We start from the raw sequence: 144,179 nt of genomic DNA on the forward strand, positions 1-144,179 counted from the left end.
AAAACCTTTTTTTTTTTTTCTAAACAGTACTGTGTGCTGCTGGGAGACCACATGACAGCATAGCAGACGGAGCCGGAGGCTGCTGCGCGGGCAGGTAAGTGCTGAACGGGGGGGAGGTGAGCGGGGGGAGGGGGGGCAGGTGAGCGGAGGGGGGGACACAAAATTACCGCATCTGTAGGCAGTTCTTTGCATGCGCTGGTTTTACAGATGTAACAGCACATGTGCAGCACTGCTTCCAGCTGCGGTAAGTTAGAGCAGGCAGGGATAACTGTCTATTTCCCGAAAAGCTGTCATCGCAAAAATGACAGCTTTTCGGAATAGATAGTTATAGGGAGGAGGAATGATGAATTCCTCCGGTTATTAGGTAGAACTCCATGCGAGTTCTAAACCTAATTACCTCCTGGGAAACTTTAGTTATGATGAATAGGCCCCACAGAGTTAAAAGCCGACAACATCTTGGGTAAAAGAGTGGTCTTAAAAATGTTATAATACGAAACCGTATAGCCATCAGGGCCTGGGCTTTTACCAGTAGTGGTGTTTTTTAGAGCTTCTTCCAATTCCTCCAATGTAAATGGGCTGTCTAACCAGTCTCTATCCCCGTCGGAGACAGAGGGGAAACTAACCTTCCGGAGATAATTAGATACAGTCTCCTGAAAAGCTCCAACCTCTGCGGAAGAGCCCAAGGACGAAAGGTTATACAGCTGCGAATAGTAAGATTGAAATGCTGAGGCAATAGCGGGGGTCAATCTACAATCTCTACCAGTCCCATCCTTGACCACCTCTATAAAAGATACCGCTCTCTGAGCCCGCAAGGCCCGTGCCAATAATTTACCTGGTTTATTGCCCCATTGAAAATAATGATTTTTACATAAACAAAAATCTCTTTTCACTCCTTCATTCAATAGTTTATTGAGTTCAGATTATTACCAGTTATTTATATATTTATATATATTTATTCAGATCGGGCCAAGGATAAAGCTTTCTGATCTGCAGCTGACAAAGAGGCTTTTAGGGGTATTCAATATGGAGCGAAAACTCAGTTTTTGCAATGTTTTCGCACCAATGACGTCATTTTCGCTGGTTTTGGTTTTACACCGTATTCAATTTCAAAGACTTTTCGCAGGTTCGAAAAGTCTTTGAAAAAAAACAGGGATAACTTTTCACCACTGAATATGTGGCGAAAAAAAGTGCAGAATTGGGGTTTAGGGGTGCAGGCTTAAAAAAAATAGCCTGCACCCCTGGGAATGATATTTTAAAAATAACTGTGTCAAAAAAAGTTTTAAAAAAAAATAGGGACACCCCAGAAAATTAATTTAAAATTGGGGTAAGGAAAAAAGTGTTTAACAATAGGGAAATAGGTTCAGGGCTATTCTGTATGTATGCAGCAGGTGTTTTCTAGAATAGGCTATTAGCGGCAGGTGCATAATTGCATAATTTTTTAAAACTTACTTTAGGGACATAAAAATATGCTAGTAACCATTTTCATGTACCTCAAATTTGATGGGACCACTTAAAAAAATGAAAAAAATAACCTAAGTGCTCTTCTGCAACACTTCTTCAATGTTGGGAAAAAAACACCTGCTGCGGCTATTTAAATCCCCGACTTTCATTTGCAGGCTAAAACGGGGGTACCCATAGTGATCCCCCATGTTTTTACATCTTTAGGGGGGTCCTACAATTTATTACAGGAAAATGTTGTATTTTTTTGCAGATCCCACTTCGCAGGTTCCTGTTTCCGTAGGCTTTATATTGAATACGGGGATAAAGCGGGCACGCGCCCGATACTTTATCACAGGAAAATCTGCGATGTGGAGCGAAAAGTCCAGCACGGACTTTTTGCTCCCATATTGAATACCCCTTTTTGTGTTTCAATTCAAACAATCTAATTTGCTGGAGCAATTGTGGCTTACGACCAATCAATTTACCCTTCAATTACCTTTGAGAGGGTATACGTTCGCAATGCCGACAGCCGGCTTCCCAACTACTTAATCCCGGCGAGGATTAAATGACAGGTGTCTAAATCTAGACCCCTTTCATTTTACCGACGCTGGGAGACCGGCGCCCGGGATCTCGATCAAAGTGATGCCGGGCGCTGGGCGTGGACAGCCGCTAAGGGGGGGGATTAGGTTAGGGGCTCCCAGGGGGGACTTAGGGTTAGGCAACCCCTCTGGGAGGTTAGGTTAGGGGGAGGGAGGGTTAAGGTGCATACACACTAGACGATATGCTCCCTGAGCAATATCGTCTAGTGTGTCCCCGGCAGGCTGTGCTCAATGTCGTTTATGACATTGAGCACAGCCGCTGAACGATATCATTAACGATATCGTTCAGCGCCGGGCTCTCTCCCCCATTCCCTGACATGCAGCAACCTGATGAGATCGTCAGGTTGGCCTGCATGTCAGCCCGATGAACGATGATGACGAACGACCCGCGGGAACGCGCGTTGTCGTCATCGTTCATCTTTTTGGGCTTAAAAATGGACGATAAAGTGGACGACTGAACGATAACGATATCGTTATCGTTCAGTCGTCCACTTTAATCGCCCAGTGTGTACGCACCATTAGGGTTAGGCACCCCCGGGGGGTGGTTAGGGTTAGGCACCCCACCGAGGGACTTAGGTTTAGGTGGCGGGGAAGGGGGGGTTAGGTTTAGGCACTTAGAGGGGGGATTAGGGATAGGCACGCGGGGGGGGGGTTAGGGTTAGGCACCATAAAGGAGGGTTAGGGGGTAGAATTAGATTAGTTTATACTTACCTTTAGGACGATCGGGATTTCCTCCTCTGTCGGGCTGCCGTTGCGGCCAGCGGTATATCATACTGAATGCATTTATGAGCCTCCCAAACAGTGGGAGGGGCCTGGCAATCCCGGGAGGAGGGCGTGGGCCAGCCAGTGTCTGTGTGGCTGGATGGAGCTACCTGCTGGCTGAGGAGACAACGCGGTGGGGACTGGTTGACATGGCACCGGTGATTGGCTGTTGCGGTGCTCTGCATGTAGCACAGCCATACACTACATAACCCGCTCAAATTTTGCGATCACTGGGTTTGTCAGGGGCTGGAAACCTCAGGAGTGTGATTTAGTTCAAAATAGTCAGTGAGAGTCTGGTCCAACTGAAGTTTACAATAAGCATCCGAAAGAAGACTTTCATTTAAGCGCCAAGTGCAAGGTGTAGGGGAAAGAAGACTGGTAGATATTGTAAGAGTGATCGGGGCATGGTCTGACCAAGTCAATGGTTCAATAGAGGTAAGAGATGTAAGAACCTATGGGGCAAAAAAAAATTGTCCAATCAAGAATAAGAGTTGTGGGGAGAAGAGAAAAATGTATAGTCTCGGTCAGTAGGGTTATTGTGCGCTTTTTTAAAATGATGTGAGACACTATGTTAATCGAATCCTTTCAGTATATTTCTTTGATGCTCATGTATCCTTTGTTTTAAAGATCTTGTTGTTTTCCCTACAAATTGTTTCATACAAGGGCATGTTAGCAGATACATTACTCCGCTGGTATCACAGGTGATTTGATCTTCAATTTTATACTTGTCCTTTGTTGTATTGGATTCGAATGAAGTCACAGGTTTGCTAGTTCTGTATTTGGAGGTTGTGCAAGTTTTTGCATCTTCCATAATAGAAAAATCCTTTGTAAAAGACAAAGATATCATAATAAAAACTGATGATACTCTAGGCAGGCCTGTGGCTCTCCAGCTATTGTGAAAATATAAGTCCCAGCATACCCTCCCACTGATCAGCTGATAAAGCATGCTAGGACTTGTAGTTTTACAACAGCTGAAGAGCCACAGGTTGGCCAGAACTGCTTTAGGGCACCATGATTCAAAAAAGTTTGGGAACCACTGACATACTGTATATCGTTTGGGCTTGGATCTGCACCTGGGTCTACTGTGGGGTGTAGGTGGTGGATATGGACCGGACACCAAACAGCTAAGATTTCAACTGCCAGGAAGCAATGGTCCCTCCCCCGTAAACCCCGTCCCTGAGCCTGAGGCAAATCAGTTTGTTAACAAGCCGAAGGCAGGAGGAGGAGAGGAGAGAAGGAAGACTGGTACACAGAAGAATCACACTCTCACATCAAAGAGACTGAAAACCTGGTGACCAGGAAACCCAACCCAGAGAAGCCAGGGGCATCGGGGCAGGTGCCTTGTGGACCCTATGGACTTCAAAGAAAGAGAGTTAACAAAGGTAAGTTTTACCATAACTCTCATTTTCTTCTTCAGGGTCCATAAGGATCCACAGTGGATATCCCATAGCAGTATTCAAGGGTGGGGATGCTCCTGAACTGAGAGGAGTATCCTGCGTCCAAATGAAGCATCCTGAGAGGCAAAGGTATCGAAGGCATAAAACATAAGAAAGGTGTGGACAGAAGACCACGTGGCCACCTTACAAAGCTATTCAGCTGAGGCGCCACAGCGAGCTGCCCACGAGAGTCCCACGGAGCGAGTAGAAGGAGCAGAGATGGTAGCCGGCACAGGAAGGCTCATATGTGTGTAAACCTGTGAGATAGTCATGCGAAGCCATCTGGCCAGAGTCTGTTTGTTAGCTGGCCAGCCCTTCTCGTGGAATCCATAGAGGACAAATAGGGAATCTGTTTTCCGAAGAGAACTTGTACGGTCCACGTAGATCCTGAGAGCACGGACCACATTCAAGTAGGCCTCACCTGCCGAGAGGTCTGGTGATTGGAAGCCCAGTACTACGATTTCCTCATTCATATGGAAATGAGAAACAACCTTGGAAAGGAAGTCAGGACAAGTTCGAAGAACAGCCTTGTCCTGATGAAAGATCAGAAATGGGGAGTGACAGGAAAGTGCGACTAAATCTGACACCCTATGGGAGGACGCAAGAGCCAGGAGAAAGAAAGTCTTCGCTGTGAGCCACTTGAGTTTCACAGATTCCAGGGGTTCAAATGGAGGGCTCTGAAGGGCCTGGAGAACCACTTACAAATCCCACATTGACACCGGAGGAACGAAGGGAGGTTGAATTCGGAGGACATCCTGAAGGAAGGTGTGAACATCCAGCAGTGGAGCAATTATGCGCTGGAACCAAATGGACAAAGCAGAAACATGCACTTTCAGCGAGGCCAGGCGGAGACCAAGGTCCAGTCCCATTTGAAGGAGGGCCAGGACTCTAGAGACTCTAAAAACTTGAGGGTCAAAACTTCTGGTAGCACACCACTGGAAGTATGTTTGTCTACTGTGACCGTCTACAACCTTTCACACTTTAATTGCATTTATTTCCAGGTCATAAAATTTTCTGCACCTTTTAGCTTGATAAACCCATTTATGGCTGTATGCATGTTCTTACAGACATGATACAGCTTGTGTGCTCTATGCTTCGCTGCTACTATGCTGCACTGGAAACACTCTGGGCCTGATTCTGACCCGGTCGCAAGTGCTGTGCGCTCGCAACTGGGTCGATGGTGGGCCAGTGTGCATGTGCACGATGGAGCCGGCTCCGTCGTGCGCATGCGCGAGACCCAGATAGCGACGGGCAATCTGTTGCTCCGGGTCTTGTACCAAAGGGGGCGTGCTGTCGATGTTGAGTGACAGCACGCCCCCTTTGGTGGGCAGGCTGGGGGAGTGGCTGCCCAAACGGAGGCATTCCCTTGTGAACGCCTCCATTTGGGGCCGGCCCCACTGACATCAAGAGTGATGTCAGTGGGAGAGATTTCGGCTCTGTTACACAAGGGTCTCGTTGCAAGCCCGATGGTCGCGATGGTCATGACCATTGCGACCACTTCCTGGCCGCTTGCTATAGCTGTGGGTGGTCACCCACAGCTATGCGAGCGGCCAGGCCATTCTAAAAAAAAAATAGCCCTGCCCTGATTCAGAGCGAGCTCTCTGTCAGAGCGTCCGGCTCTGAATCAGGGACCCTGGGTCAAATTCAGGCCCACTCGCGAGCGCTGAGCGCTCGCAAGCAGGTTGATGTTGGGCCAGTGCGCATGCGCACAACGGACCCGGCTCCGTCGTGTGCATGCGCGAGACCCGGATAGCGACGGGCAAGCCGTCGCTATGGGTCTCGCTACAAAGGGGGCATGCTGTCGATGGTGAGTGACAGCATGCCCCCTTTGGTGGGCATGCAGGGGCGTGGCTGGCCAGATGGAGGCGTTCCCATGGGAATGCCTACCATCTGGGGCCGGCCCCACTGACATCACAAGTGATGTCAGTGGGAGTGCTTTTGGCTCTGATAGAGCCAAAAGCACTCCAGGGCTTGCGGCAGATGAGACCCTACCACAAGGGTCTCGTCACAAGCCCGATGGTCTTGACCATCGCGACCATCTTTTTGGCCGCTTGCTATAGCTGTGGGTGGTCACCCACAGCTATGCGAGCAGCCAGGAGGCCACTCTAAAATCAGGAAGGGCGGCCCTGATTCAGAGCGAGCGCTCTGTCAGAGCGTCCGGCTCTGAATCAGGGCCTCTGTGCTGTCTTCATTATATGTTCTGTGGCAGTGTGCACTGTACATTTGTTGTGGCCAGTATAGTGGTTTATTGAAGAAGTGATGGGTACAGCAGTACTCAGATACACACTAGTTGGATGCAGTGGAGCTTGAGCGGGAGTCACACAGCTCACCAGCCAGTGAGTATATGCAGGATGTGGGTAGTGATGCAGGATCACTCTGAAAATGCTTCTGGAGTAGGTAAATCACAGATCTCACTGGAGCCGTGTACCACTGCATCGCTCTTACATAGTGACAAGATGGCACAGTGCATGCACAGTGCTAGGTTCAGCAGCCATCTTGGTTAGGGAATGAAGCCTCCCCATAGGAACTATCATGGAGTCTGAGCAGTAGCGTGTACTCCATTTTCAACAGTGCTGACCAGCAGGGCCCATTAAATAAGTGATGTGCAGTAAGGAAATAATACATTCTGGCCCTACATTTTATCCCTGCTGTTCTGCCCGGTTCTGAAGAAGCCAGAGGAGTTCCTGAAAGCAGTTGTGCACAGGAATAGAACGCTTAAGAATAATGCAGAAATCCAATCCAACACTGGCACTATTTGTGGTGTCTAGGTAATGTGGATCAGGACTGCGCTCTCCCTATGAAGTCAGTAATTGGTCAGGAAAGTGCAGAACTTGGCATCTGCAGAATGTTTTTTGGTGGCCAGGGCAAAATGTGCAGCAAAGGGACTGAGCTAACAGTTTGTATCTTGACATAGGCGTTACTTGGTAAGAACTGGATTCCAGTAACATGATATCTTGCTTCTTTGTAAAGACCCTACTGTGGGTCTGATTCAGCTTGGATCGCAGTTGCTAATATGCACGCAATCGGCCAATTGTTGCATTCTGTGCATACGAATACATCACAGTGTGCGTGCGCGAACCAGCCACTGCAATCCGGACTGCCATCGCAGTGACTACGCAGACCCATTGCATAGTGATTGACAGAAAGTACCGTTCGTGGGTGGTTACTGGGGGGGGAGAAACCCAGGCGCGCCAGGGCGTTTGAACGCCATTGCAGGGGCATGCTTTAAGTATCCACTGAGACGCCCAACGCAGCCTGAGGCCTCATAGTGTGCGATAAAGTTAGCAATTTCTGAGTAAGGTCAGACCATGCAGCGGAATACAGAAGCCGGCAGTGGGAATCTTATAACTGAAAGCACCTTCCTGTGGCTTTTGCATACTTTAGCAGAGCCTCAGAGAAAGAAAGAGACAAAGGCGGAGATATTTACATCTATCTCTGTATTAGGCCCATTGCTGTCAGCTCTCATATCCCAAAGCAGGTTTAGGCTGTTTTTCTTTTTGCAGATAATAGGAAACTGTTTTTGTTCAGGGCAGCAATATTCAGCTTTAATATCTTTAACCTTCAGTGTGCACGAAAATGTTCTCCAATTTATTCTAGGGCAGCCCACTTGTAGAACCTTACTGAGACATGGTGCCCTCAACAATAAGAAACAAACACAAAAAGGTGTAATAACATGAAAACACAGGAAATGTGTCTTACTTTCCGAGGTGAAAGTTGTGTGTCCCTATGCCAGAAAGTAATGAATATCTGAGCCATGTAACTAAGTAGTAGCTCCCCAAGGTGCAATCAGGGTGCAAACACTCCAATTGGGAAAACAACAGAGACATAATAGCAATCATATGGCCTGATTCATTCGCTACTGCAAATACACACGCAATCGGCCCATTGTTCCATTCTGCATATGCGTATGCATCACAGTGTGTGAACCAGCCACTGCTATGGGGACTGCGCAGACCAATCGAGGGATTGACAGGAAGCGCCATTTGTGGGGAGGTGACGGGGGGGTCAGAGAAACATAGATGTGCTAGTGCGTTTGAACGCTGTTGCATGGGCGTGCATAACTTATTCACAGCAAAGCCTTAGGCAGTTTGAGAACTCATAGCGTGTGATGAGGTTATCAATTCCTGAGTAAGGTCAGAGCTTGTGCAAGTGTGCGTGAGGCTGCGATGATACTCTGTGTTACCGATGGTTTTACTATCTTGCTATGGATTACGGATGTGTGTAAGGTAAAGTGGGCGTCCTTATGTAGTGCTGCAACGGCATAGTGATCGCAATGGATTAGCATACTATCGCAGTGAGACTGCGTGCGTAATCACTATTGCAATAACAATTGCGTTCCGTAATGAATCAGGACCATAAGTGTAGTATCTTTATACACCAAATCATTATAACCAAAGGGGGTAATTAACACACATACAGTTAAGAGAGTTTAAAGCCATGTATTTGAATCATAAATGTTTCAAGCATGTATCTCAGTCCACTCCAGCTAGGGAAAGAAAATTCCAAATACCAATTTCTGAGTACGATGTTTAAGTGGACCTCAGGGTTCATGGCTCTTTGGTTGATAGTGGGAGCCCAATGATGGTGGTGGGGCATGCCACCCTGGGGGTGTGGGGGTTGTGCATCTTTGTTGGTGGTGGGGGCACATGCCATTCAGGGTGGTGGTGGGGGCACATGTCTCTCTTCATGGCTCCTGAATGTCAGGGCTGTGGTCTTGTTTGGGGTTCTTGTTATTGTAATGATAGTGTGACACAATTGCAACACAAAATATCAGCGCCTGTACAAGAATAAGTATGCACAAGGTCACCACCCAAAACTGCAGATAACTTGAAGGAGGTTGGTATTGTTCAGGGGGCATTGAGGCACTGGCCTCTCTGTTGGTCATGTGGGACCTGGCCACTCCAATGTCCCTGGCTTTTCCAGTTATTTTAGCGGCAATGGTGATCATTTTGAGGGTGCTAGCTTGTCTAATGTTTAAGGGGGCACCGGCCTCACCCATGGCTGCCTCAGGGACACTGGCCTCCACTGTGGCAATCTCAGGGGCATTGGCCTCTCCCATAGTGGCCTCAGGGGTGCTGGCCTCTCCTGAGGTGATCTCAGAGGCACTGGCCTCTCTGGTGGCAGTCTTGGGGGCACTTGCCTCATCCATGGTGATGTTGGGGTCACTGGACTTGACAGATGTGATCTCAGGGGCACTGGGCTCTTCAATGGCTGACTCAGGTGCACTGGCCTCTCCTTTGGTCTTGCGGGTTCTGGCCACTCCAATGACCCTGGCTTTTTCAATTATTTTAGCAGCAATTGTGATCATTTTGAGGGTGCTAGCTTCTCTAATGTTTATGGGGGCACTGGCCTCACCCATGGCAGCCTCAGGGATACTGGCCTCTACTGTGGCAATTTCAGGGGCACTGGCCTCATCCATAGTAGCTTCAGAGGTGCTGGCCTCTCCTGAGGTGGTCTCAGAGGCACTGTCCTCTCCGGTGGTCTTGGGGGCACTGGCCTTACCCATGGTGATGTCAGGGTCTTTGGACTCTACAAAGGCAATCTCAGGGGCACTGGCCTCATTGGTGGTAGTCTCAGGGGCACTGGCCTCTTCTGTGGTGGTCTTGGAATTGCTGGCCTCTCCCATGGTGTCCTTGGGGGCACTAACCTCTCCTTCAGGGTGTGTAAGGGGAGACTATATAGATAAAAGATAAAAATATAAAACAGTGATACAACTATAAAGATAAATGTTTTGTCAAGTTAAAAACTGCTGCTGTATATATAACGTACAATGGGACATTTATGAAAATTGGTCCACAGGTAACTGCTAAGAGTATGTGGCAATGTCATCAGTAGCCAGACTGTGTATATTTTAGCCTCACACCTACCCCACTCCAACCTATACTACTTACACTGGTATACCCTCACACCTACCCTACTCCCACCTATACTACTCACATTGGCATGCCCTCACACCTACCCTACTCCCAGCTATACTACTCTCACTAGTACACCATCACATCTACTCCAACCTATACTACTCACATTGGTATGCCCTCACACCTACCCTACTCCCACTGGTACAGCCTCACACCTGCCCTACTCCCACATATACTACTCTTACTGGTACACCATCACATCTACTACAACCTATACTACTCACATTGGTATGCCCTCACACCTACCCTACTCTCACTGGTACAGCCTCACACCTACCCTACTCCCAACTATATAACTCACACAGGTACACCATCACATCTATTCCCACCTATACTACTCACACTGGTACAGCCTCACACCTACCCTACTCCCACATATATTACTCACACTGGTACACCCTCACACCTACCCTACTCGTCCTATACTACTCACCATGGTATACCTTCACACCTACCCTACTCCCACTTATACTATTCACACTGGTATATGATCACACTGAGCCTACTTCACCTATACTACTCACGTTGGTATACCCTCACACCTACCCTACTCCCACATATACTACTCACACTGGTACCCCCTCACTCCTATCCTACTCCTCCTATACTACTCACACTGGTACACCCTCACACCTATCCTACTCCTCCTATACTACTCACACTGGTATGCCCTCACACCTACCCTACTCCCACATATACTATATTTCTACCTATAATAAATCCACCAGTAATCCCATTTTGGAACTGTCTTAATCCTCTTTCTGAGTTAGTCTCACTCTTCCCATCTAAAATGTGACATTTTCTCCTTAGACTGTAATCTAACCCATGAGCAGGGCCCTCCCAAACCATTTTATTTTTTTTGTCTACCATTTATGTCCCTGTTTTAGTTATCATGTGTTTTCCATTCTGTCTATTGCTGCCCAGGGTAATGCTTTACAAATCAGATACAATAATAATAATAATAATAATAATAATAATAATAATATTATTATTAATAATAACATTTATTCATAGTATTTGAGCCCTAATGACTAAAGTAGTTTCTACGCAAAATCTACTTGTTAATGAAATCACACTGATACTTTTCAGGGCTTGCTCTTGTATTGTGTTTTACAAGGGGTTCCATATAAGAGGCCGAAAGAAACCTTATATGAAAATTAGCGATGTTTGCTGACCCCCGTGTTTTGGTTTTGGAGCTGGATTCATCATTGTATTTTTTGGGGTTTTGGATTTGCAAAACCACCCTTAAGTGTGTTGGTTTTGGTTTTGGATGTGAATTTAAAAAACAAAATAGATTAAAAAATAAATAAAAACAGCTAAAATCATGTAATTTATGCAATCCAAAACCCAAAGTTCGGATTTAAAATCTGAATTCTGAACCACGAAAACATTAGAACCGCGACTCAGGAGATCAGAACCGTGACTTGGATTTACCCGGATTCATGAAATTCGGATGGATTCGAATTTCTGGAAGACCGAGCCACACATCTCAATGCAGGGAAATGACACTGATGAGCCCATTTGAATGTATATGTCTCTGAATTTTATTTTCCCAAGTATATAACAGCTTCCTAATGGGGTAAGGTGCAATCAGGGAGATTGCTGGACTCTTCAGGGAGTCAGGGAGATATCTGCTATTACTTCAGGGAGTCTCCCTGACAATCAGGGAGAGTTGGCAAGTATGATTCATAACTCAATGACATTTTGATGCACGTGTCACAAAACATTTAAATATTATTAAATATGAATAAACAAAATGATACTCACAATATCTCCATCATATTCATAATCTTCCAATTGGCACTGTATGCCAGGGAGAAATGCAAGGACTGTAAGTACAAAGACAACATGTTACAGCCTTTACTTGTGTATATATGACTATGCAATAGTGTGTTATGTTCATGTACTGCTATGTACGTTTTCTAATAAATACACATGAATAAACATTGGAAACCACACACCCCCCTTTTAGTGTGAGCCCCACACGCACAGCTTGCTCCACTTTCTGGCTGGGCAATCTTGGCAAATATTAGGGTTGGACTGCCCATCTGGAAGTTCTGGCAAATGCTAGAAGGACCAATGCCCAGATGGGCTGGACCGGCCCGGCCAATGTTGGTCTTTGGATTTGTTGACGCACGCCCTGCCGCCTGCAGCAGCCCTTGAGAATGACAGCCCTGTTTTTGGGTGCATGCTCACAAGTGTCCCTCTTCCCCATCTTCAAAAGTTGGGAGTTATGCCAATGTAGTGCCAGCGTTACCTAACAGAACCAACCAAATACCAAATGTTTAACTATAGCACATGTATGAATCCCCTGCAGGATGAGCTCTGTAGTGTGTGTATTTTAATCTGTGCACCTTGGTAAAACCATGTTACACTGCAGGTGGGGCAGATGTAAAATGTGCAGAGATATATAGATATGCATACCTCCCAACATTTCAATGTTGGAAGGAGTGACCGAAAAGGGGGCGTGGCCTACATGAAAATGGGTGGAGCCTATTGAAAATGAGGCGGAGCCTCGCGGCTTCCCCCGTTTTCATCACTTTGGGGGCGTGCCCAGCACTCTCTGAGATGCTGGGCAGCCCCCAGGCAGTCAGTTCACACAAGAACAGATGCCGTGTGCATGGCATCTGTTCTCCTCCTGCACACCCGATGCTCTGCATATATGTGCTCTCCCCAACTTCCCCCCCACCGCGGGACACTGCGGCCCACAGGCAGGACAGCGGGACAGTCCCAGAAAAACAGGATTGTCCCGCTGAATGCGGGACAGTTGGGAGTTATGGATATGGGAGGGGTGTGTCCAAACTAGGGGTGAGCTGGTTCGGATTTCTGAAATCCGAACCCACCCGAGCCCCCCCGATCCGAGTCCGATCCGAGTCAGGCTCGACTTTTCCCGCCTGACTCGGATCTGAAATAGAGGCAAAACGTCATCATCCCGCCTTCCGAGTCTCGCGGGTTTTGGATCCTATATAAGGTACCCGCGTCGGCGCCATTTTCTCACTCGGCTGTGGACAGTGAAGAGGGAGGGTGGGAGTTAGGGCTGTGTAGTGTAGTGTAGTGCTGCTGTTGTCCACTACTTCAAAGTCCATAGGGGCTGGCTGTGTTGTGCTGTGCTGCTGTTGTTAATAGGGGCTGTGTCCACTACTTCAAAGTCCATAGGGGCTGGCTGGACTGTGTTGTGCAGTCAGTTCTCCATAGGGGCTGTGTCCACTCCAAAGTCCTGTGCAGTGTCCCAGTCCTAAAGGGGTGCTGTATTGTTGTCCAGGGGGTGCTCTGTCCATCAGGGGTGCTCCCCCCAAGTGCTAAAAAAATAATATATTTTCTGTGTTTGTGAATTGTGTGCGCAGTAGCCGCACGTGCATCAACAAAGTAGTGCCAAGCGTGCGCCTGTGTCATAAGTAAAGGGCCGGCTGGCTTGACCGTTAAGGGTGCTGTAACCCCCGAAAGTACACTCCAGTCCAAACCAAAAAAAAAATTATTTTCTGTGTTTGTGAATTGCGTGCGCAGTAGCCGCACGTGCATCAACAAAGTAGTGCCAAGCGTGCGCCTGTGTCATAAGTAAAGGGCCGGCTGGCTTGACCGTTAAGGGTGCTGTAACCCCCGAAAGTACACTCCAGTCCAAACCAAAAAAAAAATTATTTTCTGTGTTTGTGAATTGTGTGCGCAGTAGCCGCACGTGCATCAACAAAGTAGTGCCAAGCGTGCGCCTGTGTCATAAGTAAAGGGCCGGCTGGCTTGACCGTTAAGGGTGCTGTAACCCCCGAAAGTACACTCCAGTCCAAACCAAAAAAAAAATTATTTTCTGTGTTTGTGAATTGTGTGCGCAGTAGCCGCACGTGCATCAACAAAGTAGTGCCAAGCGTGCGCCTGTGTCATAAGTAAAGGGCCGGCTGGCTTGACCGTTAAGGGTGCTGTAATCCCCGAAAGTACACTCCAGTCCAAACCAAAAAAAAAAATTATTTTCTGTGTTTGTGAATTGTGTGCGCAGTAGCCGCACGTGCATCAACAAAGTAGTGCCAAGCGTGCGCCTGTGTCATAAGTAAAGGGCCGGCTGGCTTGACCGTTAAAGGGTGCTGTAACCCCCGAAAGTACACTCCAGTCCAAACCAAAAAAAAAATTATTTTCTGTGTTTGTGAATTGTGTGCGCAGTAGCCGCACGTGCATCAACAAAGTAGTGCCAAGCGTGCACCTGTGTCATAAGTAAAGGGCCGGCTGGCTTGACCGTTAAAGGGTGCTGTAACCCCCGAAAGTACACTCCAAATCAAAAAAATATATATTTTCTGTGTTTGTGACTTGTGTGCACTGTGGCTGCACGTGCATCAACAAAGGAGCAGCGCCAAGCGTGCGCCTGTGTCCCATAAGTAAAGAGCCGGCTGGCTCATTTCTTAAAGGGTGGTGTAACCCACAAAGTGCACTACTCTCCAGCAAAAATAAAAAAATATTTGTGTGCGCTTTAGCCTCACGTATATATCAATATAACATAAATGGAGGACCAAACTTTCTCCGATAAAAATAAAATAGGGAAAGATCAAGAACCACTTCCTCCTAGTGCTGTTGCTGCTGCTGGGAGTTGTTCATCATCCCAGAGAGGAAGTAGGAACATCACTACTTTTACTAAACAATTGACCCTCCAACAGTCCCTAGCGATGAGGATGAAGTACGACAGCAGTCATCCTGAAGCAAAACGTATAACTGAGGCCTTGACTGCTATGTTGGTGTTAGACGTGCGTCCGGTATCCGCCATTAGTGCAGTGGGATTTAGACAATTGATGGAGGTAGTGTGTCCTCGGTTCCAAATCCCGTCTAGATTCCACCAGCATCCTCAAAGCAGCAGCGACAAGCGTGCGTCTGTCTGTTAAAGGGTGGTGACACCCTCAAAGTGTGCTACACAAACAATTAAAATATTGTTCTTTTTTTTCGGTCTTTGTGAAATGTGTGGGCTGTAGCCGCACCTGCATCCTTAAAGCAGCAGCGACAAGTGTGCGTCTGTCTGTTAAAGGGTGGTGTAACTCTCAAAGTGCTCCAAAAAATAAAAAACTATTTTTTTAATGTGTTTGTGACTTGTGTGCGATGTAGCCGCACTTGCATCCTCAAAGCAGCAGCGACAAGCATGCATCTGTCTGTTAAAGGGTGGTGACACCCTCAAAGTGTGCTACACAAACAATAAAAATATTCTTCTTTTTTCTGTCTTTGTGAATTGTGTGGGCTGTAGCCGCACCTGCATCCTTAAAGCAGCAGCGACAAGCGTGCGTCTGTCTGTTAAAGGGTGGTGACACCCTCAAAGTGTGCTACACAAACAATTAAAATATTGTTCTTTTTTTTTCGGTCTTTGTGAAATGTGTGGGCTGTAGCCGCACCTGCATCCTTAAATCAGCAGCGACAAGCATGCGTCTGTCTGTTAAAGGGTGGTGTAACTCTCAAAGTGCTCCAAAAAATAAAAAACTATTTTTTTAATGTGTTTGTGACTTGTGTGCGATGTAGCCGCTCTTGCATCCTCAAAGCAGCAGCGACAAGTGTGCGTCTGTCTGTTAAAGGGTGGTGACACCCTCAAAGTGTGCTACACAAACAATAAAAATATTCTTCTTTTTTCTGTCTTTGTGAATTGTGTGGGCTGTAACCGCACCTGCATCCTTAAAGCAGCAGCGACAAGCGTGCGTCTGTCTGTTAAAGGATTACATCGGTGACAGCATCCAAGTAGGCATGTCAGACAGTCCGTACCTGTACTGGCAGGAAAAAGAAGCAATTTGGAGGTCCCTGTACAAACTGGCTCTATTTTACCTGAGTTGCCCCCCCTCCAGTGTGTACTCCGAAAGAGTGTTTAGTGCAGCCGGGAACCTTGTCAGCGAAAGGCGTAGGAGGTTGCTTCCACAAAATATGGAGAAGATGATGTTCATAAAATTAATTATCAACTCTTCCAGGGAGACCAGCCTCCAGAACGTACAGAGGGACCTGTGGTTCCAGCAGGGACGAATTAATACTCTGTGAGGATGAGGATGTACATACTGAAGAGGGTGAGGAATCGGTGGATGAGGAGGATGAGGATGACATTTTGCCTCCGTAGAGCCAGTTTGTGCAGGGACACATTAATTGCCAGCTTGTTTTGTGGGGGCCCAAACGAACCAATCATTTCAGCCACAGTTGTGTGGCAGACCCTGGCGCTGAAATGATTGGTTTGTTAAAGTGTGCATGTCCTGTTTATACAACATAAGGGTGGGTGGGAGGGCCCAAGGACAATTCCATCTTGCACCTCTTTTTTTTCTTTGCATTATGTACAGTTTGGGGCCTAGTTTTTCAAACTGCCATCCTGTCTGCCACTGCAGTATCACGCCTAGATGGGTCACGTGTTTGTGCCGCCCACTCGTGTTGCTTAGCATAGTCATCCAGCTACCTCGGTGCAACCTTTTGGACATAAAAACACTATTGTGAGGTGTGAGGTGTTCAGAATAGACTGGAAATGAGTGGAAATTAAGGTTATTGAGGTTAATAATAGCATAGGAGCAGAAAAACCTACAAATTCTGTGATTTTAGCTGTTTTTATGCTTTTTTTGAAAAAAATACAGATCCAAAACACAAAACCCAGAACCCAAAACACGGAAGGGTGGTTTTGGCAAAACCAATCCAGATCCAAAACACGAAGAAAGATCCAGATCCAAAACCAAAACACGAAAAGTGGCCGGTGCACACCCCTAATTTTAATACAGAGAATAATGTACACTTCTATGTCCTAATGTTATATATAGTTGTAAGAGCATAGACTAAGAAGTGGGAGGAGTCAGGAATAGTAAGGGGAGGAGTCTATGCCAGGAATCAGATGCTGATGCGAGGTGGGCCTGTGTGCTTTAAATGCCAGGGCCTATTTTTGGTCCCAGTCCGGCCCTGGCAAAAATCATATATAAAAGCCTAACTGTGGCATGTATGTCCCAGGGATAAGTGGCGTCTATGTAAAGGAACCCGAGAAATGTGCCTGCCTCTCTTTGGTTACATTTATAAAATAAATATAAAATAATGTTACATGCATGCAAGCTAAATGTTGGAATACTCACAGCATAGGATCCAAAGCATCTTGCTCTGTGTACACCTCATTGCAAATCAGGGGCCTGTGTTTGGGGGGGGCAGGCTATATGGCAGTAATGACATCACACACTGTGATGTCATAGTAGTCTGCTTTACAGGGAAACTGCACCTCAATAATAAGTGACCTGTATAAGTATCAGTAGTGATGCAGGTAGAATGACCGGTAATGCTGCCTCTCAGTACACTAGGAACTACTGACGTACACTTTGTGCCTCTGATGTCACTAGTTCTCAGTGAGGTGGTAGGAGGAATATTGGTTCAGCCCTTAGAGCACCTGCTTGCCCTGTGTCTAGGTGACAGATAAAGGGACGATATTGTTGTTATGTGTGCGCTATTTGGCGGTGATAATAGTGACACTAGCGGGATTGCTGATACACCAACTGCTCTTTATACAGATAAAAAATATGCATTTATTGTGCTCAAAATGCAGAAGCAATTGCGCCCAATTTTGCATCCACCTCTGCACTGGCCACAATATGTGTATTTTATTATCGATATATCTGAGTACTAAGTGATGCAATATATAGGAGGTTACATCCAGTGCCAGAATAATGTCCACATGGGCCTGGAGCTGAAATTTATGAAGGACCTATTGTGTGCCGCTGCAGGGGGTGTGACCAGCGCTGCAGCAGTGTGACTGGTGATGTGGGGTCATGACCAGTGTGGTGTAGGTGTGATTTACATAGGGGTGTGCAGGTGGCGGAACTACCAGCGGTGCAGCTGGTGCATTCCACTGGGGCCCACTGCAATAAAGGGTCCTGCAGCTGGCTGCATTATAATGAGTCAGATTGACTGATTATACACCACCACGTGACGCCAACCCGTCCCAGTGGTAACATTATGGAATGATGCGCTGCCTGTGGTCGTGGATGTGATCCGGCTGGAGTTGGCTGGGCCCCCCTCTCCTCCCCTTATATCCTCTCTCCTACCTGCTCCTCCCGGTCCCGCCCTGCTTTTCCCCGACTGGCCTGGCTCTTCCTCTCTGAGGTAGTCCTTGCCACTGGTGCCTGGGATCTGATGTCACAATTTCATGACTGTCCCCATTGTTAAAATCCAAGGAGGAGAGGAGGATCCACGAGCTGCAGTTCTGGGATCACGTAAGTAAATAGTAATATAAGCATACCTCCCAACATGACCCTCTCCAGGAGGGACACAATGCTCTGGTCCTGGACTTCCCTGGTAATTTATGATTGGTGGAGGCTCCAGAGGTGGGGCTGCAGCACAGTCCAAAATTCAAATAAGGGAGTCACCCCAACTGCCAGTGAGTCCCAGCCAGTGATATATGGCAGTGTGTGAAATGACAGTTGGTGTGGCTCCCCTATTTGAACTGCGCTGTAGCCCCGCCTATTACCAGGGAAGTCCAGGACCAGAGCATTGTGTCCCTCCTGGAGAGGGTCATGTTGGGAGGTATAATATAAGTAATATATTTGTCACCCTCTCCCTGTCACCTCTCCCTGTCACCCTCTCCCTGTCACCCACTGCCTCTCACCCTCTTCATCATCCTCTCCGTCACCCTCTCCCTGTCATCCAGTTCCAGTCACACACTGCCTGTCACCCTTTCCCTATCACCCTCTTCCTGTCACCCAGTCCCTGTCATCCTCTCCCTGTCACCCAGCCCATGTCACCCTCTCCCTGTCACCGTCTCCTTATCAGCCACTGCCTGTCATCATCTCCCCATCACCCTCTTCCTGTCACCCAGTCCCTGTCACCCTCTCCATGTCACCCTCTCCTTATCAGCCACTGCCTGTCACCATCTCCCTGTCACCCTCTACCTTTCTCTGTCACCCACGGCACTATGAACTTGGGGTGGGGCAGAGGAGGGGGGCCCAAAACATATTTCTGCACATAGGCCCACCAGTCACGAGTTCCGCCACTAGGGGTGTGGCCTGTGTTGTGGGCCTGGTTTGACTGTATACAGTGCCATAAGTACAGGTATGCGACCGGTGATGCTGCACAGAGCGAAGGACTCTGTTTGCAGCACTGTCGCTACCCCATGGTCCTTGTTACTGGCTAGTAGGGTGCTTGCACCATGCAGCCAGTATCACTCCTGCAGTGCTGCCCAGTCAGACACTCTGCAGTCTTTGCAGCGTCCTCAGGATGCTCCGGGCAGGGTTACAATTCCAGGCCCCTCTACGGGACAGCATAACGTCATGCACTTGGGGGGCAGTGCCGGCACAGGGCGGTCTGGAGTAAGCTGATTGTGTGTGTGTGTTGCGCTCTGGAGCCAGCTGATTGTGTGTGTGTGTGTGTGTGTGTGTGTATGGGTGTGACACTCTGGACGGCCTGTATAAAACACACTGATCCGTTTACGTAATCAATGTTTCAGAACTTGTATTTGTCCTTTTGGTAATCCTGACAAAGAATGAATACAAGTTCTGAGACGATGATTGCTTAAATGGATTTTAGTGTATTTTATACAAACCGACAGTCATAAATGTTAACATTCATCATGTTGTCATGCAAATTAATGAAAAAATGACTATTTGTGTATGGGGGGGGGGTTAGGCCCTGGGGCAGGTGTGGGGAACTTTATGATATATATAACATTATTCACGGGCCCGATGCAGGCTACGCTCCCTTGATGTGACGTCGCCGGTGATTACAGTAATTCCAGGAGCATCCTGAGGATTCTCTAGGGAGCTGTAAGGGCAGCGGTGTGACTGTCTGAGGTGTCCTAAGCTCCAGGCGGCACTGCTACATAGATTCTGGCTGCAGGGTGCCATTCTAGGCCCCCTGCTAGCCAGATGAGGCTAGCAGAGAAAAGCTCAGAGGGCCAGACCAAATGACTCTGCGGGCCTTATATGGCCCGAGGCCTGAGGTTCTCCACCCCTGCACTAGTGGAAGCTAGGCTGTGGGGGAGGAGGATAGGTTTTAGACACTGCACGGAGGATTAGGCACTAGGGGAGTATACAGTTAGATTGCGGAGGCTGGCTGCTAGGCACTACAGGGAGGGTTAGAGGTAGGGATTAGGGTTAGGCTGTGCAGGGAGGTTAGGCACAGGGCCAGCTCCAGGGTTAGCACCCCCTGTGCCGCCCAGGTGGTAATCGCCCCCTAATTACTATAGGCCATGCCCCCTAAATGACATTATTTGGGGCATGCCCGCATGGCACTCCTCCCGTGTAACGTCAGGTGTAACGCCCAGCACTTTGTCACTAGCTGGGTATCCCCCAGGCCTCTCCCAGCACTGAATGGATCCGCACTTGCACACAGCATCCATTCAGACTCCGGGGTCCAGCACAGCCGCACAGGTGCGTCGGTGGGGGTACCCGACCTCCCAACCAGACCACCCATGGGCCACTTCGGCCCATGGGTGGAACAGCGGGACAGTGCTGTCCCACTGAAATCGGGATGTTGGGGAGAGCACCACTTTTCGACTGCACTGGTCGAACATCCCAAGAGCTGGCCCTGGTTAGGCACTAGGGGAAGGTTAGGGTTAGGCTGCAGGGGAAGAAGTGGGAATACTCACCGGAAGGCAGGAGCAGCAGAGGTCAGGTCATAAATGCTGGTACCCGGAAGCCGCGCTGGAGCTGCCACAGCTGTCAGGAGCATGTAAGTGAGCCAACTGGGATGATATGTCGCTATTCCATCACAGTCTACATGATGAATGTCGACATATCATACCACACCCACTTCAGTCGCCATAAGTGTGCCTCAAGCTCCTGTACCCTCCCTATTTACCACTGTGTGTGTGATATCTCTCTCTCTCTATACACACATATTATATGTGTGTGTGTGTGTGTGTATATATATATATATATATATATATATATATACACACACATATTATAAATATATATATGTATAATATATCCTCCTGTATCCACCTAATTTAACACACACACACAGATATATATATATGTGTAAATAAATATATAGATTAGATACATACATCCACACAAAACATACATAAATAATACACAGAGGCCAAACTTTACACTGACCTGTTAACCTGAAGTGACATGCTGGGCTGCAGTGCCTTCCATCCTGAACTAGGCAATTGGTCTGGTGAGTCACAGGACACAGCTTTGCAGTAGGACAGCCCAGGAGGCGGAGCTTAAGGCACATAGGGGCGGAGCTTCAACAGGCAGTGGTGGGCAGGGCTTAGGTCAACCAGCCGAGAGGGGGGGTGTGGGGGTTACGATGGGCTAAGCTTTGTGCGGCCCGGGAGATGAGTGAGCTGGGCAGTAAGGCTGTCGGTGGTGACAGGGAAAAAAACTTTCTTCCTGTTTGCACTGCAGTCAGTGTATCCTGTGTGACTATTTTCAATGGGAGGCCTGGAATAGCCTAATGCAGGATCAGTGGAGATCGCAGTCCCCTTTATAATCAATGAGGATTACAGTCTGACCCCTATGTACCAAGTTTGAACTCACTGATTTACACAATCTTCAGATGGTATATAATGCTTTGTGTCTATGGAGGCATTCTTGCAGGAAAGATATCTTATAATTACTTTATACATAAGCCCTAAAGCTTGTGTTAATATTTAGAAAACTCATATTATGATTAGAAAACTGTCAGACTATGAACCAATGGGGCCCTACAGTAAGTTGCTCAGACAGAATATACAATGTTATAAAATCATCTCTGTCCCTCAAATACATAGTTAGGCTCTACATTGAAGGTATATCATTGTGCGATATCAGTGTGACTTGTGTGTTAATTGTGCATAGTAGTGATCAGTGTATATCAGTTGTATGAAATCAGCATAAACAGTGTATAGTGATCAGTGTATATTGGCTGTATGATATCAGTCTTACAATTGTATGATATCAGTCTTACCTGTGTATAATGACTGTATGATATCAGTCTTACCTCTATATAGTGACTGTATGATATCAGTGTTACCTGTGTATAATGACTGTATGATAGCAGTCTTACCTGTGTGTTGATTGTATTATATCAGTCTTACCTGTGTATAGTTACTGTATGATATCAGTGTTACCTGTGTATAATGACTATGATATTAGTCTTACCTGTGTATAATGACTGTATGATGTCAGTTACCTGTGTATAGTGACTGTATGATATCAGTGTTACCTGTGCATAATGACTTTATGATATCAGTTACCTGTGCATAATGACTGTATGATATCAGTTACCTGTGTATAAGGACTGTATATCAGTTACCTTTGTATAATGACTGTATGATATCAGTGTTACCTGTGTATAGTGCTGTATGATATCGGTTATCTGTGTAAAATAACTGTATGATGTCAGTTACCTGTGTATAGTGACTGTATGATATCAGTGTCACCTGTGTATAATGACTGTATGATATCATTGTTACCGGTGTATAGTAACTGTATGATATCGGTGTTACCTGTGTATAGAAACTGTATGATATCAATATTACCTGTGTATAGTGACTGTATGATATCAGTGTTATCTGTGTATAATGACTGTATGGTATCAGTGTTACCTGTGTATAGTGACTGTATGATATCAATCTTACCTGTGTATAGTGACTGTATGATATCAGTGTTACCAGTGAATAGTGACTGTATGATATCGGTGTTACCTGTGTAGTGTGACTGTATGATATCAGTATTACCTGTGTATAGTGACTGATATCAGTGTTACCTGTGTATAATGACTGTATGATATCAGTGTTACCTGTGTATAGTGACTGTATGATATCGGTGTTACCTGTGTATAGTGCTGGATGATATCGGTTACCTGTGTATAATGACTGTATGGTATCAGTGTTACCTGTGTATAGTGACTGTATGATATCAATCTTACCTGTGTATAGTGACTGTATGATATCAGTGTCACCTGTGTATAATGACTGTATGATATCGGTGTTACCGGTGTATAGTGACTGTATGATATCGGTGTTACCTTTGTATAGTGACTGTATGATATCAATATTACCTGTGTATAGTGACTGTATGATATCAGTGTTATCTGTGTATAATGACTGTATGGTATCAGTGTTACCTGTGTATAGTGACTGATATCAGTCTTACCTGTGTATAGTGACTGTATGATATCAGTGTTACCAGTGTATAGTGACTGTATGATATCGGTGTTACCTGTGTATAGTGACTGTATGATATCAGTGTTACCTGTGTATAATGACTGTATGATATCAGTGTTACCTGTGTATAGTGACTGTATGATATCGGTGTTACCTGTGTATAGTGCTGTATGATATCGGTTACCTGTGTATAATAACTGTATGATGTCAGTTACCTGTGTATAGTGACTGTATGATATCAGTGTCACCTGTGTATAATGACTGTAAGATATCAGTGTTACCGGTGTATAGTGACTGTATATCAGTGTTACCTGTGTATAGTGACAGTATGATATCAGTGTTACCGGTGTATAGTGACTGTATGATATCGGTGTTACCTGTGTAGAGTGACTGTATGATATCAGTATTACCTGTGTAGAGTGACTGTATGATATCAGTGTTACCTGTGTATAATGACTGTATGATATCATTTTTACCTGTGTATAATGACTGTATGATATCAGTCTTACCTGTGTATAGTGACTGCATGATATCAGTCTTACCTGTGTATAGTGACTGTATGATATCAGTCTTACCTGTGTATAGTGACTGTATGATATCAGTCTTACCTGTGTATAGTGACTGTATGATATCAGTGTCACCTGTGTATAATGACTGTATGATATCGGTGTTACCGGTGTATAGTGACTGTATGATATCGGTGTTACCTTTGTATAGTGACTGTATGATATCAATATTACCTGTGTATAGTGACTGTATGATATCAGTGTTATCTGTGTATAATGACTGTATGGTATCAGTGTTACCTGTGTATAGTGACTGATATCAGTCTTACCTGTGTATAGTGACTGTATAATATCAGTGTTACCAGTGTATAGTGACTGTATGATATCGGTGTTACCTGTGTATAGTGACTGTATGATATCAGTGTTACCTGTGTATAACGACTGTATGATATCAGTGTTACCTGTGTATAGTGACTGTATGATATCGGTGTTACCTGTGTATAGTGCTGTATGATATCGGTTACCTGTGTATAATAACTGTATGATGTCAGTTACCTGTGTATAGTGACTGTATGATATCAGTGTCACCTGTGTATAATGACTGTAAGATATCAGTGTTACCGGTGTATAGTGACTGTATATCAGTGTTACCTGTGTATAGTGACAGTATGATATCAGTGTTACCGGTGTATAGTGACTGTATGATATCGGTGTTACCTGTGTAGAGTGACTGTATGATATCAGTATTACCTGTGTATAGTGACTGTATGATATCAGTGTTACCTGTGTATAATGACTGTATGATATCAGTTTTACCTGTGTATAATGACTGTATGATATCAGTCTTACCTGTGTATAGTGACTGTATGATATCAGTCTTACCTGTGTATAATGACTGTATGATATCAGTTTTACCTGTGTATAATGACTGTATGATATCAGTCTTACCTGTGTATAGTGACTGCATGATATCAGTCTTACCTGTGTATAGTGACTGTATGATATCAGTGTTACCTGTGTATAATGACTGTATGATATCAGTTTTACCTGTGTATAATGACTGTATGATATCAGTCTTACCTGTGTATAGTTACTGTATGATATCAGTGTTACCTGTGTATAATGACTATGATATTAGTCTTACCTGTGTATAATGACTGTATGATGTCAGTTACCTGTGTATAGTGACTGTATGATATCAGTGTTACCTGTGCATAATGACTTTATGATATCAGTTACCTGTGCATAATGACTGTATGATATCAGTTACCTGTGTATAAGGACTGTATATCAGTTACCTTTGTATAATGACTGTATGATATCAGTGTTACCTGTGTATAGTGCTGTATGATATCGGTTATCTGTGTAAAATAACTGTATGATGTCAGTTACCTGTGTATAGTGACTGTATGATATCAGTGTCACCTGTGTATAATGACTGTATGATATCATTGTTACCGGTGTATAGTAACTGTATGATATCGGTGTTACCTGTGTATAGAAACTGTATGATATCAATATTACCTGTGTATAGTGACTGTATGATATCAGTGTTATCTGTGTATAATGACTGTATGGTATCAGTGTTACCTGTGTATAGTGACTGTATGATATCAATCTTACCTGTGTATAGTGACTGTATGATATCAGTGTTACCAGTGAATAGTGACTGTATGATATCGGTGTTACCTGTGTAGTGTGACTGTATGATATCAGTATTACCTGTGTATAGTGACTGATATCAGTGTTACCTGTGTATAATGACTGTATGATATCAGTGTTACCTGTGTATAGTGACTGTATGATATCGGTGTTACCTGTGTATAGTGCTGGATGATATCGGTTACCTGTGTATAATGACTGTATGGTATCAGTGTTACCTGTGTATAGTGACTGTATGATATCAATCTTACCTGTGTATAGTGACTGTATGATATCAGTGTCACCTGTGTATAATGACTGTATGATATCGGTGTTACCGGTGTATAGTGACTGTATGATATCGGTGTTACCTGTGTATAGTGACTGTATGATATCAGTGTTACCTGTGTATAACGACTGTATGATATCAGTGTTACCTGTGTATAGTGACTGTATGATATCGGTGTTACCTGTGTATAGTGCTGTATGATATCGGTTACCTGTGTATAATAACTGTATGATGTCAGTTACCTGTGTATAGTGACTGTATGATATCAGTGTCACCTGTGTATAATGACTGTAAGATATCAGTGTTACCGGTGTATAGTGACTGTATATCAGTGTTACCTGTGTATAGTGACAGTATGATATCAGTGTTACCGGTGTATAGTGACTGTATGATATCGGTGTTACCTGTGTAGAGTGACTGTATGATATCAGTATTACCTGTGTATAGTGACTGTATGATATCAGTGTTACCTGTGTATAATGACTGTATGATATCAGTTTTACCTGTGTATAATGACTGTATGATATCAGTCTTACCTGGGTATAGTGACTGCATGATATCAGTCTTACCTGTGTATAGTGACTGTATGATATCAGTCTTACCTGTGTATAGTGACTGTATGATATCAGTCTTACCTGTGTATAGTGACTGTATGATATCAGTGTCACCTGTGTATAATGACTGTATGATATCGGTGTTACCGGTGTATAGTGACTGTATGATATCGGTGTTACCTTTGTATAGTGACTGTATGATATCAATATTACCTGTGTATAGTGACTGTATGATATCAGTGTTATCTGTGTATAATGACTGTATGGTATCAGTGTTACCTGTGTATAGTGACTGATATCAGTCTTACCTGTGTATAGTGACTGTATAATATCAGTGTTACCAGTGTATAGTGACTGTATGATATCGGTGTTACCTGTGTATAGTGACTGTATGATATCAGTGTTACCTGTGTATAACGACTGTATGATATCAGTGTTACCTGTGTATAGTGACTGTATGATATCGGTGTTACCTGTGTATAGTGCTGTATGATATCGGTTACCTGTGTATAATAACTGTATGATGTCAGTTACCTGTGTATAGTGACTGTATGATATCAGTGTCACCTGTGTATAATGACTGTAAGATATCAGTGTTACCGGTGTATAGTGACTGTATATCAGTGTTACCTGTGTATAGGGACAGTATGATATCAGTGTTACCGGTGTATAGTGACTGTATGATATCGGTGTTACCTGTGTAGAGTGACTGTATGATATCAGTATTACCTGTGTATAGTGACTGTATGATATCAGTGTTACCTGTGTATAATGACTGTATGATATCAGTTTTACCTGTGTATAATGACTGTATGATATCAGTCTTACCTGTGTATAGTGACTGCATGATATCAGTCTTACCTGTGTATAGTGACTGTATGATATCAGTCTTACCTGTGTATAGTGACTGTATGATATCAGTCTTACCTGTGTATAGTGACTGTATGATAACAGTGTTACCGGTGTATAGTGACTGTATGATATCGGTGTTACCTGTGTAGAGTGACTGTATGATATCAGTATTACCTGTGTATAGTGACTGTATGATATCAGTGTTACCTGCGTATAATGACTGTATGATATCAGTTACCTGTATATAGTGACTGTATGATATCAGCCTTACCTGTGTATAGTAGAGAAATGTCTATAAAGATATTATAGTATAGAGGGCGCTGTCATGTGTCAGTTTTCCTAGCAGCTGCTGGAGGGAGGTAGTCAGCCTCCTATAGAGTAAAAGAAACAAGTGGAAAGCAGTGCTGATAATGAAAATGTACACAATTTAATATACATACAAAATACACTGAATGCAATAAAATACAATATAAAACCATAGATAAATTGAAACATATGGAGCATCAAAAGGTCACATGTGACATGGAGAAATAAAACACATGATATTGAATCTCATGCAAATAAATGAACCCTGTGGGCACTAAATACTGCTGCAATTAAATTGGAATGGACACCGATGAAACGTCATTCAAGGAGAGGGTAGGATGAAGTTTGTAAAAGCAATCCAATGATATAGCGATAGTTTTACCAGCTTAGACCAAGATGATTGAGGATCCTGAAATTAGCGATGGCATCACAGTCAGCGAAAATCCAACGCAAGGGATGCTGCCTCTTAACAGTCAGTGCTGGAAACAATGGATAAGGTCCCAAATCCAATTTGGTATTCCAATGCAGGGTAGGTGTCAATGTCCAAAATATTAGGTGCCGTTAGTGTATTTTGTATGTATATTAAATTGTGTACATTTTCATTATCAATGCTGCTTTCCACTTGTTTCTATTACCTGTGTATAGTGACTGTATGATATCAGTCTTACCTGTGTATAGTGACTGTATGATATCAGTCTTACCTGTGTATAGTGACTGTATGATATCAGTCTTACCTGTGTATAGTGACTGTATGATATCAGTCTTACCTGTGTGACTAATATCAGCCCCTGTCCCTTTTACTGTGCCGGAAGGATCACTCAGGTGAGGTGACCAAGCAGTTATTGTTCTTTCCTTCTGCCCCTCTGGTGGCTGGTCACAGCCCTTAAGCAATGAACCCAAATCAGCTGTCAATCTTCACTTATATTAAATATGTGATTCCCAAAATTTCTGTCTGATTTCAAAACTTGTCACATGGTATCCACATGGTGTATTTCTGTAAGCTTCCGTTATTATTTATTATTATTATTATTATTAGTATTATTATTATTATTATTATTATTATTATTATTATTATTATTATTATTATTAGTATTATTATTATGTTAGTATATTCTACAGAGAGTAAACAAGAATCGGATTGTTTCCAGCATCCAGGATCCAAATACAGACTCTGTGCTGGAATATTTCCACACAAAGAATGTTGCAATGTCAGAAAGATTTCAAATACAATGGAGTGAATATGTGTTTAACAAACGTAAATATGTTTATTATAGCTGAACATTCATAGTTATATTACACACGATACAGATGAAAATAACTGCTTTGCTATAAGAATCCTCATTGCTCAGTCTACCTATGGCTGTCACTTGCTGCTGTCCCTGAAGAGGATCAGTCAACGACTAGTAACCCTCTACAGATAACAGAGTAATAAAGAGTAGCGATATAGGTTTCTCTAATGAAATAACAACTAATAATATATGTTTATAGTAGGGATGTGCAGGCTCGGATAGGTTCGAGTTTGGACAAAAGTCCAGGAATGATGATGTTCGTCCATGTAAGATGATGTTTTGCCTCTTTCTGAGTTCCGTTTTTTTGGAGGGAAAAATCCGAACTCCACGTGCAAACTCGAACCTATCCGAGCCTGCACATCCCTAGTTTATAGTCATCTCTAATGAGTTGCCCAAGAGCCAGGCAGGGGCTTATCGCCTCTTTTGGTGATGGCCGCTAAGGGTCTCGACTTCTTTCATGAGACACAGGCAGAGCTCATCCTGGTGGGTAAGCGCCACACACCGAACAGACAGCGGGAGACCCACCCCTCCTTCCACAGCCTGCAGAGATAGTGATAGAGAAGCAGTTACACAGAGTAAACAGTAGGGGGAGGAAGAGAGACATGGCACATAACCACTGAGCCCCAGCAATGTTTAGACACCTGTCCAGGCTTTGGGCCTGATTCAGAGCCGGACGCAATTAGCGCTCGCTCATTCAGAAAAAGGGGGTGGCTATTCAAATGAACCGTTCGCTCCTTGCGGTCTGTTGACGCCTCCATGTCTGAACGAGCGAACAAAACATGCGTACGTTTATTTGAAAAATACGCCCCCTGGCCGCTCGCATCATACGTCATGTCCGCTATTTATTAGATTAATCGAGTACATCGAACAGCGTATAAACTGCTCGCTATTCTTGTGGTTGGTTTTTCCTACCACAATTTTGCGAGCAGTTCTGGCTATAAAATAACCCAGTGACGTGGTCAATGACGCTGCAGTTTAAATTATGCACACCCATAAAACGCCCGCTTTGACCTTTAAGCACGCCTGCGTTCTGATCTCCACTCCCCGTTTTCAAGCACCTTCCCCTGTTACCACCCACATACGCCTCATTCTGTCAATCAAAATAGCAGGCCTTCGCTATATAGCGAACAAACGATTTTCGGCCGCACTGACTGGTTCGCGCATGCGTATTAAAAACCGTACGCATGCGCAGATGGGCGAACATCGCTCGGAACGAGCGTACTGCCGCTTACGAGCTGCTCTGAATCAGGCCCTTTGTACTCATATATATAAATAAACACAATCCTGGAGATTAGACACTTTATAACAATAGTATTATGGGCTCTATTTAATACAATCCGCATTTTGAATGCAGATTGTAGTGTGATATTACCGACTGAATTCGTATTGCGAATTCAGGAAATATCACAGGGAATTTTACTAATTCTACTCCAATTGCCCTTTAGTAACTTTGGGTGAAACTAAAATAATGTGAAAAGGGTGTGAAAATAATGATAATAAATAGAGCCCTATGAGAGATAGCACAAATAAACCTCACCTATATCTTAAAAACCACTATAATAATTACCTTCTTATACAGTTTGTCCCAGGGATCATTACAGTAACCTTTGTAATTTTTTAGCTCTTCCTCGTCCTCCGCAGTGACGGAACCAACAGGAACGACTCCAGCCGGATAATTTAATATATTGTACAGCATTGTGCAGGCAATGGAAGCTGAGAGACATAAGAGAGATTGGTGACTTATGTAAGCTTCTAAGTGGCGCCCTCTTATCGCTTTGTCTAATACCCAAACCCAAACTTATAGCTGTATTGCTTCATAATTGAACAGCGCTGTGGACTATGCTGGTGCTATTTACATACATGTTAATAATAATAATAAATCATTTAGGAAGGCTTTTGTGACATCATGTGCCTAACCCTAATCCTCCCCCAAGTGCCTAACCTTAACCCCTAACCCTCCCCCTAACCCCGCTACTCACCTTCAGAATGCCGGTGGTCGGGATTCCAGCGCCAGGACCTTGACCGGTGTCGGCATGCCGGCACTGGTATTTTAAGCACCGGCATCCCCTTTGCTAGGATATTAACTATATCCCCTGTGAGCTTCACATCATACGTCTTATTTTGTCACTGTTGCACACTAATTGCCATTGTGTACAAAATGAGGTTACAGTATTACTGAGCACTTCTCCTTTGTATAAGACCAATGCTCTGTATATGTACTGTCCCCAAACACCTGCTCATTACAGACCAATCACTCAGTGCCAGAGCCGTAACTAGACTTTTTGGTGCCCTGTGCCAGAAAGAGCATTGGCGCCCCCTCATTTTTCAAATAGGGACATAATGAACCCAAAAAAGGGCCATGGCTTCATGGGGAAGGGCCAGGGAAGTGATAGAAGAGGCCAGGAGATGCTGGGGATGAAATAAGAGGAAGCTACAAGCAAGAATGATAATAAACAGAAATTTGACAGGCCCAAACAGTGCCCTCTGACCTGTGGTGCCCTGTGCCATGGCACAAGCCACACTACCTTAGTTACAGCCCTGCTCAGTATATTTTGATGTGTGCTTCTATACGTAACGTTTTGTAGTATAAATCATAAATGAGGATGGATCTTTGATCAGTGTCTGTGGCTTGTGGTATACTGTATTTGTGTCTTGGATTTGATCCCCATAATTATGGTGCTTAAAACTATTCCATATACCAAAGTTTCACAAACTCCTCCATTTACAGTCCAGGTTTTATGGATAGCCATACCGAAATCCAGATGGTTAAATCGAATTGACTGAGGTACTAATTAAGTCATCTGTGCTCAAGTATGGATATTCTTTAAAACCTGGACTGTAATGGCAGAGTTTGGGAACCACTGCCATATACTTCTGGTATATGAAGCTCTGTGAGTATGACTATATGGGGCATATTTGGCTGGTTGCCTATGGGTATACTGACCATACGGGGCACATTAGATTGATGGAATACAATGCTCTATGGGTATACTGGCCATTAGAGGCACATTAGGTTGGTGGCATACAAAGCTCTATGGGTATACTGGCCATACGGGACACATTAGGTTGGTGGCATACAAAGATATATATCGGTATAGTGGCCATACAGGGCACATTAGGTTGCTGGAATACAAAGCTCTATGGGTATACTGGCCATTAGAGGCACATTAGGTTGGTAACATACAAAGATCTATATCGGTATAGTGGCTATACAGGGCACATTAGGTTGATGGAATACAAAGCTCTATGGGTATACTGGCCATAAGGGGCACATTAGGTTGTTGGCATACAAAGCTCTATGGGTATACTGGCCATATGGGGCACATTAGGTTGGTGACATACAAAGCTCTATGAGTATACTGGCCACAAGGGGCACATTAGGTTGGTGGCATACAAAGCTCTATGGGTATACTGGCCATAAGAGGCACATTAGGTTGGTGACATACAAAGCTCTATGGGTATACTGGCCATATGGGGCACATTAGATTGGTGGCATACAAAGCTCTATGGGTATACTGGCCATATGGGGCACATTAGATTGGTGGCATACAAAGCTCTATGGGTATACTGGCCATATGGAAGTAAGTTAGACAATTGAGTCTGATAATTCTTTTGTCATGAACATTGAATATATATTTTTTCTCTGTACTGAAATAAATATATCCTTATGTACCATAGCGCACATGCTGAGATCTCCCTTTTATTCTGCAATAAGAACTTCTTATATCTTACATGAAGTACACCAGTTATATCATTATCATTACATTATGCACATTCTATATCTCATGTTGTTGTATTGGCTGCTAATAATTAGTGAGTGTTGCATGTGCCACTGTCATTATACACTGCAGGACCCCATCGGGGGACCTAAGGTGGTCCTACTGTAGTGAGAGGGGGTGCAGCTACAAGGACCCGACAGCTGAGAATGGTTTTCTATTAAACCTAAGCCACACCATTTCCAGCGGACAAAATGTACAAAAGGGCTCGTAATAAATGTTGCTGTGGGGCCCATAAATCTCCAGTTACACCCTGTATAATAATATATATAAATTAGTGATGAAACACTGTGACTTATAGAAATACCGTAAAGTCTCCCCGGATAACCGATGTTGAAGGCCGGGCCCAACATGGGACATAGGACCACATCTAGATTCAGCTTTCTCCACTCAGTGAGGAATTCTGTCTGGTATTCCTAAAAGAAAAGACTTATCATAAGAGCTGACAATCACAGACAGACCTCCGAGAACAGACTGGGGTACATGAATTATAGGTATTTAATATGTGAATAAAATTTAACAGTGTCATTAAAGAGACATTACTGAGAAATTATTTGAAATTAGAATTACATATATTAATTAAATATGAACACACTTGCCACATATACCATGTTTACCAGATATATATCCAATCCTCTCCTATTTACATCTCTGACCTTATCTCCGTGCACACTCCTGCCCGGGTTGGGTACGGGATGCCGGTGGTCAGAGTCCCGACACTTTCCTCCCGACAGGGTTAGGATACCGACACCTGTCAGTCGGTATCCTAACGCTTCCCCTAACCCTCCCTCCCCTATGCCTAAACTTAACCTCCCTCCTAGTGCCTAAACCTAACCTCCCTCTCCCTGCACCCTAAACCTCCCCCTAGTGTCTATCCCTAACCCCTAACTCTCCTCCTAACAGGATTCTGACAGGTGTCTGGATTACGGCGCCGGTATTCTAATTGCCGGGATATTGACTGTATCCCCTCCCGCCCATCCACTTCGCTCCACAAATTAATGCTCACCAACTAATTACTTCATCCCACTCCCTCCTGCAAGATTTTGCCCGTGCTGCTCCCTACCACTGGAACTCTCTTGCTCTCCCTTTCCCTATCAGACTCCACATCTCTACAAAGTTTAAAACAGGCTCTCAAGACCCACTCCTTTATCAAAGCTTTCCAGCTCTTATCCTAACCTACCTTCCATGCTCCTTACTCACTGTCTCTCCCCTCTGTGTCACCCCCATCTGTCTCCCACTCCCCTTTAGATTGTAAGCTCTAACGAGCAGGACCCTCTTCCCTCATGTGCTTCTCCTTTTCTCACTTATACAATCATCTCTTCCCCATGCCCAACAATGGCACCAAATGTTCTGTACTGTAATTATTTTTTTCTTGTTTTGTTCATACTGTTTCTGTTTGCGTACTCTGTAAGGCCCTAATGAACCCTTGTGGGTGTCCTGTGGATCCTAAGGACTTTGAAGAAATAGGTATACTTCTGAAGAAGCTGGATATCGATTTACCAACGAAACGCGTTAAGCCTCTCCACCATCTATATCCATTCATCTTGGACACTTTGACACATTTTCCTGCTTTTGGGACATTTGCATCAACTCCACAGGATAACAGCTACAAGTGGATCCCATCCAGTCTATACTCTGTGATAATACCAACAGGATTTGGACACATGATAATTTCTTTGGACTGAGATTAAGGATACGCCACCTGGTAAATATTTGCTGTACCTAATTACACGGAACCAACAATTGTCCCACAGCTAGTGTCTTTATCGAATATGGATTAACCAGCCTCCCCTAATAGCGATTACATATGACTACAACTATTTTTAATACAGCACTTATTTTGTGCATTTTATTATTTTCCATATAACAAATTTTATTATATTGTAATGTATTAAATGTGATATTAATTGACTACACATCCGTATCTGAGTTTTTATATACAACAACTATATATAGCGCTGGTATCAACTATTTGTATATTTGAAGAAATAGAGTTAACAAAGATAAGTCTACCATAACTAAATTTCTTCTTCAGGGTCCATAGGTGATCCACAGGGATACCATGGGGATGTCCCATAGCAGTTTCCCCTAAGGCCAGGGACGCTCTTGAGCAGAAAGGAGAAGGTGTAGAACCTGAGAAAGGTGTGGACGGAAGACCACGTGGCTGCCTTGCACAATTGTTCAGCAGAAGCGCCACATCGAACCGCCCACGAGGGTCCCACATACCGAGTAGAATGTGCTGTAACCCTGTTTGGAACAGGAAGATTAGCTTGCGTGTAGGCCTTAGAGAGTGTCATTCGGAGCCATCGAGCCAGAGTCTGTTTGTTAGCTGGCCAGCCTCGCTTATGAAGGCCATACAAATTTGCCATACAATACAGAATCTGATTTCCTAAAGGAAATAGTACGATCCACATAGATCCGAAAAGCACGAACCACATCCAAGGAGGCTTCACCTGCAGAAATATCCGAGGACTGGAAGGCCTGAACCACAATCTATTAATTCAAATGGAATCGGGATACCACTTTAGGGAGGTTACCAGCCCTGGTACAGAAGACAGCTCTGTCTGGATGAAAGATCAAGAATGGGGAGTGACAGGAGAGCGTTGTCAAATTATATACCCTGCTCACAGAGGAGATAGCGAAGAGAAAGAGCGTCTTCACTGTCAGCCATTTGAGGTCTACTGAGTCCAGAGGTTCAAACGGAGGAGCCTGTACAGCCCGGAGAACCAAGGACAAATCCCACGGAGCCACCGGATGGACAAAAAGGAGGTTGAAGGCGGAGAGCACCTTGAAAGAATGTTCTAACATTAGACAGGGGAGTGATCCTTCACTGGAACCAGATTGACAGAGCAGAAACTTGAACTCTAAGGAAGGCCAGATGGAGGTCGAGGTCTAACCCAGCCTGGAGAAAGGCAAGCCCCCGGGAGACCCTAAAAAGTATATGGTCCCCCTGGGCTCTTAAAGGGGTCTCTCAAGAGTCATGCCGTGAAAGACAGATGAGGTAGGTATGGGTACAGGCAAGGACTCTGCTAGTAGATCCTGCCATAGAGGCAGTGGGAATGGAGTGTCTATGGAGAGACTTCGTAGGTCGATGAACCAATGTCGCCTGGGCAAGGCTGGGGCTATTAGTATCACCATCCCGACTTCTTGCTTGAACTTTCGGAGAAACCTCAGGAGGAGAGAGATTGGAGGAAAGAGGTATGCAAGATTTAAGTCCCACCTCACTGCCAGAGCGTCCACGAAGGCAGCTGAGGGATCTCTGGTCCTGGACCCATACCTGAGGACCTTGTGGTTGTGACGTGAAGCCATCAGGTCTATGTCTGGCAGGCCCCATTGTCCACCAGGAGTTGAAAGCCATCCAGATTTAGAGCCCACTCTCTGGCGTGTATGTCCTGATGGCAGTCCGCTTCCCAGTTGAGCACTCTGGGGATGAACACTGTTGAGATTGCCGGGAGATGACATTCGGCCCAGACCAGAATGTGTGCTTCTTCCCGCATGGCTGCCCGACTTCGCGTGCTTTCCTGATGGTTGAGGTAGGCTACCACAGTCAAGTTTTATACTGAATTTAGACCGGCCTGTCCCGAAGCAGATCTTGTGCCAGAGAGAGCGCTCTGTACACTGTTTGCCCCTCCAGAATGTTTATGGGCAGGCGACTTTCCTCGGTTGTCCACCATCCCTGAAAGGTATGATGACCGATTACCACATCCCATCCGCGAAGGCTGGCATCTGTAGTGAGAAGTCCCCAATTTGGAATCTAGAAGGGGCGACTCTTGTCCGGATTGGACGTCTGTAGCCACCATGAGAGGGAAAACCGAACCTCCGGAGAGATGAGGATCATCTGGGAGCAGATCAGATGATACTGTCCGTTCCACCGGGAGAGAATCAATTGTTGAAGGGGCCTGGAACTGGGCGTATTCTACCATATCAAAGGAGATACCATGGACCCCAGGACCTGCATTGCTAAGTAAATGGATACCCCCTGATTGTAGAGCAAGTTGCGCAAGTGTAGTATAAAAAGTTTGTCCGCTGGCAGAACAATCCTCTGTATTCGAGAATCCAGGAGTGCCCAAAGATGTACAATCCGCTATGTCGGAGATAGGTAGGACTTTATCCAATTGATGAGCCAGCCGTGTGTTTGCAGGCAGTCAACGGTCAGGTGGAGATGTCGTTGTAACACAACTGGTGAATGTGCCAAGATTAAGTGGTCATCTAGGTATGGCAGGATTCTGATTCCATGGCACCTGAGGTGGGCCACCATAACTTCCATTATTATGGTAAATAACTGAGGGGCTGTTGACAGACCAAAGGGCAGCACCCGAAACTGGTAATGTTGCTGCAGAACATCAAACTATAGGAACTGCTGGTGGGTTGGAGTAATAGGTACATGCAGATATGCATCCTGAATGTCCAGAGAAACCATGAAATCCCCAGGCTCCAATGCCAGGACAATTTATCACACATTTTCCATGTGGAACTTGGGTACTCGGATAAATCTGTTGAGGGGATGGAGATTCAGAATAGGCTGGTGAGACGCATTCGGCTTCTGAATCAAAAAGAGAGTGGAATAAAAACCTAGTTCCTCGTTGAGCCGAAGGAACCGGTATTTTCACACATGAACGCAGCAGGGAGTTAATAGCTTCCTGGAGGGCCAGGGCCTTGATAGGGTTGATAGGGTCTGATGGGGGACATGTGCAAAAAAAATAGCTGGGGAGGACACCTGAGGAAGGTGAGGGCGTACTCCTGAGAGATCACTTCTCGGACCCAAGCATCTGTTGTTGCTTAATGCCAAGATCAGACGGAGAGTTTGTCGTCAAACTTAGAACCTGGACGTCTGGCCAACCAAGACTGCTTGGATCGCGGCTTAGTAGTCTTGTGAGAACTAGACTGCCTGGGAAAGGACTGCTCACTTGCCTTACCATGAGGGCTAAAGAACAGAGAAGAGGACAGCCTAGGCTTAGGGACAGCTTCTTCCTAAATATGGGAGATGTAGGTCAGTTTTACCCTGGTAGGGTCTTATGGCAGGCTCTCTTCCAGTGCCTCTGCCCATCCTTCGATAGCCTTAGCCACACAGGCCACGGCCATACTGTAGCTGGCCTGCTGATAGCGCCAGAAAGCAAGCAGACTGACTTGAGACAAGTAAAAGCAGAGTAGAACTTCTGACAAAGCGTGCCACATGCGAATCAACAGTAGGAGGGATTTCTGACTTAGCACACTCACTATTAGGGAGAGGGTAAAAAGACACTAGTCTTTTTGGGACCTGGAACCGTTGCCAGGAGTACCCCAAGCTTCCCCCATGAGCTCAGTTTGCTGTTCTGATAGAGGGAATTCAGCCTTAACCACCTTTTGACGTTTAAACATCTGGGTTTTTGGCTTAGGGGCCGGCTCATCATCCTCTACATTCAGGATCGATATAACCGCCCTCACTAAAGGAGGGACATCCACTGTTGAATGACGGTTCTCCTTGCCCGAGGGAGACCCGGAGAGAGAACCCTGTGCATCATTTGCCTCCACAGATGATGCATTAGAATCCGAAAGCGGGGTGGACTGAGAGGATGATACAGTCCGCCTAAGTGTTTTAGTGGCTGTCTGTCCGCCTTTTGCTGATAGGCGGCAGACGATTGAGCCATATTCTGCACTGAGTGGACATAAACATCCATCCAAGGAGGATGCATAGGGGTTACTGACATAGTAGGCTGTAATAGCTGTGGGTACCCCATGGTGGAAGGCAGCATGAGGGCTGATAAGAGGTACACTAGCTGCGTCATAACCTATGATAAGGAGGACACCAAAGGTGGCTCCTGGACAGGGGCTGGTACGGTGGACTGAGGAGGTGGTACATAACAAATAACACACAGACCATTCTGCATGAAATCCTAAGGGGACAAGCCCGCTGAATAGGATCTGCAAGTAACCAGCACAGGGGCCTCAGGCTCCTGTTTACCCTTAGAAGACATAGTAATAACCAGCTAGCAGCACACAATCAGTGTATGACTAGTAATGCAGAGTGACACCTTTCACAAATACAAGTAAATGTGAAGTAATAATGAACCCCTACACGCCTGGTAGTTGAGGGTTTAAATAAGAGCAGCAGGGATAGATATAACTGACGGAACGTTTTAAGACAGTATAATGCACATAAATAAATCTACTTATAATGGGCACTAAATCAACTACTCAAGCCTCAAAGGGCTGGCAGAGTTATACAGGAAGACTGGACCCAAATCTCCTGAGACCTGTAGCTTCAGAATTAATGGCTGCTGAGTGTCTCCTATAGGCAGGGACGGATTAAAGGGGGGGCGACAGGGACGATCGTCCCTGGGCCCCCACACCTGAAGGGCCCCCACACCCAGCCATCGGGGTTAAAGTGAACCAGAGGAGACAGAACCAGTTCCGCCTCCTCCGGACACCTAACCCCGGTGCCGCACGGAGACACCAAACGCCCGCTGAGATTGTAACCAGCAGGCGCCCGGCTCCTTCCCCGCAGCGGCAGCCAGAGCCGGTGACTAGAGCTCACACGTGAGTTCCGGCTCAGGCAGTGAACTATGGGAGAGACGTCATGCGTCTCTCTCATAGTGCAGAGGAGCAGTGCCAGCCGAGCGGATCAGAAGGCAGCGGGAGCGGGGCTTAAGGTAAGTATGATTTTATTTTTTTCTCTTTTTAGCGCAAGCGGCTTTTCCACTGCTGTGGGGGACATTACTCGGGGGGGGGGGACTACTGGGGGCATTACTACAGGGGACATTACTCGGGGGGGGACATTACTACTGTGGGCATTACTCGGGGGGGGATTGCTACTGGGGGCAATACTCTGGGGGCATTACTACTGGGGGCAATACTCGAGGGGGACATTACTACAGGGGACATTACTCGGGGGGGGACATTACTACAGGGGACATTACTACTGGTGCCACTACCACAGGGGGCATTACTACTGGTGCTACTACCACAGGGGGCACAACTACAGGGGTATTACTACTGAGGGCATTACTATTGGTCACACACAGGAGGCATGACTACTGGGGGCACAAATACAGGGGTATTACTACTGGGGGTATAACTACAGGGGGCATTACTATTGGGAACACTACTACTGTGGGTATAACTACAGGGGGCATTGCATAGGGGGCACTGCATAAGGGGCAACACTCCTGGGGGCACTACTACTGGGTGCACTGCATAAAGGGCACGTAATGGGGGCCCCCACATGTTTGTTGCCCAGGGGCCCCCACAGACCTTAATCCGGCCCTGCCTATAGGGAAGAGGGTGAGGAGGAGGAACAGCTCAGAAGCGGGAAATCTCAAAGTGAGGGATCGTGCTCTGGGCTGGGGGAGAGGATGCCGGGGGAGAGCCTACCTCCCCGCTGCTACACCAACCGCCGGGTGCCGCTGGCCTCTTCATGGTCCCCGATGCCAGCTTTTAACTGCACCTTTGGTCTAGAGGGGGAGCGGATGAAGCAGTCACCCCACTGCAGCGTCCTCTGGCAGATCTCCACCGCCGGAGGTAAGGGCGTGATATCACTATCACTCTTTTTTCTTCAGAAACACAAAAGGACTATTTCATTTTGTTGTGGTTTTACGTTTTGATATTACTTCACATATGGTCTTTTATGTTTGTGTTTAAATTTCATATTGTATTCCACAGAGTGGATCATCTCTAGAAAAGGAAAAACCTCCATATCAACGACCTCCACGATTTAAGTATAATTTTATCTGTATCGCCTTAGATCTTTTTTCCCATTGCTTTTTAATTCTTCCCCTGTAAGTGCCTAAACCTACCCCCCCTCCCCGCTCCCTAAACCTAACCCTCCCGGGGGGGGTGACTAGCCCTAACCTACCCCTGGGGTTGCCTAACCCTAAACCAACCTTCCCCTAGCCTGACCCTAACCCTCCCAGGGGGGTGTCTAATCCTAAATCCCCCCCAGGAGTCCCTAACATAACCCCCTCCCTGCGGCTGTCCGCACCCTGCGCCCGGCTTACCTTCGTTCGGTGTGCCAGGCGTCAGGATCCCAACGTAGGGATAATGATAGGCGGCAGGATTTTGACGCCTATCATTAGTCCCTTGGCGGGATATGACAGTCGGGAAGCCGGCGGTCGGCATTTCGCCCGCCGGCTTCCTGACTACATGCATTTTAGACTGGTCTTAAAAATATCCGCATGTTTACACCATGTATTCTCCAATTCTTTTACTGTGTAAGCCCCAACCACAATGGTCAGTAGACAATTCCTCATACCACCCAACATTTGCAAGGGTCGCACGTAAATTTGGGGGCCTTGTCATACGTCACGCCCCCAATCTTAATCATACTGGGGGCCTCCTTCCACCGCTGCTCTGCTATTTCTTCCATAGCTGTATCCATAGATTTATCACTCCCTCTGTATCATACATGCCTACTCTCCCGGAAGTCGTGGGAGGCTCACGATTTTTTTGGTAACTCCCCGCACACCCCGTAGAGTAGGCACTTCTCCTGCATTCCTGCCCACTTCCTAGTGAAGTAGGCAGAATGGGGGAGAATTTCTAGAGCAAACGTGGATTCCCGTGTAGGGGGCGAGGCTTAATGACGCTGTTCTGCAATAATCAAGTCATTTGGTCCCGCCCCTATTTAAATTTGCACCAAGGACACAGAGTGTGAGCGGGTGGGAATTTATGTGGAATAATCCACCAGGGTAATATATCTATGTAGAGAAAAGTGATTGGACACTGACAGGACATAGATAAACAATATTTTATTGACGTCAGTACTTTGTAGGTCCACCACGTGCAGTGATTACTGCAGACACCCTTCTTGGCAAACTGTCTGTCCACAAGTTACTGGATAACAGCAGGGGGTATGTTTTGCCATTCCGCCTTACGTACACTGACCAACTGTGACACTGAAGAAGGTCGAGTCAGCCTAGAACGCACCCATCGTTCTAATTCGTCCCAGAGGTTCTCACTGGGGTTAAGATCTGGAGTCAGAGGTGGCCAGTACATCCAGGTTACCACATTTTCTGTATACTAGTCCAGCGTCACCCTGGAAACATGGCAGGTGACATTGTCATCCTGATAAAAACATTAATTGCTTCTGTAGAACTGCCACAATGAACATCTTTATACTTCTCAGAGTTAATGTGACCATGCACGGACCCATGCTAAACCAGCTGCAATGCAGAGGTGTCCAATCACTTTTGTCTACATAGTGTACATTGTATATGAGAGATAATCTGGAAGAGCACACAGGGTCTTACCTTGCACCAACACTGGAATTTAGAAACCTGGAAATCCTCGGATACTGGAAATATTTAAAATAAGATTTACGTACAGGGAAAAAATATCAGCATCACTATAAATTTTAAAATATTTTATCTTCAAGTTAATATTAGATGCCACATTGCAACACTGAGTTCTATGTACTATACAGATGGTTCAGGATCTGCTCTGAATGCTGAAGTTTTATAATCAGTGGCTATGTAGCTAACCAACAGCGTCCAAATATCTGGAGACGGAACCAGTTACGCCTCCTCCGGCCCACCTCAGCCCAGCGCCGCAGGTAGGCTCCATTTGCTGGGCGCCCACTGATATTCTGTTACCAGCGGGCGCCCAGATCTTTCCCCACAACAACACTGGCAGGTGGAGGCTGGAGCTCACTCCAGAGCTCCGGCTTCCAGCTCCTGAAGTGTGCACTATGGGCGAGATGTCATGAGGTCTCTCCCATAGTTCCGAGGAGCAGCCTGTTGAACGGCCGGGGATTCAGGTGCGGTTCTTATGGTAAGTATTGTGTTGGGGGTTTTTTGTGTGTAAGCAGCATTACTACTGGGGGCATTACTATTGGTATCACTACTACAGGGAGCATTACTATTGTGGGAACTACTACAGGGGGCATTATTATTGATGGCATTACTATTGGGTGCATTACTATTGCAGGCATTAATATTGGGGGCACTACTACAGGGGGCATTACAGCTAGGGGCATTATTATTTGGGAATTACTATTGGGGGTACTACTACAGAGAACATTACTACTGGGAGGCATTACTACTGGGGGCATTACTACTGGGGGCACTACTACATGGGGCACTGCATAGGGGGCACTGCATATGGGGCACTGTATAAGGGGCACTACCACTATGGACACTGCATAAGGGCCACTGCCACTACTGCGGGAACTGCATAAGGGGCACTACTACTGTCGGCATTATGTGTATTAGGGGCACTACTACTGTGGGTATTGTGTATACGGGACATTACTTTGGGTTAAAAAGTTAAAATGCCCATTGGTCACAACTTAATGTACCTGCTGCTTACACACCGCTAATTTCTTCTCATGGACTCAAGGTCTAAGGATTACTATTGGGGCTAGGAAACCCATGTCAGGGGCATTATCAAAGTGTCACTTAGGATTTTAGCGAGTATTAAGTGAAGCAATAAAACATAACATATTCACTTATGTAACCATTGTGTAAACCATTGTGTCTGCCGGAGCAATGACAGATTTTCGGAATTATGCTGTAGAGTGAGAAAGTTACTAATCAGTGTTAGGGCACCTGGGCGCACTTACCAAACACAGGGACAGGAGTTGGGGGACAGGAGCAGTCTGTTTCTTTACAGTAGTATTCAGGTTATGGGCTTTTGCTAGATATGTTATATATTCTCATATAGAAAAATCATTTATTAATTAGTGGGATAAAAGTATAGCTACAATATGGGGCCTGTTTATTTATTATCAGGTTTTAGACCCAATAATTAGAAAATTATTATTGCCAATAAGGAATGATGTACCGCATGCATGTATTTAAATGCACTCGCAGGAATCTGTCCTTGCTGATTGTAAAAGTAAAGTGATCACTAATGTGACCACTTTGCTTTCAGTTTTCGGGACGTTAGTTACCAGGGCCAAGCTCTGGAATGAATTGCTCGTTTCCGCATTATTTAAGGAGAAATTTGATTGATGAATAGAGCTCTAAGGAACCTATTCATCATCACTTAATTTTTACAAAAGTTGTAAAAATTAAGTTATTGGGCCATTCATTAAGGAGGTAAAGTAGGAGATATCACAGATATCTCCTACTTACCTTCCTCTGGCGGAATGGCCCGCTGTCCCCATACACTAGTAACACAGATATCTCCTACTTACCTTCCTCTGGCGGAATGGCCCGCTGTCCCCATACACTAGTATCACAGATATCTCCTACTTACCTTCCTTTGGCGGAATGGCCCGCTGTCCCCATATACTAGTATCACATATATCTCCTGCTTGCCGTCCTCTGCCGGAATGGCCCACTGTCCCCATATACTAGTATCACAGATATATCCTGCTTACCTTCCTCTGGCAGAATGGCCCGCTGTCCCCATACACTAGTAACACAGATATCTCCTACTTACCTTCCTCTGGCGGAATGGCCTGCTGTCCCCATACACTAGTATCACAGATATCTCCTGCTTACCTTCCTTTGGCGGAATGGCCCTCTGTCCCCATACACTAGTATCACAGATATCTCCTGCTTACCTTCCTTTGGCGGAATGGCCCGCTGTCCCCATACACTAGTATCACAGATATCTCCTGCTTAAATTCCTTTGGCGGAATGACCCGCTGTCCCCATACACTAGTATCACAGATATCTCCTGCGCGGAGTGGCCCGCTGTCCCCATACACTAGTATGGGGACAGAATTCATCAAGCACCATAAATACAATATTTTCAGAGCTTGATTGCTGGAGCATTCGCCATCTTCTGTATGGGAAGGAGTCCTGGGTCGTGAAAAGGGATCCTTTCGGATGTCGGAGCTCTTGTGTGCATGCGTGACCTCCTCCGAGAGGAGCAATGAAAGTGTTCGGGAAGACAGCTGATTTGATGAATTCCTCCGGCGCTCTCGTCGAGAAGAAACGTTAACTATCGAAGTCCGTTCGGACAATGATAATTAACATATTGAATAGACCAATTAGTGTTTATAATTATGTTGTGTTTTTTTCATTTTTGTTTATAATGAAATTGTCCGTGTTAAATTTAATTAAGTTCACAAATTTACTTACAGTAAGAATTGTTTTTTTTTTTTTTTTCGTATCTACATACTATCGGCCGGAAAATGAAGCCCGGGATCCTCTTCACCACGTCGGGCATCTTACAGAGTTGTGCGCATTCCCCCAGGTTGGGGTCTATGAAGTTGTTCTTACTAATAGAAATAAAATACAAGGTGGTTATATAAAGTGGCCCCATTTATTCACTACCCCTGAAATGCATGAGTTTTCCGAACATTCCAGGAGAGTGGGCAACTTACGGACAAAGGTTTTTAGTTTCCCCTGCCTATACATACTATGCCAGGTTATCAGCCCCCGCCATCTTTATTAGCCCCCCTGCATTTCCTGATCACAGAGGTCATGGCATCAGAGACTTCCCCACAAACGCTGGCCAGGATTTTATTATGGATCCGTTAGAGTGCTGCCTCATGTGCACAGCACTCTAGAGCTTCAGCAGTCCCACAGCTGAACATTTAGTTCCCTGCTGACTATAGGCCGCATAGGGGAGCAAGGCCAGAAAGCATCACAGGTGGCCACATGGTGCCTGCAGACAGTTGAGGCCCCCCGTTGATAGTTACACCGATTGTCATAAGATATTCTTTAAGAGCTCTGCTAGGGGGGAGATGCTGAGCAAAGATCCTTATGCACATCAACTCATCGTAACATAAAGGGATTCTCTCCCGCTTTCCTAAGTGCCCTCCAGTCTGCTTACTGCAATGTTATCTATATATAACTAGAGAATTATCCTCATCCCTGTGCTCTGATCCATTGGAGATTCCATTCCACAGCTGGCAATATTCTCATATTATTGGCTCTGTCTGAGGTAAAAAAAACACCAAAGAAATAAAAAATACTTAATTTCTATATATACTGTATATTGTTAGAGGTGTCCAGCATGGAATCTGGTATCCAGAACATTAGGTAAATCCAGAAAAAGTTCCTGTGACTGAGGACAAATTATGTGATAATTAGGGATGCAATCGGGAAGCCGGCTGACATTAAACTGACAGCTGGCTCCCGACTGTCATATCCCGGCGAGGGTGAAATTCCCGGCGTCTAGATGTATACGCTGCTCATTTCCCCGATGCCGGGAGACCGGCGCCCGGCATCCCGATTGAAGGGATGCTGGGCGCCGCGAGCGGACAGCCGTGGGGGGGAAGGGTTAGGTTTAGTGCACCCGGGCGGGACTTAGGGTTAGGCACCCCCCCGTGAGGGTTAGGGTCAGGCTAGGGGGAGGGAGGGTTAGGCACCCCCCCGGGGGACTTAAGTTTAGGCAGCGGGGAAGGGCTGGTTAGGGTTAGGCACTTACGGGAGGATTAGGGTTAGGCACTTGGGGGGAGGTTAGGGTTAGGCACCCCTAAGGAGAGTTAGGGTTAGGGGGGTTAGGTTAGTCTATACCTACCTTACAACGATCAGGATTTCCAGCGCTGTCGGGCTCACGCTGCCGGGATGTGTTCCAGTGTCGTGCTGCCGCTGCCGGGAATTGAACCACCGGCCATGCGGGGGCGGTATTTCATACCAATTCCGATAATTATATGTACTGAATAACTTTTCCCTCATTCACTTGGGTCATATAGCTCCTCTCAGTGATTACAGATGGTGGAGGCCAATGGCCATGTCTCCATGTATGTCTCTCACTTCATTCTCCTAATGCTCCCCTTAGAGATTGTTTGTCATGGCTGTTTTTTGTGACTTTCCCTTCTTGCACTTGTGTAGCAGTGCTCCTCTCAGTGACTGTAGGAGGGTCACTGGCGGGCGTATCTATAATGGGTGCAGGCTATGCAGGGCACATGGGCCCCTGGCTCCCTTTATTCCGTTGTGTCGCAGTGCTCCTCACAGTGACTGTAGGAGGATGTGATCATTAGTCCTGTCTGGGTGTACAACATTCCCTTGTATAGCAGTGCTCCTCACAGTGACTGTAGGAGGATGTGATCATTAGTCATGTCTGGGTGTATAACTTCCAATTATTCCCTTGTGTAGCAGTGCTCCTCACAGTGACTGTAGGAAGATGTGATCATTAGTCATGTCTGGGTGTATAACTTCCCCTTATTCCCTTGTGTAGCAGTGCTCCTCACAGTGACTGTAGGTGGATGTGATCATTAGTCATATCTGGGTGTACAACTTCCTCTCATTCCCTTGTATAGCAGTGCTCCTCACAGTGACTGTAGGAAGATGTGATCATTAGTCCTGTCTGGGTGTATAACTTCCCCTCATTCCCTTGTAGAGCAGTGCTCCTCACAGTGACTGTAAGAAGATGTGATAATTGATCCTGTCAAGGTGTATGACTTCCCCTTATTCCCTTGTAGAGCAGTGCTCCTCACAGTGACTGTAGGAAGATGTGATAATTAATCCTGTCAAGGTGTATAACTTCCCCTTATTCCCTTGTGTAGCAGTGCTCCTCACAGTGACTGTAGGTGGATGTGATCATTAGTCATATCTGGGTGTACAACTTCCTCTCATTCCCTTGTATAGCAGTGCTCCTCACAGTGACTGTAGGAAGATGTGATCATTAGTCCTGTCTGGGTGTACAACTTCCCCTCATTCCCTTGTAGAGCAGTGCTCCTCACAGTGACTGTAAGAAGATGTGATAATTGATCCTGTCAAGGTGTATGACTTCCCCTTATTCCCTTGTAGAGCAGTGCTCCTCACAGTGATTGTAGGAAGATATGATCATTGGTCATGGCTGTGTTTATGACTTTCCTCTCATATTTTTATGTTTTCTCTTGGTTTTTCCATACTTTTGTCATATTATAATTATAAATATGACAAAACCCTTTTTATTTTTTCTGTTCTTTTTCACTTCAATATGAAAAGGGGGTCTATTTACTAAGCTTTGTTAGGAGATAAAGTGAACGGTACCTTACCACCGTTCACTTTGGCCCGTAATCAATTTGAGCCGAGCTACGGCCCGGACTTAACGCTGCCTTTGCCTGTTTTGTAGGCGTTAAAGTATCGCGCGCGTGCCCGCGTATCCCCGTATTCAATTTGAAAGTAGGCGAAAACGGGACCTGGCGATACTTGGATCGGCGTTAAAAAAACTGGAATTTTCGGGAAATAATCCTAGGACCCCCCCAAAAGATGTCCAGACATGGGGGATCACTATGGGTACCCCCGTTTTTGACTGCAAAAGAAAAATCGGGTTTTAAATAGCCGCTGCAGGTGTTTTTTTTCTTGACTTTGAAGAAGTGATGCAGAAGAGCACTTAGCTAATTTTTTTCGTTTTTAAAAATGGTCCCATCAAATTTGGGGTACATGAAAATGGGTACTAGCATATTTTTAAGTCCCAAAACGCATTTTTATAAATTCTGCAAAAATGCACCTGCCACGGCTATTTGAAACCCCGACTTCCTTCAGGAGTTAAAAATGGGGGTACCCATAGTGATCCCCCATGTCTACACATGTTTGGGCGATTCACACCACGTAGGAACTGTCAGTAGCCGGAGCCAATCAGCGGCCGCTCTACAGTCAGTGCAGCCGCTGATTGGCTCTCGGGAAGTGCCAGCTCCATGCATGTTCCGTCAGCTGGCATTCGGGAGCTATCAGTATGTGTGGCAACACACTTACTGATAGCTGTTGTGTGGGTCGTGTAAACTCGTTTTTTTGTTTTGCTAAGTTCCTGGATTACTGCGGAGACCGGCGCCAGGATATAGGTGAGTATGAATTTTTCTTTGCAGACCCATTCATTGAGGACAATCTACTGGACAAGGGGACAGACACATCTGGTATAGGTAAGTATGTGTGAATGGGTAGGTGTGTGTAATAAAGTTATACTGTCACGGTGTGTGTGTTTTGTCTTTTTTTAACTATTTATTTTACAGTGAAGTTACAGGTGCCGCATGTCTGCTGGCACTTGTTGTTCCTCAAGTGCAAAATGGCAGGCATGCTGTCACTTGTAGTTCCACTGTAAAACACAATAGTTTTACATTATTTGCCCCCCCCCATTACATCCATACCCACCAAACCAGAGGTATGGGGAAGAGCCCCAGGCTTCAGCGTAAGCCTGTGGTGCTCGGGAAGGGGGGACCCAGAGATCACCGGCTTGCGCTGACCGATTTGGGATGCTAATGCTTTGGACCTGGAGCCCCGGTGATTGGGTCTCCTGGCTGTGGCATTACACCCCAGTCGGTTGGGTCTGGTGCAGGTCTTAACTATAGGGGGATCCCCACGTTTTTTTTCCAACTATATTTAAAACCAGAACTGGTCCCTGCAGCCTTGGGTTGGTTTCTAAAATACGGTGGAACCATACACAATTTGTTCCCCATATTTTTAGAAACCACCACTGCCTGGCAAGCCTGGGGCTGGTTTGGCTTTTGGGGGGGAACCTTATGTAATTTTTTTTGTAAATGTTTACCCCGTTTTTTTACAGGTTAAACAAAAGGGGAATTTTCAGGAAATATTCTAGGGAACCCCCTAAAGATGTGCAGATATGGGGGATCACTATGGGTACCCCCATTTTTAACTCCTGAAGGAAGTCGGGGTTTCTAATAGCCGCAGCAGGTGCATAAATGCGGCTTTGAATAAGGTGATGCAGAAGAGCATTTAGAAGTTTTTTTAGGGCAAAACAACTATGCCCATCAAATTTGGGGTACTTGAAAATGGGGTTCAGCATATTTTAAACTTGCTAAAGTGACTTAAACAAATCGTGAAAAATCCACCTGGCGCAAACACCTGCAATCAAAAAACACATGGGGCATACTTGGGGACCCCCCCAGAGTCAAGTTCTCTAGTTTTTAAGTTTGTGCCCCAACTTTTTTTTTTTCGCCCCCTTTTTCAAAGTAAATTTTTGGGGTGTCCTTAAGTTTTGTTTTTTTTACACAGATTACCTTTGGGGGACTGACTGAAGGCTGCACGGCGTTTCTCGAAACGTTGCACCCCAAAACCCCAATTCTGCACTTTTTACCGCCTGTCATTCATAGGCGATACTTTACCGCCTAGGCGGAAAGTCTTTGAAGTTGAATACGGGGTAAAACCAAAACAGGCGATAATGACGTCATCATCAGTAAATTACTGCGGATCCGGACTTAACGCCTCAAATTGAATACGGCCCTTTATCTCCTAACAAAGCTTAGTAAATAAACCCCTATATAACACAGAGCAGCATTTTCATGTACCATACCCTGACAGTGATTGTTACTAGCCAATTGTGCAGACACCACATAAATGTACTTCATACACAGTCTAATTAATGGTCGCATTTCACTTTTTCAGATAATTGCTGACTACAATACTTAAATACCTGTACATGGCTTAACTGTGTATAGTGTGCATGTTCTCTTCATGTTTGCATGGTTATCTCCCACAGGCCACAAACATACTGAAAGGTTAATTGGATTCCTTCAAAATTAACACTAGTCTCCATGTCTGTATGTTAGGGAATTTAGGGGGAGATGTTTCAAGCCGCAGAGTGGGATAAAGTTACGCAACGCAACCGGTCAGCTCCTGTCATTTATCTAGTGCAGCATTTGAAATGTTAGATGCTGATTGGTTGCATTGGGCAATTACACCACTTTATCTACAGTGGTGCTTGGAAGTTTGTGAACCCTTCAATATTTTCTATATTTCTACAGAAATTTGGCCTAAAGCTACCTCAGATTTTCACACAAGTCCTAAAACTAGATAAAGACTAAAGCAAATGAGGCAAATAAATTAAACATGCTAATTTTTACATTTTTTTGAGGACAATGATCCAATATCACAGTTGCAAAAGTATGTGAACCTTTAGGCTTAGCAGACAGGGCCGCCTTCAGATATCATGGGGCCTGGGACGGGCCAAATAGGCAGAGCCCCCCCAGCCCCCATTATACAGAGCCTCACCCTTCCCCGAGTAATCTCCCTCCCTCCTCACAACGAGGGCCCCGGGGCCTTCCCACCCACTACTTTTTCCCTGTTAAATCTACATTTACTGACAGGCGCCACCTGCGCCCAGTACTATATCCTCTCCCTACCTCTCCAACCGCCCGCTGCTGTTGCAGTGTTTATGGATGCTCCCGTCTGCTCTATTGTGTTATTGGTTAGCAGCACAGAGCAGGCTGGGAGCATCCACTCTGCCTGCCTCCAACAGCCAGCCACATACATAGCAGCAGCGACGGGCGTTTGGAAAGATAGTGAGAGGGTATATTGTAGTAGTGGGCACGGGCGGCCGCGGACCACCAGCCGAGCCTGTCAGTGAACGTAAGTTTAGCAGGGTGGAAATAGTGGACAGGCGGTAGGAGGAGCGGTCGGGCCCCCAGAGTATCCAGGCCCGGGACTCCAGGCCTGGCCGTCCCCCTTGATGGCGGCCCTGTTAGCAGATACTGTATTTTGAAGGTGAAATTAGAGTCAGGTATTTTCAATCTATTGGATGGCAATCAGGTGTGAGTGGACAACTTATCTTTTTAAAAGAACAGGGATCTATCAAAATCTGATGATCACAACACATGTTTGTGGAAGTGTATCAGGCCATGAACATAGGAGATTTCTAAGGACCTCAGAAGAAGAGTTGTTGATGTTCATCAGGCTGGAAAATGTTACAAAACTATCTCTAAAGATTTTGGACTCCATCAATCAACAGTCAGACAGATTGTGTACAAATGGAGAAAATTCCAGATCATTATTACCCTCCCCAGGAGTGGTCGGCCAAAAAAGATCACACCAAGAGCAAAGCCTCAAATAGTTTGCAAGGTCACAAAGGAACCCATTGTAACCTCTAAACAACTGAAGGCCTTTCTCACGATGGGCTAATGTCAATGTTCATGAGTCCACCATCAGGAGGACACTGAACAACAATGGTATGCATGGCTGAAAAAGCATGAAAAAGCAAAAAAAATGAACATTGCTGCCCATCTGCAATTTGCTAAAGATCACCTGGACAAGCCTGAAAACTATAGGAACAATGGCCCTCATTCAGAGCCACTCGCTATTTGCGGTCGTTCGTTCTAAAACAAGGGGTGGCTATTCAAATGATCCGTTCGCAAATTGCAGTCTGTTCACACCTCTAAGTCTGAACGAACGAGCAAAACATACGCTCGTTTATTTGTTAAAAACGCCCCCTGGCCGCTCGCACCATACGTCATGTCCGCTATTTATTAGATTAATCGAGTACATCGTACAGCGTATGAACTGCTCGCTATTCTTGTGGTTGGTTTTTTCAACCGCTATTTTGCGAGCAGTTCTGAGTTAAAAAAAAACAAGTGACGTGGTCAATGACGCTGCTGTATTAATTATGCACACCCTTAAAACGCCCGTTTTGACCTTTAAGCACGTCTGCGTTCTGATCTCCACTCCCCGTTTACAAGCACCTTCCCCTGTTACCACCCACATACGCCTCATTCTGTCACTCAAAATAGCAGGCACTCGCTATATAGCGTACAAACGATTTTCAGCCGCACTGACTGGTTCGCGCATGCGTACTAAAAACCGTACGCATGCGCAGATGTGCGAACATCGCTCGGAACGAGCGTACGGCCGCTAGCAAGCGGCTCTGAATGAGGGCCAATGTTTTGTGGACAGATGAGTCCAAAATAGAGCTTTTTGGTTTAAATGAGAAGCATTATGTTTGGAGAAAGGAGAACACTGCATTCCAGCATAAAAACCTCATACCATCTGTGAAACACGGTGGTGGTGGTGTTATCATGGTTCGGGCCTGTTTTGCTGCATCTGGCCCAGGACGACTTGTCATCATTGATGAGACAATGTATTCTGAGTTATACCAGAATATTCTAAGGAAAATGTCAGGACATCTGTCCATGAGCTGCGTCTCAATAGAACGTGGGTCATGCAGCAAGACAACGACCCAAAGAACACAAGTCATTCACCAAAAAATGGTTAAAGAAGAATACATTTTAAGTTTTGGAATGGTCAAGTCAAAATCCTGACCTTAATCCAATCGAAACGTTGTGGAAAGACCTGAAGCGAACAGTTCATGGGAGGAAACCCACCAACATAACACAGTTGAAGCTGTTTTGTACGGGGAAATGGGGTAAAATTCCTCCAAACCGATGTTCAGGACTAATCAACTAGTATCGGAAACATTTAGAAGCAGTTATTGCTGCACAAGGGGGGTCACACCAGATACTGAAAGCAAAGGTTCACATACTGTTGGCACTCACAGATATGTGATATTGGATAATGTTCCTCAATAAACAAATGAGCACGTCTATTTTTTTGTCTCATTTGTTTGATTTAGTTCTCCTTCTTTACTTTTAGGACTCGTGTGAAAATCTGAGGTAGTTTTAGGCCAAATTTCAGCAGAAATATAGAAAATTCTGAAGGGTTCACAAACTTTCAAACACCACTGTATCTCCAAAGCTTGGTACAGCCCCCTTTAGACTGTAAGCTACAACAGGGCAGGGACTGATATGAAACCCAAATAATCTCTGTACAGTGCTGAGTAAATTGTGGTGTTATATAAATAAATTATTATTCTTCCAGGGTGCTATGCTTAAATGTATTTACCCCTCACCCTAATATCCAGCTTTCATTGCTTGTACTCAGCACATGCCACTTACAACTTATCTGCTACGGTTTTCCCTTTGTCTCCAAGAAACGCCTTCCAGAGCAGCTCATATGCATAACCCACTCGTGGAGGCCTGAACAAGATGAGCTGAAAAGAAAAATTTAAATTTTAATAATTTTATATAATCTAAAATTGGTGAAATATAAGTAATGTAAGCAGTAAATGTAGAAGTGAAGAGGAAATTGTTGTTGGAATACTACAACAATTCTAGTCTTAACATTGCTTAAGTAGTTACACTGGAGGTACTGCAGGTGGTGCTGTTACCAACATGTTACTAGATGGTCTTTCAGTCTAGTGCAAATCGACTCCATGTTAGTTACTAGTTATGCTGTGTCTGTATGGTGAGAAACCGGCACTGTTCATACTACAGTTTTGCTTCATAAACCTTCTATGTTTGTTTGATGACTGATCAAAGAAGCAAGGTTATAGGACCAGGCACCATGCATCCCAGTCACCATACCTGGCACGAGAATACTGCAAAGGGCATGTGGGATGCACTACAGAAGCTGCATGAATGATCCAGTTTAAACAGAAAATTATTCCTAAGAATACTTTACCAAATGAGACTTGGCAAAGCAAAGGACACTCAGAAGCATGTAAATGCAATACAGGAGACAGTCTATAGGTGAAGATAGAAAGTGCAATAATGTAGTACAGGTTGAGTCTCCCATATCCAAATATTCTGAAATACGGAATATTACGAAATATTGAATTTGTTTCACATGACTGAGATATTGAAACCTATACTTTTTGATGGTTCAATGTACACAAAGTATGTTTAAGGCACAACATTATTACAATTATTGTATAAAATTACCTTCAGGCTTTGTGTATAAGGTATATATAAAACATAAATTAATTTTACATATGTTCACAAACTTTGTTTGAGCCACAAAATTATTGAAAATATTGTATAAAACTACCTGCAGGCTGTGTGTATAAGGTGTATATAAAACATAAATGAGGTCTGTTTAGATTTGGGTCTCATTCCCAAGATATTTCATTATGGTATGCAATTATTCCAAAATACGGAATATTCTAGTAAGGACATTTATGTGCTTACCTGTTAAATCCTTTTCTTCAATTCCATAGGACACAGGCTTTACGCTTGGTATAGGTTGGTGAGTAGGAGTCTAGGCACCAAATAGTTAAAACTCTTTACCCATGAGCCCCTGCTCCCTCACCCCCATGACCCTCTCCCAGCCACAGGCAACTCAGTTAAGTTAACATGCCTAAAGCAAGAAGGAGGAGAAGGAAGAACGAGTCACATACAGGTCCAAAAAATCTCCTTTTCTTCTTTCTCCATAGGGGACACAGGCTTTACCCTGGGATATCCCAAAGGTAATCTCCTAAGGGAGGGAACACTCCTGAGCTGCACTGAGAACTCTTCTCACAAAAGTCCCAACAGAAGAGGTGAAGGTATCAAAGGAATAGAACTTCACAAAGGTATGGGCAGAGGACCACTTGACAGCTTTACAAAGTTGCTTCGCAGAGGCACCATGTCGAACTGCCCAAAAATATATATATATAGTAAATACTGCTAGTGCATGCATGATAATGTACCAGATTAAGAACAGCTATGCATTATAGAAAATACATCATAGTCCTGTGAATTATAACATATGTATAATGTATAATTCAAGTTCACAGCTTGGAACCTGATCCCTAGAGGAGAGATTGGCCCCCAGGCAGTAGGGCCTACCAGGGGTTTGCTCTGTGGGCCAGTCTTAACCTTGACATGTACCAGAAAGGGCCCCATCTGCGTGCTCCTCTCACCTTGTGTCCAGCATCCTCTAGAAGATGTTTGGTTTCTAGAAGAACTCGTCTCATACCGGGGTTCGCCTGGAAATATCCGTCCTCTTCATAATATCCAATTCGGAGAGGTTTGGTAGAGGAGTAAATCTATAGAACAAAGATCAGCGAGATGAGGGTGTGTCGTAGTGTTGGCCACTAAGTGAATTATAAATTCTGTACTAAGCTCCCGAAAGATATACCCCGTTTTCTGCTGTAAACATGATATTATTATGGTTTTCTGTGGAAATCGGTATAAATCTCACTCCTCCCATGGGAACATCAGAGTTAGGGAGCCCTTCCCCTATCCCCATACACTCCTCACCTATTATATATGTGTGTGTGTCTCATTACCTCCTCATTGAAATGAAGGGGTGGCAAATTTGGGTCCAGGCGAAAAAACTCATCACACCATAGAGCCCTCATGGAAAGTACCAGAGCGTCCACATCTCTCGCCATAGGTCCTGTGCATAGTGACACTGAAATAACAGATACATAATAAATGTTCACCCTTTTTACACTCCATCGCAGTCTGGGCAATAGGAGATACCAAAAAAACGTCCAACCCCAATATAATGTATTACTATCTGTGCAACAGACATGCAACAAATGCGTACCTCTTATATCCTATTACTATCATAGAAATAACACACATGCAACACATGTACACAGTACCTGTTACATCCTATTACTGTCATAGATATAACACACACATTGTACAAATATGCACCCTCTCTTACACGTTTTTAATGTCACCATTGACTCCCATTAAAAGTGTACCTCTCTTGTACCCCATTACCCTCACTGAAGTAACAGACATATAATACTCTGTGCTGTGTACCGGTATCTCAGTTTACAGCACAAAGGAGCAGCTGACTGGGGTCACAGAGCATGAGCCCAGCGATCAGCTGACAGGAGTCCCGAAGGAGCTCACTGATCACCAGCCCCTGGTGCAGGTGAGTGTTATTTATTTATTTTATTCTGATTATTTTTCTATGTAATCAGCCTGTGGTCTATCAGACACACATGGCTGATTACAGAAGCCTGCTCCGGGCCCTGCTTTTCCTGTCAGCAGGCAGGGAAGGCTGAGCTGGAGATGGGAAAATGGGGGAAAAGCCTGCATAACGCCATCTCTAAATAGCGTTATTATAGCAGGACTCCATCCCCTGCATCTTTTCACAATTTCTTTTAGTAATCTGAAACAGATCACATTTTCCCTTCCAGGTATGGGAAAGGCGATATGCCTACTAAAACAGTGCAAATTTAAGGGCCGTGGAGTAGTTTTTATGAAAACTGCTCCAAAAGCTCTTTAATACATTTAAGTTATACTAAAATCAGTGCTCGAAGTGGGAATTTAGAGGTGGGGGTATGGAAATTTGAATAGCCCCCCAGCAGCACACTACACACCCCTTCTTCCCCACTGAGCTGTGGAGTGATCTCCAGGGTTCCCTTAATTGAGAGCTTGTCTAGGCTGTATTATGGCTGATGCTCCTGAACAGGAGAGTCATAGCAGCTGAGCTGCGTCTTCTTGTTTCTGCATCCAAGAGTACCGACAGCAGAGCAGCAGTTGTCCCACCCCTGAACCAGCTCATCAGGTGAACAACTGCCTGTCAAGGATCCGCGACGCTGGTAACTTTGAATGACAGGGGTACAGGGGCGGATCCAGGAAAAAATTACAGGGGGGGGCACCATGATTGACATGTGTGGTGTGGGGGGGGTGCCAACTGTGTGAGGGAGTGTGGCCCATGTGCTCACTGTGAATATAGGGTCCGTATATATAGATAATTGTATCATATACAACAATATATATGGTATATAGTTCTACTTTTACTTTGAGCAGCTCAGTGGATTAATGGGCATATTCAATTAGCGGCGAAAAGTCAGTTTCTGCGGAAAAGTATTGCGAGTGACGTCATTTCGCCATGTGAAAAGTTTCCTCCGTATTCAGGGCCTGATTCAGAGCCGGACGCTCTTTGAGAGCGCTCGCTCTGAATCAGGGCGTCCCTTTTTTTTTTTTAAAGACAGCCTCCTGGCCGCTCGCATAGCTGTGGAAGACCACCCACAGCTTATGCGAGCGGCCAGGTGATGGTCGCGATGGTCAAGACCATCGTGCTTGCGACGAGACCCTTGTGGTAGGGTCTCGTGGCCGCAAGCCCCAGTGGACTTCCTACTCTAATAGAGCAGGAAGTACACCTACTGACATCACGAGTGATGTCAGTAGGGCCGCCCACAAACGGCAGGCATTCCTGCAGGAACGCCTCCGTTTGCCCAGCCAACCCCCCCTGCCCGCCTCCAAAACAGGGCAAGCTGCCCCGCTTTGGTGCGAGACCCGTAACGACGGAGCGCCCGTCGCTGGCCGGGTCTCACGCATGCGCACGCCGGAGCCGGCTCCAGCGTGCGCAGGGGGGGACCATTGACCTGCTTGCGAGTGCTGTGCACTCACGAGCAGGTCTGAATCAGGCCCAGAATTCCATAGACTTTTCGCCGCTGCGGAAAGTCAATGTATTGGAATAGGCGAAAAAGTTCCGCCTATTAATAGGTGTTTTGGGGTGCAAAGTAGCGAGAACCCCCCTGCAAGCTTGGGACAGATCCGCAAAGGTAAACTGCATCAAAAAAAGTTTAAAAAAATACTTTAGATCACCCCAAAAATTTACTTTAATTTTGGGGGCGAAAAATTCGAAATTTGGGGGACAAACTTAAAAACTAGCGAAATAGACTCCAAGGGGGTCCCCAAGTATGTCCCAGGTGTTTTTAAGATTGCGGCAGGTGGATATTTTACGTTTTTTAAAACTTCACTTTAGCAACTTTAAAATATGCTAGCACCCATTTTCATGTACCCCAAATTGCTGGGACTAGTTATTTTCACCAAAAAAAACCTGTTAACTTGTACCCGCTCCACCCCCCTCTTGATGCCCCTGTGTACGGCGCACGTGATGTATTGTTACATCGCTTGACACATCGTTTGGTCACACCGTCGTATGGTGTGTACCCAGCTTTAGAGGCCATTTTCTGCTCCTGTTAAAATATATCATTGATTACAATCTGTCACATGACCTCAATAACAGCACTAATATAGATATGTTTTATTAATACAGAATACTAACAATTTATTAATATATTGTTTTAAGAAACAAGTGGCCCTGTGTGCAATACCCGCTAGTACCCTCCCCCTTTTTGTTGTGTCTCCATTTCCCCTCGCCTCCCCAAAAAAACAATCAATCAATCAGTAGTTTATAATAAAATAAAAATCTGAATTTACTTAAAAGTTCACGTTAGCATTAGCAGCACAAACCTTTATCAGTGAGGGTCCGAGGGACAGGAGCCAGGAGATGCAAGAATAAACTATATTAATAAGTAGGCTATGAGCTGTCAATCACTGACAGTCAATGCACATCATTTCTGCACTGATTGTCAACAAGCGACAGCTCTGTATCAGTATATGTATACAGTAGTTTCTTCTTGCTGCAGTGGCTGTCATCTCTGTCAGGCTGACCTTGGACCCCAGCCCTGCTGTGCTGTGTTGTGTGTGGGTGCGGAGCCGTGGTGCTGTGTGTTCTACAACAGAAGCAGCACTTGCCGGGGCTTCTCCTGAGTGTTTGCTGCTCTCTGTGCCTGTCGCAGACAGCAGTTCCAGTGGCTGCGCCGTGGCTCCTCCTCTACTCATGACAGGCGGCTCCTAATCTCATCAAGGGTGCGCGGCATAATGTCACATAAAAGTCAGGAAGGCAGCTGTTGCCAAGCCGACAGACTCAGTACTATGCTGTAGTCCTGTAAAGTAATTTTAAAAAAAAGTGCCCAAGAATGACAGGGGAGGTGCCTCAGTGCCACCCTCCTGAGTCCGCCACTGCAGGGGTATGACTCACTCGGTATCACTCACTCAAATCCGGCGCCGGGCGTGAGCCAATGAGAAGCTGACACTTGGTAGCTTCTCATTGGCTGGAAAGCAGCGTCTGGCTCGCAGCCGAGCCAGTCTTAAGAAGCTTCCCATTCTTGATTGGCAGCTGGTCTACGAGCCAGGATTGGCTGGCGACCAGTGCCAACTTTGAACTGCAGTGCGGGACCCGATGCTAGTCCCAGCTCAGTCCCAGCACTGACTGCCGCTTGTTGAGATGTGTCCCCAGCGGGACACATCTTACACAATGCTGCTGCTGTTCCTGCGCTATGGGATCCCATACTCGATCCCAGCGCTGGGGTGCGATCGCTGGGCCGGCGGGTCCCCACAGCAGTCGCACCCTCCGTAGTTAGGGCGGACTCAGAAGCGCCCTCCAGTGGCCGGCGCCCCTAGGCAGCTGCCTAAGCTTGCCTAGTGGAAGAGCCGGCCCTGGCCGCAGCAGTGCATGTTGGAAGACTTATTGGTCACAATACTCTATGCAATTATCGGCCTATTCCACCGATAATCTACATATTGGGCTCATAATTGCATAATTTATGCCCGCCATAACATACAATATTAAATTAAACCAACCAGATACAATTTCCAACATCTATTCATCCACAAATAATATGCAAATTTTACCTGCAGTCATTCCATCAATGCACGCACGGACTCCACGAAGGCTGCAAAATGAAATATTATATATTATATAGGGCTAACAATTATTATTTAACTTTAAATCCTGACTACATGTCTTTAGTGCAAATTGATGTTATTTCATCTACCATGATTGAATATTGTGCTAGAAATTAATATAATCCCATCCATCTTGACCAAATATTGTTCTAGAAACTGATATTACCGTACCTACAATTCTCTGACCATGCATTCTGCTAGAAATTCATATTCTCATATACTGTACGAATCGGTCCAGTTGTAAATAGTTTATGCACCATTATTTGTGCTGGGTTACCTGGGGAATTGGGTCTAACGGGAACCTTGGAATTCACTAGGAATCCCCTGCAAAAGAAGTGATGGACATTAGCCCAGGGAACTCTGCTCATGGCTGCTACTGATGAAGAGGAGGAGGATCAGAAACTGGTGAGGGGCTGGCAGCACTTTGTCATAGTCCATATAGATTCGCCCATTTCTACCCACTGTACATTCTTGGGAATTGCCCCAGGATCTGCTCAACGATTTCAGTTTGTGGATTGTGTACTTAAAAAAAAAAGTTGCTACCTACAGCATAAAATTAAATATTTTGTTTTGGAATATATTGGTCAAGAATGATTCACTACAGTTTGTGGGCCGCACCATAAGACCATTGCACACCCGTTTTATGCTACATAGAAGAATTTTAAATAAATATCCAGACAAATTACATTATATCAGAATGGTTCTCTAAAAAATGCTTCCAACAAAGGAATTGAGGGCATGATTCACTACCTTAAGCAATTACATATGCAATAGCAATTACGCACGCAGTTCAACTACGATAGTATGCTAATACATTGCGATCGCCATGCCCTCGCAGCACTTCCCAAGGAGGCCCACTATACTCAGCACACATCCGTAATGTTTAGCAAGCCTGCAAAACCATCGGTACAATCGAGTACCATCGCAGCCTCGCGCACATCAGAAATTGCTAACAATGCACACTATGAGATCTCAGACTGCGTAGGCCATCGCAGTGGATAATTTATGCACGCCCCAGCAACGGCGTTCAAATGCACTGGCACACCACCGTTCGCCTCCCCACAGTCCCGATAATAATTGGCCGATTGGGTGCATAATCGCAGTTGCGTAAGGTAGTGAATCAGCCCCCGGGAACATTAAAGTGACCAATAGGGGAGGAGATCGCTGTAGCCTTTTCTGTAAGAGAGAAGCCTATTGGATTTTTTGGCTACAGATCCTCACCCGTTTGGGACTGAATGACACTATAGAATTAAACAATCTCTAGGAATTTTAATTACTAGGATATTGCTTGATGTCTGGAATTAATTTTATGTTTTTGTTGAATTTTCTTCTCTCGACTACTAATTATATATATATCGCTGAACATCAAAACAAATTATATTTTCATTGAACACTAAAACATATCTTCTCCACTATTTTATTAATGACCAGCCCCATGAAATGGGCAGGTTCTCCATCTGAATATGAGTATGCGAGCAGTCAGGGGCATTTCTAGAGAGGAGGGGGCCCGTGTGCAGTCTCCGACACGGGCCCTCTCCTCTCTCTCCGGTGAGTTGTGCGCGGCCAGCGCCGAAGTTATAGACTCTGGGCACTAGGGTGTGCCCAGAGTCTATAGAGTTTGCACAGGTCACCAGGAAAATGGGTGTGCAGTGCGGGGCCCCCCTGGACCCAGGGGCCCGTGTACCCCGCACACCCTGCACCCATTGTAGATACGCCCCTGCGAGCGGTTCAGCGTCTTTGCACTTAACCCCATGCAACGACACTCCCAGACAGGCCCTGCATGGATGGTGGACTCGAGTTCATTCCGGGGTGGGTGGTGAGCAGTATTGCCGATGGAAATTTTGCATTGAATCATGTGATAACCAGCCTACACTGTCCTATACTTGGTACCAGTACACCTGTAACTGAGGGTCCTTTTAATGTTTTTATGCAATTAAAACATTTATGCACTATGGAGCGCCCCCTATCTTTCTTTTTAATTTAGTGATATATATTTATTATATTAACAAGTATATTGGCCCCGGCATATGCTATCACCTCCCCAGCTTTGCTCCACCCTGCCCCAGCAGTGTTGCAGCTGCTCGTACTGTTCTCACCCGCCTCCCTCTGATACTAGGCAGGGGAATAGCGAGGGTGGTTCCAGTGGAGCATGAGCTCTGGGCGCCAAAATGGACAGAAGGCGCCATTCAGGTTTCCCGGGAATTCTTGGGGCGCTGCACAGTATGACGGCCGCCTGTTAGTTTTATCTCGGTTTCTTTGCTCTATATCCTAAATAAGTTACAGATTGGAGATCCGTTTCTACATTTCATGCTCCCTCAAGCTGCCCAGATTGTCTCCCCTCCGGCCCCCCCTCCTCGGTGATCATCTTCTGTCACCTCTCCTTTACTGTCAGATTAATTACATTCACTTCTCACCTCTTTAATTCCCTCCCCTATCTACCATGGGATCGGCTCTTTGCCCCTCCCCTCTCCGTTCTTATTGGCTTCTGTCACCACCCCTCTCCTTTTCTTATTGGCAGGTATGAGTTTTAAAAAAAACTCACTGCTTTGCTATGTAAAGTAATGAGGTGTTCCTAGGCATGACCACAAAATGTTATTTAAAAGATCTTTTAAAAGATACTGGGCTCTATTTATTAACATTATTTTTACTAAAATAAAGTGAAAAAGGGTGTTTTCACACCCTTTTCACATTATTTTAGTTTCACCTGAATTTATTACAGGGCAATTGGAGTAGAATTAGTAAAATTCTACTCCAACCCCCAGTATCACTTATTTTTAGTAAAGCAGATCGCATTTCCCATAATTGTAATGGGAAATGTGATCTGTGTGAAAGTTACTAAAAATAAATTGTAAAAAAATACCGGGGGAAGCCCTGTGATAATAACGCCACCTGGAGGTGGCGTTATCCAGGGTCTCCCCCGGTTACCGGGCTCCCACTCTGCTCTAACAGGGAGAGTAGAGGCGGGAGCCGGTACCAGTATTCAGCTATGTGGTCTAAATAGACAGCAAGCTGATTGCTGTAAAAAAAAGAAAAAAAAAAATTAAACATTTTTTTTTTAACTTACCTGAATCCAGGGACCGGTGATCGGGCCTCCGGTGATGGCTCCTCTCCGGTCAGCTGGTCTCCCACAGTGCACTGGGGCCCGGTCATCAGGTGATCGGGCCCCAGTGCAGTATGGGAGATCACCTGATCGGGAAGCCCGGAGAAGACCACCGGAGGCCAGGAGGATGCAGGTAAGTGTAATGAAGGGAGGGGGGGGTCGCGGGGGGGGGGGGGTCGTGGGGGTCCGCGATCGCGGGGGACGGGTCTTAGCGCCGGGGGGCGGGGCTTAGCGTCGGTGGGGGGGTAGTAGCGGTGGTCGGTCGGCGCATGCGCGGGCTCTTAGTCGCGGTATTTTTTCCGAAAATACCGCGAAACTAGAGTGCGGATGGGATCCGCAGGGACAGAGCTTTATCGCAAGCTCTGTCCCTGCAAGGGATTTATAGTAAATCCCTGTGATATTGCCTGAATTCGCAATGCGAATTCACTCGGTAATATCACACTACAATCCGCATTCAATATGCGGATTGTAGTAAATAGAGCCCACTGTATTAGGAGACCTGGAATAATAGTGGTAGACAGAACATGGTTAGTTGTACTCACATTAATATAGGTGCAATGTATATTTGTGAAGTAGGAGCATAGCTGAGAATGGAGCTTCCCATAGGTGATCAGAATATATAATACTATCTCCTCTATTGACTAATAACAATGATGCAAATGAGATAAAAGCTAGATTCTAGGTGCTATACATAAATAAAGCAGTGCCAAAGCAGCTACCCCTTAATGTCAGACAGTGCATTACCGAAGCATTCTATTCCCCCAATGGGACCTCAACACCCAATGTGATACTGCCACTGTTTGCTGTTTTTATATTCACTTCAGTATTCCCCCGCAGGCTGGCCATACCCCACTGGCACAGTTGAGTACAGGGAGGGGGCGCTACGACATGCACTTTCTCTGGGTGTCATGGTTCCACGCTGCTCCTCTGATACTAGGTACCCCGTTCCCGGCGTCTAGTCCTCCTTTGCTAGGTCTGTTCCTTCGCCCTAGCAATGGGAGTGGTTAGGGCTCACACATCGGCATACACTCCGTGTGCATTGTGGAGACGGGACAGACCGTAGGAAATTATTATAACAATATATACAGGAGGAATAGGGCTCACCTCTGTCTGCTTGAAGTTGGCTTAAATCCAGCAATTCCACAAACACTGGACGGGAGGCGAATGCTGCCAGCAAGGTCACTTCCAATACCAAGAATTGAACCTCCACCACCAATCAATGCCCCCTCCCCACCGGAAGATCCTGATACCCCCTTGGCTCTGTTATGGGGGTTTAGTGTGTGTCCGTATATTGGGTTACTGGTTTCACAGCTACAGTAGGAGAAAGCGGTAGAGAGTATTATGTAATAGTACATAGCATTGGAATAAATTCCTAATACAGAAAATGTAGATAATGGATGTGTGATTAGAATATTCAGCAAAGGATGGAAATTATATATTATGTACATATAAGAGTTTCACATAACAAGAGTAGATTTTACAGTCCAGTGTTCTCCATGTGCAGACTGTTGGTAAAGAGTTGTGTATGCATTACCTTACCCATGATCCTCTGCCAGTAGTGGATGGACATGTGTAAATCCTGTTCAAATCCCCTTTAACCGGGTATACACTAGATGATATTGTGGATCGGACTATATATCGTCCACATCGGGCAGTGTGCATCCACTATGTCACTGACGATGCTGGCTCCTGGGCATCGGCAGCGTAGTCACCCATCGGACCTGCATGCAGGTCCAACAGGCAATATCGTCAACTGGGGGCCATGCTGCTGAATGGCCCCCGAAGTCACTCCCGGCATACTCACTTGCCGATGTCAGAACTGCCACCTGGATCCGCCTTACTTGACATCGGCTGGGTACTCATCGTTAAGTGTGTAGCCAGCATAAGACTGTGCACTGCTTAGTGGACTGTGCCCCATAGTAAGGGTGACTGTTAGCTGCACTCCAGGGCAAGAAACAATAAATGATCTTTCCAATCCCATGGGATCTATGTGTGAAGAGTGTGAGATAATAGAAGTGCAATGAATTGAGTTTAAGTAGTTTAAAATCCAACCCCAACCAAACTACTAAGAAGTCTATATCAGTATGATCAGTGCCTCAATGGAGTTCAAGCCCAACAGGATAGTTCTGACCTTGTCTGACTGGATGGACGAGGAGATGAGGACTAATAGTACAGATACAGGACCCGAATATAAGTCACACTCAGGTCCAAATGCGACCACATTCAGAATATTGACTGTGTATGGGCAGTCAGCTACATATCACGAGAATCAGGCTTACAGAGAGAGAGCAGCAGATACGAGATACAATAAGCAGAGTTTCAAGTGGGAGATGAGCTGAGCTAGACACATGTGGAACTACAGCAGTGTTTCCCATCCTCAGTCCTCAGAGTTCCCTAACAGTACGTTGTACAGACTAGAAGATCTGGAAAACATGCACTGTTGATGGTCCCCGAAGACTGAAGTTGGGAAACTTGAACTATAAAGATACTGGGGCTGATGTAGATTTGGACACATTTTGTGCAGTTTGCATGGGATGAGTCTGAGCCACGTGGAACACTGAATAGGCAGCTAGGTACACTGCCATCGAGCACCCAGATCACATAGACCTGGGGATAGGAACTACCAGCAGAAACTTCTTGAATTTACCATAAAAGAGTCTGAGGAACATTTGTCTTGGCAAACACAATGGCTCCTTGTTTCTTAAAAACCTTTACCAGGACGCTGTCCTCTTCCTCCACATCATCGAGGTACTGCACAAGGCCGCAAGTGGAAGGATGGCCCTGAAAATCCAACAAAGGTGCTGTTAAAAGGGCGTCCGTGATTCACAGGTGAATCAGTTTGAGCCTTTTATTAAAGGTTCTATTCATTATCACTTATTTCTACAAAAGCAGGTGAAAATTGACATTTTCACCTGCTTTTGTAGAAAATAAGTTTTCAGGCCATCCATCAAAAAGGTAATGCAGGAGACATCACAGATATGTCCTGCTTACCCTCCTCTCGGGGAATGGCCTGCTGTCCCCATACACTAGTATCACATCTATCTGCTACTTACCTTCCTTCCTCTCGCGGAATGGCCCACTGTCCCCATATATTAGTATCACAGATATGTCCTGCTTACCCTCCTCTCGGGGAATGGCCCGCTGTCCCCATACACTAGTATCACATCTATCTGCTACTTACCTTCCTTCCTCTCGCGGAATGGCCCACTGTCCCCATATATTAGAATCACAGATATCTCCTGCTTACCCTCCTCTTGGGGAATGGCCCTCTGTCCCCATACACTAGTATCACATCTATCTCCTACTTACCTTCCTTCCTTCCTCTCGCAGAATGGCCCTCTGTCCCCATATACTAGTATCACAGATATCTCCTGCTTACCCTCCTCGCGGGGAATGGCCCGCTGTCCCCATACACTAGTATCACATCCTCCCGGGGAATGGTCCGCTGTCCTCATACACTAGTATCACATCTATCTCCTACTTACCTTCCTTCCTTCCTCTCATGGAATGGGCCGCTTTCCCCATATACTAGTATCACAGATATCTCCTGCTTATCCTCCTCTCAGGGAATGGCCCGCTGTCCCTATATACTAGTATCACAGATATCTCCTGCTTACCTTCCTCTCAGGGAAAGGCCCGCTGTCCCCATACACTAGTATCACAGAAATCTCCTACTTACCTTCCTCTCAGGGAATGGCCCGCTGTCCCCATACACTAGTATGAGGAGACAAATTCATTGAGCGCCGGAAATACTATATTTTTGGAGCTTGCCTGCGGGAGCATTCACCATCTTCAGATGATATTTGCTCCTGCTCGCAGCGCACACCTCGCTCCTCCATATTGGAAGGAGTTCCGGGTTGCAAAGAGGGATCCGAAACCCCTGTTTGGCTGCTTCCGCCAGACGCCAGGGCTTTTGTGCGCAAGTGTGAACTCTAGTTCACGTAGGCGCACTAGTTTCACTGCTCCTAAAGACTCGGAGAGACAGGAGATTTTTGGATCAGCTGTCTCCTCATCGGAGCAATGATGATTTGCTTCGGCACTTGCTGCAAGTTGGATTGTTATATATTGGGTTATCTGATGGTATAGTAGTGAGTGTGTACCAAATTATAATTTACAATTTTTACATTATTTAAGCACTAAGCCGCTGTCACATTGCGTGGTCTAAAATAAATGCAAATATTCTCCTGTATTCAAACCAAACCACCCCTATCCGTCTGTTGGTGACAGCAGTCGTCATCACTATCAACACGCATTAACACCAGCCCGATACCTGCACGTTCATTTGTGAATAGCCCACAATACAGCCTACATGCCCCCAGCCCCCTCCTCCCCCTGGGACACTCAGATGAGTGGTAGTGCAGTGCAGATGAGAATAGTCAGTAGCATGGGAGGGGGAGGAGGTGACAAAGTGGGAGGAGCACAAAAGCAGGGTTCCAGTCAATAGATAGATATCATTCTAACCTGCTACATGCTCCTTCCTCCCCGTCTACCCCATCTGTGTCACCCCTGTTTGTCTTCTCCTCCCTTTTAGAGTGTAAGCTCTAACGAGCAGGGCCCTCTACCCTCTTCTCCTTACTTTAGTTTCATCTACTTCTTACTCACCACAAGGGCACCTAACACTTGGTTGCTTATGCTCTGTTGCTGAGCTGTAACTAGACTTTTTGGTGCCCTGTGCCAAAAAGAGCATTGGCGCCCCCCTCATTTTTCAATTAATGCACCCAAAAAAGGGCCATGGCTTCATGGGGAAGGGCCAGGGATGAGATAGGAGAGGCCAGGAGATGCTGGGGATGAAATAAGAGGAAGAATGATAATAAACAGAAATTTGACAGGCCCAAACAGCGCCCCCTGACCTGTGGTGCCCTGTGCGATGGCACCGGCCACACTACCCTAGCTACGGCCCTGCTCTGTTGCTTATCTGGGTGTTATGGTCGCTAATGTAGCAATATATATATTATCCATGTCCTGGTCCTGTATTGTATTGTTCTGTAAGTCGCTTGTCTACAATTTGTTTATGTACTTGGTAAGGCGCTGCGGAACATTTTTGGCACCATATAAATAAATGATAATAATAATAATAATAGCTATGAAAAAGGTTGACAATGTTAGACAGGCAATAGGTTGACAAGGACAAAAGGTCGACACAGAAAAGGTTGACATTGATAAAGGTTGACAAGGTCAAGATGTTGACACTAATATGGTCGGCACTTTTTTTATTTTAAGGTTAGACACTTTCCGGATGGTTAGGGATAGGCACTTGAAGGGACCGTTCGGGTTACGCACTTACCTCGACGGTTATGGTTAGGCACCATGAGGGAGAGTTAGGTACCAAGAGGAGGGTTGCGGATAGGGTTTAGAAAATAAATGTCTACTATTTTTGTGTTAACCATTTGACCCTGTTGACATTTTGAACCTGTCGACCTGTGTTGACCTTTTCTCCCTGTCAACCTATTGTCTGTCTAACATCTGTTGTCTATCTTATTCTTGACTATCTTTTATACCAAGCCCAGGTGGCAGTCAGAGGAAGAGCAGAGAAGGTGAGAGGGAGTGTGTTCTGAGATGGGGTCGGAGATGTAGCAGCGGGAGGAGTGATGCCCTGTGACATAATATATAATATAATAGTTACCTGATAACTGACATGTTCCTTTATAGAGATGGGGATTCCGTACAGTGGACCCTTTTCCTCTTTCTCTAGAAGTCCTTTGAGCTGGGCCTCTATGTCCGGCATAAATAGGGTCACGCAGTTCAGATTGTCATTTACTTCCAGCGCCTGTGTGAGAAGATATTAATCAGAGTCTAATGCGATCACTTTACTTATACATATCACAGGGACGGGATCCTATCGGAGCCCCCAGTCCCTGTCTGTGAAGATTGATACTTCTGGATGGTACTTCATTCTTATTGGCGCGAATAACGGAGATAAGAAATTATAATTATTGGGTCATAAGCCCAATAATGAATAAATGGGCCCCTTAATGAAGCAAAGAATGCTCATGTATCATTCCTTCCCTTGTCTGCATAGTTACAGGTATTAGGCAGGCTTATGCTGTGTCCATGCAATAGATCAGTGCTGAATCCAATGCAACAAATGTATCTATAACTGTATTAGTGCATCACACGGATCCCAAAAATGGAGACTAAAAGCAATTGAAGGGACCTCCTCTCTGGTCCATATAGTCACTTGGAGGTGGTGGGGAGGGGGGGGGGGAGGGGCAGTCCTTCAGAGACTATTCCATTCCTATTAGGCGAGTTCTGGGGAATGGATGAACAGAGATGTAGTTACCTTGCCTGCTGTTTAAATCTCGGCGGAATATCGACAGCCGGCGCCCCAAACATAAGTATAGAGGGGCCTGGTTAGGTGTTAGCCGTGGGGGGAGGGTTAGGTTTAGGCACCACGGGGGGATAGGGTTATGCTCTGGGACACACACACACACACACACAAAATCTCAGCTAGCTTAATATAGTTGTAGGATACAGACAGCGGCATCCCGACAGACTCCTGACACGTGCAGCCAGAGCCAGCCCTAACCAGTTTGATGCCCTAGGCAAGATTTTGGGTGATGCCCCTAGCACCATCGCTAGTTCCGCCTCTGACCCAGCACCCCTCTCCAAGCACAGCACCTATCAACCAGCAGCACAGATCACAGCAGCAGTCAGCAACATCCATCACCCCATACCCATTGCAATCCTCATCCACAGACATTTTAGTGCCCTGTGCCAGCAAGAGCATTGGCGCCCCCACTCCCTTGTTTGTCTCAGGTTACTGGACTCCGCAAAGGTCCATTGTAGGAGGAGATGCTGTGGCTGGGCATGCCCAGCAGCCCTCCTCCAGTGGCAATTTTTTTTACTGCCCGCTGTCTCTGCTCCCCAGTCCCGCAACTGCCAGCTGTATGAGATGCCGCCCAATCAGCTGAGCTGAGAGCTCCGATCGCGTTAGGACAGCAAGAGCAGAGGTGCGTCCACCTGTCCCAATCCCTTCATTTCCTGCTGTGAAGCTGAATTGGCCCTAGGCTTGGAATGCATGCCCCTAGGTATTTATTTAATTTGTCTATGCCTATGTCTATGCTCTGCGTGCAGCTAAGTACCCTAACCCACCGTTCCCGCAGCCTAACCCTCCCCTCCCACAGCCTAACCTTAACCCTCCCCTAGTACCTAACCCTAAACCTAGCCCTTTCCCTAACCCTAATACTCAGCATCGGGATGTCAGCGGTTAGGATTCTGGAACCGGGATTCCTACTGCTGTCTGGATTCCGGCGCCAGGATTCTGACCGCCAGCATGCCGACTGCCGTGACGCAGGCAACTTCCCATTCAATCTACTGTGAGTATCATTTCATTATTGTTGCTGATCAATACTATAACACAGGGTTGCCGACATTTAGCTCCCTCCTTCCGGGAGGGAGCTGTCAGGCTTCCACACGGAGGGCGTAATGCGGTAAAAGGGGGCGTGGTCCAGCAAATGATGCATCATTGTAGACACGAAGACACGATTCAGCGCGAATCTCGTCACTTCCCCCTCCCACCGCTGCCGAGGTTTATACAGACGGGTCGCTGGGGCCGATTAATGTGGACCAGTCTCACAAACTGCTATACCATGTTGAATTAATACTTTGCCTGCTTAAGCTGCACAGACTGTGCGCTAAACTGCAATCTCCATATATGCACTCTCCTGTCACAAACTCTTGATAATACTTATGGAATATTTATTACTTATGCATACAGTATGTCTGCTTAATGTTAGGCCTGATTTACAAAGAAATGGGTTGTCAAAACTACCAGTCATCGGCGCCTTTGACTGATTTAAAACAGCTATAGTCTGGTTTAGCATTTATTTCTATTGCTATTGTGGGTTTCCAACTTAAAAATGTTCATCAAGCGAAACGCGCGTTTCTAATAGAGCAGGAATCTCACTACTGACATCACGAGTGATGTCAGTAGGGCCGCCCACAAATGGCAGGCGTTCCCTCAGGAACGCCTCCGTTTGTCTGGCCACCCCCCCTCCCCGCCTACAAAACGGGGCGCGCCGTCGATCAACATCGACAGCCGCCCCGTTTGTAGCGAGCCCCAGAATGCAGTGCGCAGTGCCCCACCATCGACCCACTTGCGAGCGCACAGCAACTATTTGTAAGAGAACATAAGCTAATAGCTTTGCATTAAGTGCTATAGAATACAATTATACTTAACTTGCTGAGATGATGCTCCTTTATAGGCAAAAGTTTGACTGCATACCATCTACCAGTGTAAAGGCTCGGTGAATAATTCATAAAAGGATTTCGGTACTATAGAAGTAGAACATTGGTGCACAAACCACAGACCATGGAAAGCGTACAGCCTGTGGCCTATGGCCACCGCTGGAAGCCCGCCATCCTCTGTTCAGATCTACCCTGATTATATTAATAAGAGTAGGTCTGTCAGGCAGTCACTAGTTGGGCGCATCCCATCAGTAATTTGTCTGTAACAGGCAGTCTTTGCAGCAAATTAGATCAGTTGCCAGGTTGCAGAACTCAGTCTCACATTTGGCGATCTCACCAGACTGAGGGGTCTATTTACTAAGCAGTGTTAGGAGACAGAGTGAAAAGTGATAAGAAAGGGATAAGGTACCAGCCAATCAGCTCCCAACTGTCATTTTTCAAACACAGCCTGTGAGATGACAGTTGGGAGCTGATTGGCTGGTACCTTATCCCTTTCTTATCACTTTTCACTCTGTCTACTAACACTGCTTAGTAAATAGACCCCTAAGGCTCTGTTCCTGCACACGTGTGCATGGCATGCAGGATCATGGTAAAGAGCAGAGTCCAACCCGGGACAGACACATCCCGATGGACAGTGCCAGGCTGCACCAACCTTTCTGGACAAACGTATATATTAGCTTTTCTAATACCGGTATAAAAGACAGTCTAGGACGCACATGTAACATAACATATAAAAGTAGTTTATATAAAGCTGTTTAATTGTTTTTAGGCTTAAGATCATAGTGATCTGTGCAGTGATTCTCCCAAACTCACCTGCCTCAAGCAGGTCTATTGTCTGGTCGATATTTGGATGCTTCTCGGTCAAATTCAGAACCGACCGTTAGTAAATCTCCATCATCTATGTAAAGTTTTGATGGTCATTCCGATGTTCTAAACTGCTCTATAGTTAAATTTTTGGCCGATTTGGCATCGATTTTGACTTCAATAAATCTCTGATTTTCAAACTAGCTACCAAATTGCACAAAAATGCTAAATTGCCCTTTAGAAAATTTACCCCACACAGTAATTTGCTGACAAAAGCCATAAACAGTAACCACAAGCCACCCTCAAACTTTAATCTCAGTTATCTGAAAGACAACAATATAAACACCTCTGATAGACTTTGATAGTATGTACCACCTTGAATCATTACACACTAAAAAAACAAAGAAGAACTCCCAATCTCACCAAAACAAAGGTACAGTAGAAGCACTTAAAGAATTTCAGAACAATAGAGAAATAACCGTCAAACAAATGGAGCAGGGAGTTGTGATTGTGGATACACAGAGACAGTGGTGGGCTGGGCCGGGGGGCAGGGTGCCAGCTGCCCCCCGGGCCGGTACATATTGTGTGGCACTAGGGCCGCTGCCGTAAGCTCCTTCCCGGAGTCAGCTGCTTCACTCACTCACCCTCCCCGTCACCGCACCACCTGATGAGGAAGCAGCTGAGACAGGAGCCAGCAGCAACCAATACATGCCCTGTGAGCCGAGAAGGTCTCACCCAGACGCGATCCATCTCCGCACTGCACCGACACTATGAGAGCCGCAAACCCCGGCCAATTGGCAGAGAAGATGGAGGCCGGGCTGTTTTTCTACAAACAACAGCCCAGGTGGAGATCCTGGAGACCTGGACTCCCGCTGCATCTCCTCCTGGACCGCAAGGTACAGTTAATAACTGGCTGCATGCAGTGACCCCTGGCTCCTCAGCTCTCATACTCCAAAGAGACCTGCTGCATAAGATCTTGCAATAAAGCTGTCAATCATTCACCTTGAACATGCAGCAGAGTGACTGTAATGCATACAGATGAGCAAGCATCTAGTGGTTATGCAAATTTTGGTACCATAAAGAGCCCCAGAAGCATGTATTTGGTGACTGGCAGGGCTTTCTGGGACTTGTAGTTCTCCCGCAGTATGGGAAATGTAGTTAGCTGAAGCTTTGTCTTATTTCTAATCCTTCTTGAAAATAGACTTCCTGCACTCTACCAGACTGCCCTGAAGTGTGTTTGGTGTATCTGATGTTAAATGGCTGCACAGAGAGTGATTGGTGTTGCATTAAGTGAATTGTTTCCTTGGTCTGTGAGGAAATGGTTTCGATGACATGTCTCGGTAGTGCCATCATTTGAAGAGTAGCATGTGTTTTATAGTTGTCTGGCACCCATACACAAACCACCTCTGGCAGAATGCTGAATTTAGGGCCTAATTCAGCATGGATCGCAACTGCAACAGCATATGCAGATGGCTGATTGTTGCGTACTGCGCATACACGATAGCAGCATTGCACTCGCATTGCAATCACACAGACTACAGAAAGCCATCCTAGAGTGAGTGATGTCAGGTCAGCATTTGGGGGTGGTGACGGGGGAGGTGGTCAGAAAAACGCAGGCGTGCCTGCCCGTTTGAACACTTACATAGGCGTGCATAAATGAGCCATTGCGACAGCATACGCAGCTTGAATACTTACTGTATGTGACAAGACTTGCAATACCTGAGTAAGGTCAGACCTACTATAATTGTGCGTGAGGGGCCGATGTTAGCAGTGACAGCCGGGAAGGTTCCTCGACCTGCCTCCTGGCTGTCAGTGTCAGGCTGTGGCACAGTGCAGCTAGCATGAGAAGGGTCCCGGCATACTAACACAGTTTCCCCCCTCAAGCTCCCCCACCAGAACAGCTTCCCTTCCTTGGCTCTGCAATAGCTACACCCCCAGTTCTCTTCACTTCCTCACTTCTCTTTCCTCCCTGCTTCTACTGGCACCACGCAAAAGAAGGCTGACCCTACTGTAACTGCAGTGCACACCACAGAGGTCTCTCCCACTGTCACCTTCTCCCCTGCAGTCTCTCCCACTGTCCCCTTCTCCCCTGGAGTCTCTCCCAAGGACCCCTTTCTCTGCAATCCCTCTGGCTGTCCCCTTAACCCCTGTAGTATCTCTCACTATCCATTGTGCCCTGCAGTCTCTCCCACTGACCCCTTTCCCCTGCAGTCTCTCCCACTGTCCCCTTTCCCCTGCAGTCTCTCCCACGGTCCCCTTATCCCCTACACTGTAGTCTCATTCACTTTCCATCTCTCCCACTATTTCCTTTTCTCCTGCAGTCTCTCCCACTATTTCCTTTTCTCCTGCAGTCTCTCCCACTATTTCCTTTTCTCCTGCAGTCTCTCCCACTATTTCCTTTTCTCCTGCAGTCTCTCCCACTATTTCCTTTTCTCCTGCAGTCTCTCCCACTATTTCCTTTTCTCCTGCAGTCTCCTCCACTGTCACTTTTCCACGGCAGTCTTTTTTACTGTCTGAAAAGTTTGAGCTTCATCCCCCTCTCCATATAAGGTATGCCCATACCCCCTCCCCATCTGCACCTCTTCCCTTTCCATCTGCACCTCTTCCCCCTCCCCATCTGTGCCTATGTCCCCTCCCAGCATGTTTGCCTCTGCCCTATTACCGCATGGCTGGTGGCTGCAATCAGGTGGCTGGACAGAGGACCAATTGCATTTGCGCCATAAAACTGAACCTAAGGATGACAGGTAATCACAACTGTCTGTTACTAACGGGCTTATTTATCACAATCTGCAATTTAAATGTGGATGTGATAAATATTTTACGCCCAAATTTGCAATGTGTAAATTAATAATTTGATGCAAATTTACTAAAATCCTCTTGCCAGGAGACGGGCTCCGATAAGAGCCTGCCCTGGGTAAGAGCTACGCTATCACAGCTATCACACTGCTTTCTGGTTCGGGTCCTCGGTGTACACTGCTCTCAGGGGCCAACAGAGAAGAATTCGGAGCACCCCTCTCCGGAAGAATTTTCAAAATACTAGCCCATAGGCTACTATTGGGTAACGCCATCTGGAGATGGCGTAACCCTGTTGGGGCCAAGCTCCACAATGTGCTGGTAGAAAAGCCAGGGCCACTTACTTGTGTTTGCCCCCCAGGCTAAAAGTTGCCAGCCAGCCCTTGCACTAGAGGAGCCCTAACGTCAGATTCTCTCGCGAGAATCTGACATCAGGTAGCTGCGGCTCGGCCTCGAACGGGGATCCGAGTCAGGCGGGGAACACCCGAACATCGTTCGGGTGGACTCGGATCCCCAATGTTCGGAGTGGTTCGGATTCCACAGAATCCAAACCGCTCATCTCTAAGCCAAAGTATGCAAATCCCGCGATCACACACCAAGGCATTAGCACGCCCACTATGTCTTGGTGTGCGATCGCGGTGTGTATTTAGATGCCCACCAGCCTGACTCTCCAGGAAGTGTATGCAACAATTGGTAACATCGAGTAACATCGGACCCATACGCAGCACTTGTGGCAGACCATACCCAACCGCCAACACTGCGAGTGCTTCCGTGTGTAATTCAGCCATGTGACATGTACTATGACACTGCGTCTTAATTATGCACGCCTCTGAAATGGCGTTAAGACGCTCAGACACGCCTGCGTTCACACCACCACTCCCCCATTTCCATCGACCAACCCCTGTCACCACCCACAAACGGCTCGTCCTGTCACTCAAGCTAGCGAGGCATCTGTATACAAGGGGCGATTGCTTTGCGATCGCATGGACTGGTTCACACATTGCAATGCATACACATGCGCACATTGCAAACATCGGCAGGCTATGTGCGAACACAGCCTAGTGAACGGGTCTCAATCGGGCCCTCAGTATCATAGCAAGGCACTATTGCACCCTTTGACCCCCCCAATTATGATGTCACAGAGGAGGAGGATGAGACCAGGAAGCTGAGTGATGGTGCATATGAGGTGGCTCTCCAGGCTGCAGGTTACTATTCCAGCCAATCAGCTGCAGCTATTCCACATTACACACTCAAGGCACTGAAATTGCATTGGAATTCTTGAGAGAACCTCACACTGTAGAATAAGGCACAAGGCTCAGGAAGAGTTACCAGCAGTGTATGGTCTCATTCCCTCATCACACAAAATAATTTTCCTTATACACTCTAGGACAGTGATTCCTAACTTTGGTCATCAAGGCACACTAATACCCCATTTACACCGGAGCTAAAACACGGGTTTTTGAAGGGTTAACCCGGGCAGCTCCCTGGTGTAAAAGGGGAGAGAGTTGGATCGCCGGGTCGAGTGACCCGGCAATCCAACTCAGGTTACTAGCAGGGTTTAACACGGGCCTAGCCCGTGAAACCCTGCTATGAGAACAGCGCACTCTGGGTCACGTTGATCTGGCGTGCGCTGCTAGCCGGCCGATTGGTCCGGCTTCAGTGGCGCTTGGAGATGACGTCTGCAGTGTGAGCGGCGCAGACTCGGGAATATCCCGAGTCGGCGCCGGCAAAATTCCGGGTCTGATCCGGATAGGAACTTTGTTCCAACTCCGGGTCAGACCCGGAATTTAGGTGGAAAAGGGGTATTACAGTCATGGTTTTACTGATATCCATTCTTAAGCACAGATGGTTAAATCAAAATAACTAAGGTACTAATTAAGTTACCTGTGAACAACTATGGCTATCCTTAAAACCTGGACTGTTAGTGTGCCTTGAGGATCATGGTTGGGAACCCCTGCTCTAGGACAACAAGATTTGCTAAACCTATTTACTGAAAGGAACAGTATAAGAACCAAATGTACGGTATCAGTGTTATATCATTCCTTAATATCTATTTCCCATTCTAAATGACAAATGGGCATGTCAGCTTTTCCTATGTTTTAGGAAACCTGCGTAAAACCAGATGAGCAATATTCACACACTGGGCGGGATGAATGAAGCATCGCAGGCGGAATGCATCCTGCCGCCCTTCGCATGCATGCCGGCATTCATAACCCCGGTATGCATGATGACCACCACAAAGGACCGCTCTCTTGGTAAGAGCGGCTCTTTGTGATGGAGAGACTTTCGGGTCTATGATCCCTCACACCCCTGTGAAACATAACCACGCCCCTTTTGCGAGCGCTCACGTGCCTACAGTGTGCGCACAGGGGGAACTGCCGGGGCTGATCTACAACCCCAGTTCGTCCCTGTAGAAGACTCTTACCCTCGCCGGTCACCACAAAGCAGGCATGGAGACTGGGCGGAGTTTAAAGATCCTGCAGGGACTTATGGGAAAATTTCCCTCTGTCCCTGCAGTTTTCGGGAAATGTAAGGATTTTCTTTGTATGACGCCATTCTGAGATGACGTTATATAAAGTAAATATTTTTCAAGCAATTTAACGCTTTTTGTTTTGCTGAATAGCAAAAAGCATTGAAGCACTGTAGAGATCATTGGCTGATCCCTACAGTGCGGTACTCTGCGAGATGGGAATTAATGGAGAAGATAATTGTGTTATCTTCTCCATTATCCCATTGCTGAATAGTGGATTTAGATAAAAAATGCGGAAATGATAGTTTCTGAATTTTTTCTGAAAAAAAATCATTGCTGAATAGACCCCTTAGTAAAAAAAGAAAGATTAATGCCCTATCGACAATTGACACTAGTACATTAACTTAAATGCATATATTAAACTGGTCAGCCTTTTTATTAATTATCAATCAATCAATAACTTAACTATGGTGATGGCCGAAAGAAACAGCAGCCATCAGAGGTCAGCAACTACCAAATCAGATGACTAGAAAAACTTGCAGGGCCACTTGCCCACTCAGAAAGTCCATAGGTCACATGAGACTCCCCCATACCTTCCAACGCACGGTTAGCCAACCAAGGCTGCTGACCCCAACAGCGACAATCAGCCAAAAGGTATATCAAAGGGGAGTGACCTATTAATCAGCCCACTGACCTCCCGGCTGCAGTTCTTTCCCGCCCAACACCAAAGAAAAAAAGCGACATCAAAAATAGGCAAAGAAAAATTAAAATAAAGAATTGGGAGAGAGGGGAAAAAGCTGAAAAGAGGTCGTCTCATATCTGCAGCTGCCCTAAGTAAACTGTAGCTCCTCCCACACCACGCCTTAATAACTCTACCATTGGCTACACACTGAGAAAGATTAACTCTCTACTATCTATACAGCTATGATGTACCACTGTCCTACAGCTTAGGGGTTTCAAACAGTGGCGTAAGTTCATCCCAGACGCCCGGAGCCAAGTTACAATTTGGCCACCCCTCCTAAAAAAGGGAAAATAAATATGGTATCTATCTATTTATCTATCTATCTATCTATCATATAGTATATACAGCCACGCACCACAGTACGCTATGGCACATCCGGGATCGCGTGTCCATTAAGTTCTATGGAGACGCACTTGCACGTCCGCGGGAGTACGTCTCCATAGGATTGAATGGGGATGCTATTGCACGTCCCGGATTGCGTGAGGGTGTCTCCCGCCATGCATGGCGTAAGATGCTGCAATACGAACACCAAACCAGCTGGACAGATAAGATAGTGACCTGTATAGTGCAATTAGTATGAGGCTCAGAGTCCTCCTGATGGAGGTGAAAGCCACCTGATACCACTGATGGAGGGGAAAACCACGGACTGAGTTTGAGTCAAGATATTGTAAGACCGCCACTGTGGTGGGACTACAAATCACAAAATTCCCAGTCTACTGCCGCCTACTTCACATTCCGGGAAGATTGCTTTACCAAAGATCTGCCCCCATATTCAGTCGCTGGTGCCCCAGGCCCCCGCCTCCCATGCCCAGGCTTGGACTGGCCCAGCGGGGAGCCGGGTAATTCCCCGGTGGGCCCGACTGCTCCGAGGCCACGTCCCTTTCAGCGAGGAGGCGGGGCTTAGCGGGCCGCGATCGCGGCAGCGGGGAAGGAGGGGGAGGCCGGGTGCTGCTGCACAGCATGTGTCCTGGACACTGTGTCAGAAGCGCAGCGGAGGTAAAATAATAGGCTGTATACATTGCTGCTTGTGTGTTTTAGTCCAATCAGCAGCAGAGATTAAAAACAGGCATGCCTGTCAACCATTTAGCACAGTAGGGGGAGTGGCCTCAGCACAGGATGTTGTGGGACAGTTCTCTTCTGAGATCTGGCAGACCTGGCAGGCGGAGACAGACACAGTTCATGTTGAGAAAGAAAGTATTTGTATGCAGAGTCCTAGCAACAGTGAAATTGCCCAATAACCTATTGGCAATAGGTGAATCACACACAGTGGCCACATTAGAGGTTACCGCGTTAGACACATACTGAGGGCACTACAGGGGAGATTCCTGCTGCTCTCACAGACAGCCCGTCCTGTCAGCATCAGTCCTAGTAGCCAGCAACATTGTCCTATAACCCTCAGTGACCTGACTCCCTCTCACTGTGAGCACTACACTCACAGTGTCTTGTCTGTCTTGTCTCATGGCTGCTCCTCCTCCTCACAGCTGCGGGACCTGTTACCTCCTTCTGCCTGCTCAGTGACTGCAGATGAAAGATCCTTCTGCAAGAGGTGAGTGGGGGAAGGGGTGGGGGTTGAATTGAGGCATTAGGTACACTGTATATAGTGAGGCCTATGTATTGATGTAGGTGGTTATGTACACTGTGTTGTGACCTGTATGTTGTTATACATGTAAAATGCATTTTATACAATAGTATGATAGATGCTTTGCTTTGTTATATATGTGTATGTGTGCTGGGTGATAAATATGCATTGCTATAGGTGTTTGTGTTCTGTATTGTCTAGTGTGATCTGTATATTGTTATATATGTTTATATGTATTGTACACTAGGACCTTTGCATTGTTATGTGATTGTGTAGTGTGACCTATACCTTGTTATACAGTATACTGTATGTGTATGTGTGCTGTACACTCTAGTGCAGGCTTGCTGACAATCTGGCTGCCTTTTCCGGGAGAGAGAGGCAGCTCGGCATAGTAAGCGGGGGAGTGACGCAGTTTTGTGGGTGGGACCGCGGGATCACATCATCGTGGCCCCCCCCCTGCTTCACAATGCTGAGATTACCGGCAATGTGTAGGCGGGAGCGGGGCCACGATGACGCGATTCTACACGAATCTCATCATCAGTTCCCACCGGACCGGTCACCTATGCAAGGTGAGAACGGTCGCCGGCAGTGGTTGCAGCCGGGAGACTTGCGCACTCTTCCGGGGGGCCGTGAGTGACACCCGATTTTCGGGAGGCTCCCGACAATTTCTGGAGAGTAGTCAAGTATGCTCTAGTGATGCCTATGCATTGCTATAGGTGTTTATGTTGTGTACTGTCTCTAGTGTGACCTGTTTATTTGTATTGTACACTAGGACCTTTGCATTGTTATATATGTGATTGTGTAGTGTGACCTGCCTATTGCTATAGATGTGTGTTGCTGTACACTGTGTAGTGTGTCCTGTACAATTTATATATATATATATATATATATATATATAAAATATATACCTTTGTATTGTCTGTTGTGCACAGTCTATTGTGGCCTGTGCATTGTCAGGCAGTATGTGCTATTTAGAGTGTAGTAGGGATGGACATCAAAATGCGGTGGTTGCAGACCATCAGTTATACCTGCTGTGCTCTGGCAGAGGGGAGGAGACTGGAGATGCTTGCAATGGACTGTACTATTATAGAACTGCTCTCCAATTGGCTGACTTGGTGATGCCACTCTTCCATTACACAGACGCAAGGCATGCTGGGAATTGTACTGTTTCCGTATTCTGCCCACGGTTCTAGGAAGTAGTGTTGTCTGGGCGTAAAGCTCGCAAAGCTATGTGCATACACAGACAGCGACACAGTGCTTCAGTCACACATGCTACTGCTGTCTGCCCAGAAATAACTGTGCTGTGGGAGTCTGACTGGGACCTGCGGGCAGCAACAGGCTCACAGTCACTGCTTTGGGCTGTGTGTGTGCGCGTGGTGGTGGGGATTGTATTCATATTATCTGTGTTATATTATGGGTCACTGTTGGCATTTAACTGCATGCTCCCTGTATTATATGGCAATAACTGCTCTCTGGATAATATGATGGTCACTGCGTTGTCTCTGTATTATATACCGGCCACTGCAATGCACTCTGTATAATACTGGCACTGTAACACTTTCTGCCACAACCCTCAGTTTGCTAGCCACACCTTAAGCTTTATGCCGTCGCACCCCAGTGGGCCCTACCATTGCATTCTCCCTGTGGGCCCTTCATGACCCAGTCCGACACTGCCCATGCCCTCTTACTCGCAGCTCTATCTGGTGCATCCTTCTTGACATCCAGGTCAGGAAGATCTGCAGCCGCGTTTATGCTCAGGCCCTCAGCACAGGTCTGCGGCTAGAGCTGCCACCAGGGAGGAGTGGGACAAGGAGTTGTGGGTGAGGGGGGGGGCACAGGTACTGCTGCACAGGTCCATGGCTAGGGCTGCTGCCAGGGGAAAGTGGGACAGGCAGTTGTGGGTGAGTGGGGGGCACCGTATGTGTCACACTGGCATAAGAAGTTGCTGAGGGGCAGCGATACCAATGAGCGGAGACAGGCTATAGATAGACGGAAGCGGCAGCTAGTGGTCTGAAACTGAGCTCTCCATTAGTATATGGTTATGGCAGCTTCTCAGATGCCGGGAAGAGGTGCCATTTATTGGGCGGCCGTGACGGTACACTCTATGGGCAACATCTCCACTTCTAAAAACCAGCACTTTAGTAAATATACCTCTTAGGGCGCATTCCGGTGCTTAGCATTTGGGGAATGCAGTAAAACCCGCTAAAAATTAACTTTCAGGGGTTTTACAGCATTTTCGCCTTTAGTACATCCCGGCCTATGGACCTCATTCAGAGTCGGTCGTAAGCGGCCGCTCGGTCGTACGCATATGATGTTTCCAAACCACACATGCATACGGTCAGTTGTGCGCATGTGCGTACGAAGCTTTGCGATCCAAAATGCTGTTGATCGTACGGCTTACGAGCAGGAAGTGGCTTCCGAGAGTTGATTGACATGAAAGGCCGTTTGTGGGTGTTGACGGGGGTGGTGGTCTGAAAACGCAGGCGTTCCTCACCGTTTTCAGGGCATTTTAGGGGCGTACATAAATTACCGGCTACGACCGACATAGAAGGCCGGAAGTAGTAAAACGTCACTCTGCGAGCAGGTTAGAGGCCTGGCTGATCGTACAGCTTAAGGTAGGGTAGGAGCTCCCGCAAGCCCCAGAGTACAATCGACACTATTGAATGTTATTGATGTTAGGATTGATGTATCTATTTTGTGCCACACAATGCAAGCAGCTAATAATCGTTTGTTGTAGCTAATAACACTGTTAATTGGCTCGTAATTGATTCAGCTGAGTTTGCATTAGCAAATAATAAGAATAAATACATTTCATGGGGATGGTTTATTCTATATGGTTTTTGTTAATTTTTGTGGGCGTCACAACGACTGACTCAATCGCTAGCTACTATCAGAGGAGGTGTATTGTTCACGTATGGGCGTCACTTTGGTTGCGACCGACCGGCTGTGCGATTGCTTCCTTTTTCAGTTTCTCGGTCGTTAGGCGTACGACTGAGCGGCCGCTTATGACCGCCTCTGAATGAGGTCCTATGTCTCTTCTACCCATTACATATGTGATTTCAGTCACATTTGCATGCATGTACTGTATGTTTTCTTAGAGATGTAAGCGATCAGGGTTGCATGTAGAAACTCCTTGCATCTACTGTCCTTTTGTGTTTTTAACCATTACAGAAAATGTAAGGCACATCAACTTCTATAAAAAAAAATTCTTTAAAAGTTACGTTTTGCTTTTCTTTTCTCTAAGAATGCGGACTCGACTCCACCCCCAACCCCTTTTTTTAATATTATAGAACTATCACATTACATTTAAAGCCTTAAACCTTTTAACCACATAAGGCTTTTTTTTCTGGTTAAGTGTTACATTACCGTCCTGTTGCACCACCTAGTGGTCGTTTTAGAGACCACATTGCAAAGACCTGTTCTGTGCGTTGCATTGGCTAAAATCATTTTCTCCTTGTTATTCCAAATATGTGAATCTGTCCTTCTAACCATATGTGCTTTGATGAAATTCACTCTCTGCTGTGTTGACCCTCCCACCTTTGTCCATATTCTTTAACTAGCAAAATCCTCCTAATCAACTGAGTGTCTCTGAGAGTTCCAACTGATCACAAGGGATCAACACCAGCACAGCTATTAGTATCCTCGGTACTTCCCCTTTCATGCCCTTAAAGACAAGTCAATACTCAGTCTGAAAGCAGTGGAACCTGACCAAGTACTCTTCGCAAAGCTTGAAATCTCACTGGATCCCATGACACTTCCACCAAACAGTTCTTCTAAACACAGCATCCAAAGCCACCAAATCCCAAATGGTCTAGAGTGTGATGTCATCATGATCCAGCTGCCCCATGGGCATCAATTCTTTAACTCCAAAAAATCGTGGGTCAGTTGATGCAATGATATTTAACCCACCGACTGTCATGACTTATGTTGAGTTGATTTACAGAGGATATTTTTGTATTGTCTCATTTTTGGTCTTCTCACAGTACACCAGTCCCAGTTCCATTGCCCCACCCTGTCATTCCGTGTGTGGGATACTGTCACGTGTAGAACCGGACCAACCCAAACATAATGATTCCAAGTAGGATCCAAGTCAGGCTCAGGTTCCGAGTCTCCATGCAGAGAGGGCTGGCTGGTTGAGTGTGCTGTACTGTCCCAGGGCCGGATTAACAATTGGGCGGGTGGAGCTACAGCTCCAGACCTCCCATTGAAAATAGGCCCACAGGATACACTGACTGCAGTGCAGACAGGAAAAAAGATTTTTTTCCTGTCACCACCGACAGCCGAACTTACTGCCCAGCTCACTCACCTCCCGGCCACACAAAGCTGAGCCCATCGTAACCTCCACAACCCCCTCTCGGCTGGTCGACCTAAGCCCCACCCACCACTGGCAGTCGAAGCTCTGCCTCTATGTGCCTAAAGCTCAAGCTTAAGGTTAGTGTAAGGTTTGGCCTCTGGGCCTGATTCAGAGCCGGACTCTCTGAAAGAGCGCTCGCTCTGAATCAGGGCGTTTTTTAATAATTTTTGTGCGGCCTCCTGGCCGCTCGCATGGCTGTGGGTGACCATCCACAGCTATTGCGAGCGGCCAGGTGATGGTCACGATGGTCTCAACCATCGGGGGTTGCGACGAGACCCTTGTGGTAGGGGCTCGATCCCGCAAGCCCCAGTGAGCTTCTGGCTTTTAATAGAGCCGGAAGCTCACCACTGACATCACTCGTGATGTCAGTGGGGCCGCCTCCAAATGGCAGGCGTTCCTTGGGAACGCCTCCATTTGGCCAACCGCCCCCCTGCCCGTCTCCAAAATGGGGCGAGCTGTCGATCAACATCGACAGCTGCCCCCTTTTGGTGCGAGACCCGTCGCGACGGAGCGCCCGTCGCTAGCCGGGTCTCACACATGCGCAGTGGCCAAACATCAACCCCGCTTGTGAGCGCATAGCGCTTGCGAGCGGGTCTGAATCAGGCCCTTTGTGTATTATTTATGTATGTTTTGTGTGTGTGTGTATATATATATATATATATATAATATATATATATATATATATATACATACATATATATATGTGTGTGTGTGTTAAATTAGGTGGGTACAGGAGCATATATATATATATATATATATATATATATATATAGCGTTCCCGCTAGGCTCTTTTAGCGGGGCGTGGCGCCCTGCCCTCCTTCTGGAGGGCAAAAAGCGCCCTGCCCTCACAGCCTGCGGGTGCCGTTCTCACCCGCGGGACGCAGTGTCCCACGGGTGGAGAAACATGTGGTGTCCCGGTCACCGCCGGAGAATAGACGCCGGGCGCATGCGCCCGACATATATTCTCCCTTTCTGCAGCGCTTGGGGGCTGCCCGGCATGTCCGGAAAGCGCCGGGCACGCCTCCAAGTATGACGAAAAGGGGACGCATTTTATAGACACGCCCCCTTTTCATGACCACGCCCCCTTTTCGGGGTTGCCCTCTCTTGCTCCGGCGCCCTGCCTGCCGCCGGAGCTAGACTGAACACTATATATATATATATATACAGTAAGGTGCATAAATATTGGGACATTGACAGAATTTTTAGATTTTGGCCTCTATTCACCACCACAATGGTTTTGAAATGAAACAAACAAGATGTGCTTTAACTGCAGACTTTCAGATTTAATTTGAGGGTAATTACATCCAAATCGGGTGAACGTTGTAGGAATTACAACAGTTTCTATATGTGCCTCCCACTTTTTAAGGGGCCAAAGGTAATGGGACTATCAACTCAAAAGCTATTTCATGGACAGGTGTGGGCTATTCCCTTGTTATTTCATTATCAATTAAGCAGGTAAAAGGTCTGGAGTTGATTCTAGGTGTGACATTTGCATTTGGAATCAGTTGCTGTCAACTCTCAATATGAGATCCAAAGAGCTGTCACTATCAGTGAAGCAAGCCATCATTAGGCTGAAAAATGAAAACAAACCCATCAGAGAGATTGCAAAAACATTAGGTGTGGCCAAATCAACTGTCTGGAACATTCTTAAAAAGAAAGAATGCACCGGAGAGCTCAGCAACACCAAAAGACCCTGAAGACCACGGAAAACAACTGTGGTGGATGACAAAAGAATTATTTCCCTTGTGAAGAAAAAACCCTTCACAACAGTTGGCCAAATCAAGAACACTCTCCAGGAGGTAGATGTATATGTGTCAAAGTCAGCAATCAAGAGAAGACTTCACAAGAGTGAATATAGAGGGTTCACCACAAGATGCAAACCATTGGTGAGCCACAAAAATAGGAAGACAAGATTAGAGTATGCCAACAACATCTAAAAAAGCCATTACAGTTCTGGAACAACATCCTATTGACAGATGAGACAAAGATCAACTTGTACCAGAGTGATGCGAAGAGAAGAGAAGGAAAGGAACTGCTCATAATCCAAAACATACCACCTCATCAGTGAAGCATGGTGGTGGTAGTGTCATGGCGTGGGCATGTATGACTGCCAGTGGAACTGGTTCCCTTGTATTTATTGATGATGTGACTGCTGACAAAAGCAGCAGAATGAATTCTGAAGTGTTTCGGGCAATATTATATGCTCATATTCAGTCAAATGCTTCAGAACTCATTGGACGGCGCTTCACAGTGCAGATGGACAATGACCCAAAGCATACTGCAAAAGCAACCAAAGAGTTTTTTAAGGCTAAAAAGTGAAATGTTATGCAATGGCCAAGTCAATCCCATGACCTGAATCCGATTGAGCATGCATTTCACTTGATGAAGACATAACTGAAGGGAAAATGCCCCAAGAACAAGCAGGAACTGAAGACATTTGCAGTAGAGGCCTGGCAGAGCATCACCAGGGATGAAACCCAGCATCTGGTGATGTCTATGCGTTCCAGACTTCAGGCTGTAATTGCCTGCAAAGGATTTGCAACAAAGTATTAAAAAGTGAAAGTTATATTTAGGATTGTTTAGTTTGTCCCATTACTTTTGGCCCCTTAAAAAGTGGGAGGCACATATAGAAACCGTTGCAATTCCTACACCGTTCACCTGATTTGGATGTAATTACCCTCAAATTAAATCTGAAAGTCTGCAGTTAAAGCACATCTTGTGTGTTTCATTTCAAAGCCATTGTGGTGGTGAATAGAGGCCAAAATATGAAAATTCTGTCAATGTCCCAATATTTATGGACCTGACTGTATATACACATATATATATATATATATATATATATATATATATATACATATACACATACAGTACCAGTCAAAAGTTTGGAGACACCTTCTCATTCAATGGTTTTTGTTTATTTAAATTATTTAGTAGATTACTACTAAAGACATCAAAACTATGAAAGTACACATATGGAATTATGTTGTAAACAAAAAAAAGTGTTCAACAAATCAAAATATGTTTTATATTTTAGATTCCTCAAAGTAGCCCCCTTTTGCTTGGATGACCGCTTTGCACACTCTTGGCATTCTCTCAGTCAGCTTTACTGTCTGCTTGTATAAAACACACTAAAATCCAGTTAAGTAATCAACGTCTCAGAACTTGTATTCATTCCTTTGTTAGGATTACCAAAAGGACAAATACAAGTTCTGAAACATTGATTACATAAACGGGTCAGTGTGTTTTATACAGGCCATCCAGAGTGTCACACCCATACACACACACCCATACACACACACACACACACACACGCAATCAGCTTACTCCAGACCGCCCTGTGTCTGGCACTGCCCCCCAAGTGCATGACGTCATGCTGTCCCGTAGAGGGGCCTGGAATTGCAACACTGCCCGGAGCATCCTGAGGACGCTGCAAAGACTGCAGAGTGTCTGACTGGGCAGCACTGCAGGAGTGATACTGGCTGCATGGTGCAAGCACCCTGCTAGCCAGTAACAAGGGCCATGGGGTAGCGACAGTGCTGCAAACAGAGCAGTGCAGCATCACCAGTCGCATACCTGTAGTTATGGCACTGTATACAGTCAAAACACACCCACAACACAGGCTTCACCCCTAGTGGCGGAACTCGTGACTGGTGGGCCCATGTGCAGAAATATGTTTTGGGCCCCCCTCCTCGGTATGCAATCGGGAAGCCGACTGCCTAAATACCAGCAGCCGGCTTCCCGACTGTCATATCCTGGCAAGGGTGAAATGCCGGGCGTCTAGATGTAGACGCCCGGCATTTCCCCGACGCCGGGAGACCGGCGCCCGGCATCCCGATCGTAGAGATGCCGGGCGCTGCGAGCGGACAGCTGCGGGGGGGGGGAGAGGGGACTTAGATTTAGGGCTCCCGGGGAGTTAGGGTTAGGCACCCCCCGGGAGGGTTAGGGTTAGGCTAGGGGGAGGGAGGGTTAGGGTTAGGCACCCCCCGGGGGACTTAGGTGTAGGCAGCGGGGAAGGGGGTGGTTAGGGATAGGCACTTAGAGGGGGGATTAGGGTTAGGCACGGCAGTATTTTTTCATACCAATTCCCCCCTCCTTGCCCCACCCCAAGTTCATAGTGCCGTGGGTGACAGGGAAAGGTAGAGGGTGACAGGGAGATAGTGACAGGCAGTGGCTGATAAGGAGAGGGTGACAGGGAGAGGGTGACATGGACTGGGTGACAGGGAGAGGGAGTGGGTGACAGGGTGAGGGTGACAAGGAGAGGGTGACAGGCAGTGTGTAACAGGAAGAGGGTGACAGGGAGAGAGGCAGTGTGTGACAGGCACTGGGTGACAGGGAGAGGGTGACAGGCAGTGGATGACAAATATATTACTTATATTACTATTTACTTACGTGATCCCAGATCTGCAGCTCGTGGATCCTCCTCTCCTCCTTGGATTTTTTTAACAACAGGGACAGTCACGAAATTGTGACATCAGATCCCAGGCACCAGTAGCAAGGACTACCTCAGAGAGGAAGAGCCAGGCCAGTTGGGGAAAAGCAGGGCGGGACCGGGAGGAGCAAGTAGGAGAGAGGATATAAGGGGAGGAGAGGGGGGCCCAGCCAACTCCGGCCGGATCATATCCACGACCATAGGTAGCGCATCATTCCATAATGTTACCACTGGGACGGGTTGGAGTCACGTGGTGGTGTATAATCAGTCAATCTGACTCATTATAATGCAGCCAGCTGCAGGACCCTTTATTGCAGTGGGCCCCAGTGGAATGCACCAGCTACACTGCCGGTAGTTCCGCCACCTGCACACCCCTATGTAAATCACACCTATACCACACTGGTCATGACCCCACATCACCAGTAACACTGCTGCAGCGCTGGTCACACCCCCTGCAGCGGCACACAATAGGCCCTTCATAAATTTCAGCTCCAGGCCCATGTGGACATTAATCTGGCACTGTACTGTCCATCTAGGGATGTGCTGCGCTGTCCATTCAGAGGTCTATTGCATACACGCATAGCAGAGCAGCGTGTATGCTTCCCCCAACTTCCCCCCCACCGCGGCACCCTGCGGCCCGCGGGCGGGACAGTGGGACAGTCCCAGAAAAACGGGACTGTCCCGCTAAATGCGGGACAGTTGGTAGGTATGATATAAGCACTGTGCGTTTGTACTGCTGCTCTGACTCTTACTTTCAAAATGTATTTATTTCAATTAAAATCACAAATAGGTATACTTGCAAAATACTCTTATGCCATTTTTCAGCCTAGATTTGTAGATACCAACCTGGTAGGCTTGGCTTTCCTTGATCCAGGGCCGGACTGGGACTAAAGAGAGGCCCTGGCATTTCAAGAGCAGACAGACCCACCTCGCGTCAGCATCTGGCTCCAGGCAAAGCCTCCTCCCCTTACTATTCATGACCCCTCTCACTTCTTAGTATATGCTCAAACAAATATAATTAATCTTAGAACAATATACAAGCAGTGGCGTAACAAGGGTATTTAGAGCCCAGGGCAAATTTAAAAATGGAGACCCCCCTATGTGCGCGTCAAAAAAATGGATGTGGTCACTTAAAAATAGGGCGTGTCAACATGACACACACCCCTTTCTTGTCGCTCTGAACATTCCTTTCCATATGCACCTTAACTAGTGTTCACTCTAGCTCCAGTGGCAGGCAGGGCGCTGGAGCTAGAGAGGGCACTTCTCTGCGCGCACCTTGGGTGTGCGCGCCCGAAAAGGGGGCGTGGCCATTGAAAAGGGGGCATGTTTATAAGACGCGTCCCCTTTTCATCACTCTTGGGGGCGTGCCCGGCACTTACGGACATGCCAGACAGCCCCCTTATATAGTGCCCCACATGCACCAAGCGTCTATTCTCCGGCGGTGACTGGGTCACCGCACATTTCCCCACCCGCAAGACACTGCGACTCGCGGGTGAAGACGGGATCCACAGGCTGTGAGGGCAGGGTGCTTTTTGCCCTCCAGAACGAGGGCAGGGCATCACGCCCTGCTAAAACAGCCTAGTGGGAACACTACTTAACCCCAGTAGTGCCCCTTATACAGTACCCCCAGTATGCAATGTCCCCAGTTGTGGTCCTTCTTATGCAGGCCCCTAGTAGTGCCCCTTATACAGTACCACCAGTAGTGGTCCCCCTTATGCTGCCCCCATTAGTTCCCCTTATACTGTACCCCCAGCATGCAATGCCCCCAGGAGTGGTCCCACAAATGCAGCCCCCCATTAGTTTCCCTTATACAGTGCCTCCAGTAGTGGTCCCCCTTATGCAGTGCCCCTTATATAGTGCCCCCAGTAGTAGTCCCCCCCAATGTAGTGCCCCCAGTAGTGGTACCCCCTATGCAGTGCCCTTTATATAGTGCCCCCAGTAGTAGTCCCCCCCATGCAGTGCCCCCAATAGTGGTCCCCCTTATGCAGGCCCCCAGTAGTGATCCCCCCTATTCAGTGCCCCTTATACAGTGCCCCCAGGTGTGGTCTCCCCTATGCAGTACCTCCAGTAGTGGTCCCCCGTATGCAGGCCCCCAGTGGTGATCCCCCTATTCAGTGCCCCCCAGTAGTAGTCCCCAGTAGAGGTCCCCCCGCCTGATGCAGTGCCCCCAGCAGTAGTTCCCCCCCAGTAGTAGTACCCCCCCAGTAGAGGTCCCCCGATTCAGTGCCCCCAGCAGTAGCCCCTCCAATAGTAGTCCCCAGTAGAATCCCCAACCCCAATAGTGATGCCCCCAGAAGTGCCCCCCCCACCCCCCCCCCCGATGCAGTGCAGATACAAACGTAAAAAAAAATAAAAAAATACACTTACCTGAATCCACGCTCCAGCCACAGCTTCCGCCGCCCAGGGATCAAATGCAGGATTTACACACATACATACACACACATTAAATATATATGTATAAACATGGCTGTGAGGTTCTGAATTTGTTGTGGACCCGGGGTGGTGATAGGAGCAGACACAGAAGCAGACTTAAATGAAAAAGTGAAGTTTTTAATAAGTGACTTAGAAGACATGGGAATGGCAAATGAAAAAGTCCAGGTATAGCACTAAAGTGCACTTGGTTACTGTAGTGGGGGTTAATGAGAAAATGTCCAGATAGTGACAGGCAGGAATAGTCCAGTATACAAGTATGGTGAGATGAAAACAGAATGCAGGTATAATGAGCTGTAACTAAATGCAGAAAATTAAATATAAAAAGCAGCGCTAAATCTTTGAATCATTTATTGGTTAATACCAAAAGCACATTAAATCACATAAAATAACACTAAATAGCATTCAACCTATAAATATTACTTGCAAGTAGTAAAAAATATATAGAGAAAATTAAAAATAAAAATAATATAAAAAGGCACTATTTAAGATAAAAAATAGACATGCATGTCAAAAAATTAATGTAGACTTGATATCCTCAATATACACCTATATCAGGCAATACAAAATATACCGCACCAAATGTTTAGCACTGGAATGGGTTCCGTATTTGGATCTGGGTGGAACAATCAGCCGAAAAAGGAAATCCAATAAGTGACTGAGCACATAATTTGTCCTCACCGCATGGACCCTCCTACCAGGACAAATATTACCTCTGTAAGTCTCTGAAGGGTGGTCCAATAATTCGTAGTAGCGGTGGTCTGAGAAGAAAAATGCTCAAAGTCACAGTTCAATGTCCACAGTTCCTGGTACCAGGCTGAAGATCATGAATTCTTCAAATAAGGACTGAGTCCCAACGATAATAGGTTTCCAAATGAAGTGCAAATGCAGGTGCAGATGATGCCTGAATCCTGGTGTAACACCAACGCGTTTCACTGCCGCTCTGGCAGCTTTTTCAAGGTGTCTGTGGTCTCTCAAATGTGCCTCTTAAATAGTGCCTCCCATTAGAATTGATTAATTTCCGCTGAGTGTAATTGCATCACTCATACCCTTAAAATCTACAAAACATTGACATATTTTATCCTTAATACAAAATTAAGTTTTATATAAAACACAAATGGAGGCAAACCGATCTCTTATATAATATAATAAGGATATTAACCCACTTACTTATATTCTAATTGTATGGACATATCTTCCGTCCTATAGAGGATTATATGCTTATCTCCCATTGGTGTATATAAACCACATGTTTTTTGGCAGGGAGAAATAGCCATGGGGAGGGGCGCGGCATTAAGTATCCCTGCGTCCCAAACCTCGTTTTGATCCTCTGACAGCTAACAGAGGACAGAGCTAAAAGATGTAGATCATAAGGATCAGCCCGCTGGGAAGCGAGCGGCCTGTGGAACGCAACGCCGTACAACGTTGCGTTCCACTGGGACTCCTCCTCCACAGCGGTATACGATCCAATAATATGTTATTCCGCACTAGGAAGTGTATAACCCGTGGAGCCCAGCGTGATTAACGCCGCGGTCCACAGTACGTCCCTCCATCAGTGACAATGAGGTATCATATCTTATAGGTGGGAAATAACACTTGTACCCATTCTAGATCCCGGGTCTCATTGGTAACCGCTTTATTTACATATGGACCCTTGTAATCCTAGCTATATTTAGAACCTTCCAACCTGGAAAAAATTTTTACAGCTCAGTAATACACTTGTTAGATAAAAAAAACATCAAACAGAGTGGATCTAATGGAAGTGAAATATAATCAATTCCATTAGTACCTCTAACTATATACTAATTCTAGTTGAATACATATGAAGATTCTGACCTAAACAAGCTGTAGAATATTCCTATTGTGAATCATTCATATAAACCCAAAATGAATAAATTTCTTAAAAAGAGGATATACCAAAGGTATTAAAGATAGTAATAAATCCCATGTCAAACTATAACTTCCCTCCATGGATGTACAAAGGAATTCATTACCCCATAGTGCAACAGGCTGAAAATAACTATCAGCTGACATGGTGATGAGCTGTAACTAAATGCAGGTATGATGAGCTGTAACTAAATGCAGGTATGGTGAGCTGTAACTGATGCAGGCAGAGGTAGTGAAGTCCAGCTGGGAGTGAAATGAAGCAAGGTGCAGGGAAACAGTAGGTTCAGGTACTCAGGCAGGTAAGAAGGTATATGGAGGGTGCAAGGTAAGTCCAGCAGGTTGGAGCAGGCAAGGTTCAGGCTAGTAGCGTAACCGACAGGCAGGCAGATAAGGCACAGGTACTCTCTCTCAGCCGCAGCTGAGAAACATGTTGCACTGGCAAAGGAAGGAAGGCTCTGGACCTTCCTAAATATTCAGTGCCGTGCTGTGACTGGCTGGAATGAGCACAAGACCTACCAGATTGGACAGCTGGAATCACATGGCCGCAGGCAAGATGGCGGCGCCCATGCCCACGGAACGGAAACACCGCCAGACCTCACCAGGCCTAGTAACAATGTGCCTGCACAGAACCACGCGCAGCCAATGCCCCTCGCCAAACACCAGCACCGCTTCCAGAGACCCCCCGCCATAACAACCTCACAGGTAATACCCGGCGGGTACCATGCCAAGAAACCCTGGCCGTGACACTGCCATTGTATTGTGTGAGCCAGACTCCCTGTGATCACCTTGTTGTGCTCCACTTCCGGGTCTCAAGTTGCGTGGCTGCGTGAGGATGTCGCTCCGAGTCCAGTCTAGGAGCGGGGGAAGACTGTGTGCGTCCCTCGCTGCTGCTGCTCCTGGCAGTGGGTGGGGCCTGGCAATCACGGGAGGAGGGAGTGGGCCAGCCAGTGTCTGTGTGGCTGGATGGTGCTACCTGCTGGCTGAGGAGACAGCGGTGGGGACTGGTTGAGATCTCACCGGTGATTGGCTGTTGCGGCGCTCTGCATGTAGCACAGCCATACACTACATAACCCGCTCAAATTTTGCGATCACTGGGTTCGTCAGGAGGGGTTTCTGGGTACACAGAAACCCCCCTGCATGCGCTAATGCCGCCGCACATCAGTCCTCCCGGGCTGGCGTGCTCTGCATTGTGGGAGAGACGTCATCTTTCCCATTACCCACTGCAAGAGCCAGAAGGCGGAGCTCATGAGTGTGTGCAGCAGCCATCCTCAAACCCGGCCGCCGCGTCATGACATCATCATGCAATGATCTGGACGCAGCTGAATACAACCTGGACAGGTCACGGTTCAACCAAATCCCCAAGTATTTAAGCTTTGGGGGATGCCAGGAGAAGGGAAAAGAGGCCTTTAAACCTTCCGCCACTGTGGGGGGAGTGAAAGGTTAACTGCTATAGATTTAGAGTAGTTTATTTTGAAATTAGAGAGAGCACCAAAGTCCCGGTGCTTAGTAAACTAAGTTAGGTACAGAAACAGAGGGGTTGGTAAAGACGGCCAGAAGGTCGTTGTCAAACAAGGCCAGCTTATATTCACGCCCATCTACAAACAACCCAGACATGCCAAGGTTTAATCTAATAGTCCTAGCCGATGCCTCCATACACAAAACAAAAATAATGGGGGATAGGGGGTATCCCTGTCTAGTGCCATTAAAAATCCACACTGGGTTAGAAAGGGCACCATTTATCTTAATACGTGCCATAGGTGTGGAATATAAAGCCAGGATCCTATGCAAGGAGGCAGGACCAAACTCCATGTGTGCCAATAAACCCCTCATGAAATGCCAATGTATTCTGTCGAAGGCCTTCTCTGCATCAGTGGATAACAGAAGAGCTGGGGACTTTTCCGTTACAGCAAGATGCATCAAGTCAGTTACCTTGGTAGTGTTGTCTCGTGCCTCCCGGCCCGGGACAAAACCAACCTGGTCTGAAAGAACTAAAGCAGGAAGAAGAATCTTCAGTCTGTTCGCAATAAGCTTGGCAAATAGTTTAATATCTGTATTCAGTAGGGAGATAGGCCTATAGCTGGAGCCAGCGTCGTAGCTAGACGGCAGTGCGCCCTGTGCAGCACTGCCGTCCCTCTCCGCTCCCTCCTCCCCCCCCCTGAGCTCTTACCCTAACTTCCGTGAGGAGGAGGGAGGGCGGGATCTTCCGCCGATTTTCAGTGACCACTGTCCTGCGCGCACCACTGCCGGAGGTCTCTATCTGCAGACCTCCGGCACAGAGAAGTATGTGGCCGGTGCCGCTGGAGGATGGCGCCCGGTGCACATGACCCCTCAGCCCCCCCCTAGTTACGGCCCTGGCTGGAGCACAGGGCTGGGTCCTTACCGTCCTTATGGATAACCGCAACATGGGCTTCAAGAGACTGGGATAAAAAAACTATCTTATCAGATACAGGGGCCTATTCATCAACACTAAAATAAAGTTTTTAAAGACATTTTCCTTAAATAACGTTATTTTAGTATTCATGAAGATACTTAGCACAGGAGATAAATTATGTATTTTCGGAATTTGATGGAGTTACTATTCGCCACTGTGAGGTGGCGAAAAGCAGGTAACACTTACCTGTGTCAGCGTGTGCAGGTCCCCCGGCATCTCCCTACGGCGCTCTGGTCTCTCCTCTAGCTCCGTCTGCTATGCTGTCATGTGTTCTCCACAGCAGAGCACAATAAAGTTTACAAATAAAAAAATCTTTTTTTTTTTTTTCTAAACAGTACTGTGTGCTGCTGGGAGACCACATGACAGCATAGCAGATGGAGCCGGAGGCTGCTGCGCGGGCAGGTAAGTGCTGAACGGGGGGGAGGTGAGCGGAGGGGGGGACACAAACTAACCGCATCTGTAGGCAGTGCTGCGCATGCGCTGGTTTTACAGATGTAACAGCGCATGTGCAGCACTGCTTCCAGCTGCGGTAAGTTAGAGCAGGCAGGGATAACTGTCTATTTCCCGAAAAGCTGTCATCGCAAAAATGACAGCTTTTCGGAATAGATAGTTATAGGGAGGAGGAATTATGAACTCCATGCGAGTTCTAAACCTAATTACCTCCTGGGAAACTTTAGTTATGATGAATAGGCCCCACAGAGTTAAAAGCCGACAACATCTTGGGTAAAAGAGTGGTCTTAAAAATGTTATAATACGAAACCGTATAGCCATCAAGGCCTGGGCTTTTACCAGTAGTGGTGTTTTTTAGAGCTTCTTCCAATTCCTCCAATGTGAATGGGCTGTCTAACCAGTCTCTATCCCCGTCGGAGACAGAGGGGAAACTAACCTTCCGGAGATAATTAGATACAGTCTCCTGAAAAGCGCCAACCTCTGCGGAAGAGCCCAAGGACGAAAGGTTATACAGCTGCGAATAGTAAGATTGAAATGCTGAGGCAATAGCGGGGGTCAATCTACAATCTCTACCAGTCCCATCCTTGACCACCTCTATAAAAGATACCGCTCTCTGAGCCCGCAAGGCCCGTGCCAACAATTTACCTGGTTTATTGCCCCATTGAAAATAATGATTTTAGTTTATTGAGTTCAGATTATTACCAGGTATTTATATATTTATATATATTTATTCAGATCGGGCCAAGGATAAAGCTTTCTGATCTGCAGCTGTCAAAAAGGCTTTTAGGGGTATTCAATATGGAGCGAAAACTCAGTTTTTGCGATGTTTTCGCACCGATGATGTCATTTTTGCTGGTTTTGGTTTTACACCGTATTCAATTTCAAAGACTTTTCGCAGGTTCGAAAAGTCTTTGAATAAAAACGGGGATAACTTTTCACCATTGAATAGGTGGCGAAAAAAAGTGCAGAATTGGGGTTTAGGGGTGCAGGCTTAAAAAAATGCCTGGACCCCTGGGATTGACATTTTAAAAATAACTGTAAAAAAAAGTTTTTTAAAAAAATAGGGATACCCCAAAAAATTAATTTAAAAATTGGGGTGAAAAAAAAAAAAGGAAAAAATTGTATAACAATAGGGAAATAGATTCAGGGCTATTCTGCAAGTATGCGGCAGGTGTTTTCTACAATAGGCTATTAGCGGCAGGTGCATAATTGCAGAATTTTTTAAAACTTACTTTAGGGACATAAAAATATGCTAGTACCCATTTTCATGTACCCCAAATTTGATGAGACCACTTAAACAAATGAAAAAAATAACCTAAGTGCTCTTCTGCAACACTTCTTCAATGTCGGGAAAAAAACACCTGCTGCGGCTATTTAAATCGCCGACTTTCATTTGCAGGCTAAAACGGGGGTACCCATAGTGATCCCCCATGTTTTTACAGCTTTAGGGGGGTCCTACAATTTATTCCAGGTAAATTTCATATTTTTTCGCAGATCCCACTTCGCAGGTTCCCGTTTTCGTAGGTTTTATATTGAATACGGGGATAAAGCGGGCGCGTGCCCGATACTTTATCCCAGGAAAATCTCCGATGTGGAGCGAAAAGTCCAGCACGGACTTTTCGCTCCCATATTGAATACCCCTTTTTGTGTTTCAATTCAAACAATCTAATTTGCTGGAGCAATTGTGGCTTACGACCAATCAATTTACCCTTCAATACACATTTGAGAGGGTATACGTTCAGGAAGCCAGCCTTTGCAATGCCGACAGCCGGCTTCCCAACTACTTAATCCCGGCGAGGATTAAATGACAGGTGTCCAAATCTAGACGCCTGTCATTTTACCGACGCTGGGAGACCGGCGCCCGGGATCCTGATCAAAGTGATGCCGGGCGCTGGGTGTGGACAGCCGCTCGGGGGGAGGGGGGGTAAGTTAGGGGCTCCCAGGGGGTACTTAGGGTTAGGCACCCCCTCCGGGAGGTTAGGGTTGGGCTAGGGGGAGGGTTAGGGTTCGGCACCCCCGGGGGGTGGTTAGGGTTAGGCACCCCCCGAGGGACTTAGGTTTAGGTGGCGGGGAAGGGGGAGTTAGGTTTAGGCACTTAGGGGATTAGGGTTAGGCAGAGGGGGGTTAGGGTTAGGCACCCTAAAGGAGGGTTAGGGGGTAGAATTAGATTAGTTTATACTTACCTTTATGACGATCGGGATTTCCTCCTCTGTCGGGCTGCCGTTGCGGCCAACGGTATATCATACTGAATGCACTTGTGAGCCTCCCAAACAGTGAGGCTGGAAACCTCAGGAGTGTGATTTAGTTCAAAATAGTCAGTGAGAGTCTGGTCCAACTGAAGTCTACAATAAGCATCCGAAAGAAGACTTTCATTTAAGCGCCAAGTGCAAGGTTTAGGGGAAAGAAGACTGGTAGAGATTGTAAGAGTGACCGGGGCATGGTCAGACCAAGTCAATGGTTCAATAGAGGTATGTTGTAAGAGATGTAAGAACCTATGGGGAAAAAAAAAATTGTCCAAAAATGAAAAATGTATAGTCTCGGTCAGTAGGGTTATTGTGCGCTTTTTTAAAATGATGTGAGACACTATGTTCATCGAATTCTTGCAGTATATTTTTTTGATGCTCATGTATCCTTTGTTTTAAGATCTTGTTGTTTTACCTACAAATTGTTTCATACATGGGCATGTTAGCAGATACATTACTCCGCTGGTATCACAGGTGATTTGATCTTCAATTTTATACTTGTCCTTTGTTGTATTGGATTCGAATGAAGTCACAGGTTTGCTAGTTCTGTATTTGGAGGTTGTGCAAGTTTTTGCATCTTCCACAATAGAAAAATCCTTTGTAAAAGACAAAGATATCATAATAAAAACTGATGATACTCTAGGCAGGCCTGTGACTCTCCAGCTATTGTGAAAATATAAGTGCCAGCATACCCTACCACTGATCAGCTGATAAAGCATGCTAGGACTTGTAGTTTCACAACAGCTGAAGAGCCACAGGTTGGCCAGAACTGCTTTAGGGCACCATGATTCAAAAAAGTTTGGGAACCACTGACAAACTGTATATCGTTTGGGCTTGGATCTGCACCTGGGTCTACTGTGGGGTGTAGGTGGTGGATATGGACCGGACACCAAACAGCTAAGACTTCAACTGCCAGGAAGCAATGGTTCCTCCCCCGTAAACCCCGTCCCTGAGTCTGAGGCAAATCAGTTTGTTAACAAGCCGAAGGCAGGAGGAGGAGAGGAGAGAAGGAAGACTGGTACACAGAAGAATCACACTCTTACATCAAAGAGACTGGAAACCTGGTGACCAGGAAACCCAACCCAGAGAAGCCAGGGGCATCAGTGCAGGTGCCCTGTGGACCCTATGGACTTCAAAGAAAGAGAGTTAACAAAGGTAAGTTTTACCATAACTCTCATTTTCTTCTTCAGGGTCCATAAGGATCCACAGTGGATGTCCCATAGCAGTATTCAAGGGTGGGGATGCTCCTGAACTGAGAGGAGTATCCTGCGTCCAAATGAAGCATCCTGAGAGGCAAAGGTATCGAAGGCATAAAACATAAGAAAGGTGTGGACAGAAGAACACGTGGCCACCTTACAAAGCTATTCAGCTGAGGTGCCACAGCGAGCTGCCCACAAGAGTCCCACGGAGCGAGTGGAATGAGCAGAGATGGTAGCCGGCACAGGAAGGCTCATCTGTGTGTAAGCCTGTGAGATAGTCATGCGAAGCCATCTGGCCAGAGTCTGTTTGTTAGCTGGCTAGCCCTTCTTGTGGAATCCATAGAGGACAAATAGGGAATCTGTTTTCCGAAGAGAACTTGTACAGTCCACGTAGATCCTGAGAGCACGGACCACATTCAACGAGGCCTCACCTGCCGAGAGGTCTGGTGATTGGAAGCCCAGGACTACGATTTCCTCATTCATATGGAAATGAGAAACAACCTTGGAAAGGAAGTCAGGACAAGTTCGAAGAACAGCCTTGTCCTGATGAAAGATCAGAAATGGGGAGTGACAGGAAAGTGCCCCTAAATCTGACACCCTATGGGAGGACGCAAGAGCCAGGAGAAAGTCTTCGCTGTGAGCCACTTGAGTTTCACAGATTCCAGGGGTTCAAATGGAGGGCTCTGAAGGGCCTGGAGAACCACTTACAAATCCCACATTGACACCGGAGGAACGAAAGGAGGTTGAATTCGGAGGACATCCTGAAGGAAGGTGTGAACATCCAGCAGTGGAGCAATTATGCGCTGGAACCAAATGGACAGAGCAGAAACATGTACTTTCAGCGAGGCCAGGCGGAGACCAAGGTCCAGTCCTGCTTGAAGGAGGGCCAGGACTCTAGAGACTCTAAAAACTTGAGGGTCAAAACTTCTGGTAGCACACCACTGGAAGTATGTTTGTCTACTGTGACCTTCTACAACCTTTCACACTTTAATTGCATTTATTTCCAGGTCATAAAATTTTCTGCACCTTTTAGCTTGATAAACCCATTTATGGCTGTATGCATGTTCTTACAGACATAATGATACAGCTTGTGTGCTCTATGCTTCGCTGCTACTATGCTGCACTGGAAACACTCTGGGCCTGATTCTGACCCGGTCGCAAGTGCTGTGCGCTCGCAACTGGGTCGATGGTGGGCCAGTGTGCATGTGCACGATGGAGCCGGCTCCGTCGTGCGCATGCGCGAGACATGGATAGCGATGGGCAATCCGTCACTCCGGGTCTTTTACCAAAGGGGGCATGCTGTCGATGTTGAGTGACAGCACGCCCCCTTTGGTGGGCGGGCCGGGGGAGTGGCTGCCCAAACGGCGGCGTTCCCATGTGAACACCTCCGTTTGGGGCCGGCCCCACTGACATCAAGAGTGATGTCAGTGGGAGAGATTTCGGCTCTGTTAGAGCCGAAATCTCTCTGGGGCTTGCGGCAACGAGACCCTACCACAAGGGTCTCATCGCAAGCGCGATGGTCGCGATGGTCGTGACTATCGTGACCATCTTCGTGGCCGCTTGCTACAGCTGTGGGTGGTCACCCACAGCTAAAAAAAAAATAGCCCTGCCCTGATTCAGAGCGAGCGCTCTGTCAGAGCGTCCGGCTCTGAATCAGGGCCTCTGGGCCTAATTCAGACCCACTCGTGAGCACTGAGCGCTCGCAAGCGGGTTGATGTTGGGCCAGTGCGCATGCGCACGTCGGACCCGGCTCCGTCGTGCGCATGTGCGAGACCCGGATAGCAACAGGCAAGCCGTCGCTATGGGTCTCGCTACAAAGGGGGTGTGCTGTCGATGGTGAGTGACAGCACGCCCCCTTGCCGGGGGCATGCTGGTCAGACGGAGGCGTTGCCATGGGAATGCCTACTGTCTGGGGCCGGCCCCACTGACATCACGTGATGTCAGTGGGAGTGCTTTCGGCTCTGATAGAGCCAAAAGCACTCCAGGGCTTGCGGAAGACGAGACCCTACCATAAGGGTCACCCACAGCTATGCGAGCAGCCAGGAGGCCACTCTAAAATCAGGAAGGACGGCCCTGATTCAGAGCGAGCGCTCTGTCAGAGCGTCCGGCTCTGAATCAGGGCCTCTGTGCTGTCTTCACTATGTGTTCTATGGCAGTGTGCACTGTACATTTGCTGTGGCTAGTATAGTGGTTTATTGAAGAAGTGATGGATACACCAGTACTCAGATACACACTGGTTGGATGCAGTGGATCTTGAGCGGGAGTCACACAGCTCACCAGCCAGTGAGTATATGCAGGATGTGGATAGTGATGCAGGATCACTCTGGAAATGCTTCTGGAGTAGGTAAATCACAGATCTCACTGGAGCCGTGTACCACTGCGTCGCTCTTACATAGTGACAAGATGGCACAGTGCATGCACAGTGCTAGGTTCAGCAGCCATCTTGGTTAGGGAATGAAGCCTCCCCATAGGAACTATCATGGAGTCTGAGCAGTAGCGTGTACTCCATTTTCAACAGTGCTGACCAGCAGGGCCCATTAAATAAGTGATGTGCAGTAAGGAAATAATACATTCTGGCCCTACATTTTATCCCTGCTGTTCTGCCCGTTTCTGAAGAAGCCAGAGGAGTTCCTGAAAGCAGTTGTGCACAGGAACAGAATGCTTAAGCATAATGCAGAAATCTAATCCAACACTGGCACTATTTGTGGTGTCTAGGTAATGTGGATCAGGACTGCGCTCTCCCTATGGAGTAAGTAATTGGTCAGGAAAGTGCAGAACTTGGCATCTGCAGGATGTTTTTTGGTGGCATGGGCAAAATGTGCAGCAAAGGGACTGAGCTAACAGTTTGTATCTTGACATAGGCATTACTTGGTATGAACTGGATTCCAGTAACATGATATCTTGCTTCTTTGTAAAGACCCTACTGTGGGCCTGATTCAGCTTGGATCGCAGTTGCTAATATGCACGCAATCGGCCAATTGTTGCATTCTGTGCATACGAATGCATCACAGTGTGCGTGCGCGAACCGGCCACTGCAATCCGGACTGCCATCGCAGTGACTACGCAGACCCATTGCATAGTAATTGACAGAAAGTACCGTTTGTGGGTGGTTACGGGGGGGGGAGAAACCCAGGCGCGCCAGGGCGTTTGAATGCCATTGCAGGGGCATGTTTTAAGTATCCACTGAGACGCCCTACGCAGCCTGAGGCCTCATAGTGTGCGATAAAGTTAGCAATTTCTGAGTAAGGTCAGACCATGTGCAAGTGTGCGTGAGGCTGCGATGGTACTTGATTATACCGATGGTTTCACACTCTTTCTATCATTTCAGATGTGTGTAAGGTAAAGTGGGCGTCCTTATGTAGTGCTGCAGTGGCATGGCGATCACAATTAGCATACTATCGCAGTGGAACTGCGTGCGTATTAGCAATTTCATTAGCAGTTGCATTCCTTACTGAATCAGGCCCTGTGTTATTTAACTTGACATCCTGATAACCTTATTGTTACTCAGATGTCCAATGGTCATGCAGTTGATTCGATGCCGCGTCCTCAGACGCAGCAGCAGAGTACAGAAGCCGGCAGTGGGAATCTTATAACTGAAAGCACCTTCCTGTGGCTTTTGCATACTTTAGCAGAGCCTCGGAGAAAGAAAGAGACAGAGGCGGAGATATTTACATCTATCTCTGTATTAGGCCCATTGCTGTCAGCTCTCATATCCCAAAGCAGGTTTAGGCTGTTTTTCTTTTTGCAGATAATAGGAAACTGTTTTTGTTCAGGGCAGCTGCTTTCAGCTTTAATATCTTTAACCTTCAGTGTGCACGAAAATGTTCTCCAATTTATTCTAGGGCGGCCCACTTGTAGAACCTTACTGAGACATGGTGACGTCCGCAATAACAAACAAACACAAAAAGGTGTAATAACATGAAAATACAGGAAATGTGTCCTACTTTCCGAGGTGAAAGTTGTGTGTCCCTATGCCAGAAAGTAATGAATATCTGAGCCATGTAACTAAGTAGTAGCTCCCCAAGGTGCAATCAGGGTGCAAACACTCCAATTGGGAAAACAACAGAGACATAATAGCAATCATATGGCCTGATTCATTCGCAACTGCAAATACACATGCAATCGGCCCATTGTTCCATTCTGCATATGCATATGCATCACAGTGTGTGAACCAGCCACTGCTATGGGGACTGCGCAGACCAATCGAGGGATTGACAGGAAGCGCCATTTGTGGGGAGGTGACGGGGGGGGTCAGAGAAACACAGATGTGCTAGTGCGTTTGAACGCTATTGCATGGGCGTGCATAACTTATTCACAGCAAAGCCTTAGGCAGTTTGAGAACTCATAGCGTGTGATGAGGTTATCAATTCCTGAGTAAGGTCAGAGCTTGTGCAAGTGTGCGTGAGGCTGCGATGATACTCTGTGTTACCGATGGTTTTACTATCTTGCTATGGATTACAGATGTGTGTAAGGTAAAGTGGGCGTCCTTATGTAGCGCTGCAACGGCATAGTGATCGCAATGGATTAGCATACTATCGCAGTGAGACTGCGTGCGTAATCACTATTGCAATAACAATTGCGTTCCGTAATGAATCAGGACCATAAGTGTAGTATCTTTATACACCAAATCATTATAACCAAAGGGGGTAATTAACACACATATAATTAAGAGAGTTTAAAGCCATGTATTTGAATCATAAATGTTTCAAGCATTTATCTCAGTCCACTCCAGCTAGGGAAAGAAAATTCCAAACACCAATTTCTGAGTACATGTTTAAGTAGACCTCAGGGTTCATGGCTCTTTGGTTGATAGTGGGAGCCCAATGATGGTGGTGGGGCATGCCACCCTGGGGGTGTGGGGATTGTGCATCTTTGTTGGTGGTGGGGGCACATGCCATTCAGGGTGATGGTGGGGGCACATGTCTCTCTTCATGGCTCCTGAATGTCAGGGCTGTGGTCTTGTTTGGGGTTCTTGTTATTGTAAAGATAGTGTGACACAATTGCAACACAAAATATCAGCGCCTGTACAAGAATAAGTATGCACAAGATCACCACCCAAAACTGCAGATAACTTGAAGGAGGTTGGTATTGTTCAGGGGGCATTGAGGCACTGGCCTCTCCGTTGGTCACGTGGGACCTGGCCACTCCAATGTCCCTGGCTTTTCCAGTTATTTTAGCGGCAATGGTGATCATTTTGAGGGTGCTAGCTTGTCTAATGTTTAAGGGGGCACTGGCCTCACCCATGGCTGCCTCAGGGACACTGGCCTCCACTGTGGCAATCTCAGGGGCATTGGCCTCTCCCATAGTGGCCTCAGGGGTGCTGGCCTCTCCTGAGGTGATCTCAGAGGCACTGGCCTCTCTGGTGGCAGTCTTGGGGGCACTTGCCTCATCCATGATGATGTCGGGGTCACTGGACTTGACAGATGTGATGTCAGGGGCACTGGGCTCTTCAATGGCTGACTCAGGTGCACTGGCCTCTCCTATGGTCTTGCGGGTTCTGGCCACTCCAATGATCCTGGCTTTTTCAATTATTTTAGCAGCAATTGTGATCATTTTGAGGGTGCTAGCTTCTCTAATGTTTATGGGGGCACTGGCCTCACCCATGGCAGCCTCAGGGATACTGGCCTGTACTGTGGCAATTTCAGGGGCACTGGCCTCATCCATAGTAGCCTCAGAGGCGCTGGCCTCTCCTGAGGTGGTCTCAGAGGCACTGTCCTCTCCGGTGGTCTTGGGGGCACTGGCCTTACCCATGGTGATGTCAGGGTCTTTGGACTCTACAAAGGCAATCTCAGGGGCACTGGCCTCATTGGTGGTAGTCTCAGGGGCACTGGCCTCTTCTGTGGTGGTCTTGGAATTGCTGGCCTCTCCCATGGTGTCCTTGGGGGCACTAACCTCTCCTTCAGGGTGTGTAAGGGGAGACTATATAGATAAAAGATAAAAATATAAAACAGTGATACAACTATAAAGATAAATGTTTTGTCAAGTTAAAAACTGCTGCTGTATATATAACGTACAATGGGATATTTATGAAAATTGGTCCACAGGTAACTGCTAAGAGTATGTGGCAATGTCATCAGTAGCCAGACTGTGTATATTTTAGCCTCACACCTACCCCACTCCAACCTATACTACTTACACTGGTATACCCTCACACCTACCCTACTCCCACCTATACTACTCACATTGGCATGCCCTCACACCTACCCTACTCCCAGCTATACTACTCTCACTAGTACACCATCACATCTACTCCAACCTATACTACTCACATTGGTATGCCCTCACACCTACCCTACTCCCACTGGTACAGCCTCACACCTGCCCTACTCCCACATATACTACTCTTACTGGTACACCATCACATCTACTACAACCTATACTACTCACATTGGTATGCCCTCACACCTACCCTACTCTCACTGGTACAGCCTCACACCTACCCTACTCCCAACTATATAACTCACACAGGTACACCATCACATCTATTCCCACCTATACTACTCACACTGGTACAGCCTCACACCTACCCTACTCCTACATATATTACTCACACTGGTACACCCTCACACCTACCCTACTCGTCCTATACTACTCACCATGGTATACCTTCACACCTACCCTACTCCCACCTATACTATTCACACTGGTATATGATCACACCGAGCCTACTTCACCTATACTACTCACGCTGGTATACCCTCACACCTACCCTACTCCCACATATACTACTCACACTGGTACCCCCTCACTCCTACCCTACTCCTCCTATACTACTCACACTGGTATGCCCTCACACCTACCCTACTCCCACATAATCTACTCTATTTCTACCTATAATAAATCCACCAGTAATCCCATTTTTGGAACTGTCTTAATCCTCTTTCTGAGTCAGTCTCACTCTTCCCATCTAAAATGTGACATTTTCTCCTTAGACTGTAATCTAACCCATGAGCAGGGCCCTCCCAAACCATTTTATTTTTTTTGTCTACCATTTATGTCCCTGTTTTAGTTATCATGTGTTTTCCTTTCTGTCTATTGCTGCCCACGGTAATGCTTTACAAATCAGATACAATAATAATAATAATAATAATATTATTATTAATAATAACATTTATTCATAGTATTTGAGCCCTAATGACTAAAGTAGTTTCTACGCAAAATCTACTTGTTAATGAAATCACACTGATACTTTTCAGGGCTTGCTCTTGTATTGTGTTTTACAAGGGGTTCCATATAAGAGGCCGAAAGAAACCTTATATGAAAATTAGCGATGTTTGCTGGCCCCCGTGTTTTGGTTTTGGAGCTGGATTCATCATTGTATTTTTGGGGGTTTTGGATTTGCAAAACCACCCTTAAGTGTGTTGGTTTTGGTTTTGGATGTGAATTTAAAAAACAAAATAGATTAAAAAATAAATAAAAACAGCTAAAATCATGTAATTTATGCAATCCAAAACCCAAAATTCGGATTTAAAATCTGAATTCTGAACCACGAAAACATTAGAACCGCGACTCAGGAGATCAGAACCGTGACTTGGATTTACCCGGATTCATGAAATTCGGATGGATTCGAATTTCTGGAAGACCGAGCCACACATCTCAATGCAGGGAAATGACACTGATGAGCCCATTTGAATGTATATGTCTCTGAATTTTATTTTCCCAAGTATATAACAGCTTCCTAATGGGGTAAGGTGCAATCAGGGAGATTGCTGGACTCTTCAGGGAGTCAGGGAGATATCTGCTATTACTTCAGGGAGTCTCCCTGACAATCAGGGAGAGTTGGCAAGTATGATTCATAACTCAATGGCATTTTGATGCACGTGTCACAAAACATTTAAATACTATTAAATATGAATAAACAAAATGATACTCACAATATCTCCATCATATTCATAATCTTCCAATTGGCACTGTATGCCAGGGAGAAATGCAAGGACTGTAAGTACAAAGACAACATGTTACAGCCTTTACCTGTGTATATATGACTATGCAATAGTGTGTTATGTTCATGTACTGCTATGTACGTTTTCTAATAAATACACATGAATAAACATTGGAAACCACACACCCCCCTTTTAGTGTGAGCCCCACACGCACAGCTTGCTCCACTTTCTGGCTGGGCAATCTTGGCAAATATTAGGGTTGGACTGCCCATCTGGAAGTTCTGGCAAATGCTAGAAGGACCAATGCCCAGATGGGCTGGACCGGCCCGGCCAATGTTGGTCTTTGGATTTGTTGGCGCACGCCCTGCCGCTTGCAGCAGCCCTTGAGAATGACAGCCCTATTTTTGGGTGCGTGCTCACAAGTGTCCCTCTTCCCCATCTTCAAAAATTGGGAGTTATGCCAATGTAGTGCCAGCGTTACCTAACAGAACCAACCAAATGAAAAAAATGAAAAAACCATAGGTAAAGAAGACTTTTGATTTAAAATAGAGGATGAGGTATCACTTCAAAAAAGGTTTATTAAAAATACAAATATTAAAAACATGTAAAATAAAATAAAAAATCCTTGAACAAGTAAAGATGAAAATTAGAAGTATTAACAGTAGTATCTCCTCTTACAGGTAAAAGGTCCGGACTGAACCCGTAATGGATCTACTATATACCTCAAAAATATAAGTCCAAGTCTCTCTTGTAATCCATAGAATGCCCACAAATCTCTCCACCAACGCCGTTTCGATCCTCCTTGGATCTCCACCAACGCCGTTTCGATCCTCCTTGGATCTTTATATTTTTCATCAAAAGTCTTCTTTACCTATGGTTTTTTCATTTTTTGTGGAAAAGATACCTTTCTATGCTGATCCCAACTTCTTATTACGTGAGTTGGGGTACGCTTATCCTTCAATCTTTCGTTTGACACACGGTGAAGTATTTTGAAAGATACCTTTATGTATATTTTCCATTCACGTATTAAGTGAGTTTATGGTACGCCCATCTCTATGATTTGTGGTGGTGAGGATCTATCCTGATTTGTTTGATTGACATTAACTTTTGGAAAAAAACGGATATCACCCTTTTCCTCTTCAGAAACACAAAAGGACTATTTCATTTTGTTGTGGTTTTACGTTTTGACATTACTTCACATATGATCTTTTATGTTTGTGTTTAAATTTCATACTGTATTCCACGGAGTGGATCATCTCTAGAAAAGGAAAAACCTCCATATCAACGAACTCCACGATTTAAATATAATTTTATCTGTATCGCCTTAGATCTTTTTTCCCATTGCTTTTTAATTCTCCCCCTGTAAGTGCCTAAACCTACCCCCCCTCCCCGCTCCCTAAACCTAACCCTCCCGGTGGGGTGACTAACCCTAACCTACCCCCGGGGTTGCCTAACCCTAAACCACCCTTCCCCTAGCCTGACCCTAACCCTCCCAGGGGGGTGTCTAATCCTAAATCCCCCCCAGGAGCCCCTAACATAACCCCCTCCCTGCGGCTGTCCGCAACCGCCGCCCGGCTTACCTTCATTCGGTGTGCCGGGCGTCAGGATCCCGACGTAGGGATAATGATAGGCGGCAGAATTTTGACGTCTATCATTAGTCCCTCGGCGGGATATGACAGTCGGGAAGCCGGCGGTCGGCATTTTGCCTGCCGGCTTCCTGACTACATGCATTTTAGACTGGTCTTAAAAATATCCGCATGTTTACACCATGTATTCCCCAATTCTTTTACTGTGTGAGCCCCAACCACAATGGTCAGTAGACAATTCCTCATACCTCCCAACATTTGGGAGGGTCGCACGTAAATTTGGGGGCCTTGTCATACGTCACGCCCCCAATCTTAATCATGCTGGGGGCCTCCTTCCACCGCTGCTCTGCTATTTCTTCCATAGCTGTATCCGTAGATTTATCACTCCCTCTGTATCATACATGCCTACTCTCCCGGAAGTCGTGGGAGGCTCACAATTTTTCGGGTAACTCCCCGCACACCCCGTAGAGTAGGCACTTCTCCTGCATTCCTGCCCAATTCCTAGTGAAGTAGGCAGAATGGTGGAGAATTTCTAGAGCAAACGTGGATTCCCGTGTAGGGGGCGAGGCTTAATGACGCTATTCTGCAATAATCAAGTCATTTGGTCCCGCCCCTATTTAAATTTGCACCAATCGTGGCAATTTACCGCACGGGGAGGGGCTTAATGATGCTGACAATCAGCCACCCACCGGCTTCTTCTCCCCGGGCTTCTACTGGGGAGGGAAAGCAAAAGGCGGCAAGTATGCTCTGTATAAAAGTTCTTCCTATTTCCTCTCAGGTTTCCCTCCTTCTATTCCACAGTTGCTGTCACAGTGTCACCTTGTTCTAGAAACCCTCTTATTTATGTGAATGCTGCCGTCCTGATCACCTATTATTACTTATCTATCATATCCCCTATGTTATGTCTCTACTTGGAGCTGGACAGCTCCTTTCATCATGGTCACAGCCCTCCATCTTGTCAGTTACCTATAACAGTCTTCCACCTCAGGACACAGAGTGTGAGCGGGTGGGAATTTATGTGGAATAATCCACCAGGGTAATATATCTATGTAGAGAAAAGTGATTGGACACTGACAGGACATAGATAAACAATATTTTATTGACGTCAGTACTTTGCAGGTCCACCACGTGCAGTGATTACTGCAGACACCCTTCTTGGCAAACTGTCTGTCCACAAGTTACTGGATAACAGCAGGGGGTATGTTTTGCCATTCCGCCTTACGTACACTGACCAACTGTGACACTGAAGAAGGTCGAGTCAGCCTAGAACGCACCCATCGTTCCAATTCGTCCCAGAGGTTCTCACTGGGGTTAAGATCTGGAGTCAGAGGTGGCCAGTACATCCAGGTTACCACATTTTCTGTATACTAGTCCAGCGTCACCCTGGAAACATGGCAGGTGGCATTGTCATCCTGATAAAAACATTCATTGCTTCTGTAGAACTGCCACAATGAACATCTTTATACTTCTCAGAGTTAATGTGACCATGCACGGACCCATGCTAAACCAGCTGCAATGCAGAGGTGTCCAATCACTTTTGTCTACATAGTGTACATTGTATATGAGAGATAATCTGGAAGAGCACACAGGGTCTTACCTTGCACCAACACTGGAATTTAGAAACCTGGAAATCCTCGGATACTGGAAATATTTAAAATAAGATTTACGTACAGGGAAAAAATATCAGCATCACTATAAATTTTAAAATATTTTATCTTCAAGTTATTATTAGATGCCGCATTGCAACACTGAGTTCTATGTACTATACAGATGGTTCAGGATCTGCTCTGAATGCTGAAGTCTTATAATCAGTGGCTATGTAGCTAACCAACAGCGGCCAAATATCTGGAGACGGAACCAGTTACGCCTCCTCCGGCCCACCTCAGCCCAGCGCCACAGGGAGGCTCCATTTGCTGGGCGCCCACTGATATTCTGTTACCAGCGGGCGCCCAGCTCCTTCCCCACAACGACACTGGCAGGTGGAGGGTGGAGCTCACTCCAGAGCTCCGGCTTCCAGCTCCTGAAGTGTGCACTATGGGAGAGATGTCATGAGGTCTCTCCCATAGTTCCGAGGAGCAGCCTGTTGGACGGCCGGGGATTCAGGTACGGTTCTTGTGGTAAGTATTGTGTTGGGGTTTTTTTGTGTGTAAGCGGCATTACTACTGGGGGCATTACTATTGGTATCACTACTACAGGGAGCATTGCTATTGTGGGCACTACTACAGGGGGCATTATTATTGATGGCATTATTATTGGGGGCATAACTATTGTAGGCATTAATATTGGGGGCACTACTACAGGGGGCATTACAGCTAGGGGCATTATTATTTGGGCACTACTATTAGGGGTACTACTACAGAGAACATTACTACTGGGAGGCATTTCTACTGGGGGCAATACTACTGCGGGCACTACTACGTGGGGCACTACTACATGGGGCACTGCATATGGGGGCACTACTACTGGGGGCACTACCACTATGGACACTGCATAAGGGCCACTGCCACTACTGGGGGCACTGCATAAGGGCCACCACTACTGCGGGCACTGCATAAGGGGCACTACTACTGTCGGCATTATGTGTATTAGGGGCACTACTACTGTGGGTATTGTGTATACGGGGCATTACTTTGGGTTAAAAAGTTAAAATGCCCATTGGTCACAACTTAATGTACCTACTGCTTACACACCGCTAATTTCTTCTCATGGACTCAAGGTCTAAGGATTACTATTGGGGCTAGGAAACCCATGTCAGGGCATTATCAAAGTGTCACTTAGGATTTTAGCGAGTATTAAGTGAAGCAATAAAACATAACATATTCACTTATGTAACCATTGTGTAAACCATTGTGTCTGCCGGAGCAATGATAGATTTTCGGAATTATGCTGTAGAGTGAGAAAGTTACTAATCAGTGTTAGGGCACCTGGGCGCACTTACCAAACACAGGGACAGGGGTTGGGGGACAGGAGCAGTCTGTTTCTTTACAGTAGTATTCAGGTTATGGGCTTTTGCTAGATATGTTATATATTCTCATATAGAAAAATAATTTATTAATTAGTGGGATAAAAGTATAGCTACAATATGGGGCCTGTTTATTGATTATCAGGTTTTAGACCCAATAATTAGAAAATGATTATTGCCAATAAGGAATGATGTACCGCATGCATGTATTTAAATGCACTCGCTAATGTGACCACTTTGCTTTCAGTTTTCGGGACGTTAGCTACCAGGGCCAAGCTCTGGAATGAATTGCTCGTTTCCGCATTATTTAAGGAGAAATTTGATTGATGAATAGAGTTCTAAGGAACCTATTCATCATCACTTAATTTTTACAACTTTTGTAAAAATTAAGTTATTGGGCCATTTATTAAGGAGGTAAAGCAGCGGAATGGCCCGCTGTCCCCATATACTAGTATCACAGATATCTCCTACTTACCTTCCTCTGGCGGAATGGCCCACTGTTCCCATATACTAGTATCACAGATATCTCCTACTTACCTTCCTCTGGCGGAATTGCCCGCTGTCCCCATATACTAGTATGGGGATAGAATTCATCAAGCACCATAAATAAAATATTTTCAGAGCTTGATTGCTGGAGCATTCGCCATCTTCAGATGGCGAGTGCTGCCGCTACCCACTCCTTCCGTATGGGAAGGAGTCCTGGGTCGTGAAAAGGGATCCTTTCGGACGTCGGAGCTCTTGTGTGCATGCGTGACCTGCTCCGAGAGGAGCAATGAAAGTGTTCGGGAAGACAGCTGATTTGATGAATTCCTCCAGCGCGCTCGTCGAGAAGAAACGTTAACTATCGAAGTCCGTTCGGACAATGATAATTAACATATTGAATAGACCAATTAGTGTTTATAATTATGTTGTTTTTTTTCATTTTTGTTTATAATGAAATTGTCCGTGTTAAATTGAATTAAGTTCACAAATTTACTTACAGTAAGAATTTTTTTTTTTTTGTTTTTCGTATCTACTTACTATTGGCCGGAAAATGAAGCCCAGGATCCTCTTCACCACATCCGGCATTTTACAGAGTTGTGCGCATTCCCCCAGGTTGGGGTCTATGAAGGTGTTCTTACTAATAGGAATAAAATACAAGGTGGTTATATAAAGTGGCCCCATTTATTCACTACCCCTGAAATGCATGAGTATTCCGAATATTCCAGGAGAGTTGGCAACGTATGGACAAAGGGCTTCATTCAGAGCCGCTCGTAAGCGGCCGCTCGTTCGTTATGATCGATGTTCACACATCTGCGCATGCGTACGGATTGCAATACGCATGCACGAACCAGTCAGTGCGGCCGAAAATCGTGTGCTCGCTAAATAGCGAATGCCTGCTATTTTGAGTGACAGGAGGAGGCGTATGTGGGTGGTAACAGGGGAAGGTGCTTGCAAACGGGGAGTGGAGATCAGAACGCAGGCGTGCTTAAAGGTCAAAACGGGCGTTTTAAGGGTGTGCATAATTAATACAGCAGCGTCATTGACCACGTCACTTGGTTATTTTATAGTCAGAACTGCTCGCAAGATTGTGGTAGGAAAAACCAACCACAAGAATAGCGAGCAGTTCAGACGCTGTTCGATGTACTCGATTAATCTATTAAATAGCGGACATGACGTAGGATGCGAGCGGCCAGGGGGCGTTTTTTTCAAAATTACGACAGCAAGTTTTGTTCGCTCGTTCAGACATAGAGGCGTGAACAGACTGCAAAGAGCGAACGGTTCATTTGAATAGCCACCCCTTTTTCTGAACGAGCGAGCGCAAATAGCGTCCGGCTCTGAATCAGACGCAAAGGTTTTTAGTTTCCCCTGCCTATACATACTATGCCAGGTTATCAGCCACCGCCATCTTTATTAGCCCCCCTGAATTTCCTGATCACAGAGGTCATGGCATCAGAGACTGCCCCACAAACGCTGGCCAGGATATTATTATGGATCCGTTAGAGTGCTGCCTCATGTGCACAGCACTCTAGAGCTTCAGCAGTCCCACAGCTGAACATTTAGGTCCCTGCTGACTATAGGCCGCATAGGGGAGCAAGGCCAGAAAGCATCACAGGTGGCCACGTGGTGCCTGCAGACTGTTGAGGCCCCCCGTTGATAGTTACGCCGATTGTCATAAGATATTCTTTAAGAGCTCTGCTAGGGGAGAGATGCTGAGCAAGGATCCTTATGCACATCAACTCATCGTAACATAAAGGGTTTCTCTCCCGCTCTCCTACGTGCCCTCCAGTCTGTTTACTGCAATGTTATCTATATATAACTAGAGAATTATCCTCATCCCTGTGCTCTGATCCATTGGAGATTCCATTCCACAGCTGGCAACATTCTAATATTATTGGCTCTCTCTGAGGTAAAAAAAAAACATCAAATAAATAAAAAATACTTAATTTCTATATATACTGTATATTGTTAGAGGTGTCCAGCATGGAATCTGGTATCCAGAACATTAGGGAAATCCAGAAAAAGTTCCTGTGACGCAGGACAAATTATGTGATAATTAGGAATGCAATCGGAAGCCGGCTGACATTAAGCCGGCTCCCCGACTGTTATATCCCGGCGAGGGTGAAATGGGCGGCGTCTAGATGTATACGCCGCTCATTTCCCCGATGCCGGGAGACCGGCGCCCGGCATCCCGATCGAAGGGATGCTGGGCGCCACGAGCGGACAGCCGTGGGGGGGAAGGGTTAGGTTTAGTGCACCCAGGGGGGACTTAGGGTTAGGCACCCCCCGGGAGGGTTAGGGTCAGGCTAGGGGGAGGGAGGGTTAGGCACCCTTGGGGAGGACTTAGGGTTAGGCACCCCCCCGGGGGACTTAAGTTTAGGCAGCGGGGAAGGGGGGGTTATGGTTAGGCACTTACGGGCGGGATTAGAGTTAGGCACTTGGGGGGAGGTTAGGGTTAGGCACCCCTAAGGAGGGTTAGGGTTAGGGGGGTTAGGTTAGTCTATACTTACCTTACAACGATCGGGATTTCCAGCGCTGTCGGGCTCACGCTGCCGGGATCTGTTCCAGTGTCGGCCTGCCGCTGCCAGGAATCGAACCACCGGCCATGCGGGGGCGGTATTTCATACCGATTCCGATAATTATATGTACTGAATAACTTTTCCCTCATTCACTTGGGTCACATAGCTCCTCTCAGTGATTACAGATGGTGGAGGCCAATGGCCATGTCTCCATGTATGTCTCTCTCTTCATTCTCCTAATGCTCCCCTTAGAGATTGTTTGTCATGGCTGTTTTTTGTGACTTTCCCTTCTTGCACTTGTGTAGCAGTGCTCCTCTCAGTGACTGTAGGAGGGTCACTGGTGGGCGTATCTATAATGGGTGCAGGCTATGCAGGGCACATGGGCCTCTGGCTCCCTTTATTCCGTTGTGTCACAGTGCTCCTCACAGTGACTGTAGGAGGATGTGATCATTAGTCCTGTCTGGGTGTACAACATTCCCTTGTATAACAGTGCTCCTCACAGTGACTGTAAGAGGATGTGATCATTAGTCATGTCTGGGTGTACAACATTCCCTTGTATAGCAGTGCTCCTCACAGTGACTGTAAGAGGATGTGATCATTAGTCATATCTGGGTGTACAACATTCCCTTGTATAGCAGTGCTCCTCACAGTGACTGTAGGAGGATGTGATCATTAGTCCTGTCTGGGTGTACAACATTCCTTTGTATAGCAGTGCTCCTCACAGTAACTGTAGGAAGATGTGATAATTGATCCTGTCAAGGTGTATAACTTCCCCTTATTCCCTTGTGTAGCAGTGCTCCTCACAGTGACTGTAGGAGGATATGATCATTAGTCATGTCTGGGTGTATAACTTCCCTTATTCCCTTGTGTAGCAGTGCTCCTCACAGTGACTGTAGGTGGATGTGATCATTAGTCATGTCTGGGTGTACAACTTCCCCTTATTCCCTTGTGTAGCAGTGCTCCTCACAGTGACTGTAGGAAGATGTGATAATTAATCCTGTCAAGGTGTATAACTTCCCTTATTCCCTTGTATAGCAGTGCTCCTCACAGTGACTGTAGGAAGATGTGATCATTAGTCCTGTCTGGGTGTACAACTTCCCCTCATTCCCTTGTAGAGCAGTGCTCCTCACAGTGACTGTAGGAGGATGTGATAATTGATCCTGTCAAGGTGTATGACTTCCCCTTATTCCCTTGTAGAGCAGTGCTCCTCACAGTGACTGTAGGAAGCTGTGATAATTAATCCTGTCAAGGTGTATAACTTCCCATTATTCCCTTGTGTAGCAGTGCTCCTCACAGTGATTGTAGGAAGATGTGATCATTGGTCATGGCTGTGTTTATGACTTTCCTCTCATATTTTTATGTTTTCTCTTGGTTTTTCCATACTTTTGTCATATTATAATTATAAATATGACAAAACCCTTTTTATTTTTTTTGTTCTTTTTCACTTCAATATGAAAAGGGGTTCTATTTACTAAGCTTTGTAAGGAGATAAAGTGAACGGTACCTTATCACCATTCACTTTGGCCCGTATTCAATTTGATCCGAGCTGCGGCCCGGACTTAACGCTGCCTTCGCCTGTTTTGTAGGCGTTAAAGTATCGTGCGCGTGCCCGCGTATCCCCGTATTCAATTTGAAAGTAGGCGAAAACGGGACCCGGCGATACTTGGATCGGCGTTAAAAAAACTGGAATTTTTGGGAAATAATCCTAGGACCCCCCCAAAAGATGTCCAGACATGGGGGATCACTATGGGTACCCCCGTTTTTGGCTGCAAAAGAAAATCGGGTTTTAAATAGCCGCTGCAGGTGTTTTTCTTTTGACGTTGAAGAAGTGATGCAGAAGAGCACTTAGCTAATTCTTTTCGTTTTTAAAAATGGTCCCATCAAATTTGGGGTACATGAAAATGGGTACTAGCATATTTTTAAGTCCCAAAACGCATTTTTTTAAATTCTGCAAAAATGCACCTGCCACGGCTATTTGAAACCCCGACTTCCTTCAGGAGTTAAAAATGGGGGTACCCATAGTGATCCCCCATGTCTACACATGTTTGGGCGATTTACGCCACGTGGGAACTGTCAGTAGCCGGAGCCAATCAGCGGCCGTTCTACAGTCAGTGCGGCCGCTGATTGGCTCTCGGGAAGTGCCAGCTCCATGCATGTTCCGTCAGCTGGCATCCGTCAGCTGGCATTCGGGAGCTATCAGTATGTGTGGCAACACACATACTGATAGCTGTTGCGTGGGTCGTGTAAACTCGTTTTTTTGTTTTGCTAAGTTCCTGGATTACTGCGGAGACAGGCGCCAGGATATAGGTGAGTATGAATTTTTCTTTGCAGACGCATTCATTGAGGACAATCTACTGGACAAGGGGACAGACACATCTGGTATAAGTAAGTATGTGTGAATGGGTAGGTGTGTGTAATAAAGTTATACTGTCACGGTGTGTGTGTTTTGTCTTTTTTTAACTATTTATTTTACAGTGAAGTTACAGGTGCCGCATGTCTGCTGGCACTTGTTGTTCCACAAGTGCAAAATGGCAGGCATGCTGTCACTTGTAGTTCCACTGTAGAACACAATAGTTTTACATTATTTGGCCCCCCATTACCTCCATACCCACCAAACCAGGGGTATGGGGAAGAGCCCCAGGTTTCAGCATAAGCCTGTGGTGCTCGGGAAGGGGGGACCCTTCTTTGGGGGGCCCCCGACTCCCCAGAGATCACCGGCTTGCTCTGACCGATTTGGGATGCTAATGCTTTGGACCTGGAGCCCCAGTGATTGGGTCTCCTGGCTGTGGCATTACACCCCAGTCGGTTGGGTCTGGTGCTGGTCTTAAATATAGGGGGATCCCCACGTATTTTTTCCACCTATATTTAAACCAGAACTGGTCCCTGCAGCCTTGGGTTGGTTTCTAAAATACGGTGGAACCATACACAATTTGTTCCCCATATTTTTAGAGACCACCACTGGCTGGCAAGCCTGGGGCTGGTTTGGCTTTTGGGGGGGGACCTTATGTAATTTTTTTTGTAAATTTTTACCCCGTTTTTTTTACAGGCTAAACAAAAGGGGAATTTTCGGGAAATATTCTAGGGAACCCCCTAAAGATGTGCAGATATGGGGGATCACTATGGGTACCCCCATTTTTAACTCCTGAAGGAAGTCGGGGTTTCTAATAGCCGCGGCAGGTGCATAAATGTGGCTTTGAATAAGGTGATGCAGAAGAGCATTTAGAAGTTTTTTTAGGGCAAAACAACTATGCCCATCAAATTTGGGGTACTTGAAAATGGGGTTTAGCATATTTTAAACATGCTAAAGTGACTTAAATCGTGAAAAATCCACCTGGTGCAAACACCTGCAATCAAAAAAACACTTGGGGCATACTTGGGGACCCCAACTTTTTTTTTTTCGCCCCCTTTTTCAAAGTAAATGTTTGGGGTGTCCTTAAGTTTTTTTGGTGTTTTTTTTTTACACAGATTACCTTTGGGGGACTGACTGAAGGCTGCACGGGGGTTTCCCGAAACGTTGCACCCCAAAACCCTAATTCTGCACTTTTTACCGCCTGTCATTCATAGGCTATACTTTACCGCCTAGGCGGAAAGTCTTTGAAGTTGAATACGGGGTAAAACCAAAACAGGCGATAATGACGTCATCAGCGGTTAATTACCGCAGATCCGGACTTAACGCCTCAAATTGAATACGGCCCTTTATCTCCTAACAAGGCTTAGTAAATAGACCCCTATATAACACAGAGCAGCATTTTCATGTACCATACCCTGACAGTGATTGTTACCAGCCAATCAGTGCAGACACCACATAAATGTACTTTATACACAGTCTAAAACATGGTCCCGGAATTAATGTTCGCATTTCACTTTTTCAGATAATTGCTGACTACAATACTTAAATACCTGGACATGGCTTAACTGTGTATAGTGTGCATGTTCTCTTCATTTTGCATGGTTTTCTACCACACGCCACAAACATACTGAAAGGTTAATTGGATTCCTTCAAAATTAACACTAGTCTCCATGTCTGTATGTTAGGGAATTTAGGGGGAGATGTTTCAAGCCGCAGAGTGGGATAAAGTTACGCAACGCAACCGGTCAGCTCCTGTCATTTATCTAGTGCAGCATTTGAAATGTTAGATGCTGATTGGTTGCATTGGGCAATTACACCACTTTATCTACAGTGGTGCTTGGAAGTTTGTGAACCCTTCAGAATTTTCTATATTTCTACTGAAATTTGGCCTAAAGCTACCTCAGATTTTCACACAAGTCCTAAAACTAGATAACGACTAAAGCAAATGAGGCAAATAAATTAGACATGCTAATTTTTAAATTTTTTTGAGGATAATGATCCAATATCACAGTTACAAAAGTATGTGGGGCCTGGGACGGGCCAAATAGGCAGGGCCCCCCAGCCCCCATTATACAGAGCCTCACCCTTCCCCGAGTAATCTCCCTCCCTCCGCACAACGAGGGCCCCGGGGCCTTCCCACCCACTACTTTTTCCCTGTTAAATCTACATTTACTGACAGGCGCCACCTGCGCCCAGTACTATATCCTCTCCCTACCTCTCCAACCGCCGCTGCTGTGGTGTTTATGGCTGCCTGTGGGAGGCAGGCAGAGAGGAAGCTCCCGTCTGCTTGATTGTGTTATTGGTTAGCAGCACAGAGCAGGCTGGGAGCATCCACTCTGCCTGCCTCCAACAGCCAGCCACATACATAGCAGCAGCGACGGGCGTTTGGAGAGATAGTGAGAGGGTATACTGTAGTAGTGGGCGCGGGCAGGCGCGGACCACCGGCCGAGCCTGTCAGTGAACGTAAGTTTAGCAGGGTGGAAGTAGTGGACAGGCGGTAGGAGGAGCGGGCGGGCCCCCAGACTGTCCGGGCCCGGGACTCGAGGCCCGGCCGTCCCCCTTGATGGCGACCCTGTTAGCAGATACTGTATTTTGAAGGTGAAATTAGAGTCAGCTATTTTCAATCTATTGGATGGCAATCAGGTGTGAGTGGACTTGTCTTTTTAAAAGAACAGGGATCTATCAAAATCTGATGATCACAACACGTTTGTGGAAGTGTATCAGGCCATGAACATAGGAGATTTCTGAGGACCTCAGAAGAAGAGTTGTTGATGCTCATCATGCTGGAAAATGTTACAAAACTATCTCTAAAGATTTTGGACTCCATCAATCAACAGTCAGACAGATTGTGTACAAATAGAGAAAATTCCAGATCATTATTACCCTCCACAGGAGTGGTCGGCCAAAAAAGATAACGCCAAGAGCAAAGCCTCAAATAGTTTGCAAGGTCACAAAGGAACCCATTGTAACCTCTAAACAACTGAAGGCCTTTCTCACTATGGGCTAATGTCAATGTTCATGAGTCCACCATCAGGAGGACACTGAACAACAATGGTATGCATGGCTGGAAAAGCCGTTGCTCTCCAAAATGAACATTGCTGCCCATCTGCAATTTGCTAAAGATCACCTGGACAAGCCTGAAAACTATAGGAACAATGTTTTGTGGACAGATGAGTCCAAAATAGAGCTTTTTGGTTTAAATGAGAAGCATTATGTTTGGAGAAAGGAGAACACTGCATTCCAGCATAAAAACCTCATACCATCTGTGAAACACGGTGGTGGTGGTGGTGGTATCATGGTTTGGGCCTGTTTTGCTGCATCTGGCCCAGGACGACTTGTCATCATTGATGAGACAATGTATTCTGAATTATACCAGAATATTCTAAAGAAAATGTCAGGACATCTGTCCATGAGCTGCATCTCAAGAGAACGTGGGTCATGCAGCAAGACAACGACCCAAAGAACACAAGTCATTTCACCAAACAATGGTTAAAGAAGAATACATTTTAAGTTTTGGAATGGTCAAGTCAAAATCCTGACATTAATCCAATCGAAATGTTGTGGAAAGACCTGAAGCGAACAGTTCATGGGAGGAAACCCACCAACATAACAGAGTTGAAGCTATTTTGTACGGGGAAATGGGGTAAAATTCCTCCAAACCGATGTTCAGGACTAATCATCAAGTATCGGAAACATTTAGAAGCAGTTATTGCTGCACAAGGGGGGTCACACCAGATACTGAAAGCAAAGGTTCACATACTGTTGGCACTTACAGATATGTGATATTGGATAATGTTCCTCAATGAACAAATGAGCACGTCTATTTTTTTTTCTCATTTGTTTGATTTGCCTCTCTTTCTCTACTTTTAGGACTCGTGTGAAAATCTGAGGTAGTTTTAGGCCAAATTTCAGCATAAATATAGAAAATTCTGAAGGGTTCACAAACTTTCAAACACCACTGTATCTCCAAGGCTTGGTACAGCCCCCTTTAGACTGTAAGCTACAACAGGGCAGGGACTGATATGAAACCCAAATATTCTCTGTACAGTGCTGAGTAAATTGGTGGTGTTATATAAATAAATGATTATTCTTCCAGGGTGCTATGTTTAAATGTATTTACCCCTCACCCTAATATCCAGCTTTCACTACTTGTACTCAGCACATGCCACTTACAACTTATCTGCTACGGTTTTCCCTTTGTCTCCAAGAAACGCCTTCCAGAGCAGCTCATATGCATAACCCACTCGTGGAGGCCTGAACAAGATGAGCTGAAAAGAAAAATTTAATTTTAATAATTTTATATAATCTAAAATTGGTGAAATATAAGTAATGTAAGCAGTAAATGTAGAAGTGAAGAGGAAATTGTTGTTGGAATACTACAACAATTCTAGTCTTAACATTGCTTAAGTAGTTACACTGGAGGTACTGCAGGTGGTGCTGTTACCAACATGTTACTAGATGGTCTTTCAGTCTAGTGCAGATCTACTAAATGTTAGTTACTAGTTATGCTGTGTCTGTACGGTGAGAAACCGGCACTGTTCATACTACAGTTTTGCTTCATAAACCTTCTATGTTTGTTTGATGACTGATCAAAGAAGCAAGGTTATAGGACCAGGCACCATGCATCCCAGTCACCATACCTGGCACGAGAATACTGCAAAGGGCATGTGGGATGCACTACAGAAGCTGCATGAATGATCCAGTTTAAACAGAAAATTATTCCTAAGAAAACTTTACCAAATGAGACTTGGCAAAGCAAAGGACACTCAGAAGCATGTAAATGCAATACAGGAGACAGTCTATAGGTGAGGATAGAAAGTGCAATAATGTAGTACAGGTTGAGTTTCCCATATCCAAATATTCTGAAATACGGAATATTACGAAATATGGAATTTGTTTCGCATGACTGAGATATTGAAACCTATACTTTTTGATGGTTCAATGTACACAAAGTATGTTTAAGGCACAAAATTATTAAAAATATTGTATAAAATTACCTTCAGGCTTTGTGTATAAGGTATATATAAAACATAAATTAATTTTACATTTGTACACAAACTTTGTTTGAGCCACAAAATTATTGAAAATATTATATAAAATTACATGCAGGCTGTGTGTATAAGGTGTATATTAAACATAAATGCAGTCTGTTTAGATTTGGGTCCCATTCCCAAGATATTTCATTATGGTATGCAATCATTCCAAAATACGGAATATTCTAGTAAGGACATTTATGTGCTTACCTGTTAAAACTAGGGGTGAGCGGGTTCGGTTCTACTCGGTTCCGTTCGGTTTTAAAAACCGAATCTTATTAGCTATCCAATACTCGTGACAGCTGATAGCCAATAAGATTCGGTTTTTAAATCCGAACGGAACCGAGTAGAACCGAATCCGCTCACCCCTTAAATCCATAGGACACAGGCTTTACGCTTGGTATAGGTTGGTGAGTAGGAGTCTAGGCACCAAATAGTTAAAACTCTTTACCCATGAGCCCCTGCTCCCTCACCCCCATGACCCTCTCCCAGCCACAGGCAACTCAGTTAAGTTAACATGCCTAAAGAAAGAAGGAGGAGAAGGAAGAACGAGTCACATACAGGTCCAAAAACAAAGCAGATGCGGACAGGAGAACCTGAAGCAGAGCAAAGTCCCACATAAATCTCCTTTTCTGCTTTCTCCATAGGGGACACAGGCTTTACCCTGGAATGTCCCAAAGCTAATCTCCTAAGGGAGGGAACGCTCCTGAGCTGCGCTGAGAACTCTTCTCACAAAAGTCCCAACAGAAGAGGCGAAGGTATCAAAGGAATAGAACTTCACAAAGGTATGGGCAGAGGACCACTTGACAGCTTTACAAAGTTGCTTCGCAGAGGCGCCATGTCGAACTGCCCCCCCCCCAAAAAAAAAAAAAAATATATATATATATATATATATAGTAAATACTGCTAGTGCATGCATGATAATGTACCAGATTAAGAACAGCTATGCATTATAGAAAATACATCATAGTCCTGTGAATTATAATATATGTATAATTCAAGTGCACAGCTTGGAACCTGATCCCTAGAGGAGAGATTGGCCCCCAGGCAGTAGGGCCCACCAGGGATTTGCTCTGTACCTCTGTGGGCCAGTCTGAACCTTGACATGTACCAGACAGGGCCCCATCTGCGTGCTCCGCTCACCTTGTGTCCAGCATCCTCTAGAAGATGTTTGGTTTCTAGAAGAACTCGTCTCATACCGGGGTTCGCCTGGAAATATCCGTCCTCTTCATAATATCCAATTCGGAGAGGTTTGGTAGAGGAGTAAATCTATAGAACAAAGATCAGCGAGATGAGGGTGTGTCGTAGTGCTGGTCACTAAGTGAATTATAAGTTCTGTACTAAGCTCCCAAAAGATATACCCCGTTTTCTGCTGTAAACATGATATTATTATGGTTTTCTGTGGAAATCGGTATAAATCTCACTCCTCCCAAGGGAACATCAGAGTTAGGGAGCCATTCCCCTATCCCCATACACTCCTCACCTATTATATATGTGTGTGTGTCTCATTACCTCCTCATTGAAATGAAGGGGTGGCAAATTTGGGTCCAGGCGAAAAAACTCATCACACCATAGAGCCCTCATGGAAAGTACCAGAGTGTCCACATCTCTCGCCATAGGTCCTGTGCATAGTGACACTGAAATAACAGATACATAATAAAGGTTCACCCTTCTTACACTCCATCGCAGTCTGGGCAATAGGAGATACCAAAAAAAACGTCCAACCCCAATATAATGTATTACTATCTGTGCAACAGACATGCAACAAATGCGTACCTCTTATATCCTATTACTATCATAGAAATAACACACATGCAACACATGTACACAGTACCTGTTACATCCTATTACTGTCATAGATATAACACACACATTGTACAAATATGCACCCTCTCTTACACGTTTTTAATGTCACCATTGACTCCCATTAAAAGTGTACCTCTCTTGTACCCCATTACCCTCACTGAAGTAACAGACATATAATACTCTGTGCTGTGTACCGGTATCTCAGTTTACAGCACACAGGAGCAGCTGACTGGGGTCACAGAGCATGAGCCCAGCGATCAGCTGACAGGAGTCCCGAAGGTGCTCACTGATCACCAGCCCCTGGTGCAGGTGAGTGTTATTTATTTATTTTATTCTGATTATTTTTCTATGTAATCAGCCTGTGGTCTATCAGACACACATGGCTGATTACAGAAGCCTGCTCCGGGCCCTGCTTTTCCTGTCAGCAGGCAGAGAAGGCTGAGCTGGAGATGGGAAGATGGGGGAAAGCCTGCATAACACCATCTCTAAATAGCGTTCTTATAGCAGGACTCCATCCCCTGCATCTTTTCACAATTTCTTTTAGTAATCTGAAACAGATCACATTTTCCCTTCCAAGTATGGGAAAGGCAATCTGCTTACTAAAACAGTGCAAATTTAAGGGCCGTGGAGTAGTTTTTATGAAAACTGCTCCAAAAGCTCTTTAATACATTTAAGTTATACTAAAATCAGTGCTCGAAGTGGGAATTTTGAGGTGGGGGTATGGAAATTTGAATAGCCCCCCAGCAGCACACTACACACCCCTTCTTCCCCACTGAGCTGTGGAGTGATCTCCAGGGTTCCCTTAATTGGGAGCTTGTCTAGGCTGTATTATGGCTGATGCTCCTGAACAGGAGAGTCATAGCAGCTGAGCTGCGTCTTCTTGTTTCTGCATCCAAGAGTACCGACAGCAGAGCAGCAGTTGTCCCACCCCTGAACCAGCTCATCAGGTGAACAACTGCCTGTCAAGGATCCGCGACGCTGGTAACTTTGGATGACAGGGGTACAGGGGCGGATCCAGGAAAAAATGACAGGGGGGGCACCATGATTGACATGTGTGGTGTGGGGGGGGGGTGCCAACTGTGTGAGGGAGTGTGGCCCATGTGCTCACTGTGAATATAGGGTCCGTATATATAGATAATTGTATCATATACAACAATATATATGGTATATAGTTCTATTTTTACTTTGAGCAGCTCAGTGGATTAAGGGGCATATTCAATTAGCGGCGAAAAGTCAGTTTCTGCAGAAAAGTATTGCGAGTGACGTCATTTCGCCATGTGAAAAGTTTCCTCCGTATTCAGGGCCTGATTCAGAGCCGGACACTCTTTGAGAGCGCTCGCTCTGAATCAGGGCGTCCCTTTTTTTTTTAAAAGACAGCCTCCTGGCCGCTCGCATAGCTGTGGGAGACCACCCACAGCTTATGCGAGCGGCCAGGTGATGGTCGCGATGGTCAAGACCATCGTGCTTGCGATGAGACCCTTGTGGTAGGGTCTCGTGGCCGCAAGCCCCAGTGGAATTCCTACTCTAATAGAGCAGGAAGTACACCTACTGACATCACGAGTGATGTCAGTAGGGCCACCCACAAACGGCAGGCGTTCCCCCTGCCCGCCTCCAAAACAGGGCAAGCTGCCCCACTTTGGTGCGAGACCCGTAGTGATGGAGCGCCCGTCGCTGGCCGGGTCTCACGCATGCGCACGCCGGAGCTGGCTCCAGCGTGCGCAGGGGGGGACCATTGACCCGCTTGCGAGTGCTGTGCACTCACGAGCAGGTCTGAATCAGGCCCAGAATTCCATAGACTTTTCGCCGCTGCGGAAAGTCAATGTATTGGAATAGGCGAAAAAGTTCCGCCTATTAATAGGTGTTGAAAAAAAGTGCAGAATTGGAGTTTTGGGGTGCAAAGTAGCGAGAACCCCCCTGCAAGCTTGGGACAGATCCGCAAAGGTAAACTGCATCAAAAAAAGTTTAGAAAAATACTTTAGATCACCCCAAAAATTTACTTTAATTTTGGGGGCGAAAAAGTCGAAATTTGGGAGACAAACTTAAAAACTAGCGAAATAGACTCCAAGGGGGTCCCCAAGTATGTCCCAGGTGTTTTTAGGATTGCGGCAGGTGGATATTTTACGTTTTTTTAAACTTCACTTTAGCAACTTTAAAATATGCTAGCACCCATTCTCATGTACCCCAAATTGCTGGGACTAGTTATTTTCACCAAAAAAAACCTGTTAACTTGTACCCGCTCCACCCCCCTCTTGGTGCCCCTGTGTACGGCGCACGTGATGTATTGTTACATCGCTTGACACATCGTTTGGTCACACCGTCGTATGGTGTGTACCCAGCTTTAGAGGCCATTTTCTGCTCCTGTTAAAATATATCATTGATTACAATCTGTCACATGACCTCAATAACAGCACTAATATAGATATGTTTTATTAATACAGAATACTAACAATTTATTAATATATTGTTTTAAGAAACAAGTGGCCCTGTGTGCAATACTCGCTAGTACCCTCCCCCTTTTTGTTGTGTCTCCATTTCTCCTCGCCCCCCCAAAAAAACAATCAATCAATCAATCAGTAGTTTATAATAAAATAAAAATCTGAATTTACTTAAAAGTTCACGTTAGCATTAGCAGCACAAACCTTTATCAGTGAGGGTCCGAGGGACAGGAGCCAGGAGATGCAAGAATAAACTATATTAATAAGTAGGCTATGAGCTGTCAATCACTGACAGTCAATGCACATCATTTCTGCACTGATTGTCAACAAGTGACAGCTCTGTATCAGTATATGTATACAGTAGTTTCTTCTTGCTGCAGTGGCTGTCATCTCTTACAGGCTGACCTTGGACCCCAGCCCTGCTGTGCTGTGTTGTGTGTGGGGGCGGAGCCGTGGTGCTGTGTGAGGGGGCGGAGCCATGGTGCTGTGTGTTCTACAACAGAAGCAGCACTTGCCGGGGCTTCTAGTGAGTGTTTGCTGCAATCTCCGACACGGGCCCCCTCCTCTCCGGTGGCCGGCAGCGCACTGAGTTGTGCGCGGCCAGCGCCGAAGTTATAGACTCTGGGCACTAGGGTGTGCCCAGAGTCTATAGAGTTTGCACAGGTCACCGGGAAAATGGGTGTGCAGTGCGGGGCCCCCCTGGACCCAGGGGCCCGGGTACCCCACACATCCTGCACCCATTGTAGATACGCCCCTGCGAGCGGTTCAGTGTCTTTGCACTTAACCTCATGCAACGACACTCCCAGACAGGCCCGGCATGGATGGTGGACTCGAGTTCATTCCTGAGTGGGAGGTGAGCAGTATTGCCGATGGAAATTTTTGCATTGAATCATGTGATAACCAGCCTACACTGTCCTATACTTGGTACCAGTACACCTGTAACTGAGTGTCCTTTTAATGTTTTTATGCAATTAAAACATTTATGCACTATGGAGCGCCCCCTATCTTTCTTTGTAATTTAGTGATATATATTTATTATATTAACAAGTATATTGGCCCTGGCATATGCCATCACCTCCCCAGCTTTGCTCCACCCTGCCCCAGCAGTGATGCAGCTGCTCGCACTGTTCTCACCCGCCTCCCTCTGATACTAGGCAGGGGAATAGCGAGGGTGGTTCCAGTGGAGCATGAGCTCTGGGCGCCAAAATGGACAGAGGGCGCCATCCAGGTTTCCCGGAATTCATGGGGCGCTGCACAGTATGACGGTCACCTGTTAGTTTTATCTCGGTTTCTTTGCTCTATATCCTAAATAAGTTACGGATTGGAGATCCGTTTCTACATTTCATGCTCCCTCAAGCTGCCCAGATTGCCTGCCCTCCGGCCCCCCCCTCCTCTGTGATCATCTTCTGTCACCTCCCCTTTCCTGTCAGATTCATTACATTCACTTCTCACCTCTTTAATTCCCTCCCCTATCTACCATGAGATCGGCTCTTTGCCCCTCCCCTCTCCGTTCTTATTGGCTTCTGTCACCACCCCTCTCCTTTTCTTATTGGCAGGTATGAGTTTTAAAAAAAGTCACTGCTTTGCTATGTAAAGTAATGAGGTGTTCCTAGGCATGACCACAAAGTGTTATTTGAAAGATCTTTTAATAGATACTGTATTAGGAGACCTGGAATAATGGTGGTAGACAGAACATGGTTAGTTGTACTCACATTAATATAGGTGCAATGTATATTTGTGAAGTAGGAGCATAGCTGAGAATGGAGCTTCCCATAGGTGTTCCCACTCCAGTGAAAGCTGCTTGGGGCAGTAATTGGAGTAATTAGCTGTGCACCCTGTGGAATCTCACTCTAGCACATGTACTCTGTCAGTTTAAGTTAAATGATCAGAATATATAATACTATCTCCTCTATTGACTAATCACAATGATTCAAATTAAATAAAAGTCAGATCCTAGGTGCTATACATAAATAAAGCAGTGCCAAAGCAGCTACCCCTTAATGTCAGAAAGTGCCTCACCAAAGCATTCTATTCTCCCAATGGGACCTCAACGCCCAATGTGATACTGCCACTTGTTGCTGTTTTTATATTCACTTCAGTATTCCCCTGCAGGCTGGCCATACCCCACTGGCACAGTTGAGTACAGGGAGGGGGCGCTACGACATGCACTTTCTCTGGGTGTCATGGTTCCACACTGCTCCTCTGATACTAGGTACCCCGTTCCCCGCGTCTGGTCCTCCTTTGCTAGGTCTGTTCCTCCGCCCTAGCAATGGGAGCGGTCAGGGCTCACACATCGGCATACACTCCGTGTGCATTGAGGAGACGGGACAGACAGTAGGAAATTATTATAGCAATATATACAGGAGGAATAGGGCTCACCTCTGTCTGCTTGAAGTTGGCTTAAATCCAGCAATTCCACAAACACTGGACGGGAGGCGAATGCTGCCAGCAAGGTCACTTCCAATACCAAGAATTGAACCTCCACCACCAATCAATGCCCCCTCCCCACCGAAAGATCCTTATACCCCCTTGGCTCTGTTATGGGGGTTTAGTGTGTGTCCATATATTGGGTTACTGGTTTCACAGCTACAGTAGGAGAAAGCGGTAGAGAGTATTATGTAATAGTACATAGCATTGGAATAAATTCCTAATACAGAAAATGTATATAATCGATGTCTGATTAGAATATTCAGCAAAGGATGGAAATTATATATTATGTGCATATAAGAGTTTCATATAACAAGAGTAGATTTTACAGTCCAGTGTTCTCCATGCAGACTGTTGGTAAAGAGTTGTGTATGCATTACCTTACCCATGATCCTCTGCCAGTAGTGGATGGACATGTGTAAATCCTGTTTAAATCCCCTTTAACCGGGTACACACTAGATGATATTGTGGATCGGACTATATATCGTCCACATCGGGCAGTGTGCAACCAATATGTCACTGACGATGCTGGCTCCTGGGCATCGGCAGCGTAGTCACCCATCGGACCTGCATGCAGGTCCGACAGGCAATATCGTCAACTGGGGGCCATGCTGCCGAATGGCCCCCGAAGTCACTCCCGGCATACTCACTTGCCGATGTCAGAACTGCCACCTGGATCCGCCTTACTTGACATCGGCTGGGTACTCATCGTTAAGTGTGTAGCCAGTATAAGACTGTGCACTGCTTAGTGGACTGAGCCCCATAGTAAGGGTGACTGTTAGCTGCACTCCAGGGCAAGGAACAATAAATGATCTTTCCAATCCCATGGGATCTATGTGTGAAGAGTGTGAGATAATAGAAGTGCAATGAATTGAGTTTAAGTGGTTTAAAATCCAACCCCAACCAAACTACTAAGAAGTCTATATCAGTATGATCAGTGCCTCAATGGAGTTCAAGCCCAACAGGATAGTTCTGACCTTGTCTGACTGGATGGACGAGGAGATGAGGACTAATAGTACAGATACAGGACCCGAATATAAGTCACACTCAGGTCCAAATGCGACCACATTCAGAATATTGACTGTGTATGGGCAGTCAGCTACATATCACGAGAATCAGGCTTACAGAGAGAGAGCAGCAGATACGAGATACAATAAGCAGAGTTTCAAGTGGGAGATGAGCTGAGCTAGACACATGTGGAACTACAGCAGTGTTTCCCATCCTCAGTCCTCAGAGTTCCCTAACAGTACGTTGTACAGACTAGAAGATCTGGAAAACATGCACTGTTGATGGTCCCCGAGGACTGAAGTTGGGAAACTTGAACTATAGAGATACTGGGGCTGATGTAGATTTGGACACATTTTGTGCAGTTTGCATGGGATGAGTCTGAGCCACGTGGAACACTGAATAGGCAGCTAGGTACACTGCCATCGAGCACCCACATCACATAGACCTGTGGATAGGAACTACCAGCAAAAACAGCAGAGACTTCTTGAATTTACCATAAAAGAGTCTGAGGAACATTTGTCTTGGCAAACACAATGGCTCCTTGTTTCTTAAAAACCTTTACCGGGACGCTGTCCTCTTCCTCCACCTCATCGAGGTACTGCACAAGGCCGCAAGTGGAAGGATGGCCCTGAAAATCCAACAAAGGTGCTGTTAAAAGGGCGTCCGTGCTTCACAGGTGAGTCAGTTTGAGCCTTTTATTAAAGGTTCTATTCATTATCACTTATTTTTACAAAAGCAGGTGAAAATTTAAATTTTCACCTGCTTTTGTAGAAAATACGTTTTCAGGCCATCCATCAAAAAGGTAATGCAGGAGACATCACAGATATGTCCTACTTACCCTCCTCTCGGGGAATGGCCCGCTGTCCCCATACACTAGTATCACATCTATCTCCTACTTACCTTCCTTCCTTCCTCTCGCGGAATGGCCCACTGTCCCCATATACTAGTATCACAGATATCTCCTGCTTACCCTCCTCTTGGGGAATGGCCCGCTGTCCCCATACACTAGTATCACATCTATCTCCTACTTACCTTCCTTCCTTTCTCTCGCAGAATGGCCCTCTGTCCCCATATACTAGTATCATAGATATCTCCTGCTTACCCTCCTCACGGGGATTGGCCCGCTGTCCCCATACACTAGTATCCATCCTCTCGGGGAATGGTCCGCTGTCCCCATACACTAGTATTACATCTATCTCCTACTTACCTTCCTTCCTTCCTCTCGTGGAATGGGCCGCTTTCCCCATATACTAGTATCACAGATATCTCCTGCTTATCCTCCTCTCAGGGAATGGCCCGCTGTCCCCATACACTAGTATCACATCCTCTCGGGGAATGGTCCGCTGTCCCCATACACTAGTATCACATCTATCTCCTACTTACCTTCCTTCCTTCCTCTCATGGAATGGGCCGCTTTCCCCATATACTAGTATCACAGATGTCTCCTGCTTATCCTCCTCTCAGGGAATGGCCCGCTGTCCCCATACACTAGTATCCATCCTCTCGGGGAATGGTCCGCTGTCCCCATACACTAGTATCACATCTATCTCCTACTTACCTTCCTTCCTTCCTCTCGTGGAATGGACCGCTTTCCCCATATACTAGTATCACAGATATCTCCTGCTTATCCTCCTCTCAGGGAATGGCCGCTGTCCCTATATACTAGTATCACAGATATCTCCTGCTTATCCTCCTCTCAGGGAATGGCCCGCTGTCCCCATACACTAGTATGAGGAGACAAATTCATTGAGCGCCGGAAATACTATATTTTTGGAGATTGCCTGCGGGAGCATTCGCCATCTTCAGATGATATTTGCTCCCGCTCGCAGCGCACACCTCGCTCCTCCATATTGGAAGGAGTTCCGGGTTGCAAAGAGGGATCCGAAACCCCTGTTTGGCTGCTTCCGCCAGACGCCGGGGCTTTTTTGCGCGAGTGTGAACTCTAGTTCACGTAGGCGCACTAGTTTCACTGCTCCTAAAGACTCGGAGAGACAGGAGATTTTTGGATCAGCTGTTTCCGCGTCGGAGCAATGATGATTTGCTTCGGCACTTGCTGCAAGTTGGATTGTTATATATTGGGTTATCTGATGGTATAGTAGTGAGTGTGTACCAAATTATAATTTACAATTTTTACATTATTTAGGCACTAAGATCCTGATTCAGAATTTCCCTCAAGGCTGCCGAAGCTGCTGCCACATTGTGTGGTCTAAAATAAATGCAAATCTTCTTCTGTATTCAAATTTGGCAGAACCACCCCTATCCGTCTGTTGGTGAAAGCAGTCGTCATCACTATCAGCACGCATTAACACCAGCCCGATACCTGCACGTTCATTTGTGAATAGCCCACAATACAGCCTACATGCCCCCAGCCCCCCCCCCGGGACACTCAGATGAGTGGTAGTCCAGTGCAGATGAGAATAGTCAGTAGCATGGGAGGGGGAGGAGGTGACAAAGTGGGAGGAGCACAAAAGCAGGGTTCCAGTCAATAGATAGATATCATTCTAACCTGCTACATGCTCCTTCCTCCCCATCTACCCCATCTGTGTCACCCCTGTTTGTCTTCTCCTCCCTTTTAAAGTGTAAGCTCTTACGAGCAGGGCCCTCTACCCTCTTGTGCTTCTCCCTACTTTAGTTTCATCTACTTCTTACTCACCACAAGGGCACCTAACACTTGGTTGCTTATGCTCTGTTGCAGAGCTGTAACTAGACTGTTTGGTGCCCTGTGCCAAAAAGAGCATTGGCGCCCCCCTCATTTTTCAAATAATGCACCCAAAAAAGGGCCATGGCTTCATGGGGAAGGGCCAGGGATGAGATAGGAGAGGCCAGGAGATGCTGGGGATGAAATAAGAGGAAGAATGATAATAAACAGAAATTTGACAGGCCCAAACAGCGCCCCCTGACCTGTGGTGCCCTGTGCGATGGCACCGGCCTCACTACCCTAGCTACGGCCCTGCTCTGTTGCTTATCTGGGTGTTATGGTCGCTAATGTAGCAATATATATATTATCCATGTCCTGGTCCTGTATTGTATTGTTCTGTAAGTCGCTTGTCTACAATTTGTTTATGTACTTGGTAAGGCGCTGCGGAACATTTGTGGCACCATATAAATAAATGATAATAATAATAGCTATGAAAAAGGTTGACAATGTTAAACAGGCAATAGGTTGACAAGGACAAAAGGTCAACACAGAAAAGGTCAACATGGATAAAGGTTGACAAGGTCAAGATGTTGACACTAATATGGTCGGCACTTTTTTTTTTTTTTAAGGTTAGACACTTTCCGGATGGTTAGGGATAGGCAGTTGAAGGGACCATTTGGGTTACGCACTTACCTCGACGGTTACGGTTAGGCACCATGAGGGAGAGTTAGGTACCAAGAGGAGGGTTACAGATAGGGTTTAGAAAATAAATGTCTACTAATTTTGTGTTAACCATTTGACCCTGTTGACATTTTGTACCTGTCGACCTGTGTTGACCTTTTGTCCCTGTCAACCTATTGTCTGTCTAACATCTGTTGGTTATCTTATTCTTGACTATCTTTTATACCAAGCCCAGGTGGCAGTCAGAGGAAGAGCAGAGAAGGTGAGAGGGAGTGTGTTCTGAGATGGGGTCGGAGATGTAGCAGCGGGAGGAGTGATGCCCTGTGACATAATATATAATATAATAGTTACCTGATAACCGACATGTTCCTTTATAGAGATGGGGATTCCGTACAGTGGACCCTTTTCCTCTTTCTCTAGAAGTCCTTTGAGCTGGGCCTCTATGTCCGGCATAAAAAAGGTCACGCAGTTCAGATTGTCATTTACTTCCAGCGCCTGTGTGAGAAGACATTAATCAGAGTCTAATGCGATCACTTTACTTATACATATCGCAGGGACGGGATCCTATCGGAGCCCCCTGTCCCTGTCTGTGAAGATTGATACTTCTGGATGATACTTAATTGTTATTGGCGCGAATAGCGGAGATAAGAAGTTATAATTATTGGGTCATAAGCCCAATAATTAATAAATGGGCCCCTTAATGAAGCAAAGAATGCTCATGTATCATTGCTTCCCTTGTCTGCATAGTTACAGGTATTAGGCAGGCTTATGCTGTGTCCATGCAATAGATCAGTGCTGAATCCAATGCAACAAATGTATCTATAACTGTATTAGTGTATCATACGGATCCCAAAAATGGAGACTAAAAGCAATTGAAGGGACCTCCTGTCTGGTCCATATAGTCACTTGGAGGTGGTGGGGGGGAGGGGCAGTCCTTCAGAGACTATTCCATTCCTATTAGGCGAGTTTTGGGGAATGGATGAACAGAGATGTAGTTACCTTGCCTGCTGTTTAAATCTCAGCGGAATATCGACAGCCGGCGCCCCAAACATAAGTATAGAGGGGCCTGGTTACGTGTTAGCCATGGGGGGAGGGTTAGGTTTAGGCACCACGGGGGGATAGGGTTAGGCTCCGGGACACACACACACACACAAAATCTCAGCTAGCTTAATATAGTTGTATTCTGTAGCACTCAATAGAAAGCAATCAGTTTATGTTCTGTTGGGTTGGGTACAGGATGCCAGTGGTAAGGATACAGACAGCGACATCCCGACAGACTCCCGACGCGTACAGCCAGAGCCGGCCCTAACCAGTTTGATGCCCTAGGCAAGATTTTGGGTGATGCCCCTAGCACCATCGCTAGTTCCGCCTCTGACCCAGCACCCCTCTCCAAGCACAGCACCTATCAACCAGCAGCACAGATCACAGCAGCAGTCAGCAACATCCATCACCCCATACCCATTGCAATCCTCATCCACAGACATTTTAGTGCCCTGTGCCAGCAAGAGCATTGGCGCCCCCACTCCCTTGTTTGTCTCAGGTTACTGGACTCCGCAAAGGTCCATTGTAGGAGGAGCTGCTGTGGCTGGGCATGCCCAGCAGCCCTCCTCCAGTGGCAATTTTTTTTACTGCCCGCTGTCTCTGCTCCCCAGTCCCGCTGCTGCCAGCTGTATGAGCTGCCGCCCAATCAGAGCTGAGCTGAGACCTCCGATCGCGTTAGGACAGCAAGAGCAGAGGTGCGTCCACCTGTCCCAGTCCCTTCATTTCCTGCTGTGAAGCTGAATTGGCCCTAGGCTTGGAATGCATGCCCCTAGGTATTTATTTAATTTGTCTATGCCTAGGACCGGCTCTGCGTGCAGCTAAGTACCCTAACCCACCGTTCCCGCAGCCTAACCCTCCCCTCCCACAGCCTAACCTTAACCCTCCCCTAGTACCTAACCCTAAACCTAGCCCTTTCCCTAACCCTAATACTCAGCATCGGGATGTCAGCTGTTAGGATTCTGGAACCGGGATTCCTACTGCTGTCTGGATTCCGGCGCAGGATTCTGACCACCAGCATGCTGACTGCCGTGACGCAGGCAACTTCCCATTCAATCTACTGTGAGTATCATTTCATTATTGTTGCTGATCAATACTATAACACAAGGTTGCCGACATTTAGCTCCCACCTTCCGGGAGGGAGCTGTCAGGCTTCCACACGGAGGGCGTAATGCGGCAAAAGGGGGCGTGGCCCAGCAAATGATGCATCATTGTGGCCCCGCCCCCTCTTCACAATGCCGAGATTAATGGCATTGTGAAGCAGGGGGCGGGGCCACGAAGACACGATTCAGCGCAAATCTCGTCACTTCCCCCCTCCCCCCACTGCCGAGGTTTATACAGACGGGTCGCTGGGGCCGATTAATGTGGACCAGTCTCACAAACTGCTATACCATGTTGAATTAATACTTTGCCTGCTTAAGCTGCACAGACTGTGCGCTAAACTGCAATCTCCATATATGCACTCTTATGTCACAAACTTCTGAGAATACTTATGGAATATTTATTACTTATGCATACAGTATGTCTGCTTAATGTTAGGCCTGATTTACTAAGAAATGGGTTGTCAAAACTACCAGTCATCGGCGCCTTTGACTGATTTAAAACAGCTATAGTCTGGTTTAGAATTTATTTCTATTGCTATTGTGGGTTTCCGACTTAAAAAAGTTCATCAAGCGAAACGCGCTTATCTAATAGAGCAGGAATCTCACTACTGACATCACGAGTGATGTCAGTAAGGCCGCCCACAAATGGCAGGCGTTCCCTCAGGAACGCCTCCGTTTGTCCGGCCACCCCCCCTCCCCGCCTACAAAACGGGGCACGCCGTCGATCAACATCGACAGCCGCCCCGTTTGTAGCGAGCTCCGGAGTGCAGTGCGCAGTGCCCCACCATCGACCCACTTGCGAGCACATGGCGCTCGCGAGCGGGTCTGCATCAGGCCCTGTAAACAATTTTTAAACCACTGAAATATCACATGTGATGTGCATGTGAACATGCACTATGGTATATAATTAAAATCATTGGATTAATTGAGCTATATAGTGACCAAGCTGTATTCAGCAACTATTTGTAAGAGAACATAAGCTAATAGCTTAGGCAAAAGTTTGACTGCATACCATCTACCAGTGTAAAGGCTCGGTGAATAATTCATAAAAGGATTTCGGTACTATAGAAGCAGAACAATGGTGCACAAACCGCAGACCGTGGAAAGCGTACAGCCTGTGGCCTATGGCCACCGCTCGAAGCCCGCCATCCTCTGTTCAGATCTACCCTGATTATATTAATAAGAGTAGGTCTGTCAGGCAGTCACTAGTTGGCGCATCCCATCAGTAACTTGTCTGTAACAGGAAGCCTTTGCAGCAAATTAGATCAGTTGCCAGGTTGCAGAACTCAGTCTCACATTTGGTGATCTCACCAGACTGAGATGTCTATTTACTAAGCAGTGTTAGGAGACAGAGTGAAAAGTGATAAGAAAGGGATAAGGTACCAGCCAATCAGCTCCCAACTGTCATTTTTCAAACACAGCCTGTGAGATGACAGTTGGGAGCTGATTGGCTGGCACCTTATCACTTTCTTATCAGACCCCTGTGTTCCTGCACACGTGTGCATGGCATGCAGGATCATGCTAAAGAGCAGAGTCCTTTCCGGGACAGACACATCCCAATGGGCAGTGCCAGGCTGCACCAACCTTTCTGGATAAACGTATATATTAGCTTTTCTAATACCGGTATAAAAGACAGTCTAGGATGCACATGTAACATAACATATAAAAGTAGTTTATATAAAGCTGTTTAATTGTTTTTAGGCTTAAGATCATAGTGATCTGTGCAGTGATTCTCCCAAACTCACCTGCCTCAAGCAGGTCTATTGTCTGGTCGATATTTGGATGCTTCTCGGTCAAATTCAGAACCGACCGTTAGTAAATCTCCATCATCTATGTAAAGTTTTGATGGTCATTCCGATGTTCTAAACTGCTCTATAGTTACATTTTTGGCCGATTTGGCATCGATTTTGACTTCAATAAATCTCTGATTTTCAAACTAGCTACCAAATTGCACAAAAATGCTAAATTGCCCATTAGAAAATTTACCCCATACAGTAATTTGCTGACAAAAGCCATAAACAGTAACCACAAGCCACCCTCAAATTTTAATCTCAGTTATCTGAAAGACAACAATAGGAGCAGGGAGTTGTGATTCTGGATACACAGGGACAGTGGCGGGCTGGGCCGGGGGGCAGGGTGCCAGATGCCCCCCGGGCCGGTACAATTGCGTGGCACTAGGGCCGCAGGCCGTAAGCTCCTTCCCGGAGTCAGCTGCTTCACTCACTCACCCTCCCCGTCACCGCACCACTTGATGAGGAAGCAGCTGAGACGGGAAGCAATCGGGAAGCCGACTGCCTATATACCGGCAGCCGGCTTCCCGACTGTCTTATCCCGGCAAGGGTGAAATGCCGAGCGTCTAGATGTAGACGCTCGAATTTCCCAGAACGCCGGGAGACCGGCATCACGATCGTGATGCCGGGCGCCGCGAGTGGACAGCCGCGGGGGGGAGGTTTAGGTTTAGGGCTCCCTGGGGGGACTTAGGGTTAGGCACTTAGAGGGGGGATTAGGGTTAGGCACTTGGGGGGGAAGTTAGGGTTAGGCACCCCTAAGGAGGGTTAGGGTTAGGGGGGTTAGGTTAGGTTAGTGGATACTTACCTATACACGATCAGGATTTCCAGCGCTGTCGGGCTTCCGCTGCGTCGCACTCTGCTCCTGTCGGGCTGCCGCTGACGGGAATCGAACCGCTGGCCATGCGGCCAGCAGTATTTCATACCCATTCCGCTGAGACAGGAGCCAGCAGCAACCAATACATGCCCTGTGAGCCGAGAAGGTCTCACGCAGACGCGATCCAACTCCTCACTGCACCGACACTGTGAGAGCCGCAAACTCCGGCCAATTAGCAGAGAAGATGGAGGCCAGGCTGTTTTTCTACAAACAACAGCCCAGGTGGAGATCCTGGAGACCTGGACTCCCGCTGCATCTCCTCCAGGACCGCAAGGTACAGTTAATAACTGGCTGCATGCAGTGACCCCTGGCTCCTCAGCTCTCATACTCCAAAGAGACCTGCTGCATAACATCTTGCAATAAAGCTGTCAATCATTCACCTTGAACATGCAGCAGAGTGACTGTAATGCATATAGATGAGCAAGCATCTAGTGGTTATGCAAATTTTGGTACCATAAAGAGCCCCAGAAGCATGTATTTGGTGACTGGCAGGGCTTTCTGGGACTTGTAGTTCTTCCGCAGTAGGGGAAATGTAGTTAGCTGAAGCTTTGTCTTATTTCTAATCCTTCTTGAAAATAGACTTCCTGCACTCTACCAGACTGCCCTGAAGTGTGTTCGGTGTATGTGATGTTACATGGCTGCACAGAGGGTGGTTGGTGTTGCATTAAGTGAATTGTTTCCTTGGTCTGTGAGGAAATGGTTTCGATGACATGTCTCGGTAGTGCCATCATTTGAAGAGTAGCATGTGTTTTATAGTTGTCTGGCACCCATACACAAACCACCACTTGCAGAATGCTGAATTTAGGGCCTAATTCAGCATGGATCGCAACTGCAACAGCATATGCAGATGGCTGATTGTTGCGTACTGCGCATACACGATAGCTGCATTGCACTCGCATTGCGATCACACAGACTACAGAAAGCCATCCTAGAGTGAGTGATGTAAGGTCAGCATTTGGGGGTGGTGACGGGGGAGGTGGTCGGAGAAACGCAGGCGTGCCTGCCCGTTTGAACACTTACATAGGCGTGCATAAATGAGCCATTGCGACAGCATACGCAGCTTGAATACTTACTGTATGCGACGAGACTTGCAATATCTGAGTAAGGTCAGACCTACTATAATTGTGCGTGAGGGGCCGATGTTAGCAGTGACAGCCGGAAAGGTTCCTCGACCTGCCCCCTGGCTGTCAGTGTCAGGCTGTGGCACAGTGCAGCTAGCATGAGAAGGGGCCAGCATACTAACACAGTTTCCCCCCTCAAGCTCCCCCACCAGAACAGCTTCCCTTCCTTGGCTCTGCAATAGCCCCACCCCCAGTTCTCTTCACTTCCTCACTTCTCTTTCCTCCCTGCTTCTACTGGCACCACACAAAAGAAGGCTGACCCTACTGTAACTGCAGTGCACACCACAGAGGTCTCTCCCACTGTCACCTTCTCCCCTGCAGTCTCTCCCACTGTCCCCTTCTCCCCTGGAGTCTCTCCCAAGGACCCCTTTCTCTGCAATCCCTCTGGCTGTCCCCTTAACCCCTGTAGTATCTCTCACTGTCCATTGTGCCCTGCAGTCTCTGCCACTGTCCCCTTTCCCCTGCAGTCTCTCCCACTGTCCCCTTTCCCCTGCAGTCTCTCCCACGGTCCCCTTATCCCCTACACTGTAGTCTCCCTCACTTTCCATCTCTCCCACTATTTCCTTTTCTCCTGCAGTCTTTCCCACTATTTCCTTTTCTCCTGCAGTCTTTCCCACTATTTCCTTTACTCCTGCAGTCTCTCCCACTATTTCCTTTTCTCCTGCAGTCCATTCTTAAGCACAGATGGTTAAATCAAAATAACTAAGGTACTAATTAAGTTACCTGTGAACAACTATGGCTATCCTTAAAACCTGGACTGTTAGTGTGCCTTGAGGATCATGGTTGGGAACCCCTGCTCTAGGACAACAAGATTTGCTAAACCTATTTACTGAAAGGAACAGTATAAGAACCAAATGTACGGTATCAGTGTTATATCATTCCTTAATATCTATTTCCCATTCTAAATGACAAATGGGCATGTCAGCTTTTCCTATGTTTTAGGAAACCTGCGTAAAACCAGATGAGCAATATTTACACACTGGGTGGGATGCATGAAGCATCGCAGGCGGGATGCATCCTGCCGCCCTTCGCATGCATGCCGGCATTCATAACCCCAGTATGCATGATGACCACCACAAAGGACCGCTCTCTTGGTAAGAGCGGCTCTTTGTGATGGAGAGACTTTCGGGTCTATGATCCCTCAAACCCCTGTGAAACATAACCACACCCCTTTTGCGAGTGCTCACGTGCCTACAGTGCGCGCACAGGGGGAACTGCCGGGGCTGATCTACAACCCCAGTTCGTCCCTGTAGAAGACTCTTACCCTTGCCGGTCACCACAAAGCAGGGATGGAGACTGGGCGGAGTTTAAAGATCCTGCAGGGACATGGGAAAATTTCCCTCTCTCCCTGCAGTTTTCGGGAAATGTAAGGATTTTCTGTGTATGACGCCATTCTGAGATGACGTTATATAAAGTAAATATTTTTCAAGCAATTTAACGCTTTTTGTTTTGCTGAATAGAAAAAAGCATTGAAGCACTGTAGAGATCAATGGCTGATCCGTACAGTGCGGTACTCTGCGAGATGGGAATTAATGGAGAAGATAATTGTGTTATCTTCTCCATTATCCCATTGCTGAATAGTGGATTTAGATAAAAAATGCGGAAATGATAGTTTCTGAATTTTTTCTGAAAAAAAATCATTGCTGAATAGACCCCTTAGTAAAAAAAGAAAGATTAACGCCCTATCGACAACTGACACTAGTACATTAACTTAATGCATATATTAAACTGGTCAGCCTTTTTATTAAATATCAATCAATCAATAACTTCACTATGGTGATGGCCGAAAGAAACAGCAGCCATCAGAGGTCAGCAACTACCCAATCAGATGACTAGAAAAACTTGCAGGGCCAATTGCCCACTCAGAAAGTCCATAGGTCACACGAGACTGCCCCATACCTTCCAACACACGGTTAGCCAACCAAGGCTGCTGACCCCAGCAGCGACAATCAGCCAAAAGGTATATCAAAGGGGAGTGACCTATTAATCAGCCCACTGACCTCCCGGCTGCAGTTCTTTCCCGCCCAACGTCAAAGAAAAAAAGCAACATCAAAAATAGGCAAAGAAAAACTAAAATAAAGAATTGGGAGAGAGGGGAAAAAGCTGAAAAGAGGCCGTCTCATATCTGCAGCTGCCCTAAGTAAACTGTAGCTCCTCCCACACCACGCCTTAATAGCTATCATTGGCTACACACTGAAATAGATTAACCCTCTACTATCTATACAGCTATGATGTGCCACTGTCCTACAGCTTAGGGGTTTAAAGCAGTGGCGTAAGTTCATCCCAGATGCCCGGAGGCAAGTTATAATTTGGCCACCCCTCCTAAAAAAGGGAAAATAAATATGGTATCTATCTATCTATTTATCTATCATATAGTATATACAGCCACGCACCACAGGGACGTCCGGGATCGCATCTCCATTAAGTTCTATGGAGACGCACTTGCACGTCCGCGGGAGTACGTCTCCATAGGATTGAATGGAGACGCTATTGCACGTCTCCGATTGCGTGAGGGCGTCTCACGCCATGCATGGCGTAAGACGCTGCAATACAACACCAAACCAGCTGGACAGATAAGATAGTGACCTGTATAGTGCAATTAGTATGAGGCTCCTGATGGAGGCGAAAGCCACCTGATACCACTGTTGAGGAAAACCACGGACTGAGTTTGAGTCAAGATATTGTAAGACTGCAACTGTGGTGGGACTACAAATCGCAAAATTCCCAGTCTACTGCCGCCTACTTCACATGCCGGGAAGATTGCTTTACCAAAGATCTGCCCCCATATTCAGTCGCTGGTGCCCCAGGCCCCCGCCTCCCATGCCCTCTTACTCGCAGCTCTATCTGGTGCATCCTTCTTGACATCCAGGTCAGGAAGATCTGCAGCCGTGTTTATGCTCAGGCCCTCCGCACAGGTCTGTGGCTAGAGCTGCCACCAGGGAGCAGTGGGACAAGGAGTTGTGGGTGAGGGAGGGGCACAGGGACTGCTGCACAGGTCCGTGGCTAGGGCTGCTGCCAGGGGAAAGTGGGACAGGCAGTTGTGGGTGAGGGGGGGGCACCGTATGTGTCACACTGGCATAAGAAGTTGCTGAGGGGCAGCGATACCAATGAGCGGAGACAGGCTATAGATAGACGGAAGCGGCAGCTGATGGTCTGACACTGAGCTCTCCATTAGTACATGGTTATGGCAGCTTCTCAGCTGCCGGGAAGAGGTGCCATTTATTGGGCGGCCATGACAGTACACTCTATGGGCAACATCTCCACTTCTAAAAACCTGCACTGTAGTAAATATACCTCTTAGGGCGCATTCCGGTGCTTAGTACATTTGGGGAATGCAGTAAAACCCGCGAAAAATGCACTTTCAGGGGTTTTTCAGCATTTTCGCCTTTAGTACATCCCGGCCTATGGACCTCATTCAGAGTCGGTCGTAAGCGGCCACTCAGTCGTACGCATATGATGTTTCAAAACCACACATGCGTACGGTTAGTTGTGCGCATGTACGTACGAGACCTTGCAATCCAAAATGCTGTCGATCATACGGCTTATGAGCAGGAAGTGGCTTCCGAGAGTTGATTGACATGAAAGGCCGTTTGTGGGTGTTGACGGGGGTGGCGGTCTGAAAACGCAGGCGTTCCTCAACGTTTTCAGGGCATTTTAGGGGCGTACATAAATTACCTGCTACGACCGACATAGAAGGCCGGAAGTAGTAAAACGTCACTCTGCGAGCAGGTTAGAGGCCTGGCTGATCGTACAGCTTAAGGTAGGGTAGGAGCTCCCACAAGCCCCAGAGTACAATCGATACTATCGAATGTTATTGATGTTAGGATTGATGTTTCTATTTTGTGCCACACAATGCAAGCAACTAATAATTGTTTGTTGTAGCTAATAACACTGTTAATTAGCTTGTAATTGATTCAGCTGAGTTTGCATTAGCAAATAATAAGAATAAATAAATTTCATGAGGATGGTTTATTCTATATGGTTTTTTGTTAAGTTTTGTGGGCATCAACACAACACAAGCGGCCGCAACCATCAGAAGAAAATTAACATACAGCGACTGACGACGACTGACTCAATCGCTAGCTACTATCAGAGGAGGTGTATTGTTCACGTATGGGCGTCACTTTGGTTGCGACCGACCGGCTGTGCGATTGCTTCCTTTTTCAGTTTCTCGGTCGTTAGGCGTACGACTGAGCGGCCGCTTATGACCGCCTCTGAATGAGGTCCTATGTCTCTTCTACCCATTACATATGTGATTTCAGTCACATTTGCATGCATGTACTGTATGTTTTCTTAGAGATGTAAGCGATCAGGGTTGCATGTAGAAACTCCTTGCATCTACTGTCCTTTTGTGTTTTTAACCATTACAGAAAATGTAAGGCACATCAACTTCTATAAAAAAAAAAAAATTCTTTAAAAGTTACGTTTTGCTTTTCTTTTCTCTAAGAGTGCGGACTCGACTCCACCCCCAACCCCTTTTTTATACTATAGAACTATCACATTACATTTAAAGCCTTAAACCTTTTAACCACATAAGGATTTTTTTCTGGTTTAGGGGCCTATTCATCAACACTAAAATAACGTTTTTAAGGAAATTTTCCTTAAATAACGTTATTTTGGTATTCATGAACAGACTTAACACAGGAGATATCACAGATATCTCCTTGCTAAGTTCCCCTGCGTTAATTTCCACACTCCCCATACATTAGTATGGGGATGTGGAAATTGTGGTATTCATCAAATTCCGAAAATTATAAATTTTCGGAATTTGATGCAGTTACTATTCGCCACTGTGAGGTGGCGAATATCAGGATCCACTTACCTGTATCAGCGTGTGCAGGTCCCCCGACGAGTCCCTCCGGCGCTCTGCTCCGTCCTCAGGCTCCGGAGGCTGGTCTGTCATGTGTGCTCCCCAGCAGAGCACAAGAAAGTTTAGAAAAAGAAAAAAAAAAATTTTTTTCTAATCTGTCATGTGGTCTGCCGGGAAACCACATGACAGACCAGCAGGACGGAGCCGGAGGCTGCTGTGCGGACAGGTAAGTCGGGGGGGGGGGGAGGTGAGCGGAGGGGGGAGAGGGGTGGGGCGGGATCGGGGGGGTACGAAACTTAACGCATCTGTAGGCAGTGCTGCGCATGCGCTGGTTTTACAGATGTAACAGCGCATGCGCAGCACTGTTTCCAGATGCGATAAGGTAGTGTAGGCAGGGAAAAGTATCTATTTCCCGAAAAGCTGTCATCGCAAAAATGACAGCTTTTCGGAATAGATACTTATGGAGAGGTGGAATGATGAATTCCACCTATAATTAGCAAGAACTCCATGAGAGTTCTAAAGCTAATTATCTCCAGATAATTTTAATGTTTAATGAATAGGCCCCTAAGTGTTACATTACCGTCCTGTTGCACCACCTAGTGGTTGTTTTAGAGACCACATTGCAAAGACCTGTTCTGTGCGTTGCATTGGCTAAAATCATTTTCTCCTTGTTATTCCAAATATGTGAATCTGTCCCTCTAAGCATATGTGCTTTGATGAAATTCACTCTCTGCTGTGTTGACCCTCCCACCTTTGTCCATATTCTCTAACTAGCAAAATCCTCCTAATCAACTGAGTGTCTCTGAGAGTTCCAACTGATCACAAGGGATCAACACCAGCACAGCTATTAGTATCCTCAGTACTTCCCCTTTCAAGTCCTTAAAGACAAGTCAATACTCAGTCTGAAAGCAGTGGAACGGGACCAAGTACTCTTCGCAAAGCTTGAAATCTCACTGGATCCCATGACACTTCCACCAAACAGTTCTTCTAAACACAGCATCCAAAGCCACCAAATCCCAAATGGTCTAGAGTGTGATGTCTTCATGATCCAGCTGCCCCATGGGCATCAATTCTTTAACTCCAAGAAGTTGTGGGTCAGTTGACGCAATGATATTTAACCCACCGACTTACATGACTTATGTTCAGTTGATTTACAGCGGATATTTTTGTATTGTCTCATTTTTGGTCTTCTCACAGTACACCAGTCTCAGTTCTATTGCCCCACCCTGTCATTCCATGTGTGGGATACTGTCACGTGTAGAACCGGACCAACCCA

The 144,179-nt window shown here is 46.2% G+C and overlaps 1 protein-coding gene across 1 annotated transcript; it reads right to left on the bottom strand.

Annotated features, from left to right (window-relative positions):
• Positions 1–29,054: 29,054 nt before the first annotated feature.
• LOC148474661 (vitamin D3 hydroxylase-associated protein-like) lies at positions 29,055–78,897 on the bottom strand. The gene is made up of 16 exons (XM_088458281.1): positions 78,794–78,897; positions 67,985–68,128; positions 65,009–65,142; positions 63,466–63,672; positions 59,208–59,248; positions 55,046–55,170; positions 54,677–54,802; positions 52,893–52,987; positions 44,462–44,561; positions 41,641–41,684; positions 39,790–39,948; positions 37,699–38,054; positions 37,336–37,343; positions 32,727–32,835; positions 30,211–30,356; positions 29,055–29,183 (listed from the first exon to the last, which is right to left on the bottom strand). Exons 1-16 carry the CDS (start codon positions 78,815–78,817, stop codon positions 29,055–29,057), a joined length of 1,947 nt encoding a protein of 648 aa, XP_088314407.1. The 5' UTR covers positions 78,818–78,897.
• Positions 78,898–144,179: the final 65,282 nt, after the last annotated feature.

The sequence above is a fragment of the Taudactylus pleione genome, unplaced genomic scaffold (genome assembly GCF_031769625.1).
Source record: "Taudactylus pleione unplaced genomic scaffold, aTauple2 ptg000824l, whole genome shotgun sequence".
NCBI lineage: Eukaryota > Metazoa > Chordata > Amphibia > Anura > Myobatrachidae > Taudactylus > Taudactylus pleione.

Coding starts and splice junctions, on each gene's coding strand:
- LOC148474661 (XM_088458281.1), bottom strand. CDS start 78,817: ATGAGACAAGACAGACAAGACACT. Junction 41,685..44,461: donor GCTTCATTTTCCGGCCGATA/GTATGTAGATAC, acceptor AAATATTTCCAG/TATCCGAGGATTTCCAGGTT. Junction 39,949..41,640: donor AATTCCAGTGTTGGTGCAAG/GTAAGACCCTGT, acceptor GTGTTTCTGAAG/AAAAAAGAGTGATAGTGATA.